Below are 103,811 nucleotides of genomic sequence, written 5' to 3' on the forward strand. Positions count from 1 at the left end.
AATATTAAATTGAAAGTTCGAAACAAATTGTGCTACTATAATTTATAGTACTTGACTTCATTTGAAATAGAAAATTATTATGCGTCGCTTTTACTTTCATAATTTAACAGGATCATTAAAGTATCTAATCGCATAAATTCATTAATGACAAATCACGTTGAGATTAACAACATTACGAAAAAAATGAAATTTTTATTCCTCTTGAAATTCGAAACGTTGACCAAGATGTATGCATCCATTAAAAATTTTAGTGATCAAATAACTGAAAATAGTTATCTAGATCTATATTCTCACACCAAGCAACTATCTGATAAGCTGATTAAACTCGTCCAAGTAGATTTATAAAATATACTTATACAAATAAATTTAAAAGGGATATTTACACCTAATATTATAAAATTTTTAAAAAGTTGAGTTTTTCCCACGAACTTTAAATTTGGCAAATAATATCACGAATTTTACCCAAGTTTATTATTTCTCACCAATGAAAAAATTCTTGCTATATTAATAGATTGAAGAACAAATTTGGAAGGCGTGCTTCACGAAAAACTATTCTCAGAGATTGAAAAACTTGAAGCTCTCGAAGTTGTTGTCGAAAAATTGCGAAAAAAAAATCTGTATCATGATATTATTTGCAGGAATTTTTTCATTGGTGGAAAATAACAAACTCGTGATAACATTCGTAATATTATTTGTCAATTTCAAATTTCGTGGGAAAAACTCAACTTTTTTTAAAATTTCACGATATTAGATGCCAATATCCCTAAAAAATAGTGGAACACAAAAAATATTGTTTTAGACCAACATTAGCGTCATTGAACGTTACGGTTTTCAAACTTGTTGAATCTCAGGCACGTTCTTTTACCATATATAATTTGCATATTAATTATTAAATCAAGTGTGATGCCGTTGTGCAGCTGAAATTAATATTATTAAATGCTAATAATGCCCAATTATTGCACCGCTTTGTTTCATACGTACATATTTTAATATCGATTGAGCCTTCATATTGCAACCTCCAATTTTATGACTCCAACCTCACCTTCTGTTCTTAATATTACAAAATTTACTTTGTCACGAAAAAGTATAATACCATGTACTATCTTATAAGAATATACACTTTTGATTAGACATGAATTTTAATGCATAATTTGTAAAATAAGAAAGAATAAAAAACTTAATCAAAATATTATTAGTGGAGAATGAGTCACACCGCATTAAAGAAAAAAGAGTTTCCATAATTAGAAACTGCATATTCTTGTAGAACAAATTAAAAAGAAATAATGGATACTTTTGTGGAATAGATTAAAAAAGAAAATGTGCATACTCATGTGAGTGGAGTATTGCGTTATAAGACTTAGTTAAAATTACATGGTAATTGTTGAATAATAGTACTCCTTCCGTCCCAAGGTAGTTGAGACATTTTTTTCACATGACATAAGATATTCATCGGCGGATGCAGATGGGGTCGCGCGGGGTCGGCCGACCCCACCGCCGTCCCCGGAGAACCGCCGGAAGACTCCTCCCAACAACCCCCCGACCCCACGGCATCCGGAACTCCGCCCCATGATTCATCCTCAGACCTCAAGCAGCTCAGCTTTTCCGATGAAGACGATCAGGCCGAGGGGCCGTTCGCCCTTTACAAGGGGGCCGTTTACGGTGGTGCTGTTTGTGACGCTTGAGCAGGTGAGGAAGTTGCTCAAGGATTTCTGATGAAGATGTGCTGATGATGATGAAGAAGAAGGCTAGTTTAGTCTTTTTTAGAATATTAATTGATATGGTTATTGTTTAGGTTATGGTAATTTGGTTTAATTTTGTGTTTTTATTTTAATGGGAAGAAATGGTATACTTGCGTGCTTTGATTTATGATGCGAAAATATGCGCCACTTTGAGAGGACAACATACATTTATTACTCCAATGGAGTTCTTTTTCTTCTATATGAGGAGTATATGATTTAATTCCACGTAATTGCATTCTAATTTGTAAGATCATACAGTTTTCTTTTAGTAAAGTGAGGTCTTTGAACTAATATATATTAGTTCAAATGTGTTTATTATTATTAATATTATTATTGGTTATTATCATCTAAGCAAGTGATACCTCAGTACAAAATTTAGAGCTATATTTAAGTACAACCACTTTAAATAGGGAAAATTAATTATAAGCATTGTCCCTTTCAAAAATTGACTTTTAAATACTTTGATGAACGTGATTAAAAAAATGTACACGTATGCACATTTTTAAAGTAGTACCCCGTTTTTTAAAGAGTTAACTATGAAATCAAAATTCGAATTATTATAAATTTGAATATTGTATCAAGGTGCGGCATTTCAGTGGAAAATGGTTATTCCACTGAAAATGGGTATTAAATTTGAATATTGAAATCAAAATTCGAATTATTATAAACCAGTAGTTTATTGATTATCTTTTAATCATGTATTAGTTTTTACTTTTATTTTAAACTAGTAGTAACTAATAAATTTTTTATCTAATTTTAATAAATATAATAATTGCTTTTAATCATTGATTTTAATTACTTTTCATTAAGATTAATGGATACATTTCTTTTATAAAGATTTTTCGCTTTCGTCTGTTTTTCTAGTACTAATGTTGAACACGACTAAAAGATACATATTCATAACTATTTCCAATGAAATAACTTTAAGTTAGCATCAAAATATGAATACTCATAGAAGTCAATTATCGTGCTTAATATAAAATAGGGATATTTCATTTGTAATGTATTTTTACTACTATTTTATATATTTAAATATTATTATATTAATTTTCTCGTCCGACCCCACCATTTTTAATTCCTGGATCCGCCCATGAAGATATTGATGTGGTAAAAGTTAAAATGGAGATAATAAAGTAGGAGAGAGTAAATGTTGAAAGATGATAACGTTTTTTTCCAAAAAAAATGATTCAACTACTTTGGAATAAGCCAAAATGAATATGACTCAACTATCTTGAGTATGAGGAAGTATAAAATTGGGTTATTTGCCTACAAATGCATCAACTTTAAACATTTTCTTGTTTTTCCCAAAAACTTTAATTTTTGAATATAAATACATCAACTTTACATTTTTCTGATTTTTCCCCAAAGTTAAAAATCAAAACACATTTGGCAAATTAATACTTAGGTGGCAGTCAACACTCTATCTATCACAATTTATTTAATAAAAAAATTCCACATCATCATTCCACCTAAGCGATAATCCCTACAACTGTCCACCGCATTGTTTTGTTTTCATTCCATTCTGAAAAAGAGTTAGATCCTCATTGTCTAGCTCTCCAGGACCTGCGCTGCAAAGTCTTCGTTCGCTTAGGCTCCTACCCGTGATTCCTAATTAAACTTGCTGCTTTTCCATCGCTGCTCATGTCTCCTCCGGTGTCCGCTGATAAACTCGCTTTACGAAGTTCTGTCGGAAAAATCGGCGGCAGGCTTGCAGTACAATTGTACATGTATATCCAAGAGGGAGCAATTAGAATGGCAGAAATAGTTCAAATCATCTAGATGACTAAACCATACAAAACTGGCATATTCCACAATTTCGGAGAAATCAAATTGATAAGTTTTCTTTTTTTGTACTAATTCACAAAATTAAGTTTGGGGAAAAGAATGAAGGAAGAGATAGAAGGGGACGAGAAATGCAAGTAAAGTTGGATGTGATGACGTGGTATTTTTTTAAAATTATTTTCAGTAATTAAAATTAAGATAGATGTAGAGTTGACCGCCATCAAGTATTATTTTGCCAAATGTGTTTTGATTTTTGATTTTGGGAAAAAATCAGAAAAATGTAAAGTTGATGTATATATATTCATCAAAGTTTTGTGGGAAAATAGGAAAATTTTTAAATTTGGTCCATTTGTAGGCAAATAACCCTATAAAATTTTGAGGAAGTATAAAATTTTCAATCTAATTTCTAGTTTTAACTTAAACGTTAACATCTTAAACACCGCTCTAGTTTAAACTTGATATTAACATATTAAACACCTATGATACATATATAAAGACATGAAGATTATTGAAAGGTTGGAAAATTAGGTTAAATTAGCAAATTTGATCCAAGGTTGACATTATTTGATAATTTACCAATTTTTGACGATCTAATACCTGATTGTGGAGAGTCATTTCGTTGTGGATGATGCTCTAATGACCCGATTGTTTAGACCACAATTCAATATATTCACAACCCTAGTTATATTAAATCCTGGATATATACATTACAATAAAGTTTAAATTTCAGGTCTTTTCGAGATATTGTAGTGTGACGCCCTGTTTTTTTTAAATCCCCTTATTTATGATTAAGTCGGATTATTAGCTCGATTAATTCTCGTTTGGAGGGCGTAGAATTTTTCGTTGTTCTTCGACGTTGGGATAAATCAAGTATTGTATTAAAAACAAGAAGTTGCAAGGAAATGCATTCAATGATAAAAGTATGAGATGTGCTTTTATTAAGATTTCACTTTGGAGATACAATTACATGGAAGAAAATGGAAATGCTAATAGTACTTGTTCACATACATGAGGGAGACAACACCACCCTACACAACACTACTCTAGAAATACAAAGACCTAGTACTAGATGTGGTGGAGATAGGGTCAAAATGCCAAGAATTCCTTCTTCTCTTCTTCTCTCCTTTTTCTCGATTCCCAGCTCCTCCAACACTCCAATGTGCAGCCTTTGTACCTGCAAGAAATGCACCAAAAAGGGGTTAAATAGGAACTCACAAATAAAGGGGAGAGAGGTACAAGCTCAACTAGGAAATGAGGAAATGTAGAGCTAAATGGTCAGCCCCTAGGCTGCAATGCTAGCACCAAGAGCACGTTTCATCAAATGGGGAGAGGGAGCAAATGGGCACTGTGGAACAAGCTCACTAGGCAGCCCATTTAGGGAAGCAGCCTGCCCCTCCATTCCCCAAGAAAATGGTCAAAAGGGCAGCCCCAAGGTTCACACCAAAGAGGTAAGATTCCCTTAAACAATAACCTCAAAAGGAGGCTGAAGTTGTAACCAAATTTGGATCATCAATTCCCCAAATCTCTGCCACAAGAAGCCAAAGGGATGGCTTATAAATACCTCCACTTCCTCCCCACTCCACGCACATTCTCTATCAATTGTTCGCGCAAGAGTGCGACGGAGTGAGGGGCGACGGCAGTAAGGAGGGCAGCCAAGAACCGAAAGGAATCACCGAGCAAGGTAATCCCCTCAACAACACCCCCTTTGCATCATATAGCTCAACCACAGTAGATAGTCAGTGACTTAAAACCTTAGAAGCTCAATGGAATATCCACAACAGTAGCAATTATAGAATATCATGTTGAAGCTCAAAAGCTAAGCTCCCAACAAATCATCATAGCAAACTCTTTACAGTAAGTTAGCAGAGAATTAAAACATAGGATTTTGAATCCTTCAACAAGAACGAACGAAACACTCAACGATTTCCAAGCTGATGCATAACTCGTTAATAAACGAGTAAAAGGGAGAGTGGAGAAGGGACTTAGCTTAGACGACGGGGCCCGGAGGGCTGACGGGGATGGCGACGGAGGAGCTGCTGGGCAGCTGGACCGTCTGGGCTCGGCGTGAGGACGACTCCCCGCTGGACTCCGACAACGGGCGAGCGGCGGATGCCCGTCGAGACGGCGATTCCGACGGAGAGGGCGGAGGCGCTGCCTCCCTGAGTTCCGACGGCGACGTCGCCGAGAAGAAGAGGAGAGGGGAGGAACGCCGCTGGATTCGATTGATTTTTGAGGAGATGAACCCTCTTCTGGATCAGATTTGGGGGAAATTGAAGAAGAGGAAAGGAAGGGAGACGCCGGGGTGCGGGCGAATTCGCCGGAGGGGAGGAAGAGACTCACCGAGAGAGAAGAAAGGGGAAGGAGGCGCTGCCTCCTTTCTTCTTAATTAGGATTTGTGAAGTGTAGATTTGGGGAAATTAGGAGGGGGTCACGATTCTGGAGGAAAAGAAAAAGAAGAAGGGGATTTGGGCCTATTAGATAATTGGGTCAGAGGAAAAGGTTGGGCCACTTTAATTTATTTTAACTTGGGCCACTGTTAATTGGTATTGGGCATCTTGAATTCAATTTATTTTGAACTAGGCCATTGGAATTAATTAAGTTAGGCCACTTTAATTACATTGAGGTTTTGGGCCTCTAAATTAAATGAAGATGATGAGCCAATTAATTAAGAGTTGGGCCGAGAATAAATGTTTGGGCTGGAAATTAAAGTAGTGGATTTGGGAGATTGATTTTTGTGGAGTGGGATTAATTTAAGGAATTAAGCTTGGAGCTTAATTAAATTAATTTCCGAAAAATTTGAGTTTCGAAGACGGAAAATATTAAGGCGGAGAAGCGAGGGCCGACCGGCGTCGCCCCGCGACGCCATGGGCGGCCTTAAGAGGTCTTAAGAAGCCTTTAGAAAATTTCGAAAAATAAGAAGGAATTTAAGGAGGGATTTTAAGAATCCGAGAAAAATAGAATTTCTCCAAAGGAAGTAAAGAAAATAATTAAGTGCTGCAGAGCAGTAAAGCCAAGTTAGGATTTAAAGAGAAATCCTATAAGCCGAGACTAAGAGACAGATGCTATCATGTAGGATGCATGCATTCTTTTTCAGAGAAATAGTTCAAGTGCTAATTAGCGTGTTACGCTATTATTTTCAAGGGAGAAAAATATTCAGGGGCAAGTGAGGCCCAGCAAGGAAGTTAAGTGAAGATAAGCACAAGAGGTGAGCTTTCTTTTAATATCCAGCACTATAGTGTGGATATAAAGCAAATGTTTTGAAGTATGAAATATCTTTTCTGAAAAATGAGAATGTGATCATCTCTTTTAAAGTTGTTGTCATGCCAGAAAATGCTTGTTTTTGAGACCTGTCTGATAGGCCTATGTGCCGTGACTTTTGGCGATGCCAAAAAGATTAGTAACGAATTCGGTTCCCAATAGGACCGCAAATCCTATTCGGAATTATGTGCACAAGAGCTGTGAGCCATCCTAGAGAGAGGTTGGCCGGCGAGGGTACTGTTGAAGGTGGCCACCTTCACGGTACACTAGATTCTCAGACATGGCAGAATACAAAGAACTTAGATTGCAATCGAACTTTTAAGATCACAAAAGAATTTAGTATGCTCGGGCCTTTTAAGAAAAACCCCCGTGCGATACTGTAGATGGATGACAACTTATATTTGTATGTTTTGTTTTCGGCATGTGTTCACTGAGTACTCCTGTACTCAGCCCTGCATGTATTTATAAACGTGCAGGTTGAACGTCAGGATGGAGAAAAAGATTGATCGGAGTCGATGCTATTAAATAAGCCTATGGATATCTCGACGATTCGTGTCTTCATACACGAAGTCGTTCAGTTGGGACCTATTCCGCTGTGTTTTGTTGAATGAGAATAGTAATGTCTCTTCATTGAACTCTGATTCAGTTGACATATCAAACATTCTATTTTGAGATTGTACCAAATACTCGACTGTTATTTTGGTAATATCACATTTGTCCTTCGACAAGTTCTTCAGATTTTACCCATTTTCTATCCCCGCTTCTTTAATCCCCCATTAGTCGCGAATCACCCATTCTTGTTATCCTTAATGAGAATTGGGTCGTGACATGTAGAATGCAAATGGAAATACAAAAACATTTTAAAAGCAATTTAATACAACAATAATTTAACACCTTTTATATAATAGGAACAGCCCAATGGCACCATAGGATTGAGCATGTTTTTTCTTTGGGCCAAAAGCCAATAAATTAAGCCCAACAGCTATCTCTTCCCAAAATTTTATTCCCAAAAATACCCTCAACGGCGTGAGACATTATCCGGGAATTTCTGGTTTTCTTCCCTCCCAAATCTCTCTCATCGACAATACTCTCAAATGCCGCACCTTCTAGCTCAACCTTCCACAATCTCTCTACCAAATCCAGCATCATATTCGACGCCGTCGTTTTTCCCGGTCGCTTACGTCGGTCTCCGCCGTCCCCCGCCGTGCCGGCTGTTTTCCACCGCCAGCTGCGGCGTCGGAGGTAAATGCGGAAAGAGCACAATTGTGTGCATGGCGAACCCTAGGAGGGTGAAAATGGTGGCGAAGCAGATTAGAAGAGAGATCTCCGACATGTTGCTTACCGATAAGGTTTTGCAATACGCGGTGTTGCCGGAAGCTGCTTTGGGGGCGGATAGATATCTTTCGTCGCTGACGACGATCAGTGATGTCGAAGTTTCTGCTGATTTGCAGGTAAATTGGTTTGATTTGGTTGATTTACCACTACTGAGGCGAATTGTACTAGTGCTTCTTTAGCAGTTCAGCTGTAAATTGAATTTATGAAGACATAGCGAGGAATTTTTTGCTATTAAATTATACTATATGCAAATCATGATGTGTTTCCTTTTATTGATTCTAATTTATGTGCAGTTTTAGGTTAAAAACCGGGCTAATTTCTGTTGTTTTCGAGCTAAGAGCATCATACATTCCTCGAACTTAATTCGTTTAAACAAAGGAAATAAATCAACTTGGATGCTCAAAGCAAAATCTCTAAGAAGTTGTGGTCTTTGATAGCTATTAATTTGATATACACATGAGCTAGGGCTCAAAGCACATATGCATTATAGGTTTTGTGAGTAATTAAATTGTGCAATGTTCATCATTTTGCATGCTGATCAACAATTGAGCTGTCTGATCTTGAAAAGTGTGCTGCACCATATGAAAACACGGGATTATTGCTGTATATTTATAATTTTCTAACACTAGGTTGCCTGTTGTTTCACCTTTGAGGAGGTCCCTAGCTTGCTAGTCTTGATCTCAAACTTAACTCAGAGTGTTAAGTTTGTCTATTTAGACTAGTATCAGTGGATCTCGAGTCGTTGCGTGATCTTTATTTTAAAATGTTTGAGGCATATCATTTTCATCCCGTTTAGGTTGTTAAAGTATATGTATCCGTTTTTGGAGATGAAAGGGGAAAAGAAGTTGCTCTAGCAGGATTGAAGGCAAAAGCAAAATATGTCCGCAGTGAGTTGGGCAAGCGTATGAAGTTGCGGCTTACCCCTGAGGTCCGGTTCCTAGAAGATGAGTCTCTAGAACGTGGAAGCAGGGTAAGATTCTCAGTGGTTTTTAACTACCAATTACATGTGTTCTCTCATGATAAAACGTTACTGCATCGTTTTTCCATTTAGTTCCTCATAATTGACGGATTCCACACTTACATATAGATGCTTCTGATGTTGATATATTCGACATGGCTTGGCTTGATTTGTAACCAAAATACCTTTGTCAAAGGCATCCAACTATGTTGTCCTCAACTTATCAGCCTATCATGCTACTGCTTTGCAAAATGGAGAACTTAAACACAATGGTGGTGTCTTGAATGACTTACTGAAATATTATACATGCTGACTTGCATAGAGTGAAACTAAAATGTGGCATCAACTTCAGTTTATTACTCCACATATGAACATGATTGTTTCTGAGTTCCTTATTATATACTACGTGTGAACCATGCAATGGTGGATCTCATCTATTGTTTTGTTGAATGCAACACTTTTCTTTTCTCATCTATGAATTCTTAACTGTACAGTGCTTTCTATTGGCAGGTTATTGCTATATTAGATAAACTGAAGGATGAGAATGAGAAAAATGGAACTATTGATGAAGATGATGATCGTGAAGAGTTTGCAGGTAGGAGGGATGATGATGTGGAGTGGGAGGGTGATGACATTGATGACGAGGGCATCATTTATGTGAAGTAGTTTATCCAACACATGGAGAAAAACAATGGAGTCTACAATGTAGGCAGAGAATTCCTTCATAACTGGTTAGTTCACTCTACTATAATGAACTAACCATCATTGAGTTTGCATTTGCAGTATGAAGATCATGTTGAGATAGATTGCTCATAACTAATGAGGCATAAGTTTGTTGTTTGTTGATTTTCAGGGCTCATTTAGTTGTCTAGAATCTGCTTGGAAAAGTAATTTATTTCCTTATTTCAGATCTTCGTGTTTGGTTCAATTTTGTTGTAATAGATGAGTAAAAAGTACCTTAAAAGTAGAAAATACAAAGTATAATTTCCTTATTTGTGCTTTATTTTCTAATTTATACATTTTTTGTAATAGTAGTATTACACAAGTTCGTAGTTTTCTATATAACATTTCATCTGATGGGTGTATTATAATAGGTAAAAACTAATCAATTTCTATTTAAGAAACATTTTATCTGATGGATGTAATAGCCTAATAGGTCAAAATTAATCAATCATTCTTTGAAGTAACAAATATTCAGTCAGTTAAATGATCGTGATTAAACAATCAAATCCGTGATAAGTTAAAAGTAACCATTCAATTGAATGATGTGCAAGCCAAGATATCCATCATGGTGGAATTATATAGTTTTATAACTTATAAACCAAACATTTAATTTTAGTTCGTACTAATTGATCATATTTTGTGGTTAAGTTTTCAGAATTTTCCAATCTTGCTTTTACCAGCTAATCGTTCTCTAACATTAAACAGTTCAAAAATAAATCCTTAGGATTGTTTGATGATTCAAGATCAGTTGAGATATAATCATATTTCCAGTCGCAGATTTTAAGGTTTGCACATAAAATTCATATGAAAAAAGTTATCAAAACAAGACCGAAGCAAAACCTGTTAATCGTGTTAAAATAGTGATCAACCGAATTTCAAGGAAACTTGAGCACAGAGCATATCCAAAACAAAGAGATTAATGTAAATACTGCTCAAACCATTGTATGCCAACTGACCAATTCAAGAAGAGGTTAATGGTCCTGCACATCAGGCCATAATGAAAAACTGCTTTTTCTCATGACTTATTTTCATTCCGAAAAAAAAGTAAAATATAAAAAATCCTCTAGTGATGAGCTTTAGCTTCAGCCTTTTTTTGAGACTTGGCCTGCATCTGGTGAAAACATAAAAAAAGTAGTAGCTGTGAGTCTTCAAGGGGCTCAATGATCGACGAAGCAAGCAGTGGTAAAATAAAGCAGGTAGCCAGAAAATTCATACAAGAGATCACCGTATAAGAGCAATATAAGCAGAGTCTACTATTTCATTGCATTAAATATCTATTACTATTAGGCTGGAGGAGCCTTAGAGGAAGAAGATACCACAGGTGTAGATAGGTGCACCGGTATTCATGTGAGAAGTTAGTTACAACGTAGAAGCAGCAGATTTGTTTTGGGGATAGGTGGTGGAAAATCAGCAGCAAACCTAAAGAAGCTGCAAACTCTTCTCATGCATAGCACAAAGAATTCCATAATTTTAAATACAAATGCACCCAACTATCCATATAAAAACACTATGATTAAATGACGATTTACAGAATAAATTTGACACTTCTTAAACATAACTAACCCGTCTATGCGAACAAAGTCATTTTCAACCAAGCACTAAAGACACTATTTCTCCTATTGAACACAATGTCACAATTCATGGTCAAACAAGATGCACTGGATAGGGAATGGCTAAACACTAAATAGATGTTCCGATTGCAAGGAAATGAGTGGTCACACATAGCATTTTAGAGCAAGTTAGCTTACAAAAAACTCTTTGTGAGCTAATATAGAAGTAGCTAAGAACTTCGACAAGAAAGTACTCAGCAAAAGCACAACATTTCATTTCAAGTCATCGTCGTCAAAAACAATTCACCACCTATCTTCATACTAAAATTTAATTAAATCCAACATTAGCAAATTAATTCATTTCCTCATGCTTAATCTGAATGGCAATTTGAACTCTACATTGTCTATTCTTCAAACTATCCAATCACAAGTCCAAGTTCAGAAACAATTGCAAAACATTCACAGATCAAGTAATCAAAAGAAGTCCTAGTAACAAAAAAGTCAAAATAAAAAATGTAGATCTGAATAAAGTCAAGGCAAACCCTGCATCAAGCAGATCATAATTATAAACCAATAATAACATATAAAATCGCCACGAAACGCAACCAAGCAAATCAAAGTTCCAAAAAATCTTTCGAAACAAGCATATAAATCAAAATCTCCAGTCATCACTGTGAGCCAAACGGAATTGAAAAAATTTATGAAGGAGACAAACGACACAATACCTTAAGAACCTTGAGTTTCAAACTGCCGTAGACAAGTCCAAAGGAAAAAGCAGAAACCCTAGCCACCTGTGGAATTCCAAATTCAGATAAAACCTCAATTAAATTTATAGATTATAGTAAGGATCAAAGAAATAAAAGAAAATTACCATTGCGAGAGAGCTCTTGCCGGAGTAGGGTCCAGGAAGCGGCGCCATTGTTGCCAAATTTATCAAAGTAAGAGAGGAAACTCGGGAACAAATTCAGCTGGAATTTTCAGTTATCCTCTTCCTTGGTGTATCCCTATTTCTATATTGTTGTTGTCATTTGTATATGGGCCTATTGGGCCTTGGACGAGTTATTTCACTCGTAATACTCTTTTTTCATAGTAAAATAAAACAATGAAATTTGAGAGACTCCACTTTTCATGAATTTTAAATTTTGTCTTAAACAAAGCAATGAACTTATACAGTTTTGAGAATTTCCTATATGTTGATTTCCAGCCATCAAAATGATATCGTTATGTTGTAAATGTTGAAGATAACTACTAGAATCGATCAAGAACTTGACTAATATTTGAGGGCTTGAGGTACAAGAAGAACGCAAAAGTTCAAGCCCTCAAAAGTATGGAGAGTAAAGGAATGTTTATTGAAGAATCAATCGTGAGGAACTCTCTGTGAAAACTAACACTCACACAAAGCTACTAAACTACATCTTTTATACTCATCTACACCAAGTGAATAAGAGTTCACTCAGCTTGTTACAACCGAATGGAAACGACCACCAACGGCTAGTTTCTCAACTAACTATCAAAACACAATCTTGATCCGCTGCATGCTTCTTCACATTATGTTGCATGCTCCTCTTTTTGCTATAATCAGCCATGCTACTCATCAATCTCCACCTTGGCTGAAATAGCAATAATCAGAAATCTATAGCATGCAAACTCACAAGTGTGCAGCAGTATTCAAATTTTTCTTTGCTCAATGGTTTAGTGAGCATATATGCGGGGTTATGAGCAGTGTCAATCTTTGCAAGTCGTACCCTGCCACTTTCCACCTCATCCCTGATAAAATACATCCTTATATCGATATGTTTACTTCGCTCATGGAACATCTGATGTCTGGCCAAACACAATGCCCCATTATTATTACAATACACTGTCACTCCACCTTGTTCAATACCAAAATCAGAAGTTAATCCCATCAGCCACTTGCTTTCCTTCACAGCCGATGTTAGAGCAATATATTATGCTTCCGTAGTTGACAAGGCTACTACATCTTGCAAACTGGACTTCCAACATACAGTTGAACCAAACAATGTAAAGATATATCCAGTTTGAGAATTTCTTGTGTCTAAGTTTGTTGCATAGTCTGAGTCGCAGAACCCAATCAAAGGCTCCTGCTCTGCTCCAGCTGAACGATATGCACTACTATTAAGTGCATGGCCAATAAAGATGCAATCGACTGTTTTAGGGCCTATTGCAACATGTTTCGGATGAGGCACTTCTACCTTCGCTAAGCACCCCCACACTTTGAGGTATGAATACGAAGGTTTCTTGCCTTTCCACAACTCATAAGGAGTCACATCCCTATTTTTTAGTAGAATTTTGTTCAGGATATGATTCGCTGTTAACACAGCCTCCCCCCACATGTTCTGGGATAAACCAGAATTAATCAACAGAGCATTCATCATCTCTTTAAGTGTTCTATTTTTTCGTTCAGCAACTCCATTTGACTGGGGAGAATATGGAGCCGTTGTTTGGTTAATTATACCACTTGCATGACATAATTCTGCAAACGGGGCTACATACTCACCACCTCTATCACTTCGAACACACTTAATTCAACAATTAAGTTGATTTTCGGCTTCATTTTTGAAGTCTTTAAACGCTTCAATTGTCTCATCTTTAATTCTTAATAAGTAAAGGTAACAATACCTTGTGCAATCATCTATAAATGTGATGAAGTATTTTTTACCACCTCTAGTTTGCACAAATTTTAAATCACATACGTCTGTATTGATTAACTCTAGAGGTTTTGTGCTCCGTTTTACCGAGCGAAATGGTAGCTTGGTCATTTTTGCTTCAACACAGACTTCACATTTCTTTTGTAAGTTAAACTCGTGAACTTTTCGTAAATCAAGATTCACTAATCTTTTTATAGCATTTAGATTTACATGTCTCAATCTATTATGTCATAAATCAGAGCTTTCAAGCAAATAAGAGGATGTGTCATCTTCCTTATTGCTTTTTCATTTTCCACAGTGAATGACCGTAACATTCAGCTCAAAAAGCTCATTCACTAGGTGACCTTTACCTATGAACTTTCCATACTTGGTCAATATAATCTTTTCACACTCAAATTCTAGTGAAAATTCATGATTTACTAGAAGTGAGCCTGACACCAAATTATTTCGGATGTTGGGGACATGCAACACATCCTTAAGGGTAAGAACCTCTCATGATCCTAATTTTAGGAACACATTACCCACACCAACTACATTAGAAGAGGCTTGGTTTCCCATACGTACTTTCCTACCTCCAACAGATTTGTAAGTAGAAAAAACGCTTTTCTCGGAGCACACATGACATGTGGCGCTCGTATCAACAAACCATTCATTTGGATTGTTACCATGGTTCACATCGGAGACCATTGCGACCACCTCATGATCTTTGTTGTTTATAACAACACGTTCAAATAATTTGCACAATATTGTCTCCATTAATAAGTACACAATTATATTGAACCATGTGTGCATTGGTATATTCATCAACCCATGCATCCCAATTACTACTATTAAGTCTAAATTGGTCTTGTTTGTCAAATGACAAACAATAAACACAATTCTCAAGAGAATGGATCTCAAGGAATTAACCATTTCGTAGCCCATGAACATTGCGACTGTTCGTTTCTTCATTCGCGACACTTTGTACTTTCTCTTTCAACAAGAGTACAATATCTCGTCTTGCGATTGTTGGAAATATTGTAGCCTTTACACGGGCAACCCTTGCTATTACAAAAGAACAAAACTAGAAGGTAAATGTAACAATATAAATACAATAAAAGGAACAAGAGATGCAAACTATAGTATTCTTCAAGTCGAGTCGAGGTGACCCTCTCTCCGCAAGACGAAATACGCCCCGGCTAGTGCTCACGGATTGGCGTAATGTCCCCAAAGATGAAACGACTTTCCTCTTATCGAGTTGAAGTACCTCAAACTCGTAGGCTCCGACGAACTTGAATTGGAGGCGAGAACCGAGCAATGCAATGCTCCTAAGATGCACACTAGAATGTAGAGACTAGAGAGAGTAGAGAATGATTTGTTGGTGTTATCTTCCAATCCAAGATCAAGCCTATTTATAGGCTAAAGGAAGGTACTTGAAAGACTTGACATTCAAGACATGACATAAAGAAAATGGAGGTTACTTAAGTTGAAAGGCCAAAAGCCTCCCTATTTCCCCCCACATTTCCCACGTTTTCCTACATAGACGGTTGGCCAGGGACTTAGCCATGTAAACCTCGTCGAGCTTCTTTAAGATCGCAGAGGCTGTCGTCTCAGCCCGAACCTCGCGCAATACCTTATCACCAAGGCATAAAATCACCGTACTATGGGCTTTCAACGGCATCTCCTCCAGCTTCGCCTGGGCTTTCTCATCGAGCGCGGCTGCTTTCCCTTTACCATCTGCATCAGCCGACGCTAGCACCGCAGCCAAACCTTGTTGCACTAGAACCGCTCTCATCTTCATCTTCCAAAGGCCATAATCATTCTTGCCCGTAAATTTCTCTGCCTTGAGCCTCACCGCCATCAACACAATCTAGATCGAACGAATTTCCAACCGGACGGCGCCAATTGTTGAAGATAACTACTAGAATCGATTAAGAACTTGACTAATATTTGAGGGTTTGAGGTAGAAGAAGAACTCAAAAGTATGGAGAGTAAAAGGAATGTTTATTGAAGAATCAATCATGAGGAACTCTCTGTGAAAACTAAAACTCACACAAAGCTAATAAACTATGTCTTTTTACTGTCTACACTAAGTGAATAAGAGTTCACTCAGCTTGTTACAACCGAATGGAAACGACCACCAACGGCTAGTTTCTCAACTAACTATCAAAACACAATCTTGATCCGCTGCATGCTTCTTCACATTATGTTGCATGCTCCTCTTTTTGCTATGATCAACCATGCTTCTCATCAGTAAACTAAAAGAATAGTAGTAGGTCTTTAGGTGTTTTTAGTTGAGTCATATATAATTAATTAGAATTTATATATTTTCAATCCATCATCAATGTCTTTGGTATGGAGTAACTTTAAATCTTGGGCTAACTATATCTATGAGGTACCTACTAATAAGCGCAGAAAATAGTCATTGGATCTATCGGTGGATACCCGTAGTAATTAAAAAAAAGAGTTTATATATTTCATGTTTGATAAAAAAAAAAATAACACACTTAATCCTTCTTGGTAGATTCTCTCTTCGATTTTATTATCTATTTTTTTTACTTTAATATCTCTATTAGTTTATTTTCTTTAATTAATTCATTAAATATTACTTTTTCCGTCTCATATTATTTCTCACATTCATATAAAAGTACTATTTTCTCTATCCACTTAATATACAAAATAACATCCCCTAAAATATTGTGTCACTATGCAAGTTTGTCATCTATTATGAGATAGACTCAATGTATATACCCCACCATACCTGAATATGCACCACAAAATAAACTCGTTACCCCACCATACCTTCCATTTAACCACTACATTTCAACTCATATAGTAATTTTTTGATTGCATCAGGTACTTCAACAAATGAGCACCCACATCCCACTGAACTAAAGTTGAAGAAACCTGAGCAAAATGTAATTTTATAGAAATTTGCACTTTTAATTTTTGACTTTTTAGGATTTTGATACGAGTATTCTATCATTATTAATTAGTTTAGATATATTAGGGATTTGCATATCTTTTCTTATATTTGTTATCATTTTATTCATTCAATCAATATATGAAACTATTGTTATTTTGGCTCAATTGAGCAGCAAACAAGAAACATCTCCTAAGGCTGCCGACGAGTAAATCTCGCGCTCAGCTGCCCCTTTTTGCCGTCCAAGTCACGACCCAACGTTGGGCGCTCGACAACGACGACATCTCGTCTCTTGATTTTGTGTGGAAATCGACGTTAAGGATTTAGGTCCTTAACAACTGGTGCTTTCATTGAGAGCTCACCATGACTGGATCGGATGAACGTATACCGCCGACGGGGCTCCTTACCGGAGGCAACACGCATGTCCTGATCAGAGACTCTTCGCGCCGCGGGTCCACAAGCGCACGCGCCGACGATCGGCCGCGATATCCGCGGCGCGATTTCCAGGCGGCCGCCGAGGCACCGCACGATGTGGCAGGAACAGCCGCGATTTCCTCCACCGGGTTGGAGAAGATCTTGGCGCGATTTGACAGAATGGAACTCATGCTGGAGAAGTTGGAAGCGCCGCGCGTTCCCGAACCTGATCCCCCCGATTTCTCGGACGAACTTGATGACGAGGGGTATCACTCCCCGTGCGACGCTTGGGCGGCAGACGACGGTGTCCACCGGCCTTTCATCCACGGTCGTCGACGAGGCGCTGCCCATGCATTACATAGGCGCGACGACCGTTTTCCGCAGTGGACCGTTCATCGGGCGCCATACCGCGATCACCCCGAGCCTCGGCACCGCACGTGCTGGGACAGGCCGCGGGACTGATATCTGGGGGATGTCGACACGAGTTTTCGGGGGTACCGCCACCCGACGTCTTGGGACTCACCCCTTCCTCGGCAAGATCACGGTACCCGCAGGACAGAGAGACCGAAAGAGATTTCCATAAAGGCTCCTCACTTCGATGGATCGGACGTGACAAATTGGATTTCGATGGTCGATTATTATTTCGACCACCTGGGGATGGCCGAGTCCGAACGCCTACACTATGTGGTCATGTTGTTTCGACCACCGGCTGCAGAATGGATATTCAATTACCGTGAGAATAACCCAGTGGTGACGTGGAGGGAATTTTTGGAGGACGTGCGCCACAGATTTGATCCGCCAAAAAAGTGCATTCAGTTGCGAGTGTCAGATTTTAGTCCACGGCCACCGACCGGATGGCCTCTGCTACGACAACTGCTGCCCTTGCATCAGCCCACCTGTTGGAACCCACCGAAAACAACAGGAATACTCGTCACATGAGCCACCAACACATGTGGATCCCCTTGACCGTGGGTTTGTAAAATTCGGACCTTTGCCGCAGCCACCACTGCCGGATCGCTTTCGGAGTGAGGTAGATGAGGGCAGATGTTATGGAGAGGTCATTACTCACACGCATTCGCCAACACGAGACGGCGACGGGGAGCTATGTGATTCAAAGGACTCCATATTAGATGCAGAGCTTTATGATTCAGAGAACTCCATATTAGAGGCAGTAGCAAAGAAACTCATGGATCGTGGCTTGCCTAGTGAGAATTGGGGATCTAGGGACGGTAGAGATGGCAGACTCGAAGACCAACAAGTTCCATCTTTTGATGAAATCGACCCACCGTGCAGCCCCGTTACGAGTAAAGAGACGGAGGAAGAGACATTATTAGACGATGTAGAGGAGGTTGATTCCATTGAGGAAGTGAAGAAGGTTGTCGTTGCTCGAGTGACATCCCAAGATGTTATTGAGAATTGTTTGGGTGAAAAGGGAGAGTTGCATGATAGTGATGTTGCAAGAATGTTTCAGCGACCGACGTTGCTTGCCATCGATGCACGGATGGTCCCGCCGCGAAATTACACGGCGTGTTTGGGAGTTCGTGGACGTGGTAACAAGCTTCATGTTTTAGCGCTGAATTTTGACGACTGTTTTGATCCTACCTTGATGATTTTTTATGGAGAAGGTGAAGTGACACGTCCAACTATTCGGTATGCGTTTGATCCAGGAGGAGACGCCTCGCCAAGCTTTTGCTTTCAACTCTCGCCTTTGGTTCGTGGTTCCCACCTTGAGGACAAGGTGGATTTTAACCGTGGGGAAGTTGATACGAGTATTCTATCGTTATTAATTAGATTAGATATATTATGGATTTGCATATCTTTTCTTATATTTGTTATCATTTTATTCATTCAATCAATATATGAAACTATCGTTATTTTGGCTCAATTGAGCAGCAAACAAGAAACATCTCCTAAGGCTGCCGACGAGTAAATCTCGCGCTCAGCTGCCCCTTTTTGCCGTCCAAGTCACGACCCAACGTTGGGCGCTCGACAACGACGACATCTCGTTTCTTGATTTTGTGTGGAAATCGACGTTAAGGATTTAGGTCCTTAACAGATTTGTATTTTGTATTTTTCAGAATCTATAATTTTAAAGTCGTTAGAGCATCTCCAACAAGGAGAGATAAATGAAAGAGGTATATTATCTATTTACCCTCTCATAAAGTGAAATATACTCTTTTAGAAAATAACACACTCCAAAGGAAAAATATATATATAGGAAGGTAAATCATTTTGTTAAACATAAAATAATAGTACAAAATGCATTAAAAGATATAAAGTGTAATATCTTCTGAAATACTTTTCCCCTTAGAAAATAAATTTTTATTAAAAGAAGGCAAATATATAGTAGTTATAAGATGGATATGAGAGGTAAAGTGGGAAAAATGTATAATACCTTCTCAAATACCTTTCCCTTTTTTCTTGAGGATGATTTTTCGTAAAAAAAGGATAAATATGATAGTTATTCTCTTCATTATTTTCTAAAGGAAAGATACGACGCCGCTTCAATTACACGCAAGCTTTTCAATAATTTCATAAACCACTAAGCTTAAAAGCCTAAAACTTTCAGTGCAGTTCCACTATCGATCCATCCACACACCCACTCTCTCACTCGTTCTCATATCGATCGCCACCACCGTGTAATCCGGCGGAGATGTCATCGAGCGAGCAGGTTCGCGCATCGCACATACTGATAAAGCACGAAGGATCGCGCCGGAAGTCCTCCTGGAGAGACCCCGAGGGCAGCCGCATCTCCGCTACCAAAAGAGACAGCGCCGTCGCTCAGCTTAAGACCATCCGAGACGATATCGTCGCCGGAAAAACCAGATTCGACGATGTTGCATCCCGCCTTTCTGACTGCAGCTCCGCCAAGCGTGGCGGCGATCTCGGTACGAAATTTGATTTTGTTCTATTTCAATTGTTTCGAATGTTATATTTGGATTTAATCAGAATTTTCACTACTGCGGCCTTTGAGGTTCAAATTAGGTATTGTTTGAGCAAATTCGCTGAATTGATTGTGAGAGATCGTACGATTTGACAATTGTTTGCTGTAATGGATTGGATTTTGTGATTTTGAAGATTATTTTGGAATGGGAAGCTCGGGATAATTGTCTTGCTAATTTACATTTCAATTCTTATTTGTTAATTTGACTTATAAATTGTTTGCGCTTCAGCCAAGTCTTACTATTCATTTCAGGATCAATACCGTATATAATCATTACGATGTTCTTACATAGAGAATATATTAAACGTATTGCATCTTTCAAATTAGAGGAGTTTTAAATTTGCAATTATAGGAAAGTATTTTGCAGTGCCATTAACGATATAAAGTTAAGAGTAATTTTGTGGAGTTTATCAACTGTAGGTTATTTTATGTTCAAAATTGCTCCAGTGGGCGGCTGGACTCGTGTGCTAGGATGTTCATGATCCTGGATTATATGATTTTCTATGTTATGTTATGGACTGGAATTGAATGATGAAGATAAGAAAGTACTTGCCTAATACGATGTTATGTTATTGACTGGAACTGAACAACGAAGATAAGAAAATACTTGGAAAATACTGATGTAAACAAGGTTACAAAACAAGGAATGCAGGAATAAGATACACTCCCACTTGCGAACTCTTCGGAGTTGTACATATGCCGTCCAACTCTCAGTTTGCAAAGATATTAAAAGATACATTTCTGATAAGCTAAGCTGTTTATCCTTCCTGCTTGAGTAGTTACCGCTGCAACTGCTCTCAACTGATCCAGCTCACATAATCGCTCACAAACTGTAGTAACCGCTCCTTCTTTCTTTGTTCCGCCTTGCTTCCTTTCTTCTTCTTTCTCTGTTCCTCCTTGCTTCCTTTCTTCTTCTTTCTCTGTTCCTCCTTGCTTCCTTTCTTCTTCTTTCTCTGCTCCTCCCTGCTTACTTTCTTCTTCTTCTTTCACCTTTCATCTTCACTTCGTCTATTGTTTTTGATAGTAACATGTTATTTATGTGTATGAATAATCTCATTTTGAAGATGCTTGTTTCCTTGTAATGTATCATGCATTCTATCCAGCTTTAAAAGTTTCTTATTCAGGGTTTGAACATATGAGATATGCTATCTTTTGTGAGGTCTCATTCTCCCTGCTACAATCTAGGTGTTTCTAAGCTGCCTAATACCTATATGCTTATCCTTTCCCCCTCTTCGATTTTTAAAGTTGCTTTGCTGAGTGCTTTGTTTCGAACAAACTTCACATTGTGCTATTAATTATGAATCGTTTGCTGGGGTGAGCAATCTTTGTAGCTTAGTAATTGGTCATGTGGTTATCAACAATGAAGCAATAAGAAGCTGTTTAACCTCTGTAATGAAAGAAATGAAGGTTGACATCTTCTCAGCTATTATGATTGGTGATATGTTATTTTGGTAGCTGCAACCATTTCTTATTGTTAATATTTCTTTTATCTTTAACTGCGATAATCTGTCAACTTCTTCGGTGCTTCCAGCTTTCAGTTACTACTACTAATATGACATGTTCCTTGAAGGATGTGAGTCCTTAGACGATTTTGAATAACATTGCCAATTACCATAACTATAACATGTGCCATATGCTCCTTGTAGGCCCCTTTGGCCGAGGTCAGATGCAGAAGCCGTTTGAAGATGTCACATTCAGTCTGAAGGTTGGGGAAATCAGTGAAATTGTTGACACTGATAGTGGGTCCCACATAATAATGAGAACGGGTTGATCCGGGCTCATGTAAAAAAAAAGGAAGCGCTGTTCCATATGCCGAATCAACACTAAAAAATTATCATGCTACTAATCTCTCTTCAGCTATGCTTCCCATACCTTTACATAAACTTCGTAAGCTGTACGTTGTTTTCTGTGTGCACTATCATCAATAAGCTCCTTTTGTGAACCAAACTGCCAAACTCTAGATTGCTATATTCTGTTATGGTCTTGGATTATTGATATTTGTGTCTTGATATATATAGCTTTTCTTCCTCAATTTCGTTAGCATTGTTGAATTGCATGAAGGAAGATTAAGTTTGGGGGTTAGCTATCTTGCTTGTTAACTACTATCAACTATCCAATTGTGTGTAATTGTTTTCTCATCGATCTTAAATAAGTGAAACTGAAATAATTCACTAATTCCCCTAGAATGATAAAAGACAGAATTTAAAAACTATGTAAAAAAGGCCCCATAGATTAAGAAAAGAATGCACATTCTCCTTGCTCCTTGAAAAGGGAATACAAGATGTTTTTATCAATTTTGAAAAAGGAAAGACCATTTAATTCTCTGAAAAGGATCAATTGAAAACTAAAGAACCGGTAAATACTTCGGCAAATAACAATATCCATTGTTAATTGTTTATTTTCCTTCAAAGTTTAAATTCTTTTCTAGAAATACAAATATTTGTTGAGCTGTTTCAATACTTTTAAACTATGATAAATTTAGTAAAAATAAGTACACCGTCTTTTAGAGGGAAAATAATTCAGTTAATCCTTCCCATTTGATTATTCGATACAGTAAATTTGTATCCCCAAATTTACAAATACTCAAAATAAACTTAGCCGTGGATGACATGAGGTCAATTTCCATAACTGTTAGTATTAACTATAGCATTAATCTATGTAACGTAAGTTTAAATAATACTGTAACTCAATATTTTGATTTTGAATTATGACGCTAATTTTTTAACTAAAGCTTCTCGCAAGCCTAGAAGATAAAATTATGACGCTAATTTTTCTTAAGATTGTATGTTAAAGATCTCAATGTCTTAAATATAAATTTAGTAAATGGTATTACCAGATTACCAGTCTACCTCCATCTAAAAAAAATAAGCTTGATAGTTGATAGTAACGTAATAAATATGCAAAATTGGTAAAGTAAAAGATACTATAAATTAAGTTTAGTGAACTGTCCAAAATAAAATAAAAAATCAAGACTATTTTTTTGTGGATTTATGTAAAATTATTATCTTTGTCTATCATGTATTTGACCAATTTTACTATTATTTTATAGCCGTAACCCTTGTTTAATTCACATAACCTTAACTCAATATCAACTTTTATTTAACATTATTATCATAATTGAACACACACATTTATCGTTACGAAATAAAAATAGAATATTTCTCACTTACGTATGCGATGCAACCAAAGTTGTACTTAATAAATTTTACAACAAATGACAATCACACCAACTCAAAAACATTGCGGTAATATGAGATTCTAAATTGAATTGTACTTGAAATATATACACAAGTTGCGGGGATAGCTCAGTTGGGAGAGCGTCAGACTGAAGATCTGAAGGTCACGTGTTCGATCCACGTTCACCGCATTTTGCTTTTTTTCATCTTTTGGGCTTGAAATCTATCTCTTCAAAGCAGGCCCGGCCCATTTTATATATGGCCGAATTATCACCGGTTCTCATTCTTTGTTTCTCTAAATCATTCTTACTCTTAGGCCCATTTTATTGCTGATTTATTGTAATAATAAATTTAGTAAAATAATCGTTCGTCGGCTTTTAGAGCAAAAATAGTTAAATCGTTAATCCTTCACATTTCATTATTCTAAACACTAAATTTTAAATCTGAATTTACAAAAGTAGCCTAAATCAAATGACAAATTTATATTTTCAAAGAAAAAATGTGGATTCTGTTGTCAGTGTGGGAAATAAGGAATAGCAGAAGAAGGAAGGTTGAGTTGAGGTATGAAATAGGAGATTCATAGAATGGATGTGGGAGGGATATTCATGATTCCCAATATCCATATGTTTGTTACCCAATTCCCTTGGCCCCTATCAACTCCCATCTCACCATCATAATCTTGCAACTGGGATTGGATTCTCAATTTCTCATCACTTTCGTCTATTTTCTATTTCTATCTAGTTTAGTACAACCAAAAAAAAAAGCATAAAATGTGGACTTTATATACGTGAAGAGTAGATAATTACTCAAGACTACTAATTTATTTTACTTAAATTCAGATACCAAAATAATCACTAAACTCAATAAAAAAATACAAATAAACTAGTGTATGAATTTTTTTCACTTTTTCCTCGTATTGTTAAAACTTAGTTGAATGGTAATACTAATTATTTTGATTATGGCGCTCTTTAGTTTCCAGAATTGTTGCGACTCCAGTTTTCGAGTATCTCTCTTTTGGTATAATGTAAAACAAGGATAAAATTTAAAGTTTGTTTTAGGATATTTGTTTGAGAGCTTAAACTCAATAAAGTGAAGAACTTCAAACAATGTGACAATTAAAAATAATGTCCATATTTTTTATATAGACACAAGTGAGTTGAATTATTTATTAAAATAGAAGTGTTTTTTTATAAATTATTAAATTAGAAGTGTATAACGAACAATTATATTCTCAGGGGACCAAGATTAATTCAAATATGAAATCATGGATGAGATAGATTTACACGTAAAATTAAACTCTTATTTATAATTTACTATAATACAAAATCTCCCATACTCGCCGATATATTGAGCAAACAATTTTTATTTCGCATATAGGTATTAATAATTTATTATTCTTCAATTATTAGTTGGTAGTTGTTTCGGCATTATAAAAATTTAATTATTTTATACTAATCTCTATTTATTATTCTTTTCAATTATGAATTATTTCAGTAGACAAAATTGGTCGATGGTTAAGAGCATCTCAAATAAAATTAAGTCTTTATCCATAAATTTATAGTGACACTATCGTGATATACCGTTGCTGTGAAAATCATATTCTAATTTTATTTTTTTAATCCCTAATTATTAGTACTACCTTCGTTCATAAAAAAATATTTTTACAGTGGATGAAATAGATTCGTTGAAATAATGTTAAATGGATAATTGATCTGATTACACTAGAAAAAAAACTTTGGAGACTAATAATAATGGATACTCCAAACTTGAAAAAATAAGGTTATTTTTCCAGAGGTAGTATTAAATAATCGAAAAGCCAAAAAAAATTTGAGATGGAGAAATGATTTAGAAAATAAGTAAGCCCCCGACAAGAGGGTTTCTGATGTGGGGAAAATTACAAATCAACTCATATAATAAGGAGGAAAGACAAATTATAAAGAGAGTTTCTGATGTGGATGGTTAGGATATTAGGGAAGCACTTTTTGATTAATAAAATTTTAAAAAAAATCGTGTTCCACCCTTTTTTTCATGGAATTTTTGGTCAAGTCGTATAAAAAAATAAATAATGCATATGCTTTATCTATAAGCATTGAGCCCACAAAAACCTCAGCTGCAAATCAAACAGATTCCCTCGAATCTTAAGCGTGGCAAAATTATAATGTTGCTTTCTACTTTTCTCATTCCTTTCGAATTCCGCTAAAAGCACAAGAATATGGACTACAATTTTGAAGTAATCATCTCACCACCAAAAAACACAAAAAATATTGGAATGGAATATTATAGTAATCAACTTGTTGTAATACTTTAATATAAATTTTTTTTGCTCTACATTCTTTTATTGTACTGGATAATGCTCAATATGTCGTTTTTTTGTTGCAAAAAGATTTTAAAAAATAAAAAAAAATACTCCTGCAATGAATCAATGATGCAACTTTAAACGTGATAAATCTCAGAGTCCTCGATTCCAAAGCTAAATCGATTAAGATTTTTGATAGCTTTCAATAAATTTGATTGGATTTAATCATTGTCAAAATCACACATATGAAACACGTCAAATGAATCTGATTCTCCCGTATTCAACGGAACAACTAACTAATTTCTTCAACAACAGAAGGAAAAAAAAACCCAAAATTAAAAGTTACTAATAAATTTCTTAATCACCCACCAAATTTGGGTAACATTACAAATTTGTAGATTAATCAAATATTACTATGAAAAATCTATTTTATAAATTTTTTATTCAAGGATTTTTTCTAAGTAGTCCTTTTTAAAGGCAAGACTTTTCAAGTGATCTCACTTCTAAATTTTAACAATATACCCAAAAATATGAGATAAACAAGCCCTGTGATCTTATATTAGTATGTTAGACCCAAAAGCATTGTATTTGTAACTTCTTTTAAGTTTTAACAATATACCAAAACAAAGATGATATACATAAATTTATAAGAAATTATCTGATTCATTGAATGTGCTCAAGAAAAAAAATATTCAAAACAAAGGGGGCAGAACAGAACAAAACAAAACAAAACAAAATAGGAGGAAAAAAAAACGGGCGAACCAAAATTATAGAAAACGATATAAGGAAACAAAACACAAAATATAATGTAGTATATACATCCTGTTAAAATTGATCCACTTTAAACTAACAGAATCAAGAAGATAATCTTTACTTAGACTGAGATGATTACAAAATATTATTGGTAATATAAATAATTTGAGCCTAAAAATAAGCAAATCTTTTTCATTCACTTTAAACTTTCAAAATCAAGAAGATTATCATTACGTAGACTGAGATAATTACAAAATATTATTGGTAATTTAAACAGGTTGAGCCTAAAAATAAGTAAATCTTTTTTCAGTGAGAAAATCTTGGTATTTTCTACAATGATATTATTAAAAAATAATAGAATAGGAGTACAATTATAAAACAAAATTCGACACAAAATACATGTATATACATATGTTTAAGTTGATTCAATTTTCAACTTTCAGAATCAAGAAGATTATCTTTACGTAGACTGAGATAATTACAAAATATTATTGGTAATAAATTAAATATTTTGAGCCTAAAAATAAGTAATCCTTTTTCAACGAGAAAAGAATATTAAACAAAAAATCGACTCAATAAAATCCCCTAAACCTATTCCACCACAGTTGGCTATTCAGCATAGCCCTTCCCAATCCCCTGTGCTCCTCTCATGGCCGCCAACGCAGCTTCCGCCGCCACGCGGTCCTACTCCGCCTTCCCAACCCCCTCCCCCACCCGCCTCTCACCATGCTCCACTCCGCTCTTCCTCAAAACCAACCAGAAACCCCTCCACATCACCCACTCCAAGAACCCAATTGCAGATATAATCTCAACCCATAAAAGTTCCACCAGTTCGGAAAACGTACCGTTTCTCGACGCAGATGACGACGATAAGCCGCGGGAGGAGTGCGGCGTGGTTGGAATCTACGGCGACCCGGAGGCCTCCCGCCTCTCCTACTTGGCCCTGCACGCGCTCCAGCACCGTGGTCAGGAGGGCGCCGGAATCGTCGCGGTTAACAACGGCGTTCTCCAATCCCTCACCGGCGTCGGTCTCGTCTCGGAGGTTTTTAACCAATCGAAACTCGATAAACTTCCCGGCGACATGGCGATAGGCCACGTCAGATACTCCACAGCTGGCTCCTCGATGCTAAAAAACGTCCAGCCGTTCGTCGCCGGCTACAGATACGGCTCTGTCGGCGTGGCGCACAATGGCAATTTGGTGAATTACCAATCACTGCGAGCGCAGCTGGAGGAGAACGGCTCAATTTTCAACACGAGCTCGGATACAGAGGCTGTTCTACATCTAATTGCGACTTCGAAGGCGAGGCCGTTTTTTCTCAGGATTGTGGATGCCTGCGAGAAGCTGGAGGGCGCTTACTCGATGGTGTTTGTGACGGAGGACAAATTGGTGGCCGTGCGCGATCCGTACGGCTTCCGGCCGCTGGTCATGGGGCGGCGGAGCAACGGCGCGGTGGTTTTCGCCTCCGAAACATGCGCGCTTGACCTGATCGACGCGACTTACGAGAGAGAGGTCTTCCCCGGCGAGGTTGTCGTCGTGGATAAGGACGGCGTGCAGTCGCTCTGCCTGATGCCGCATCCGCAGCCAAAATCGTGCATCTTCGAGCACATCTACTTCGCGCTCCCCAATTCCGTCGTATTCGGCCGCTCGGTGTACGAATCTCGCCGCGCTTTCGGAGAGATCCTGGCGACGGAGTCGCCTGTCGATTGTGACGTCGTGATCGCGGTGCCTGATTCCGGCGTAGTGGCGGCGCTCGGATACGCGGAGAAGGCTGGAGTTCCGTTCCAGCAAGGGCTGATACGGTCACACTACGTCGGCCGGACGTTCATCGAGCCGTCGCAGAAAATTAGGGATTTCGGTGTGAAATTGAAGCTCTCGCCAGTGAGAGCAGTGCTGGAGGGAAAGCGTGTGGTGGTGGTGGATGATTCCATCGTGAGAGGCACCACCTCCTCTAAAATCGTGAGATTGCTGAAAGAGTCGGGGGCGAAGGAGGTGCACATGAGGATCGCCAGCCCTCCGATCATCGCTTCGTGCTATTACGGCGTCGACACGCCGAGTTCTGAGGAACTGATCTCGAATAGGATGGACGTGGAGGAGATCAGGCAGTTCATCGGATCGGATTCACTGGCGTTTCTACCGATGGAGAAATTGCAGAAGCAGATGGGAGGCGATGCGCCGTCGTACTGCTACGCGTGCTTCTCCGGCAATTATCCGGTGCAGCCGACGGGGAAGGTGAAGAGAGTTGGGGATTTCGTCGACGATGGACTGAGCGGCAGCGTGGATGGCGGGTGGTTAAAGGAGAGTAGAAAGGGGGCCGGAGTGGATGTAGCGAAATTGGAGTGGAAGAAGGAGATCTTCAAATCATAGAATACGGATTAGAAATCATAATCCTTCAATTCGTCACAAACAATACTTATTAACTGTGTTTTTCCTTTTCTTTTAGTATTTGTTAGTATTTGATATTGTTTAGATCGTGTTTTGATTTAATTAATTTTTGGATATGGGACTTCAGTTTGAGCCAATATGCGAAAAGCAACTTCAGGGGCAACTTATAGAATAAATAAATGTGATTATTTAAAAAAGACACGTGTTTTACTATAAAACAATATTTGAAGTTGTATTTAATTCAACAGTTCAGAACATGAGAGAAAACCAATTACTATAAAAACAGTAGACAACATGAGAAGAAACTGAAGCAATTCAGTGTGTCAAGGGAGCTCAGCTCGTATCAACCATTTTCTGCTTTATCATACGCATTGGATTTGTGTTTGGGAGCAAAAGTGAAGCCAGGAGGCACCTTGCCAAGCAACATCTCCGTTAACCTAATCTGCACAATAAATGTTGCTTACAAGTTATAATCCATCAAAAAACCCTAACATTCACATCCAAATTCTTGTTTAGAACCGAATGTGGACATGACTCACTCAAATTTTGGAGTTACAAGAGGATTAAGCCAGGTTGAAATAACGTACCCAGTCAGCAGCTGAATCGGAGCCCATTAATGTCTCAAGATCATCACGTCCGAAATATGATGGTGCCCGCCAGTTTATCTTTGGGGGGATAACATCTAAGAGACCGACTGGTATATATCTGCAAGTGTAGCCCAGCCACTCCAGCAAGAAATGCCTCGTTGTCTCCACTCCTGCCATTTCAACGCCAAGGATGTTAGTTCAAACCTATTCTTGAATAACGTCTCCAAGTTTTGTTGAAATGTTGTGGTATTATTGAGAAAATGCTAACAAGTCTGAGATACTGGTCCAATGGAGTCAGTATTTGGCTTGGCTCGTTTACAGCCCCATTTGCATGTACCTTTTGAGTCAGAACCCCAATGTTCAAGGCCGAAACGTACATAATCCTTCAAAATGCTGAGCCGCTCTCCAGATGTAATGTCCCAGTGCCTCTGTTCCTTGATTTCGGTGAATATCCAAGGCTGTAGATATAGGGAGGCATCATTGAGAACAATCAAACAAAATATAAGCATAAGATTCTGAAACATGATGCTGAGATTTTAGATTGTGGGGATAATAAAAGAAAAGCTCACTACAAACCTTAACCAGTGCTCCTCGAGCAATCATACATGTAGACAGCTCAGGACAGTCGGACTTGTGAGCGTTCCAGTCCAAATATGAGTAAACATCACCGTTTCCAAGGACTTGCAAATTAGAAGGAGCTGCTCGTGCACACTGGTAGATGTATTCCCAATCAGCAAGCTTGTAATAGCGCTGTTGCCGTGTACGACCATGCACTGTTACTGCAGTGGTTCCCCAGTTTCCCATGTCTGCTATCAGAGAGTCAATACGATTCTTACCCTCGAAATAACCCGTCCGGACCTGGAGATGCAGATGTTACCATAGAGATAACTATGTAATCAGTGTTATACTTATATGCATAGATAATGCAAGCATGATAAAAGAGACTAGTGAGACTTGATTCCTCCAATCTAATATTAAATGAAATAAATCTATGAGACCCGTATTGCAAGTACCTTGAGAGTCAGTGGTGTAGAGACTGCTTTAGAGGAAGCCTCTACCATACTTTTCACTCGCATTGGTTTCGTGAGGAGGGCAGATCCGGCACCCTTGTTGACAACAATATCGATTGGACATCCCATGTTAATATCGATGAAGTCCAGTGTGCAATTATCATCTATAAGTTCGACAGTTCTAGCAACAGTATCTGGAAACGCCCCACAGATTTGAACACCAAATAAATTCTCTGAAGAATGCCGCCTCAGTAAAGCCCATTCCGAAGCTTGGCCCTGTACAATTTTCAAAATCACACTGTCAAAATGAGTATAAACTTCATCAGGTGTGCATGAGTACACCCCACTTTCAATAATGCATCATAATAATGCTCTCACAACAACAGAACTTTTATATACTGAGAATTTGATTAAACAATAAGCAGAACGAATTTAAGTAGTTTTACAAGAATCCAACCTATGAATACTTACAAGAAGAATAAATTTTAAGAGAAACATGTAGGATAAAAACAAAGGATATCACATGTGATCAAGTTCTGTATAGCACAGCACATAAAACATATCCCACACTGAAAGTAGCACCCTGATAGGAACAAATTAGCTTATCATAAGTGGACTAAAAAGGAGCCTCAGATAATGTAAGTGGATTAAGATTCTTCTATATGGATGAACTTCTCCTATGATAGAAACAAATTAGCTTTTCAGTACTGAAACATAACTATGACCAACCTGTAAAAGACTGGTGCACATTGCCATCTCTCCACATGTAATATCAACACCAAGACCCTTGCAAACCCGGCGAAACGGCAGATTTCCAACTGTAGTCAGCGGAGCAAGATAAAGCTTATCCCTAAAGTCAATTATTTTCTTTTCCCGCGGGTGTAACTTTAGGCATTTATCATTGTCTTCCACAATGTTTTCGACAACACTTTCTGGTTCACTCTGTTTGCACCTCTCGCACACATCTTTCTCGTGGATAATCACACCTACCACAGCAAACCAAATAAACTAAAACATCTGAATCACAAAACATAAAATGGGGAGCAGCATAAATCATTCTATGACTAATCACCATCAGTTGTTGCATCACAGGCTTCATCAGTTGAGCATTTTGTCTTCTTCGACCGCCTAACCTCATCAGCCACGCCGGACTTGTAGACGATATCTTCTTCCAAAACTTCTGCAGAATCTTCTCTGCAACAACCATTCCCATTAGAGCCATTGGTTTCATCATCATTGTCATTGCCACTGGGCTTTGCCTTTTTTCCCTGTACCTGCAGCCAAAATTTCAATATCAATCCCTATGCAAACATAGTGAAAACTTGAACACCAAAAACCACCACATTCATTCAGAGCAATAAAGTGTTTTCCTCACCTGAAGGCCAAGAAGCTTGAGCGCAGCATCTGCCTTGGGAAATTTCATCCTATTTTTCCACAAAAGCCTCTGAACATCCTTGGTCAATACATTCATTTCACTTTTTTTCTTATCTACATTAGCAGAGGTGGCAACTTCGCCATTATCAGCCTTATGAGTGCCACCAAATCAACATGCCAGACCGTAAGGGCACGGCCCCGTGTTGCTCAGGAAAGGGCAAACGCCTTCCAAATCAGCAGGTTTCTGCATTCATATCAATAAAATCTACTCCAATTACTATCCGCACACAGAATAAAAAATCGATATTAGCTCAATACAGATTCATCAATCCACCTGAGATTTGAATGCTTCCAAATCATGGCTGAAGCGGCAGTTTTCACTATACACGCACGAACTAACATTCCCGCTCTTGGCTACCGTAGGGCATATATGCAACGCAGATTTTTGCTCCTACATCTCCAGCAAACTTAGTGTGAATCAAACAAATTGAAGCAATTTCGTTTCACATAATCGAGTGAATTAACTAACCTGACGGCGGTCACGTTTCATTTGGCGCTTGGATTTCTTGTCCTTGAGTATTGGAGCTGGGGCGGCAGATTGCGGTGCTTCTTTATCGTCGGAATTATTATCGGCGCTCTTGTCGCAGTTCCTAGAGGGAGGCGGACGGAGGAATTCTCTCTTGACTGGAGCTATGGATTTAGCCACCAGCTCCGCGGCGGTCAACTGACAATGCGGCAGCGTCGGAGGGGCCTCAGTGGGCAGGACGCCGTTTGAGGTGTCATCGCGAGGTGACGGGTCTTCCATATTCGAGTCGGGTTTGACGAGGAAAGAGTAGGGTTTTGGTGGTGGAGGTTTATGGACTAGGGTTGGTTAACTTGAGCTTCCCCAATTCGTCAATCGTCAGTACCAATACGACGTCGCTAGGGCGAATACTTGTTACGTTATTTATTTTGGCTGGGGCTGGGATGGGAACAATGGGAAGGGAAGATAGCAAATAAGTAGGATTAAGGGGCATCAGCACCGGGGCACCCTAAGGCGCGCCTTATGGCACGCCACGTCATCAGTGTTATCCTCCTTCTCCCCACCTGCAGTGGGGCATCCTAAGGCCCGCCATAAGGCGCGCCACATCATCATTTTATTGTTTTGTTTAATTAATTTAAATGTTTTCAAATAACAAGTAACGAGTAAATAAAAAATGTCTAAATAACAAATGGCGACGCATTAATAAAAAAAGTTACACTAGGCATGCACAATCCGGCCCGGCCCGCCGGTTAACCGCTGGTTCGGGCCCGCCGGTTCATGAACCGGAACCGGGCCCGGAACCGGCGGGTTGAACCGGCTGAAGGGTCGGAGGGTCATAAGGGCCGGTTCAAGTTCGGGCATAACTTGAACCGTGAACCGGCGGTTCAAAACCGGCGGTTCGGCGGTTCGAACCGCCGGTTCAAAGGGTCGAACGGCTAGGGTTCGTAGGGGTTCGTAGGGGTTCAAAGTAGGGATAGGTATGAACCGGCGGTTCGCCGGTTTTGGGCGAAAACCGCCGGTTTTGGAGGAAAACCGCCGGTTTGAACAGGCGGTTCCGACCGGTTTCCGCCGGTTCCGGAAGCTTTTCAGGCGTAGGGGGCTAGGTGAGGTCAGAAACCGGCGGTTTGTGTCGGAAAACCGTGGACCAACCCGCCGGTTTTGAGGTTGAACCGCCGGTTCAGGCGGTAAACCGGCGGTTCGGCCGAAAATTTGAAAGTTTGAAATTTGAATTTTTTTTTTTTTATTTCTTCCAATTTTACTCCTATAAATACCTCACTTCTCCTTCATATTTCCTTACCCCATTCTTGTGTTAACAAGGATTTCATTCTCAATCTCCATTTCTCTATTCTCTCATCATTCTCTCTAATTGCGCAAGTTTAATTCTACACTTTCTACTCACTACTATATTTGTTGTGCTCATAATTTACCACTTCTTTTATACTTCATACATATTTTATTCCAAGTCCATATTACTTTTCATTTATCAATATATTCAATATGTCTTCTTCTCGTGGTGGATCGGGACGTGGTGATCGGGGCAAGGGAATAGCCCAAGATCAAAGCACTACGCGTCCCTCAAAATCTCAACGACCTAGTCGTCGAGATGTTATGGACGAGGTTTCCCGATTGGCAGCCGAACGCATGCAAGTAAGTAATGAAAAATTTGTTTTCCAATTCACATGCACAAAATTTCATTAATTTTTTTTGCGTTCATACTTTTAACTTCTACGTACATAATATTTGTAGATGGAAGAAGATCATAGGACCGCCATGCTACTTGCTGAAATGCAACAAGGCGGGGGTAGGGGAGATGAGGAGTTCGACGTTACTATATCGTCGGACTCGGACAACAACGAGGATAGATCGCATTCTCGTATTCCTTCTAGCACCGACGGAAATGAGGAGATGCCTCCCCCTGCACCCACTAACACGGCAAAACCTTTGAAATCGGACATTTTTATCAAACACTACAAGAAGGTGGCGGTGGTGATTCCAAGTCCTCACGATCCGAACTCTCAAGAAGAGACTTCGGACTTTCATGTTTATTGCAACTATTGCGATAAAGTGTACAAATGGTCCGCCGGTGGTGGATATGGCACCCTCCGTCGCCATTTAGTGGCAAAGCATCCGGTAGAATGCGGCACTGCCTCTACCCAAAGCCAACTAAACTTCCAACCCGCCGGCGCCGGCTCGGGTTCGTCAGGTGCGCCTCTATTTAAATATGATAAAAAGAATTTTGATGATACAATGACTAGATGGGCGGCTATGAAGCATATGCCCTTTAATGTTTTTGATGACAAAAGTTTTGAGGTTACTATGCAAAGTGGGTTGAATGTAGCAATCAAAAGAATAGGTCGAATGACCGTGCAACGATCTACCGTTCGGCAGTGCTTGGAGAAAAAGGTAGAATTATCACGTTATTTAGTTAACATGGGCCACAGGGTGAACATTTGCTCAGATGTTTGGACGGATTGTTTTAACCGTCATTCATACATGGGTATTACGGTTCACTTTGTGGACAACAGTTGGACTTTGAACAAGCGTTTAATTGGTTTTAGAGAATTTGAAAGTCCACACACTGCACCAGAAATTGCTTCTTTGATTATACAAGTGTTGAATGAATTGGGATACGTAGGCACCTCAACTTAAATTTTTAATTTAAGTTGAGCTCAAGTCCTTTTTCTTTTATTTCTTTTTTTCCCATTAATTCCTACTTTAAAAATATGCAAATACAATTACATAATTGTATTTGTATATACTCTAGTCGATGAAGTATATTTCTCTATACGGCTAAATGAGGGAAACTTTTGACAATTCTACTATAATTGTTGATTGTTAGACGAAACTCAACATTTAAAGTTGAATTGCTAAAGGTGTCCTTAATTTAGTTATGTAGAAAGATCTTCTTCGCCGGTTAAGAGTATATATATAATACACTTATACGTTTAAGAACTTCAACGTCGTTTCTTGTCATTTGTAATTAGTTCTTCACTAGTAGTCTCATTTGTATTTAAATTTTGTTTAAGACTTCAAGACCGCCATATGTTTTCAATTTGTAATTGTTGTAACTTGTAACGTGTAATTTGTAAACATGCAATTTCAATAAAATTGCAACTTTAGACGTATTTTTTTCAATTTTATTTACTCACATTGCATACAAAAGCAAACTTGAAAAGTGTAATGTAATTTGATTAAAATTGAAAAGTTGAAAAATGCAAAAAAAAAAAAAAAAAATCGTCAACCCGCCGGTTCGGGCCCGGAACCGGCGGTTCGAGCCGAAAACCGGCGGTTTTGAACCGGCGCGTAACCCGCCGGTTTTTTGAACCTGAACCGGAACCGCCGGGAGCTAGGCGGGCCGGTTCAGGTTCGCGGATTTTCCGACCCTTGACCCGCCGGTTCGGGCCCGGAACCGGCGGGTTCCGACCCTTGTGCAAGCCTAAGTTACACCATTCAACTTACAAAAAAAACAACTAAGTCGGTGCAATTCCCAACTTCCGACGCAGCTCATCGATTAACGCCCGGAGATATTCGGCTTCGTCGGGGTCGGTACACTTCTTGAGGGCCTTGTGCGTCTGCAATAACGTCCTCGCCATCAACGTTGTTGCCAACGACTCAAACGCGGTGGCCGTCTGGGTCGGGAGCGTTTCCGGGAACGGAGATGGGTTTGCACCGGTCGAGGATGAGGACGCGACCGCCTTCCCCTTGGCCTTCGCAGCCTTGACGCCGGGAGGACGCCGGTGTGCCGGAACTCCCTTCATCCACGTACGTCCGGTTGAGGTCAATCGGGTGATTGCCGCTGCCGCTGCTCGTGTAATCACCAGTTTTGGTGGTCTTCGTCCTCTTCGGCGCACCAGTGTGCAGAATTCCACCTTGGAACTTCTGCTTGTCCCTCAAGAGCGCCCAGATGGCCTCGTGCTTGAAGTCGCCGTACATCGACCGGTGCGACAACAGCTCTTTAGCGCGCACGGCCCTCAAGCTCTCGTCGCTCCCCTGTGCCCGCGTGGACTTCTCGAACTCCGTCGCGTACAAGTTCACTTGCTTCTTCACTTAATCACAGTGCTTGCGGAGTTGCTCACGTTTGCGCTTGTACGCGGTCGGCGGCTTGGCCTCATTGTAGAGGCCGGCGATGCGCTCCCAGTACGCGCCCTGCCTCTGGTTGTTCGCGAAAATCGGGTCTTCCGATATATCTACCCAACACCGGGCCAAAATGAGGGTTTCGTCATCGGTGTAGTTCGTACGGCCGGGGGCGTACTCATCGCAATTTCCGGGAGGCGGCAACTTCTGCGCCCGCTGCCGGTTCCGCTTCTTTTTGGCTGGGACGGAAGCGGTCGCGGCGGGTTCGGGATTGGGATCGGAAGACGGCTCCATGTCAGACAACCCGTACGATTCCGTACTGAAATCGGGATCGTACTGGGTGTCGGCGTCGAACGAACGATATTCGCCGGGTTCTGTACCAGGCCAACTCGCCTCTCCGCTAAACATAGGACTATTGGGACTTGAATCTATTTCGTAGTAATTATGTAAATGTAAGTTTCGAAACTGAAATCGTGAAATGAAATTACAAATGAACTCTATTTATAAAAAAACGAAACCGCGTGCCATCGTCCGCGTCGATCGTCCGCGTAGCCCACAGTGGGCCGGACGATGGTGCGGACGATGGCCTATCGTCAGCGGCCATCGTCCGCGTAGACCGCAATGGGGCGGACGATGGCGCGGACGATGGGCATCGTCCGCCCTATACTCCGCGCCCTTAGTATAGGGCGCGACGATCGTCCGCGGCCTATGTCACGCACCCGCAATGGGGCGGACGATGCGCGCCATCGGGCGTGCCATCGTCCGCCCCATTGCGGATGGCCTAAGGGAGTATTAGTATTTGGTTACAATCTGTAGTAGAGTTAAGGTAGATTTTACTCTAAATTATAATTGTTATAATTGGAATTTATATCAATAAAATTGTAATTTTTATTCTTATTGTTTGATTTTTATTTATGTGCCTTTTATAGATTAATAAAAATTAAAAAGAAAAAAAAATAACCGACGGTTTTGAACTGGCAATTTTTTGGACTGGAACCGCCGAACACCTTGCCGAGCCAGTTCAGATTCAAGGTTTTGTAGAACCGTGAACCGCCGGTTCCGATTGGATCCGTCATTTTTGAACCTTATCATATAATTATTGTATACTCATGGTCCGTCAACTCATTCTACTCCTATTTTATTTAACATTGATAATACATTAAGTGAATTTCGAGGTGTGATCCGTTGCTAACTTTCTTACATTGTCAAGTCTGCTAATTCATTAATGTAGTGTATTAAAAATGTCAACACGATAATATTGAAATATCAATATAAACTTGGTTGATATTTTAATACAATGTGTTAGCATTGATATTTAAAATGTCAACGCAATATATGAACATGTCGACACAAATTTGTGTTGATATTTTAATGTGATTATGTTAACATTTTCGAGAAAAATTAGCTTTATAACGCACTCAACTGAATTTCATATTATACTAATTTTTTACACCTATTTTCCTTTTAGTATTTCATAGAATATGTGCTACATAGATTGGAAATGGGAACTCTATTCCCATTTCAATTTTTTTTTTATATTTTTTCTCTAATTTGTTTTGTTGCTGTTATTTTTAGTGATTTTTTAGGGATGGCTAGGATATTGGTGGGATGTTGTTAGACTATTGTAGGATTAGGGCATTGGCTATACTATGGAAAGAGCATGATGATATGGTGGTAGGAGTTTTTGACTGGGCTATTAGTGAGCTATTACTAGGACAATCTCTTGCCCATTCGGTTAACTATACAAAATTATCATGGATATAGTCTAGGATAGACTCAAATGGACTTTGTCTAGGATTAATTAGTTGGAGGGGGTAAGGTTTAATGGTTGGTCATGACTCATGAGATTAGGAAGAAAAGGAGGCTGCTCAGATGGCCGAGACGGGCCCAGATCTACAGTTGTGGGCCGAGATTTGGCTGAAATAGTAAATCGAACGGATGATTATAGGAGAAGATAGGAGTAGTCTTGGAAACCGAACAGGTACTAAGATTAATGCTAAGAAATACAGATGAACAAGTTAATTGAACTTCAAAATTGAATATAGAAAAAATAGAATTAAATATGTAAAATAAGACATTTATTGGTTTAGGAGTCTGGAGAGAGCAGTTGAGTTGGTTAGGAGTGGGTTTTTTTTTACCGTATTCACGTATCAGCTGATATAATGGGTGCTATCAATTTGGAACTTTACATTGCGTTTTTAGGTATCTTCCTAATTTTATTCGGATCTCCTGTCGCAGACTTGGCTTCATCTGTGTTTCACCAAAAAAATAGTCCACCCCATATCTTTTTCTCTGTACAAATCTCAATTCACAACGCGTATTGACTAGTGCAACACGTTTACTTGAGAGTTGACGCTCAGAATTGTAATCAAATTCCAACTCCGATCATCTATCTTTCTTCCCAAAGTAAATTTACATGCAATTCTGAATGCACCGTCTCGTGATTCTCTGCTTCCTACTGTTCAATTTTACAATTACAGGTGGTGATCGTATTTCTATCAACTGCGGCGGAGGTGCAGCTGTGAGCGGCCAAAAATGGGGCGGAGACGCTGCCACGAAAGGCTCATCAAAGGCATCAACTGTCACGGGAGAGCTGATCACAGCCGTCGATCCAGTTCCCTACGTCACCGCGCGCATCTCTCGCTCCCAATTTTCCTACTCTTTTCACCTCGTTTCAGGTCAGAAATTTATCCGCCTTCACTTCAATCCCGCTCACTACCATGGCTTCCATACCTACACTGATTTCTTCACCGTTGAAGCGGGACCTTTCACCCTACTTGCTAATTTCAGTGCTTCCATAACTGCTCGTGCTCTCTCTCTCAATATCCTTGTTAAGGAATTCTGCATAATTGTACATCAAAATCAACCCCTTAATATAGTTTTCTCTCCCGAACCTAGCCAATCCAAGTATAATTATGCATTCATTAATGGAATTGAGATTATATCAGTGCCTCCCACCATTTCTTACTGTCATGGTGGAGATAGTGGAGTTGATGTGCTTGGAGAAAAGTCTGTCATCTATATTAACAATGCTACTGCACTTGAGAGGGTTTACCATCAAAATATGAAGTTGGGGACTGCCTCGTTTGGCCATGATATGTTTGGGATATGGGCATCGATTCTTCAAGGAAATGGAAACAAGGCTAGTGATCTCGTTTGGAGCGTGTCGGTTGATGTGGGATTTAGGTATTTGGTCAGGGTTCATTTGGCTGAGATAGGAATTAAAATGGACTTCGTGCTTATGATTGAAAACATGGTTGCCTTGACTAGTGTTGATATGCTCCAACAATCGGGGAATCAAAGTGTTCTTTGGTATAACTATATAGTGATGGTGCAAGGGAAGAAAAGTGAGTCTAAGCATGGAATCTCGATTTCTCTGCATTCTCAACATGAATTAGTGGATAGACAAGGCCCAATTGAAGGATTTGAAGTCTTCAAGTTAAGCAACCATGACCTCAGTCTTGCTAGTCCCAGTCCTCTGCTTCCACCAGGAGACTCACCATCATACTCTATCCCTACTCTACTCAACTCTCTTCTTGGTCGAAAAAATGCTATTGCAACTGTGGTCTTTACTAAGATTTCTCTGGTAATCATCATTGTCCACCTGCTCCAAAAAATGTGGGCAACTGACTTTTTGGAAGAGGAAAAAGAGCCATCTGCTGGGGCAAAGCAATCATGCCGTCGCTTTTCACTAGCTGCGATTCGATCGGCAACAGACAACTTCCACAGCAGAAATTTCATTGGAAGGGGTGGATTTGGGAATGTCCACAAAGGGCTCATAGATAATCGGCGAGAGATTGTAGCTGTAAAGCGATTAAAACAACACTCCAGTATTGGAGAGCAACAATTTTGGACAGAGGTTGAAATGCTTTCTGAGCTTCGACATGTGAATTTAGTTTCTCTCATCGGATACTGCTGTGAGCAAAAGGAAATGATTCTTGTTTACGAGTATATGCCCAACGGGACACTTGCTGACCATCTATACAAACTAGCTAAGAAAAACAATGAATTTTATCACCTCTCTTGGAAGCAACGACTTAAGATCTGCATTGGAGCTGGTCGAGCTCTAGATTATCTTCACACAGGCCATGGGATCATACACCGAGATGTGAAATCTTCAAACATTCTGCTTGATGAGAATTTTGTTGCTAAAATATCAGATTTTGGCTTGGCTAAGACTGGATTTGGCAGCGACTCTCGGATCCAAAATAGCACACTAGTTAGAGGCACACGAGGATATTTGGACCCAAATTACTGTGTAACTCATAAACCAACAAAAAATAGCGACACATATTCTTTTGGTGTGGTGTTGCTGGAAGTGTTGTGTGGGAGAAGAGCACTGGAGCGATGTGATGAAGAAGATAAGTGTTGTCTGGCTACATGGGCTATAGATATCATCAGTAAGGGACAGGCTGATCATATTGTACTTCCAAGTCTAATAAGGGAAGTATCACCAGATAGCCTAAAGACGTTTGTGAAGGTTGCTAAAAGATGCCTGCACGATGAACCCAAAAAACGGCCAGCGATAGGGCATGCTGTTATGAAACTTGAGCTTGCACTTGAGCAGCAGGAGAAGGCAGAAGCTCTTGATTCAAATGAGAGGACTGGCATTGAAAAATTGTTTTCATCAACTGATAAATATCACGAGGACAATGTGAATTTCATGGCACCAAATGAGAAAACAAATATTGTTGATGCCGGGCCTCAGATGGAGAATGTGACATCCTCGGCTCCCAATGCCATGCCACATTCAGATGATGATGGAACCATTTTATCAAGTAGTCGGATACCAATGACGAATGTGAAAACTGTTACATTTCTTCCCAATGAACAAATTAACAGCACTATGATCAATTCTGGAAGACAAGGAGGAAGAAAATCCATGATACTTCGCATATCAAGAAAACTTTGGCCTTGGGATGCATTTTGGAAGACCAAGAAACCCTCAAACAAAATGGACTTAGCAGGCACCTCAGTATCAGGTATGTTTTGGTACCTTGATGGATGTTTTTTTTGGTTCCAATATGGACTTATTCGCTGGTATAACTGGATTGCTTGCCATGCATTTTTCTGACTGTATATTTTGCAGCACCGATATTACATAGGACCAGCACCATTACAATGGATGGCAATACTGAGAGAAGTGATGGGGTGATTTCAAGTCCAGCAGTGGAGTCATCAAATGAAATAGAAGAGCATATGCGGGTTATGGATAATTTTAGTAAGGGACAAGTTGATTATATTGTGGCTCCAACTCTGAGAGGGGAAATCTCACCAGATAGCCTGAGGACGTTTGTCAACAGTGCAGAAAGATGGCTCCGTGATGAACCAAAAAACCGGCCAACAACCATACACATTGTAACAAAAATTGAGCTTGCACTTCAACAGAAGGAGATGGCAGACTCTTCGCCACCAAAAGACAAAATTAGTGTTGAAGGTGGCTCTTCATCCACTGGTACATCTCAGAGGGCGAACACAAAATTTTTTGAACCAAATGATAAAATAAATGTTGCCAATGATGTAAATCCAAGCCCAGCAGGGCAGGTGTCTTCAGCTACTGGTACATCTCAGCAGAAGAAAGTGGAATTTAAGAAAACAAATGTTGAAGATGATGCATGTCCCGGTCCGGTAAGGCAGGTGTCTTCATCCAATGGTGCATCTCTGAAGGAAAACATGAAACTTTTTGGAGCAAATAAGAAAATAAATGTTGCTGATGATGCAAGTCCCAGTCAGGCAGGACAGGTGCCTTCAGCTACTGATAATACATCTCAGCAGTTTAACGAGTTTTTTTATAAGAGGATGAAAGATGCGAACCCCAGTCCGGCAGGGCAGGTGCCTTCATCTACTGGTACTTCTCATAATGCGAACATGGAACTGCTTGGACTAAATAAGAAAGTAAATGTTGCCGACGATGGGAGTTTTAGTGTGATTGCCCAGCCCAATTTGAGGGTTTTCAGCTTCGCGGAACTCAAAGTCGCAACTCGCAATTTCAGAGCTGATTTGGTGCTGGGAGAAGGAGGTTTTGGCATGGTTTACAAGGGGTGTCTGGGTGACAGAGCCGCTGCCAAAAAAGCCTTCGTTGCTGTCAAGAAGTTGAGTTCTGAAAGCATGCAAGGGTTTCAAGAGTGGCAGGTACTAACAGTAGAATTTTTTTCACCTCCTCTTCTTTGCTCAACTTAAATTGAGGTAGTATGAGACTGAGAATGGCTGCTGTGTACCTTAACTTACAGTCTGAGGTGAACTTCCTTGGAAGACTCTCTCATCCCAATCTAGTGAAGCTGTTGGGCTACTGCCATGAGGATGAACAACTACTTCTTGTCTATGAATACATAGCCAACGGCAGCCTGGAAAACCATCTTTTTAGTAGTAAGGGATTAATTCATTTCATTTGCTACAATCATACCTTGTCATCTTAATTCACTTGGACATACACATTCTCTCATGCAATTAGTGCTAGATAGTTTACTAACTGAACTTTTCTTGGTTAGAGTCACGTGTTCAGCCGCTTCCGTGGCACATTAGGCTTAAGATATTGACTGGAGTAGCTCGTGGCATGGCGTTCTTGCATGCATCAAAAGAAGCAGTTATCTATAGGGACTTCAAGACAGCTAACATATTGCTTGACGAAGTAAGTTATTTCATTCACTTTCCAGTTTAACAACCAATAGCTTGCTCTGATGTATTGAATCGTTTATCTGCAGTCATACGAAGCTAAGCTATCTGACTTTGGGTTAGCGAGGCCGGGTCCAACAGATGGTCATTCCCATGTCTCGACACGGGTTATGGGAACGCAGGGTTATGCTGCTCCCGAATATATTGCCACAGGTAAACATGGCCAACTCGCATATCCCAACAGAGCTTGTGATCACATTATAATGAGTTGGTTACTTCTGCAGGGCACTTGTATGTGAAGAGTGATGTATATGGGTTCGGTGTGGTGTTACTGGAAATGATGACAGGGCTGCGAGCACTCGACAATAGACGTCCATCTGGACAACAGAGTCTGGTTGAGTGGATAAAACCCTATTTATCCAAGTGGAAGAAGTTAAAAGAAATTATTGATGCCCGTTTAGAGGGAGGATATCATAAAAAATCAGTACTACTACAATTAGCTACGGTTGCCTTAGGTTGCCTTGAAGCGGATCCCAAAAAAAGACCCTCTATGGAAGAGATATTCCACACACTGGGAAAAATTTATGCTACCAACAACACACCTACACAAACTAGTAAGAATCGCTTCTTCTCAAGATAGCTTATTACTCACTTTGGTCAGGTGGCCAGTATTGAAGCACAGACCGTAACAATTTACTGTTTGAGTTCATCCCCTGTATCTTCCTTTTTTTATACAGTTTGTACATTAGCTCCACCTATAGAGGTTTGGATGTTCATGTCGGAGAAAATTTGACTGTGAATTCAAATCATGTGTGAAAAGTAAGATTTAGAATTGTTGTGCAAAGTGTTGGTGAATTGGTTGGACACCTATGAAATGAAAAGCAAACAAAGGTGTGGTTGGGCACTTTTATCCAACAGGGAAAAAGTTAAAAGGAAATGATTGATATCCTAAGAAATCATCACGACAATCAGGTAAGGCTGTCTTACAATGGCTCCCTCAACGCAATGCAGGAAAATAGATAGTCCACACACTGGTAAGAATGGATTTTGGCTCTCAATTCGTATATATGTACTGTAGTGTAGTAAATAGAGTAGAGTGGATTTATCTTCATGGTATAATTATGGTTTCATTATGGAAGTAAGATAATATCAGTCCCTCCCACCATCTCTTACCGTCACAGCACGTGCTTGGCTAAATGACACTATAATTTAAACAAAGAAAATCCAAGTGCAGGCTGCATTGGTTGGTGCTTAAAATTAAACACAAGGCAAGCTCAAATACGAACAAAAAACATGGGACTAAACGACTATTGAGGCGCATGGCGCGACATGATTGGGATCTAATAAGCGAATGCTATTTTCACTAGAAAAATGCTGATGAATATGTAGAGATAGTAGTAGTAGCAAAGGTAACCACTGATGCTGCACCATCAAAAGCTAGGTCTGCAATGCAGAGTGTTTTGGGATGTTCGTCTACTGGTTTGAATCGCTATTTGCTGGTGTGTTTGCACTCGATTGCTGCATTTGAAGCATTTTGAGTTGAGTTTGCTGGAACATCTGGGGGTCTGATTGAGAGCTGCTGAAACTATTCTCCACTTAGTCCAGCCATTGCAAGAGTGAGAGCTAATGAGCCAGTTTCGATGTGAAAATGTAGAGAGACGATAGCAAAAGGAATGTGGGAGAAGTAACAACATGTGAAACTGGCTTCCTCTTGAATTACTAGTGAAAGACATTCATGTAGTACAATTCAAAGCAGCGCAGTGAAGGTGTCCTATCTGTATATAAGTGCTAGTGCTATAGATGGTAATGGTTTTGTAATGCAAACCAGGCCTACACCATGATTGCTTAATGGTGTAAGTTATATTTCAAAGCTAAGCTATCTGAGTTTGGGCTAGCGAAGTTGGGTCCAACAATCGGTCATTCCCATGTAATAACACGGATATGCTGCCACTGGTAAAAATGGGCGAACTCGCAGCATAGATTGTGATGAGATAGTAATGAGTTGGCTATTGCAATTTACAGTGCATGTTTCTGTGAAGAGTGATGGAATATGGATTCGGTGTGGAGTGGTATTAGTGGAAATGCAGAGAGGGATGGACGACTGGTTGAGTGGATGGATGAAATCGTAAGTTGAGGAAATTAAAAGAAATAAGTGATGCCAGTCTAGAGGGACGAGATCAGTACTACAATTAGCTAAGGTTGGATCCATTCCCACCCTCTATGGAGGAGATAGTCCACACACTGGAACAAATTTGAGACGCCTGCACAAACCCGTAAGAATCGGTTCTTCTCATGAGAGAGCCTAGAGTATTAGAACTTGGTCAGTTGGTCGGTGAGAGTTTAAAGCATCAACTATGCCCATTTGAGGCTTCAATTTCACCCAATCTGCCTCCTTTTACCAGATTCCAGTTAGAATTGGTGTGCATTATTGAACAGATGAATACTAAAATTTTGAATTGGTCGGATAAAAAGTGGACATATATCAATTCGACGCGATTCAATTCGTTATTCAATCCGTTCATCGCGATTCAAATCAATCATCGTGATTCAAATCAATGGATTCAATTATGAGGTCGGACGAAGATTATTTCGATTCCGATTCATCAGCTTCGGGCGAGGAAGCTGAGACTTCTAAAGGTAATCATTATTCGTTCAATTCTATAACAATTACTTCACTCTTGTTCAATTCTATAACAATTCCTACTATTTATTAATATACAATATTTTCGTGTATGGTGATTATGAAAACCGTAGTTTTTGTGATTAGATTTATAGTTGTTTCACTTATGTTAAGTGATTATGAAAATCGTATGGTCTTTGTATTATGTTTACATGGTTAGATTTACAGTTGTTTTGCAAATAAGAGTGAAGTGAAATCAGAATAAGAGTGATGTGTTTTGTGAACAAGAGTGATGTGTTTTGTGAACAAGAGTGATGTGTTTTGTTAACATGAGTGATGTGTTTTGTGAACAAGAGTGATGCCCTCAGAATAAGAGTGATGTGTTTACATCACTCTTATTCTGATTTTACTTCACTCTTGTTCACAAAACACTTCACTCTTGTTCAGAAAATACTTCACTCTTGTTCACAAAACACATCACTCTTATTCTGATTTTACTTCACTCTTGTTCACAAAACACATCACTCTTATTCTGATTTTACTTCACTCTTGTTCAGAAAACACTTCACTCTTGTTCACAAACCACTTCACTCTTATTCTCATTTTACTTCACTCTTGTTCACAAACCACTTCACTCTTATTCTCATTTTACTTCACTCTTGTTCACAAAACACTTCACTCTTGTTCACAAAACACTTCACTCTTGTCAGTAACATCAAAGCATTATGAAGAATATGGGAAAACCAATAACATAGATGTGGAAAAAATGATTGTAAACTTCAAGCGTTCATGAACTATTGTAGAAAACTTCATCAGTGAATTAACAAGTACTTATTTTACATTAATATCTTGTTTACTATTTAATTCACTGTTGTGTTTTGTAAACCACTAAATGATGTGTTTCGTGAAGAAGAGTGAAGTAAAATCAGAATAAGAGTGAAGTGTTTTCTGAACAAGAGTGAAGTAAAATCAAAATAAGAGTGATGTGTTTTGCAAATAATAGTGAAGTAAAATCAGAATAAGAAAGAAGTGTTTTGTGAACAAGAGTGAAGTGTTTTGTGAACAAGAGTGAAGTGTTTTGTGAACAAGAGTGAAGTAAAATGAGAATAAGAGTGATGTGTTTTGTAAACAAGAGTGAAGTAAAATCAGAATAAGAGTGATGTGTATTGTGAACAAGAGTGAAGTCTTTTTCTGAACAAGAGTGCAGTAATCTCATTATTAGAGTGCTGTGTTTTTTACAGTGGTTTGCGTACCAAAATGCCCAGATGAATTGAAACCAAAAATTGGACAAAGTTTCATGACCCTTGATCGTGCATTGGACTTCTACAATAATTATGCTCGATATGTTGGATTTGACACCCGTAAAAAGGGATCGAAAAAGGAAAAAGATGTCACTACTTGGATTTACGTGGTGTGTAGCCGAGAAGGTACAAAGCAAAGAAACAGTAAACAATCTGAGGTGAAACGAAAGCGTTCTTCTATTAAGTGCTATTGTAATGCTAAAGTGTCTTGGAAGTATATTATGGGTGTTGGTTATGTTATACAAAGTTTCGTTGAAGACCATAATCATGAGATGGTTGAGGAACGCCATAAGCGTTTTATGAATTTGAACCGTAATTTGGATTTAGTCCATCAGAAATTCATCCTCGATTGTGCTAATGCAAATATTGGTCCAACTTTAAGTTTTAGCTTACTTAAAGAAGTGCTTGGTGGATTAGATTATGTAGGGTGTACTGTTTTAGAAGTGCGCAACTATAGACGTGACCTTAGAGCTTATGTAGAAGGAGCTGATGCACAAATGTTATTGAATGAGTTGCGAAGGAAGAAGGAGTTGTGTAGTGCATTTACATATGAGTATGAGGTCAACTCAAAGGATAGGATGACACGATTGTTTTGGTGTGATCCTACTGCCAGAAGAAACTACCATTTGTATGGAGATATTGTTTCGTTTGATACGACATACTCCACAAACAGGTATGTGCACACTAATTACTCTTTTGTTAAATTGTTTTCTGAAATCATAACATGAGTGATGTGTTTCTGAAAAAGAGTGAAGTGTTTTGTGAACAAGAGTGAAGTGTTTTCTTAACAAGAGTAATGTGTTTTGTGAAAAAGAGTGATGTATTTTTCTGCATGCTTATATTGATGTGTTTTCTGAAATCATAACAAGAGTGAAGTGTTTTGTGAAAAAGAGTGAAGTATTGTCTGAACAAGAGTGACGTGTTTTGTGAAAAAGAGTGATGTATTTTTCTGCATGCTTATATTGATGTGTTTTCTGAAATCATAACAAGAGTGAAGTGTTTTGTGAAAAAGAGTGAAGTATTGACTGAACAAGAGTGACGTATTTTGTGAAAAAGAGTGATGTGTTTTCTGCATGCTTATAGTGAATTGTTTTTCATTTCAGATACTGTATGATATTTGCTCCTTTTACGGGCAAGGATAATCATGGTCGCCCTGTGACATTTGCTGCTGGCCTTTTGTCCAAGGAAAATGCCAACTCCTTTTCATGGTTATTTAACCAATTTGTAAAGTGTATGGGTGTGGCTCCCAAACTCATTGTAACCGACCAAGACTTAGGAATGAAAGTTGCTGTTGAGGAGGTCCTTGTCAATACAAGACACAGGTGGTGTATGTGGCACGTTATGAATAAAGTTGCTGACAAATTGCCAAAGAACATGCTTGGTAGTGAACAATTAAAGAAGGAACTGAATGCATGTGTATGGTCAGAGTTGATAGAACCTGATGCATTTGAGGAAACTTGGCATGCTATAATGGAAAGATATGGGCTGACCAATAATGTCTGGTTTTCATCAATGTTTGCATCCAGAAAATTTTGGGTTCCAGCCTTTTTCCGTGATTTTTCGATGAGTTCGTTGATAAAGACAACTTCTATATCTGAATCACAGAATAACTTCTTCAAAAGGTACTCAAAGTCTCGGGCTAACCTTATGCAATTTTATATGAACTATAATCATGCTCTGGAGACTCAAAGAAGTAATAGTGCAAAGCTTGAATACTATGATTCAACAAAAGTACCTATTTTGCGAACAGGATTGGAAATCGAGAAACATGCATCGACGATATATAGTGGTAGTGCTTATACTGAAATTCAAGAAGAGATAGTATATGCATGTTTCTCTTTGTCTTGTGCAACTCTAGGAGTGTCTACCAATACAGATATTGAAGTATATGACATAAAGGACAAGGATTCAAACTCATGGACAGTGACTTACTCCATTGGTGATGACACCTATTTGTGTGGATGCAAAAAATTTGAAAGACTTGGTCTATTGTGCAGCCATACATTTTGTGTGTTGAAACATAATTTTGTTAAGTTGATACCCGAGAAGTTGCATGGAGGAAGATGGTTGAAGTCACAGTTTGTGAAGCCAATACATGGAGGTTTTTGTGATGATCAAGAAATACACCTTGCTGTGGACAAGAAGAAGATTGCATTTAAAAACTTGTACGGATTATTCATTGAAACAGCACAAAGCATTGAAGGGAACATTGATCAAATCAATGCATTCGCTGCAATTATTGAAGAAGGTAGGAAGCAGCTTCTTGGCGAAGATGTTGTTCTGTCTTCCACACAGAAGAGAGCAATGATTGAGAACTTCTATGGCTCACATGTCCCGAACAATATTGAAGTTCATCCTCCTGAGGTTGTTAGTACAAAGGGAAGTGGAAGTAGGAAGAAATCGAAGAGGGAGTCAGCAATAAAGTTAGCAATGAAACCAGGCCGAAAGTGTGGAAACTGTCATGAGATTGGACACCATGATTCTAGGAACTGCAAAAAGGTTAATGAGAAGTCAAATCAGAGGCAATGAGGATTTGTATAGAAATAGTTCACATTGTAGTATTTTTAGAGTACTAATGATTCATTTTATTACACTTTTGAGTGAATTTTATCTCAATGCGAATTTTTAGAGTACTAATGCTCAAGTGCCAGTAAGTTCATCACTCTTGTTCACAGAACGCATCACTCTTACTGTCATTTTACTTCACTCTTGTTCACAAAACACATCACTCTTACTTTGATTTTACTTCACTCTTGTTCACAAAACACATCACTCTTACTCTGATTTTACTTCACTCTTGTTCACAAAACACATCACTCTTACTCTGATTTTACTTCACTCTTGTTCACAAAACACATCACTCTTACTTTGATTTTACTTCACTCTTGTTCATTAAACACCTCACTCTTACTCTGATTTTACTTCACTCTTGTTCACAAACGCATCACTCTTACTGTCATTTTACTTTAGTCTTGTTCACAAACGCATCACTCTTACTGTCATTTTACTTCACTCTAGTTCACAAGACACATCACTCTTACTCTGATTTTACTTCACTCGTGTTCACAAAACACATCACTCTTATTCTGATTTTGTTACACTCTTGTTCACAAAACACATCACTCTTATTCTGATTTTACTTCACTCTTCTTCACGAAAGACTTCACTCTTATTCTGAGTTTACTTCACTCTTCTTCACGAAACACATCATTTAGTGGTTTACAAAACACAACAGTGAATTAAATAGTAAACAAGATATTAATGTAAAATAAGTACTTGTTAATTCACTTATGAAGTTTTCTATAATAGTTCATGAACGCTTGAAGTTTACAATCATTTTTTCCACATCTATGTTATTGGTTTTCCCATATTCTTCATAATGCTTTGATGTTACTGACAACATATTCAGTGACTGATGGTTTTTTTCCGACAATAATAATGCGCTGCAATACTTTGCTCTCAGTCTTTGGAGTATTCCTTTGCTTCTTGTAGTTAATCCACACTTCCAATCTTGTTCGCGCTCACCATGATAACATTCCAAATGTCGCATCAAAAAAACTCCGCAATCTTCTGCATTTGATGTTGTTCTCCAAGGCATTTTGAGCCTTATTATACTCACATCCTTTATTGATTTGGTTTGGTTGTGATGCCCCATTTTTGTCAAATAATGACAAAAATATAATTTCTGCAATATATCATCATGAATATCAGATGTAGTTCACTATAAAGAGAACTATAATTCATTGTAATCACAAAAATACTGCACTGTATATCGTGTATACTTACCACATTTTCAGGTATGCCACCATATTTGACTGTTATGTCCACATCGTCAGCATTCTTTGAATTGTCAATCAGCACTATACTGTTAGTACTAAATCTGAAGCATATGGTATAGTAATGTTCCGCAGCACAAATTGGAAAGAACACCTACATAGATAATAATAATAATTTCAGAATAAAAACAACTAGAGAATATAATAAAGAATCAATTGTGTTCAGTATTTACCAAATCTACGTCGGCCCATTTGAAATACGGAATTTGTTCAACCTCAGTTTGTAAATTGTCACAGAATCTATCAATTATGGTCATGAGGTCGACCCCATCAGGCCGGTGAACAACTGTATACAGCTGAAAAATGAGACAAGTTAAATCTGGATTGAAATAATTCACTTTGTTTTACTTCACCCTTGTTCACAAAACACATCACTCTTACTTTGATTTTACTTCACTCTTGTTCACAAAACACTTCACTCGTAAATCTAACCATGTAAACATAATACAAAGGCCATACGGTTTTCATAATCACTTAAAATCAATGAAACAACTATAAATCTTACCACAGAAACTGCGGTTTTCATAATCACAATACTGTTCAAAATTTATTCTATTCTTACCATTGGGTATGTTGTGAAAAAGAGGCGCCTCGATGAAGATAGGGACCTGTATTCTTCCATGTTATTTAAATAAGAAGCCCATGCACTTATCACACCCACTTCTATTAGCGTATGTGGCAACAGTGAACAGAATTCTCTTTTTGTTACCATTATGACATCATCATCATACACTATGGTGTCCCTGTTCAAACATGTGTGTGTGTTAGCACATCTTTTGTATGTTTTTTTTCTAAATCAGAACTATAATATAAATCTTACTCATTTAATTCATTTGTTGTCATAATCCACAAAAAGACTTGTGACTCTTTCAAGGTAAACTTGGTTTTAGCCTTAACCACTCTTTCATGGAATGGAGATTTCAATGCAGCTGATATTTTCTTCTCAGCTTTTGAGGTATCTCCATTTGTTCAATCCTAGCAGTTTCCTGTCAGGGCAAGAATGATATGAAAACATCACTATATAAGACATATAGTTCACTTGATGTTTGTTAAAAGTGTTGGTGAATGGATGAGATATATGATTGTTTAACACTTACAATGTCTGGATTGTAAACTACTATTTCGGTTGAAGGATTTTTGCCAGATACATTTAACTCTGATTGAACACAATCATCATCAGCATATATCTCCATGCATGCTTCTATTGCAGATGCAATTTGGGCATCCACAACGTCGTCCTATTTTCATAATAAGAAATGAAAACACATCACTATCAACACGATTTTTACTTCACACTTGTTTACAAAACACATCACTCTTATTGATATTTCACTTCACTCTTGTTCACAAAACACTTCACTCTTGTTCACAAAACACATCACTCTTGTTCATAAATCACTTCACTCTTGTTCATAACACACATCATTCTTACTTCGATTTTACTTCACTCTTGTTCACAAAACAAATCAATATTATTCTTATTTCACTTCACTCTTGTTAACAAATCACATCACTCTTATTCAGAAAACACTTTACTCTTGTTCACAAAACACATCACTCTTTTCAGAAAACACTTCACTCTTGTTCACAAAACACATCACTCTTATTCTGAATTCACTTCACTCTTGTTAACAAACACATCACTATACACATGCAACACAGAAACCTCACTTAACAATGGAACACATCACTCGAAGCACTTTTTTATACCTTCATCTGTGTGTTTTGTGATGTTGCTTTAGCTACATCTTCATAAAATTCATTTGTCTCCTGCAAATAGTGAAATGCGATATAACATAAGAATAAAAAGTCAAAAAAGTAAATAAATATTATGCATTAGTACAGAACATAATACAAATTATTTTTAGTTCACTCTGAATCAAATGTCAAGTGTTAAAGTTCAACAGACCACAATCAAATTGTTTAAAATATCCATGGTTTCTATTCCAAATCTTGAACTTACTGGTTTCTTTCCCAAGTTAATATCAGGGAAAATTGTTGTGCCTTCATTCACTAATTTGCATTTTTCATCATGGATTTCCATCAGTTTTTCCACAAGCTGAATCCATTCTGGATCATCTTCTTGATCCTCTTCCATAGCTTGTGTCATGTTTTCAATTGGCTTAGAAACAGCTTGGTCCCCTTGATCAACCTCCACACCAACCATCTTTAGTGCATTTATAGCTGCAACTTTGAAGCAATTGATGTCATTGGTATTTGCTGAAGCAACCTTTATATACCTCATCATTTTACTAATTGCATCTGCAGCCTCCCTAATTGAACTTTTAATTTCATCAGACGAAGGAACTTGATCAGTTGAAGGGGGGCATCATCAGTTGAAGGGGGGGCTTCAACACGTAAAGTTGCTTCATCAGTTGAAGGGAAAGAGGTAGTGACAGTTATTGAATCCTTGTTGGCATATAAAGATTCAATGGAGACAGGATCAATGATACTTTCTATGCTTCCTCTTCCAATGGTGCCTCCATTATCAAATTCCATCTGTCCTCTCTCCTTAAGAATGAATTCTGTCCAGTTACGGACAGTTGGGAATCTTCTAACCACCAGTCTTGTTCTGTAGACAACCCTATCTACATAGCATGCCTGCAAAAACAGATCAATAATAAAATGCATTACAAGGACTTCACTCTTATTCTGATTTTACTTCACTCTTGTTTACAAAACACTTCACTCTTATTCTCATTTTACTTCACTCTTGTTCACAAAAAACTTCACTCTTATTCTCATTTTACTTCACTCTTGTTCACAAAACACTTCACTCTTGTTCACAAAACACTTCACTCTTGTTCTGATTTTACTTCACTCTTGTTCACAAAACACTTCACTCTTATTCACATTTTACTTCACTCGCAAAACACATCACTCTTATTCTGATTTTACTTCACTCTTGTTTACAAAACACTTCACTCTTATTCTCATTTACTTCACTCTTGTTCACAAAACACATCACTCTTATTCTCATTTTACTTCACTCTTGTTCACAAAACACATCACTCTTGTTCACAAAACACTTCACTCTTGTTCTGATTTTACTTCACTCTTGTTCACAAAACACTTCACTCTTATTCACATTTTACTTCACTCTTGTTTACAAAACACATCACTCTTATTCTGATTTCACTCATGTATAAAAAACACATCACTCTAACCATGCATTTACTACTTAACCGTGAAAAACATCACTCTAAATTTGATTTTACTTCACTCTAAGCATGTTTTTACTTCACTATAAAGGAGTGGTTAAAATAGAAAACTCACCAAGAGGAAAGTGATTGGTCCAGTGAATGGGGTGGATTTGTTCTTGAGTTTCCAGCTATCATGTGCTGTGATTAGCGTATCCAACACGTAGCTGCACCAATTGTACTGCCTCACATTTGAAATGTTGCCAATATCGTCCAAGATACGGCCAAGACATTTTCCGTTGGCAGTTGGTGAGATCAGAACATTGTCCAACAGAATAAGAAATATTTTCTTAAACCACTCACCACCTTCTAGATCACTATCAAGCTGCTCTTGCAAATCAGCTGGGGTTATTGCTTTGTTCTTCTTAGCATTGACAATGGTCTTCATCACATCATTCATTTCATGCTTCTTTTCTCTTTTAATCATCAACTCTCCTCTTGGCAGTCCCAACGTAGCATACACATCCTCCTCAGTGATGTGTAATGGTTGATCATCAACAAGTTTTATTCTGGAGCAGTTGTCATGATTAAAATTTTCAAGTAGTGAAAATGCCATGTCAGCAGGAATACATCGTATCTTCAAATGCACAAGCTGTCCGAAACCCATCTCTTCTAGAGCAGCTTTTTGTTTGGAGTTCATTTTCTCAATGGCATCAACCAAAACTTTCACCCCTATCTTAATGACCAATTTAGGTCTTCTGATTTTACAAGTAATAGCTTTGTCACTCTTTGCTTTAGCCTGTTTCTTTCTGGCAGGCATTTCTGGTTTGTCGATGCATTGTGACCTCCCACGCTTTGAGGCTAAATACATACAAGATTTTTGATCAAATTCGTGAATACACACTTAATATAGCTCAAAATTATACATTAATAACTATGCCCAATACATAAATAATTACATAACTCACTCTCTGGTTTCTGCATATCATTTTTCTTTTTTGACCTTATTTCGGCAGAAGTTGTTGTTCGAAGAACATCCTGTTGATTTATTGTGCTTATTTCAGTTGTACGTGCAGCACTTTGTTGCAGTCTATCTTCACGCATCTTAGACCTTTTTTCGGCTGCAGCAACTTCATGGATATGAGGAAAAAAATCAATATAGCAAAAAATCAGACACATCACACTTGTTCACAAAACACATCACTCTTATTCTGATTTCACTTCACTTTTGTTCATAAAACACTTCACTCTTGTTCACAAAACACTTCACTCTTGTTCAGAAAACGCATCATTCTTGTTTACAAAAGGCATCACTCTTGTTCAGAAAAGACTACACTCTTGTTCAGGAAAAACTTCACTATTGTTCAAAAAACACATCACTCTTGTTACAAAAACACATCACTCTTATTCTGATTTCACTTCACTTTTGTTCATAAAACACTTCACTCTTGTTCAGAAAACGCATCATTCTTGTTTACAAAAGGCATCACTCTTGTTCAGAAAAAACTTCACTATTGTTCAGAAAACACTTCACTCTTGTTCACAAAACACATCACTCTTGTTCAGAAAACACTTCACTCTTGTTCAGGAAACACTTCACTCTTGTTCACAAAACACTTCACTCTTGTTCAGAAAACGCATCATTCTTGTTTACAAAAGGCATCACTCTTGTTCAGAAAAAACTTCACTATTGTTCAGAAAACACTTCACTCTTGTTCACAAAACACATCACTCTTGTTCAGAAAACACTTCACTCTTGTTCAGGAAACACTTCACTCTTTTTTGCAGAACAACTATAAATCTAACCATGTAAACGTAATACAAAGGCCATATGGTTTTCATAATCACTAAACATCAGTGAAACAACTATAAATCTTACTACAGAAACTACGGTTTTCATAATCACTTAACATCAGTGAAACAACTATAAATCTAAACACAGAAACTACGGTTTTCATATTCACAGCAAACGAAGATATTGTATATTAAAATTAATAAATAGTAGGAATGACTCACGGTTCGAGCCTGAGTGAAGTGAAACGGAACTTTCGGTTGTTTTTTTCTTTGTTCGTTCGAAAGCTACAAAGAATACAAATCTAAATCAGATCTAAAATAAAACCTAGAAATGATTGTTAATCAGTAGGAAACTTACTTTTCGAAAAATCCTTTTGATTTGTATCCATTTGTTTGACAAAGTAGATGATGCTGACGAGTTGAATTCGGTTTAATCGGCGACGGCGACGGCGACGGCTTGAATGCGGTTGAGTCGGCGATTCGGATTGAACAGAGGAGAACGAGAGAGACGAACTGAATCGGCGCGAATTTCTGAATGACTAACACAATTTTGGATTTAATTCGATGGTGTAATGACAATAATACCCCTGACTTGTTATTATGGAGTAAATTTGTGATTGAGGGAGCTAATATCTCATTAAATTCGAAAATTAATATTAGCCCTTGATTTTTTTGATCTTGTGGCTATTATTTGTTCTCTAGTTATATGGTTAAGAGGTGTTTGCCATAGATCACTACTCTATATATATATAGTTGTGATCATATGATAACCCCTAAATATCGTAATAACCCTATAACCAAATCTGAACCACATATATTTTCTAATATTGTGGTTGAGATTCAAACTTAGATTTACTTCATAAAAAAAAGTGCGGGGGTAAATATGTCATTTCCCTTATTTAATTTCTGAATTTCGCCAAATATCACGTAAAATGATAAAATGATATATGTTAGGTTTATTGCATAGAATGATAGTTTTGTCAGATAGAATGATACTCTGAGTTGATAAAATGATACTTTTGACTGATAAAATGATACTATATGTTAGTTTTATTGCATAGAATGATAGTTTTGCCGGATAGAATGATAGTTTTGCCGGATAGAATGATACTCTGAGTTGATAAAATGATACTTTTGACTGATAAAATGATATATGTTAGGTTTATTGCATAGAATGGTAGTTTTTCCGGATAGAATGATACTCTGAGTTGATAAAATGATACTTTTGACTGATAAAATGATATATGTTAGGTTTATTGCATAGAATGATAGTTTTGCCGGATAGAATGATACTCTGAGTTGATAAAATGATACTTTTGACTGATAAAATGATATATGTTAGGTTTATTGCATAGAATGATAGTTTTGTCGGATAGAATGATACTCTGAGTTGATAAAATGATACTTTTGACTGATAAAATGATAAAATGTTAACTGACAAGAATTTATTATGCATCCACACGATTATGCAGACTGTCAAAACACAATTCAATTTACTCTATCCATCCACCACAACCAATCCACATCAATATAAAAGACTCGGACGCCATATACATACATACATACGTGTAACTGAACCTCATACATCTTTATATCATGGGAAATAAGATTTTACGTATTTAAATGAGCGAAATTTGGATACGTAAATTTTATCCTGAGCGAAATTCAGAAATTAAATGAGCAAAATGACATATTTACCCTCTGTGCCTTTTTTATGAAGGAAAGCTAAGTTTGAATCTAGACCACGTGATTTTAAAAATGTGTAGTCCAGATTTAGTTATAGAGTTAGCATTATAATGCACCCCTATATATATATAATTTTATAATAAAATGTGAATAGAATTTGTTGGTGGAACGAGGGGTGGTGTTACTAGAAATGAAGATACTAATAATCCAACCGGAGGAAGTCCCTTCCATCGTCCCTTACCCACGGTGAAGATAGTGGAGCTCGAATGCTTGGCCAAATAACAAAAGGGGAGGGGGGAAGACAAAAATAAAAAATATATAATATAATTCAAACAAATTTGAATCAAGAAAACCCAAAGCCCTGGAGGCTTACTTCTGAAACAGTATTGTTGGTGCTTAAAAACACGATGCAAGCTCGAGTACGGCTAACAACACATGGGACAAAAAAAAAGACAATTGTGGCCCACAATGCAATGCGATATGATCCCGACCTAACAAAACAAATGCAATTTTCACTAGAAAAAATGCTGATGAATATATAGAGATAGCAGTAGTAGTTGCAAAGGCTGATGCACCATCAAAAGCTTTTTTTGTTGAGGTCTGCAGGGCAGATTGTGTTGTGATGTTCATCTACTGGTTTGAATCACTATTTGCTGGTGTGTTTCCACTCGATTGCTGCTGTTGTTGGTGCTGCATTTGATGCATGTTGAGTTGAGTTTGCTGCTGGCGCAGCTGGAACATCTGGGGGCTGATTGAGAGTTGCTGAAACTTTTCTCCACTCAATTCAGCAGTTGCAAGCTTCAGACGCTGCACCTCTGCTGTCAGAGCTTCGTTCAGTGCTGCAAGAGTGAGAGCGAGTGAGCCAGTTTCACCTCAACTTCTAGAGCCAAATGCGCAATTAAGTGAAACGGGAGTGGTGGAGGGAGAAGTAATAACATGTGAAACAAATACATGCAAAAACTACTTAAATCTCGAATCACTGGAGAAAGACATCCATATACTACTCGAAGCAGCATAACGAAGGTGTCCCAAAAACCACAAAGTGAGTTCTAAGAGAGTGCAGTGAGTGAATTTGAAAATTTGGGGGCGGGGCGGATGAAGTGCTATGCATGGTAAAGGTTTTGTAAGGCAAACAGGCATACACCATGATTAGATAGATTTCTTGTTAGTAGTAAGAGTTGGATCAACATAAATGTTACATGCTAAGAAGAAAACATACATTTAGAAGGGGGACAGAAACTATTAACAGAACTAAAAAAGGGGTACCATCTCGGAGTTGAGCCTGTTGTTCCATGGCCTGCAAGCGAAACTTGAGCTCGCTGTTCTGGCTAGTTAGTCCAGAAGAGTCTCTCTGCATTGCAAAGAAAGAGGGCGTTCAGGGATTATACGACGAAGAAGATAACTATTCACTAAAACAAGCAATTAAAAGCGAACTCTCACTTGAAGTAGAGTGAGTTGGGCAGACAATGTGGTTGCTTCAGTTTGTAAAGTCTGGACCTTATGCTCCAATTCTGATATATACCTCATCTTTCTCTCCTTTGATCGAGCAGCAGACTGCCGGTTAGCTAAGATCCTAAACCCAAAACAAGTCCATACTTTAGAAAGAACAAATATATCAGTTTAAACATATAATATAGATATATGTATGCTACCTTTTGGCCCGTTTGGGATCACTTGAAGCTATCTCAGTAAGTTTCTCATTCGCCATAATCTTCTTCAGTTCAGCACCAGTGAACTCCCCATTACCAAACTCTAAGCTAAAAGCATTTGAATTCCCATCCATAGAATCGGTGGGTGACGACTGAAGGTTTCCCGGTGAGGGCGGCATTTTGGGATACTCATCACCAAAATTCATCTTTTCCATAAAACTATCCATTGAGACACTCCGATAGTGACGGGAGGTGGGAGCAATATCTCCCCCAGCATTCCTTTTAAGCCCTTCCCTCTTTTGAGGCAGTGAAGAAGTTCCCTGCTTCTGTGCACCGCTCCCACTCTCATTCACACTACTACTAGTCGCTTCATTATCGCTGCTGTCACCTCCATTCGTCTTGGTGCCACTAGCTCGACTGTCCAAATCCTCCCGATTCTCATTCCCCAGCTTCTCATCAGTACCCGATGAGTTGAACGCATCAATGTTCTCCAAATTCATATACGCTGAGAAAAGATCATCCACAACATCCCCCTCGGATTTCCTCTCCCCAATCCCTTCAGTGCGACTCTCCACAGGTTTCTCCCAACATGACTCTTTCTTGATCAACGTCGCTGGCTGCTGCTGAGTCCCTTGATTCTCTCCAGCAGAGCTTCTGAATGGCATGAGTGGAGCCGAGGACTGCAAAACAGACGTAAAACCAAACGGGATATCACTATTAGATCGCCTGTGAGCCTTTCGCGGAGGAAGACTCTCGCCAATTCTCATTGAATTACCCCTCGGCGAGGGTGGCAACAACGAGTGCGAGCTCCCATCCCTTTCCTCCATCGACACATCAGCTGAAACATGGTCAGCTATAGAATTCGAATGCAGCTCCCGGTAAGGCGATGGACTCAAAGGTGGCAACGAATCAAGGGCGAAAAATGCGGGCTGCGACAACGACCGGCTGTGTGATGGCCCCGGACTAGTGCTGAAATTCTGCATTGCCGTTTGGCGATTAACGGGGATCTGCGAGTAAGGGGAAATTGGAGGGATTTGAGGGTGGGGGTGAGAGGGCGGAATGCCAACTCTTTTTCCATTGTTTTCAGTCCCTAAATTAGGTGAATTCTGCCGAATCTGACCACGAAATTGCGGCATGGTTAACTGAGGGATATCCATTTGCTTCATCAAAAACGACTGATGCTGCTGTTGTTTAAGAAATGAAGATGATGATGTTCCAAACGAAGATTGAAGCCTTTGCGTATTAGCTTCTTCATTATCACCAGCCATTTTCCTCAAATTTTCAACACTTCGGATCAATCACACAATGTTTCCACATAATTCAATACAAGTAACCTGATATTCAAATAGATAGATATATAAATCAATCATCTCAATTCTCAACCAAAACTGCAGCAAAATTGTAGCCATAAATAAACTAATCAATCAACGAGAAAACAACCTACCGCATACCTCCCCTAGAAAATGCAGAATAACGAACCAAAAAACTCAATAACAAAATGCAAATCCAAACTAAAAAGTAAAAAAGTTACACGGTGTTTCACATGAGCTGATTTTAGGTAGAGCTGAACCGCCGCATTCGGCGTTGCGAAGCGCAGCGACTGCGTGTTCGACGATGTATGTGAGTGTATGTATAGCCCTCTCTCTCTCTCTCTCTCTCTCTCTCAAGCGGGTTTTATCTCTCTAGAATTTTTTGGGGACGACGACTGGTATGACTATTTACACGGACTTCATGACTGCTGCTTGCGCTACTGTTTTGCCTTTACTCGCGAGAACGCGTGAATTTAATACGAGTTTGAATTTCATTTGGATCGCATTCGCATTTCATGTGCATCTCAATTTCATTCCGACCGCATTTCGGTTCCCTCCTCTATCACCGCAGCATATATTGCAATAAATCTCTCTCCGTCTAAAAATAATTCGTTTTTCCAAAAAAGTGGCTCGCACTCGCTTCTCCGGCGCGTCTATCCCAACCGCTTTTCTTTTCTCTATTAAAGTATTTTTTTTCCAGAATAAGATGGAAATTGGGGATAAATTAACAAAAATTAAGCAATCACCACTACTTATAACTAAAAGTCATGTAACTTTATGAACTAAACAGAAAAATAATTAAACTTATACGGAGGAGAGTATAAATCCAATTACTAATCATATGTTTTTTTAATGTCCTAAACAGATACACTTGTTTCATAAAATAAAATGTTTTCGTTTAACAATAGTACTTATATTCAACTCTTTGATTTTCCCTACAAAAATTCTTTGATTAATTCCTTATCATTATTTCATTACCACAAAAAATATACGCATTAACGCATATCGTAAATTTTATTGACTATTGTTTTCGTAATCCATAGTTCCATATAAAATTTCAATCAGTACATTTACTGATTTAAGAAAAATGAGGAGAATAGAAAAAATGTTGCCCACATTAAGAAAATTGAGGCGATAAAATTTAAAATAAACATTTAGAAAAATGTAAAAAACGTACTTACTTTGAAGTTGAATCTCGAACATCTCGCACCGTGATTGGCGTATAACATTTAATCATCATTCATTTTTGGAAGAAAAAAAAACTTATTTGGAACTCTATGTAAACTCACTCAACAACTCTCCCTTATATAGTGTGATTTTTATCTGTTAAATTTGTGAAAAAACAGAACATTGAAAAGTTGTGGGCAGTTTGTTATAAATTAAAACGAGATTTGTATCAAGGGATAAGGACTATAATTACAACTTTTTATTTAGATTCTAATTATGGCCAAGGCCACACCCCACTCTTCATCTTAATCATTATTATTACTTGATGATTAGGTGTATTACTTAATTTACTCGATTACTGATTTGGACAAATTAAATTAGATTCCCTGCGTAATAATTAGGTCTACCAATTTTCTCTTTGACGAAATGATTCAAAGTTAATCAAGAAAAATGTTTTTTTTGGGTTATGATAATTTGTTATTTCGTAGTACTATTTTTTTAACCGTATTCATTAAACTTTATGTGAGAGGGATGAGATTATGATTCAAACCTATATTTTTGTGGCATCTTAATCTCGTTTGATTTTTCGATTTATATGTACTTAAATTATACTTACTCCACAAAAAATATGCAAGACGATCCAATATTTAGAAATGTACTCATATTTGGGTGATTGATATCTTTATAACCTGTTGCTCTTTGATATCATTTAATATCAATTTATACACAAATATTGTACCGTTTCTTAGTAAAATAGTACTGTCGTTCAAGGCTTAATTAGTCGTTAAAATTTCAATGATATAAACGTTCAGTTTAACATTTAGGAATGAAATTTAATCACAGCAGATATAAATAGTATCACGATTTTTGGAAGTTAGGATAATGTGTTCATAGAAATATAGTAATCCACACAATCATATGAATGTATTAAAAAAATAACCACTCCATATTTTATATGCTAACTAGTAGGAGTAACTAATTTGGATTGCGCAATTTGAAGATCTAACGCTTATAAAATGGATATATGGCATCCCATGTTTATTAGTGAATCTGTATTAGTTTAAATTTTTTTGAATGTATTGCAAAAGTATAATATGTATAAATCTGTAATCATTGGAAAAAAATGAATCAATATATATTATTCAAAATGAAGAAATTTGTATTTTGCTGTTCAACATAAATCGAACACTTAATATTCAATTTGTTAGAAGATAAAGGGGTTGCACAATGTGCCCTGCAATCATATACTCTTAAATTTGTTTAAATTTATTTTTGGCAAATGATTAAGGCATTGAGATTTATTACGCGCATTAATAGTGTCCTGCTTATCTTTATTATGATGCTTTTATATTAAGAAGAAGGATGGAATAGTCAAAAGGCCAAGAAATTTGTTGAGTTTCTTGTTACACGTGTCCGTGAAATAACGACACACCATGTATATGCATTTGCATTTTTCTAAGTGACTAACATAGTAGTAACACCTAAGATAATAAATATGGAGTGAATATAGAATGAGAGTAACATGTGAAATAAAATTTTCAGGATCAGATATAGGATAATGTCTGAATAATTTTTTAATGAATTTTGTAGATGTAACAAATTTTCAGATAATTATATATAGGATGTAAAATGTTGTAATATTATCCTTCTTCCAATACACTTTTATTTGTAGCTTAGAGTATCCACAATGAGGAGGCGCTCTATGCTTCGCCACATCAGCATTCTATCCTAATACCCTTCCACCTGCAGTAGGATGCCATAAAGTCCGCCCTATAGTTTTAACTACTATTTTGTTAATTAGTTTTTATGTTTTCAAATATGTCATGCAAAATAATTTAAAAAAACACCACAATTTAAGGCAAACCATACATTACTTAATTTTAAAAAAATTACAAGAGTGGAAATAAAAAAACAAGTTCAACACACATAAAAAACCTAGTCTAAAGCATTCCCAACTTGCGGCGCAGATCATCGATCATCCACTTGAGGTATTCGGCTTCACCCGGGTCCTCGCACTGCATGAGGGCATTGTCGTGACCAACAACATCCTCCGGTTGGCGGCCGCCACCTACTCCCCGTAGGCATGGGCCGCAGCCGAAGTCGGGGTCGGGGTCGGGGTCGCGATCGGGATCGAGGTTGGGGCCGGGTTCTGTGACGACGTCGCCTTTCGCCTTCGCCTTGCCCTCGTTCTTGGCAGCCTTGTTGCCAATGGGACGTCGGGAGGACATCGGCTGGTTGAGGTCTATTGGAGGGGCACCGCTGTCGCTGCTCGTATAATCACCGACGACAGTGTTCTTCGTCCTCTTTGACGCAGCTAATATGGGCAAAATCTCTCATTGGAACTTCTGCTTGTCCTTCACGATCAGCCAGGAGGAGTAGTGCTTGAACTCGCCGTACAACGAAATGTACGACGCAAGCACGCTATCGCACACATCAGTCAAACTTTCGCCACTGCCCTGCTCCCTCAAGCACTTCTCGTACTCCGCCGAGAACAAATTGAGTTGCTTCTTCATCTCATCCCAGATGGCTCTTGTAGGCGGCCGTCGGCTTGGCCTCGTTGTAGCGCTCAGTGATGCGTTCCCAGTATGCGATTTACTTTTAGTTGTTGGCAAACACCGGGTCCTCTGAAATATCAACCTAACACTTCGTCAGGAGAATGCTTTCTTCCTGGCAGTAGTTCGTCATCCCTGGGGCGAATTCTTCATTCTTCTCCGGAGGCGGCAACTTTTGAGCTCTTTGCATGTTCCTCTTCTTCCTAGTGGCAGAGCCCGAGGCGACGGCGGCGGAGGCCCGACCGTGGGGGGCGGGGGGTGGGAGACTCCATGTCTGACAGCCCGTACGAATCTGTGCTGAAATCCAGATCGTACTGGGTGTTGGAGTCGAAGGGCCGGTATTCGTCAGGGTCTGTACCAACCCACCGTGCACCACCACCGAACATCGGAAATCCAACGGGACTATTTGGATTTAGAAAATCACCGGGATTCACTATAAATTGAAATAGAGAGAATGTGATGAAAGAGTGAATGGAAGAGTGAAAGTAAGAAATAGAAGTGGTGTATATATATAAATTTTGAAGAATTAAAAAAGGAAAACGCGTTGCATCGTCTGCGGTATTGTCCGCGTAACCCGTAGTGGGGCGGACCATGTGTGTTCCGACGCCGCGGACGATGCATCAGGTATCATCCGTAGGGCTACAGTGGCAGACGATGTATCGGGCATCGATGCTCTTACAGTCTCGAACGTATTTATTCATATGAAGATAATTTTTGGTGATGGAAGATTCTACTGGATTGAACACCATGGTTGCAAACACAATTTCCACACACTTTTGTTTGGATGCATTAAACCTATATGCATTTGCATATCCACAATATACTCTCTCCATCCAATAAAAACAGAGGCACTTTCTTTTTCCATCCGTCCCATAAAAATAGCTCATTTTCATTTATAAAAAGTTCTCCATAACTCATTACTATGTAAATCAATTTATATACAACTAGGGTCTACCATTAAACACTAAAAATAATAAGGGTCTTACTATCTAATAACACTGTTTTAACTACATTTATTCTATTCTCTCTTATTTCACCAAGTATGCATTAATTTTTGTGTCGTCTCAAATGTCTCTATGGAACGGAAGGGGTATATTCAACTAAAGAAAATGTTGACAAAATGCAAGCATTTAAGCCTCAACTTGTGATTCAAATAAGTCTTCCCTTTTCTTCATCATAACGTAGTCACGTGTTTTTTGTCCTAAACTTTTTTTTGGCAAATTTTAGATAGTGGCGGCAGGTCAAATAGGGTCACCTCGTTGCATGTCTAGTTTTTGGGGGATTTTTAACAACTTTTATGAACAAAACCATTAGGCAAAACTCGTGCAGATATCAGATACGTGTCTTCACGTAATCTCATGTGATATGATATCATGTTTTCTTTATTCTGTAACCCTTATAATTATGGCAGTTCGAATTTTCAGCTAGAAGGTTTTATTAGGACCCTTATGACTATGTGTCTCGTTGTAAAGTATTGTGTTTGCGGTTAAATTGCCGCAGTAATTAATACACTAATTTTTTAGAGTGGCACTATTTGATCATAATGTATCAGATCATAATGTATTTTCTTTGTGTAGTACTCCGTATATAAGAATGTGTAAATGGTATAAGTAAATTAGATTAGTTGATTAACCCAAATCATTATTATATTCATTACATTATACTCTTAAATTAAAAATATATTTCAATTATGGGCTAGTCATATTATGGCAAGATAGTAGTCGTTATTGTTGTTTTGAATAATGTTTGTCACGTCGTCTTACCTCTTGTCTAATTATGAAGCCGACATCGTATTTATATCAATAATGCACGTTGTTTGTGAGACTGCGACTTCAATTAGTATGATTTATACTAATAGATGAACATGCGACTGTTGATATTATTTAATGGAATTGAATTTTGTAGGACCAACAAAACACACACACTAGAGAGCAATTCAAACAATGAAAATAGAAAAATAACTTACGTGCAGGATGATAATTCCTACGTTTATTACTCCCAAATCAGGGGTGTATAAATGTATAATTATATGTGAAATGGCTGTTATTGGAAATGCATGAGTAGTGAAATCTCTCCACCAATGCAGCCTTCTTTTCTGCATGGGCACGATGACGATCACATTCTTTGATTTGATAGCAGCATTCTTTTCATCACAGACAATGTTTTTGTTCATCCATTCGATAGGGATGGATGTCTCATTCCACTGCAAAAATGATCATTTGAATACCAGAAGAGTCCATAACCAATCTACTTTTAAATAATATAGGGAGGAAAAGAGGAATCCTGCATCTTTACCAGAGGCAGACCTACTTTACTACTATAATCCATAGCATCTCTCATGTTTTCACATTGCATCTTTACCAGAGGCAGAGTTGATGATGTCTTTATCAGCTCCACTCATATGGCAAAAGGAAATGATGGTATGAAACAGAGAAAAATGAAAGCAAATTTTATCTCTTTGTGTTTCGTATGCTCTTTTATTCCATTCCAAACATTTTATAAATATTTTAGTATTTTAACAGATAGAGATGATAGTTTCAAAATACTTCTAAAACATAAACATCTTAAATAGAACAAATTTTAAAAAATGACATCTTAAAGGGAACATAAGAATACTACTCCCATTAATAAAGAAGAGATATAGTCCCTAAGACTCCCATTAATACATGAGAGATATTAGTCCATAAAACTATGAACTTTGACCAAATTCTGGTATTTACTACGAACTTTAAAATTTATCTAAAATATCACAAACTTACTTTCGTTTGTTATTTCTTACTGTAGTTCAACCACCATATCCGACTAACATGTATGACTTTTTATCCTACTCGACACATCTAATCAACACGACTTTCTACGTGTTTTTTATCCTACTTGTCACGGGCTTAAAAGGTGATCTAAAATATTAACATTGTTTCAGGGTTGCTCATGTATAATAAATTTTTGCCGATAATATTTATTTGAATTGGTTTTGAAAATAACTAATGAAATGTAAAATTTGTGATATTTTAAACAAATTTTAAAGGTAGTGAGTAATACCAAAAGTTAACCAAAGTTTAGAAACTAATATCTTAATAAAGATAATCACAAATTATAATATTTGGAAAAAAGAAATAAAATTACGAATAGAAGAAAGACATTACATTAGCAAAAAAAAAGAACTCGAGTAAGAATTTAGAGTTAAACACGGTCGTTTAACTCCAACGCACCCGCAGATGAACCACTCCCCGTTCTTGGCTCAATTAAAACAGCTTCTAAAACCCGTCCTAACCACTTTCTTCCTCATCCCTTCACTTTGAAATTTAAGAAGCGCGCGCAGTTTTTCAGTTTCTAGGGTTTTCGGATTTTGATTGTTCCGGCGTCGGAAATGGCGTCAACCGCGCCCGCAACCACCGCAGCTAAGTCTTCTGACACCGCAAAAATAGTCGACGCCTCACTCTGGTGGGATTCTTTCAGTGCACTTCTCACCGAGCTTGAAAACGCCTCCGTGTCATCCGAAACCCCTCCAGATTTGGTAAGAAAACTGTGAATCACCTTGCAATTACTTGAACTCACCTCAATTGTAAACATTTTGTATGGTAATGCGGAATGTGTGGTTTTTCGTTGTTGATTTTTGAGAATTTGTGCGATTGGCCGTGTTTTAGGGTAGGAAGTTGAAGGACAATCACTCTTGGTTTTTGGACACTGTGTCACAATTCAAGCCGCCCAATCAGAAATCGAGAGAAGCATTGGATTCACCACGCGTGAAAGTTGGCCCGCACGAGTTGAATATCCAGCCGAAATTGAAAGACGCTGCACTGAAGATTAGTAGTATCTTGGTAAAGTTTACCTGTTTTCTTTGACATCATTTTTGGTAATTTGGTTATATACCAGAGTCTTACAGTTTCCATGTGATTCCAAGTGCTATTTCTATTAGTTGGTACTGTTATGATTACTGAGACACAAATATCACTTGTGTACATGTCAGTGTTTAGATGAGGTGCAATCATATATCATTTCCAAAAGATCACTGGAGCGCCATAATGCAACAACTCATGATTTACATCCAGATATTATAAATTTGGTTAGTTGATATCATTCTCCTTCTATTAATTGTGCAACCCATTTGACTTTCTGCAACTGGTGCAGTATGTGATTGAAAAACTGGAAGTATGTAATGCTATCTTTAGCTGTTGCCTGTTCTCAACTGGTGAATGCCATAAGATGAACAACACTTATGCAGTTACTCAGTGTTTTTTTGACTCTAGGGTAATGCATCTAGATGTGGTTATCAATATCTCACAATAATAACCACATCCAGATGAAATACATTTATTTGGTACACGTGTTTATCAAACTTTGTGCTTTGTTTTGATTTTACAATCTCAAATCCTTTATTTGTATATAATATATATGGTCTTTTAGGTATTGATCATGATAGTTACCTCACATTAATTATTGTCAACAGTGAACTTGAGGTTTTCAAATGCGAATCATATTTTTATCACTTATTTCTCTTAGATTCATCTCAAAATACTTGAGAACTTTGTCTCTGATACTTTACAAATATCTTCATGGCATGTCCTTGGTGTATGCCATTTTTGCCTTTTGTTAATAAGGTCATTCTTGAGTACTACATTGAACGGCAATGCTTGTTGAAGTGCACAAGACAGATCTTTATGCATGCCTGTAAGTATCTCTGGTTCCGCATTATTTTGATGTCAATTATAATACACCGTCTGCCCCTGCCATGGATATTATTACAATTTTTAGAAAGTTTTATGCTATTACAACATGACTGGATTTCTTGCTTGAGGTTGGGCGATGAATGTAGTCTATGAGTCTATCTTATATTTCCTGTCAAATTTTAAAAGTGATATATCAGCTCAATAATGTTGGTAACTTATGTTAATGAGTGAAGATAATGCATACCATTCTTATCTCTAGGTTTTCATGAAGAAAAGGAAATGCTCCATAGCTGTCATCACGCATCTCTGAAACTCAGCTTGCTTAATTAAATGCACTTCAATTGCTACTTGCTAGTTACTTTCATAGAATGTAAAATCTCTGGAGGAGGTTCTACTCCCACCTTCTTTCCATTTGTAACGAATGGATGAGTGACAGAGATAGATCACACTTTCGGCAATAATAAGCTAAACTATATAAGTATTTATAGTAGCAGATATACAGACTCTATTTGGTACTTGGTGGGTTCAAATTGACAAACTCTCTCTTTGTATGAAATCATGAATTAAAGAAAGATAGCAGCTATTCCTTATGGTGTCTTGCCTTCACATTTATATTAAAAAATTGTGCGGTTGTTTCAGTACTTAGCTTATCCTCCTCCTAATGCAAACCCATTTTGGTGCAGTGTATTTTGAAACTGAGTCAGAAGGAGTTTCTACTGTACTGGAGGTGGCAAAACGGTTAACTTCTGGTGGACTCGAATGTAAATTACTTTCTATCTTTGAGGACCTGCTATCATCTAAATACCCGGATCAGATGGTATATTTCATTGTAATAATTATGCATTTTTCTAATTTGTTTTCTACATTACATGGACACACATTTGACAGTGTTTCTTGCAGGATTTTGATCTCTACACTTTATGGGCAGAGGAAACACTTATAGAGGACAACTTAATCCTTGACATTCTTTTCCTTGTTTATTGCGAGTCATTTTGTGCTTGTGACGCTGAATGCTGGAAAAGATTATGTGCTCTATATGAGGTGAGCTTTTCTTCTTGTTGCTGTACCTGTGAGCGTTCTATTTACTGATTTATCATGTTGTTCTTTGTGTCATGCAGGGTATTGTGAATGGATCTTACAACTTCCAGAAGCTGGCGATATCACCAGATGCTATTCGTGCTATATATCATGCCAAAGTGCAGCTGATGCTCATTCTCATTCAGTCTTTAAACCTGGAAAGTCTCCTTCAGATGATCCATGATAACATTTCTTTCAGGTTTTGTTGCATTTCTTTTTACTCTTCTCTCTCCCCCTCCCCCTGGTCCTTTTTTTATATATTTTATTCCATTTTCTGTTTTGCATTCTGTTTTCGTAATTGTAAAAGTCATTTCAAATAATCCGAACCTTTGACTGGTAAGTGCAACTATGCATGTCTGTTATGCCCACAATATAGGCTAAAAGTAATGGCAGATGTAATTTGATGTAACCGACAACATTTATTTATTGGTGGTATTTTCATAAGTGCAATCTTCTATATGGATTTTGATGCTATTTTCGTAGTTGTATGCTTACTGTCTTACTCAAGTAACTGAAGTGCCTGCTATTTTTTGCTCAGGCAGGGATCACTTAGTTTTTCCGAGATGGAAGTTCAACAAATTGATTCAATGATTTCTAGCTTCAATACTTTTGAGTACAAAGAATTAGGCCCTCTGATCTTAGCATGGGCTTTGTTTCTTTGTCTCGTTTCTTCTCTGCCAGAGAAAGAGGAAAACAATATGTTGATGGTACATATTTCTGCTATTCAGAGCATATTTTATCATTATGATGCCTGTACTTTGATTTTCGGATCTATGTTTTCTTTTATTTTAAATGTGTTACTCTTTGCAGGAGATAGATCATATCGGTTATGTTCGTCAAGCTATGGAGGCTTCATCTTTGAGATATTTTCTTGACATTCTAGAAAGTGATACATTTAAATATTCAGATGTGAGTAACTTCCTTGGGTACCTTTCTATGACAGTGAGTTGTTGCGGGCATGCATCTCCCAGTAATTCCTTGGGTTTTTAATGTACTTATTCTGTACCATGCCTTATTTTTCTATCTACCTTCTTTCTAGGGTCCTCTAGCTGGTTACCGAAGTGTTTTAAGAACGTTTGTTTCTGCATTTATTGCATCTTATGAAATCAATATCCAGGTATCTCCTAAATATATGTGCATCTTATCCCCATTCTTCATTAGTTGCTCTGACATCATGTCTGCCATGCCGTGCAGTTTGAGGATGAGAACCTGAAATTGATATTGGACATACTCTGCAAAATATACAACGGGGAGGTATGCCTGCTAAATGCTTTTTTGATGATTAAGTATCATATTCCAACTAGTATAATATATTTAAGGAAATTAATTTCTTGCAGGAGTCCCTGTGTGATCAGTTTTGGGATAGGGACAGCTTTATTGACGGCCCTGTCAGGTGTCTTCTTTTCAACATAGAGGGGGAATTTCCATTTAGAACTATTGAGCTTCTTCGCTTGTTATCAGCCCTGAGTGAAGGTGCATGGCCGTCTGAATGCGTGTAAGTGGAACTTGGCACAGGATGGCATATTTGAGTGTTTATTCATAAGCTATTAGTTTGAGTTCTTGGTTCCAAATTGATAACAAGGCCAGCTCTTTTTCCTCTCATAAGGTAGATATTAAAGGAATCCGTAGTTGACTCTTCGAACTTGATTGGTTAACTTTATAATATGTCCCGACCACTTAATGATATTTTTGTCCAACACAGATCCAGTAAATACTGTGGTTTTTAGATAACCTTAATGTGCCTTTCATTATTTGACTGCCACCTAAAAAACTTATGAGCACCTTTACTAAACACAAGTTGTTAATACATTCTACGACTTTTGAGCAGATTCAATTTCCTTGACAAGTCCACTGGACTGTCGACACCATTTGAGATTATGAATGGCCCAGTAGTGGATGCTGTTTCAAAGATCGTTGAAACACATTCTCCCTTGCATGTTGCTGGGGTTGAAGGCTTGATAATTCCTGGAAAATCTAGGGGTCAAGTATTGAGAATGCTCGACGACAATTGTGCTCTGGTCAGGTGGGAGGTAAATGTTTAATGCATAAAATTGTAAACTTGAATAGTGTCATTCATTTACTTATTTTGAAACTTGAGGTTCGCTGTACAATTATTCCACATCCTCTATTGGTTTATTGTCTATGCTGTGACTAGGAGTCTGTTTCAAATTTTGATTTGGATATTTATCAACATTCCTTCAACCCATTATGCACGGAGAAGGATGTCACGTCCGGAACTACCTTCTTTCCTGAGCACTATATAGCTTATGGTCTTGTTATTGCTAGCTGCTACCTCCTAAGAATCTTCTTTGTTAAAACTTTAAAGGGATTTTGAATGTGGACTTTGATGCTTCTTATTGCTTGGCCTGTCACTTGTTTTCTTGTTTCTCTCTTCATATGTATCTCTGACTCTGTCTATCGATCTTTCTCTTCCTTTCAAGCTTAGCCTTGCTCTCTACTTGTCTTCTCTGCAGCATACAGAGTCTGGAGTTCTTGTTTTGCTTTTGCGGTTGGCTAAAGAGTTGTATATGCAAAATCCAGAGGAAGTAATTTTTATTCTTGACTTGCTCAGTCGATTGGCGAGTTTTAACACGGTATTCTAACTCTAAATTGATTACTCTTGCAAGCTTAATCCACTCCTGATGGTTTTACATATTAAATTTGCATGCCTTCTAATTACACATGCTCAGCCGTTATGCTTAGATTGGATGTTCGTTCATGTTCATTATTTTACCTTTGCTTGCTTGATTTTGACATCCTGTCATTAGTATGAAGCTTAACTTTGCGTTCGGTTTTTTGATATGGGGGAGGTAGTGTGTGAAAGAATAATCTTCAAAGCTATTATAGTTAGTTTTATTGTACTCTTTGCATGCGGCACTTCTATCTCATCATACTTTTGTCTAACTAAAACAAGGTCGATTCCGATAAACCTCTTTTGTGCTGAGAATTGCAGATTACTATGACTAATATGACCATACCTTTGTAACTTTCTTCTAGAAGGTCAAAATGTCTTAGAACTAGGTAGCTTCCAACACCTGCCTAAATTTTCTAATTTGCTGCACTATAATTTTTTGAGTGAGTAACTGGATTCTTGACGTAAAAAATCTATGCCGACAGAGGCTGATTCTTTTGTCTTTGGTGCGTATCTGAATGACTTTATCACCTAGTGAATTTGAAGATTCCGATTAGTTAAATAAAATTTATGTTACTTTTATGGAAATTACAGTCGCGAACTGCTACGCACTCCTGAAATTATCTGTTTAACTTTTGTGGTGGATCGACGTAATTGTTTTGCTTGGAATATCATGTTGTAATCAAAAAACAATTTGAAATATTGCTTATAACTATAGAGTATCTGAGGATATGAAGCCAATTTGTATGTTATTAGGCTATCTGTTGTACTCTCACGAAATCTTGGAATTGCTCCTGTGATGGAGACTATGTTATGGGGAATGAGCAGAGTTATTTGCGGTACGAGAGTTTCATTTTTCATTTTATTAGATATTCATTCACTTGGTATTTATATTCTTCAAGTGAGTTTACTCTGTGTGACTCTTGTTACAGCATAGACATTGTCGAGATTGTTTGTGTTGTGCTGAAAAATGCCCCCCCAAGCATAAGTGGTGCCATAATGATGTCCATGGGGGTAAACATATTGACGAAAATGTTGAAATGGTAATTGATATAGACTGCCTTGATTATTTTATTTGATGATGATAATGGCCACAAGTTTTTATTTGTCTATAGTAGCATCATACAAAGAATTGTTCTATTATATAAAACTCCCTCCGTCCCACAAGAATATGCACTCTTTCCTTTTTAGTCCGTCCCACAAGAATATACACTTTCTAATTTTGAAACTCTTTTCTCTCTATTGAGGTGGGACCCATTCTCCACTAACAATACTTTAAATACTTTTTCTATCTACCTCTCTCTTACTTTACCAATTTTGCATTAAAACACGTGCCGAATCCAAAGTGCATATTCTTTGGGGACGGAGGGAGTATATATTTGGTGTTGCATCTTTATCCTTATGGTTGTGGGACTTGTGGCTAATAAGGTGTCCTGTGATGAATATGGTTTGATGATTTTGTAATTGAGTTTGAAACCATTCCAGTTGGTTTGTATATTTTACTTCAAATTGGTTTGCTTTTCTCATAATATGCACAATTTTTGTTCTTACCACTCTCCTTTTCCTATGTTTATATCACAGCAAGCCGTCTCATGTAGCTTCAATGGCCATGAAGGGAAATATCTTTGATGTTGCCTTGAGGACGAACCCCTTTGATGTTGGATCCAACAATTTATCCAGGTCAATTTTCAGACATCCTGTAACATAAGTAGATGGAGATACTTCATTTGTGAGATCTACTTGGTTAACTGTATTTGATTGAATGGAAATTATGGAATCTAGAAACTGATACTTAATGGCTGTTTTATGGGGAAAACTCTTGCTATGCTATGCTAAATTGAGTTGATTATCAGCTGCGCCCAGATATTCTCCTGTTATTTGGCATGTTACATTAAATCATTCTGGTGTATTCTTCAGCGCTTGCTATTTCTGGGAACCTGGAAGTGTTTTTGTCGGGGTATTGGGAGCGTGCAGGATCTCTTTATATTTAGTCCATTCAGTCCTCATTGTCAAAAGATTCAGAACAAGCCTGATATGATGCCTAACTTCAAGTTTTCTTTTTTATTAACAATGTTGTTTCCATGTTTCATCTCAGTGGATCCTGGTTGCTCTCTGGAAGACTTGCCAAAATGCTTTTGATTGATTGTGAACAGAGTGACTGCTCAATGACTCTGTCAGGTATATTATTTGGTTCCCTAGTTAGATGGTGCTGATCCCTAAAATATACTCCAAAGGATTTTGTTGTTATAACAAATAATGTATTGTGTGGCCTCAGCCTGTGAGCTTTATTATCGACTGCATGAAAGTTTTTTATAGTTGTATGCCTTCTGTATGCTCAGCATTGCAAACTTTTTTCTTTGACTTCTTGACTTATCATCCTCACGTTGTACCTAAATATTCCTCTGCTCTTCAAGATTTTGTTTCTGTGCTACAGCTTTACTCCTCTGGGGGTATGTAGCTTCTTTGACTTAACAAGGAATAGATTAGTATTTAAGAGTGCTATTATAAAACATGACCAGCTAGCTTCTATTCAGATATGATCTTTAAAATCAACTTTTCTGGGGGATTCGAAGTTAAGGTGCTCTCATGCTGCCTTCCACCCCAATTCTACATTTGAAACTTGCATTTGCAATAGAATACTAGAAGCAGATCATGGAGTTTTCGCTTATCTTTAGCCTCTTCTTTTGTCCTTCTTGACTTCTCTTAGATTTTATGTTTTCTGTTATTGTCTACTTGTTAGACATATCTTGTTTTCCTCACCAGTTGATTCATTGAATGATTTGCCATTACAACAAATTAATATTCTGAAAACTAACTCTTGCAAGTTACCGTGCAGTGCTTGACTTCACAATGAATCTACTGGAGAAAGGATTAGAAACTGATACCGTCCTTGCACTCATCGTTTTCTCACTTCAGTATGTTCTCATTAATCACGAGTTTTGGAAATATAAGGTGAAACCTGCTCGTTGGAAGGTGACACAGAAGGTATTGGCTTTTTCTTCCGTGTATAAACTTTTGAAGTTATATTGCATTAGATTTTATGGTTCTCAGTTCTCTAGATTCGCATCTCAAGTGAAATCATAGGATGTAAGTGATAAGTTTGTATTGAATAAAGTCTTCAAGGAATCACAGACTATGTATCTTCTTGTATATTTGTGCATCAAGGCATGGCAGAAGATATATCTTTTACACAATATATGTCTCCTATTCTGTGTTTCTTCTTTAACCAGCATCAATTCCATAAGTTCTATATTACCTTTTTTGTGACACTTTCTTATTCAAATGTTGGGTCATAGTGGAGTCCTTTACGTTGAGTATGAATACGGAGAGATCTCCTCTCCCCTTATTAAATAAATTTTTTCTAGTATTAGCAAACTATCCTCATTCAGTTCTAATTTCTTTCAGTACTTACGAATAAGCACTTTCTGTCTAGTCTGATTTCTTTGTTTATAGGTGCTTGAAGTCATGAGGAAATGTATTTCGTCTATCTCATGGTGTCCCAAGCTGGGGGAAGTAGTTCGTGATATTATGTTTTCTGATTCTTCTATACACTCTGCAATCTTCCGAATTGTTTGTACGACCGCACCAACTTTAGAGGTTCATGATGCTGTTCTTATTCCTTAATCCTTATGTATCTTTAGCCTGTAACTTTAATTTTGTGTTTATATCTGTTCTTTCTTCTACCTTCTTTTCTTATATGCCAGAAACATCATGTATCTCGTTTATTTGACATACTGGATATTGAGGGATTAGAGCTTGCAATATCCTCTGGGCTGGATGTCTTGCTCAGCATGATATTCACTTTTTCAAAGGTGTGCACTTTTTAAAATTGTGTGTTCTTATATTTTTGTAGTTTCTTTGTTATTTCTGAATATGCTTCCTCTTTCCCCGGAACAAAACAAAACGTTACTTATGGACATTGTTGTTATATAAAATGTCAAGGTGTTACATCTTCAGGACTTATATCGCAAAGCACCAATTATTTTTCAGTAATGTTATGCTACTTCACTAATTGTATTTGATAATATATTTATGGTTTTTTGTTGTTCACTAAAACCTAAAAACTGTTTTGTATCAGCATCCACAGGGTAGTTCTGTTTTTCATGAAGCAATTCTATCAATGACGACAAAGCCAGTACCTGTGATCACTGCTGCCATATCATTTATATCATACTTCCGTAATGATGTACGATCTATTTTCCTCAATAATCATGTTCTTGATTCTTTAGTATTGTTATAAGGCTGATAGTCTTTGTTTCATGCATCTTTATCTGTCCTCCAACATGGAGTTGTTCTGCTTGAGTTCCACTTTACGTTCTATCAGACCTTCCTTTGTATGTCATGATGTCATCTTTAGATACTAATCCAGTAAGTCTTCCATAGCTGAGATGCGTGAGAAAACTTACTTCATTTGTGATGGCATATAGGTTGCATAGTATTTTCTTTTCTTAGCTTAATCGGATATATGGTCTCAACACAATCTTACAACAACTTCTCTGATACTCCCTCCGTCCCACAAAGATTGTCTCATTTTTCCATTTCCGCCCGTCCCACAAAATTTGTCCCATTTCACTTTTTACCATTTTTTGTAGTGACCCCATATTCCACTAACTCATTCCTACTCACATTTTATTATAAAACTAATATATGAAAGTAGGACCCACATTCCACTAACCTTTTCAACTCACTTTTCGTTACATTTCTTAAAACCCGTGCCCGGTCAAAGTGAGACAATCTTTGTGGGACGGAGGGAGTAGTATATAATTATTCATGTCAACCTATCTTTTTGGTATTCCTTATATCTTGTCTTTTGCTGGTTCATTTAGACTATACAAATAGCTGGCGCAAGATTGCTCTCTGCTTTGTTTATGGCAGATATCTCACAGTCCTATACCCACAACAATATGAATCTTGGTTTGGATGATAAGCAGGTTGGCAACTGAACTGGTCGTGTAACAATTTATTAGTTGTCAGAAATGCTCATTACTAATTTGGATTTATAACCCTCTTGCAGGTTGCCCATTTCAGGAAATCTATTACCAGCATTCTTTTTCAGCAGTCACCTTCGAGTGAGGATCTCATCATTGCTATTTTGAGGTTCCTAACTTCTGCTGCAAGCAATCAGGTTATTTGTCCTTGCTTTGTCCCTTTATAGACTGTTTGTTTTTTATTTGTACTATATGGATCCATCAAGTTTTTCATTGTCCTCTTCCATCAATACTAAAGAACTCTGTAATTTTAAGTTCTATCATTTTCTTCATGTTTATTGCAAACGCCATGGACATTTATTTGAAGTTGATTGCGAATTATCATTCATCGACTATTATCCGTAGCTTATATTATATCGGCATTCAAATTGATGTTTTCTCTTGTTACTCTCAGAAATATGCCCGGTCCTCGAATTTTTTTGCTGACACATTGCTCGCAGTTTCTTTAATCATAACACGATGCCTAGATCTAAGCTGTAGAACTTTGGATCACTTGGTAGTATATGCATAAAAACTAAAGTTTTCTATTAAAGTTAATGACACTCTTCCCATGCTAGAGTTACATGTCACCTGTCTAGGTCTGCTAGATGTGACAGGGCAATTATCCATAGTAACTGATAATCAATCTACGTGCCTGTAGTTTTCATTTATGGGGTCTTTGCACCTAGTGTTTATCACTTACATGTCGGATCTTCTCAACAGTATTTCTTCATAATCTTACTTTTTTTGTTGACTGGCTTTAGTTTGAGGATTCAGATATCTCAATGGTCAAGACCTGCTTGATAATTCATGCTTATTAATTTATTTTCTAATCTGATAATTTTGCTCATTTTTTACATTGATGGAATGCTCAAATACAGCCTGCTTTTCTTGCTGCTGTCATTGCGTCGAAGGAGTACTCAAATACTCAAGTGCAAAATGCCCCTGAACATCAGCCAAAGAAAACTGAGAATGAATCATTAGATTCCTTGGAAGAAAGTCTTTTATATGCAATTTTGCAGTACCTAAAAGATTCTGAAGACTTATTACATAGGTATGGTTTCATTTGATTAAATTATTCCGTTTGCTGGTTTTCTTAAAAAAATTCTTGATTAATTATTTATAATCCCATTTTATTTTTCCTTAGGAAACCAAATATGTTGTTATATTTGTTGAAATTTCTAAAGGCACTTTGGCAAGGTGCTCCTCAGTTCTCGAAGAACTTGGAACAATTAAAAGTTGCAGATGAGTTCTGGAAACATTTGACCCGTTCTCTGGTGCTCATTGCTCACCGAGACAACATATCTGAGAAGTTAACTGAAATGGATCTCCAAAACATGGCCTGCGAATGTCAAATCCTGTCCAACGTATTGGATATACTAAGCTATGAGATTTTTGTGCAAAAGAAGTTGAGACATGCTGCATCAGTTGCCAACAGAATATCTACTTCACCTCCTAATGGAGCAGAAAAAACTGAGCATAATTTTAAAAAAAATGGAAGCCTAAAGGAGACTATTTCAACCTGGTGTAAGACTTCAGTTTTGAGTGACTTGATCAAGGTCTGTGTTTCCTCAGAATATGATGAAAGTAGTCATACACGTGCCAAGGTGATCTATTCATACTATTTGCTCTTATGTAACTACAACTTATCCTGCTCCAAAGTATATAAAATCGTCTGAATGTTAATTTGGTTACTCACTTACTCCTTTCATATTGTCGCTTTTGATGAGTATTTAGGTTGCTGCTGGTTCATTTGCTGTTCATGTGATGGTTAAATTAAGAAGTGGTGACTCAGGCAGCTTGTCTGTGTCACTAATTGAAAGGATTTCAGCATTGTCAGAAAAGGTATATCATTGGTTTGAGTAACTGAAGTTATAATTGGTAATAATATAAGTAATTTCATGTGAGAAAAAAAACACGAACACAACAAAATCTGAAGGTATCAAACTTGACTATTTTAACAATTGTTATCTCATGTTGATTCCCATTCTGCTTACAACTAAACCATGTACTGCATTTGCTGTAAATGACTGTCCGCCAACATACTGGCTTTATCATTCCATTATGTTGATAATTTCTATCATTAGGAGCTCTGAAATCTGTACACTCATTTTATGCTGTCTTCTACAGTTATTCAAGTTACCAGCCTTTTCAGATTTGTTGACCCAGTATACTGAGCGTAGTTACAGGTAGGTGTTACTTTCTTTCTCTTCTGATGCGGGATGCTTTTACCTATTAATTTATCCAAGTAGATGTTACTTTTCTCCATTTCTTAGTTTTGATACTTGTTATTTTAGTGGAGGACAGGAGTTGGAGAATCTGATTCTAAGTGATCTGTTTTACCACATCCAAGGAGAGCTTAATGGCCGTCAGATTGACAACGGACCATTTAAAGAGTTATTACAGTTTCTGATCGATTCAAGATTTCTGGATGCCTATAAATATGCAAGGGATGATGATCTTCCCGCCAACGTCAAGAGTGTCTACCTGTATGATACTGTTCGCCTCAAAACAGACCTTGGATTAGAAATGTGGGATCTTCTTGCTTGGAAAGAGTCCAAGGACCTTGTGGAAACTATGCTCCTTTCTTTGCAAGATGTAAATTCAAGAATGTTGCACTCTACTTCCAAGCATTCAGCTTTGCGTGGGCTTGTTACTCTATTGTACATGCGCCAGAACAATGTGAGTTTCAGATTCATTGATATCAAAATTCTAAGGAGGTGATACTATGTAGGAATAAAATGAATATTCCTATATTTATTCCTTTCCGTGATTGGTAAGTTTTGAAATGCGGGAATCACCTTTCCTGACGGAATGCCTATAACAATATATTGGTGGATCATGGAATAACATTGTCGATGTTCACAGTATAACAATATTGATTTTCATAGTATCACAATATTACAGTGAAGCCATATCCCATATCCCATCTTTGGATTTGGTTTGGTTTGGTTTACTTTTCTTTTCAATTATTTTATTAATACAATAAAAAATTGCCGGTGCCGAAGTTGAGATTTTACCAATTTGTACAGGATGAAGATTTGACCGGACTGAAGATTTCTGAGCAAGTAGTTTCTTCAGGCATTGACCACATATGTCAGTCTATCCATGCCTCAATGGCATCTTTGACTCCTGCCGGCGATGCTAGTGTAGATATTGTGCTAGATATTCTTACAGCTCAAGCAGAGCTACTGCTACTTCTCCTCAGATCAGTTGAAACAAAACTTTCTCAGCCTGATCGTGTTCTTATTTTAAAGGCCTCAAGCTATGGCCTCAAAGTATTGAGCGGCTGCAGGCTAACTCTTGCTGCTGAAACAGCTACTAGGTTTTTGCTTATTTTGATCCTTTCAGTTAAGCTGACTTGCAAGGATTCGGGTTTAGGCTATTCAACTGAAACTGAATCAACTGAAGTTTCATCTGAAGTTTCTTATTCAAGTTTGGGGCTATTACCTGTTCTCTGCAGCATTCAGCACCCAGATAATTGTATCCTATCCTTGGCTGCCATTGACTTTATACTGAAAGGTTTCTCAACCCCTGCTACTTGGTTCCCCATCATACAGAAGCATTTCCCGTTGCCACATATTGTTCAGAAGCTCCAAGATGCAGCTGCGTCCAAAATGGTTCCAATCATATTAAAATTTCTTTTGAATCTTGCACGCGTGAGACAGGGTGCTGAGATGCTTCTAAATGCTGGTATCCTAGCATCACTAAGAATGCTGTTGTCTGACTTTCCAGATGGTGGACCTCTCTCTGTAATCCAAAGTGAGAGCATCCTTGCCAATATTGACAAAACCGAAAAGTCTCAACCCATCTGGGGGCTGAGCTTGGCTGTACTTACATCAATTATCCATTCTTTGGGAGATAACTCTGCAAGTGTTGTGGATTATGTGATGGCATGCATATTAATTGAGAAAGCACCTTCAGTTTTCTATTACCTAACTGCACCAGATCTCCCAACAAACGGTCATGAAAATAAAAGAGCCCGTGCATTGAAATCAAACACTTCCTTAGATGAGCTTAAAGCCACACAAAATACTTTGGCTCTAATTTGTGTCTTGGCGGAGCACTCAAATTCGTGGAAGAAAAACCTGCAAAGCATGGAGTCCCAGTTACGGGAAAAAAGCATCCATTTGTTAGCCTTCATTAGTCGAGCAACTCAGCACCCTGGAGAATCACCTCGGAGGGAAGCTCCTTTATCCTGCCATCCTGTGCTCAAAGAAGAACTTGAGTTGTTCAAGAAGCCTTCATTTGTAAACAGTAAAAAGGGTTGGTTTGCTCTATCTGCTCTTGGATGCAAGTCAAATCACAGCTTGTCACTCTTGTCCTCTAAATCAACTGCTCTGATCTTGAGAGATCAGTCGAATGAAAATATCAATTCCTCTCATCAGACACATTTGTCAGATTTAATTGCAATCGAGATGTACAAGACTGCATTCCTGCTCTTGAAGTTTTTATGCACACAGACTGAAGCAGCTGCCAGAAAGGCAGAGGAGGTTGGTTTTGTTGACATTGCAAATTTCCCTGAGCTGCCAATGCCCGATATTTTACATGGCTTGCAGGTACTTCTAATTTACATTCTATGTTTTCATTCTTCTATCTACCATCTATAAACATTATATGCTTGTAATATTTGATGCAGTCACCAATTAAATGGTGTGACTTAATGTTGCATACTTTTTTCATGTAACATATGTTTGATTTTTGCAAAATAGGATCAAGGGATTGCCATCATCACAGAACTGTGCGAAGCCAACAAGACAAAACAGGTGGCTTCGGAAATAGAGGAAGTCTGCACTTTGCTGCTACAAGTAACAGTAATGGCATTATACTTGGAGTATTCTGTCATACAAATTTGTGGCATTAGGCCTGTATTAGGCCATGTCGAAACATTCTCCAAGGAACTACGCCTTCTTATTAGAGGTAATAGAATTTTCCCTCTCCCAATCTCATCACAATCTCATATAAAAATGTTGAGTATGCTTATTTGTTTCCATTGTAGCAACGGAGGGCCATGTGTTCTTGAAAGAGCCACTGACAATTTTGAAACAAATTGTAGCAGTTGTGTATCCTGAGTTAGTACACCAAGACGCCTTGTTTTGAGATTGATGTATATAATATTTTCACCAATTATGTGTTCACATTTGTAGTAGAACTCTCTAAATTTGTGTCGTTCCTAACTTTTGAGGCCCTCATCTTGTTATCTCGAGGCTAGCATCACTCGAGATATTGTTCGTTCGTCTCATCTCAAGCTTAACAAGACTTGGCTTGAAACCTCCGTGAGTGCTTTCAAGCATAGAGTCAATCATAATGGTTCTGAGTCGAGCTCGAGCTTGAGCTTTAGTCACTTGAGCACCTGTCTAGCTCTCGACTTCATCGAATTATTGTAAATCTAATCTTTCTTAGAATGTATTTCTTGTTTTGATTTTTTATTCAAGTAGTACTATCATTTATGAAATGATAGAATTGCTTTTGTGAATTCTCTTCACACCACCGCCTCGTTATTGACGTTGCTTTTTTGTAGTTGCGTACTGCAATTTTATCTCATTCCTAGAGTTGTTCTGTAAAATAAATGACTTCATATGTCTTGAACTTTTATTTTTTTCATTTTATTTATTAGTTATATAGATACAATTTTTTTTGAACTGTTATACATCTATAATTATAGTAGTAGCAGTATAACTTAAACCTCTTTTTTTATGGAGTATTTAAATATTCCCTTTTAGAAAAGTTAAATGATTGGAGCAGCGCCACCTACTGTTCACTGCATTCCGGGAATGCGTGTCCTGAAATATAAAGTAAAGCTGAAAAATAAAGTTGATTCTCGAATTGTGGCATTTGCACGCTAGAGAAAAGTTTATGCATTGGGACACAATAATTAGATAATGAAAAAGAAAAAGGCGTTTTTATTCTTTTTATTTTATGAACCAATAATCTCTATTCAATTCAATTTACGCATGGGCTATAAATAATACTTTCTCCATTTCATTTCATGTTAATAGAATCATTTTATTATTTAAGAAAGTTTTGTGTTAATTGAGTTATTTCTATTTTTACCAAAAAGTAACCATCTTTCTTACTTTATTCTATCTTCATCTCTCTTACTTTATTCACCACCCACATAACACACTATTCTTAAACTCCATGCAAAAAAAGAAACACTTCTATTAACAAGGAACAAAGAGAGTACTCCATTTGAATTACATTTTGGAAAATTATAATTCTGTCCCTATTAAGAGTGCCTTATTAACCTAATTTTTATTTTTTTAAATATGGAGTATATATCTGTAGTAATAAATTCTCATATAACTACTTATTTAGAAAAAACCTGCTTATTACCCATTTTAACTCTCATCTATTAAGAGTGTGTAAGAGCATCTCCAATGGCGGCGTCGGCACCGGCACGCCGATTTTTCGCGGACGCCGGTGCTGTCGCCGAACCAGTGCGAGCGGCGGCGTCAAAATCGGCGTGCCCACGCCGATTCTTGGGCTGACGACGATTCTCACGCCGATCCTCACGGCGCCATTGTAGGCCCCGGATCGGCGTCAGATTTTTAATTTTTTTTAAAATTTTTCGAAACACTATATATACGCGCTTTGGACGTGCAGCGTGCATTTGGTGTGCTTCAGGCTCGATGGGCTGCAGTTAAGGGACCAACGCGTTTGTGGCATGTCGACTGCATTGCTGATATAATGTACGCCTGTATTATCATGCACAACATGATTGTCGAAGATGAAGGTGTACAACTGACTGATTGGGCCAAAGACGATAATGAAGCCGGTCCAAGCCACGGCGTCGCCGCCGCCAACGTACGAGGTGGGGTACCTCACGATGAAGAAGCCCTCCTCCAAGCAAATGCCGACATGCGTCAGACGGATGCTCATATTCGACTCCAAAAGGATTTAATTGAAGAGTTGTGGGCGCGGAGAATTGCAAGGCGTTAGTTTTTAATTTAATTGCATGTAATTTTTTTAAATGTACATTTTTTAAAATTATTGTACTTTTTTAAACTTTAATAGTATTTTCAATTTTCCTGTATTTATCTCGTAAATTAAATTCCGTATGTTGCTACAATTGTAAATTAAATTATATAATTGTTAGTGACGTGGAAGGCTATGTGAGGGCTATTGGATGTCCAGTTGCATGTCCAGATGATGTGGCAGGAGGATTTTAGTGCTGATGATGTGGCAGTGAGAAGGCTATGTGATGACTATTGGATGTCCTATGCCATTGGAGATGCTCTAACAATAAGTACTGCTATCTTATTAGCCTTTATAAAGACGGCGTAAATTTATTAAGTCTAATAGTACAATGTAGTTGATAAAGCTTTTAGTGTCTTTTATTTTTTGCATTTTACTTTTCAGATCATATGGATTGATCGATGTTAAAAAACGTTTTATTTTCTTAAAAATAAGTATAGTATACTACTCTTTATTTAGAAAGTATGACCTACCATTTTAACTCGTGATATAGCATTGATGAGATATTTTCTCCATTGATTGATATTAATTTAGGATAAAATTAAAATTTTGTCATATTCAATATTGCACATTTTTAGTACATGGAGGTTGTAACTATATTAAAAAAAAGTCAATGATGAGTAACTCAACCTTACACTATTGGTGCCTAGAAATTTAAATTTGAGACAATCGGACTTGAGAACCATGAGAATATTGTGTTTATTATAGACAAACTTAGAAGGGAGCGTAATATAAGGTAGCGAAAATTAAGGTGCCATCTCAATTAACACTATTAAAATTGAGTGCCACAAATTATAATACTAGTGCTCAAATATTTTTAAAATGTACTATGACAATCCTAGCAAATCAGATTTGGACTATTCTAGCAAGACCTATTTTCACTCATTGGGATCCATTTGAACCAATAACAAGTTTTTCTTATTGATTTGCGTTGAAGATTATTCACACTAGATACAAAATGCTACTTTGGAGGTCATATAATATAAAATTTGCCCAAAATCTGAATTTTAATTAGTTATGGTCTTATGGAGTATTACTTTGTTTGTGGTGCGCTTCTATGTCTGTGCCTAAAACAAGTTATTGATTTTGTCAATCGAAATCTTGGGCAAATTCATAAATTTTAACTGGCAAAACTTCTTCTGTTTAGAATCTATTATGTAAATTAAAAGCAATATTCTTCCTCTTGGAAATCATGCCAATTCAAAGCAATTTTCCACAAACGAAGCTTCCTACTTTAATTTTCTTTCTTCAAGATGATTTTATTCCTACAATACTCAACCTTTTCCCATTTAGATAATATTCGAAAATCGAAATGAAATCAACTTCAAAAATAAAATTAAATGATTATGGAATAGAGCATTAATTACCATTTTGCAATAAAAGAAAAAAGAAATAAGAAAAATGTTAGCGGCAGATATTTTTCGCATATGCTCACGTGATCCCTCATCCCAATCAACAAAACCCTAAACTTAACCATGGTAAAAATTAACTAAACCCACCTACAACCACTCCTCTCACGATTTTGCCACGTGTCGTAATCCGACGGTCTCAGTTTCCTCTGCCATGGATAATCTCTCTCGCGTTGCCCTATATAACCCTCACACAATCACTCCAAACCCTAACACAGCTGAGAACTTCTTCACTCCTCTAGAAAATTTCTCAACCGAAACCAAAATCAAAATCAAAATCAAATGGCAAACCCTAAGGTTTTCTTCGACATGACCGTCGGGGGCGCCCCTGCCGGCCGGATCGTGATGGAGCTCTACGCGGACGTGGTGCCGAAGACAGCGGAGAACTTCCGCGCTCTGTGCACCGGCGAGAAGGGCAACGGCCGCTCAGGAAAGCCCCTCCACTACAAAGGATCGTCCTTCCACCGCGTGATCCCCAACTTCATGTGCCAGGGCGGCGACTTCACCGCTGGGAACGGCACCGGCGGCGAATCGATCTACGGCGCGAAATTCGCTGATGAAAACTTCGTGAAGAAGCACACCGGCCCTGGCATCCTCTCCATGGCCAACGCTGGCCCCGGGACCAACGGATCTCAGTTCTTCATCTGCACCGCTAAGACCGAGTGGCTCGATGGCAAGCACGTCGTGTTCGGGCAGGTCGTGGAGGGTTACGACGTCGTTAAGGGGATCGAGAAGGTTGGATCCGGCAGCGGAAGGACCTCTAAGCCCGTCGTTATCGCTGATTGCGGTCAACTGTAGATCCATCTCGTGATGATCTGTTATCGTATAGATCTGATGATGATCGATCGTTTTAATTTCGTTGCTTTCTATTATCTGAATCATGTTTGTTCGATGCTTCTGTTTGGGATTTAGAGAGGTTCTTCTGAGTGAGATTAACCTCTTTTTTAACTATGGTTTTAGATCTGAACTTCTCTTCTCAATAAGATTCGATTTCCATTTCAAATGTCAGTATCTCATCGCGTTATTTTTTCTGGTTTATTTATTTCTATTAATATATCTGCTATATCTTGGACGTTTGCATGAATATTATTGGTGTTATTCAAGTATTTGATGTGACGTTTTGTGTTTGCTGTGCATTTGTTTAATTAATGGTGATTCAACGTTCAATTACGAAATTAATTGTGTTGTTAGATTTAAGATTTCTAAGTTGATTAATTGATATACTGAGTTTCAAGTAAATTTATGTGAGAAAAAATAAGTTGTCACGTGAATGGCGTGATGGTTAATGATGATTTGGTTAAGGTCCTGATTCAGTAAACCGGAGTGATTTTCTCTTGTCGTTATTTGGTGTAGATTGGCCCCCACTATCTATGCATTTATTTATTTACTCCATTAAATAATTTTCTGGCCACAATTAATGTGGTTGGACTTTGAGACGCTTCTCGAATACACGGGACGACTTTCTTTAATTAATTAATACTATGTGATTTATTCGTATATGCTTACTGTTAAATAATAAAATTAGTTTTATTTGTTTGAGTACTTGTGAATTTTATATTTGCTTTTCTATATGCTTCACTTGAAACTCAAAAATGTTTGTTGTGTGTTTATCCTAGCCGTTTATCTATTTCATTACTTTTCTTATTTTGCAGCATAAATTCAATTTTTTGGGGTCTTAGTCTCCTAGATATCTCGTCTCTAACCATCATAATCAATTAAATATTCCCTTCGTCTATGATGAGATGACTTTTTTCATTTAGATATCTCTACAAACAGAAATCTTGGTTCAACTTATTTAGGGCATCTCCAATCATACTAGAAAACCCATTTTTTGGGTGGAATTGAGCTACAACCATACCCCAATAACCCATCCCAAAGTCGCCCTTTTTTGAGTTTTTGAATAGTACTGTCATCTTTGTAGTAGCACACTAGCACTGTAGCACGACGCAAAGCTCATATAAAATTGCTATTGAGCCCTTCCTTTTTATGATATTCGAAGAAGACAGAGAGATGAAAGATATGCAGAAATGGAAAAATGGGAAGAATAATAAAATGAAGAAAACGTCGGCTCAGTTTTCATTAGGTTTTAAATTGACTTCAAAGTTGGGCTTTTGGGCTATCCAATTAATTATATTTATTAAAATTTTAAAGATTATTTAAAGATGTTTTTAAATCTTAATTGGCCAAATAAAATGTTATCTTGAAGTGAATGGACTTAATTCAATGATCACACACGATATATTTTACTTTAAATTGAATATATTTTCAATTTTGACATATTAATTTTTATTGATAATTTATTATTAATTATTTTGCAATACATTTTATATAAGATCCATTTTATCTTATATAAATTATTATTATTATTATTTATTTTGTATAATTTGTGATATTATATATATATTTTTATTGAATGTATAATGTACGGAGAAATTAATATATATTAATATATCAATATAAACAATTGTATTAAATTATTTAATTATGTTTGAGAAATTATTGATAAAGTATCATGGAGTTTATGTGTAATTTAAATAAATATGTAGGTAAGATTGAAAAGGTAAAAAAAGTAGGTTAATATGGAATATTCTTTTGAGTTTGGGTTTAGTGTAAATTGTTGGAGTAGAATTACTGTTTGATATGACAGAACTGGAAAAACGAGTTTGAGTTTGGTGTAAATGGTTGGGGATGGTCTTAGAACCCATACTCTAATAATCATTTCATTCATTTTTTAGTTGAAATTAACATATACAAATAAATTTAAATTTATGTTCTATTAATATTTTCTTCACTTATTTTTTTTAAAATTTCTTAAAATTCGTGTTTAAAAAAATGATACACTTGGTGAATGTAGGAAATAGTTTTTCTGCTGCAACGCTGAAGTAGAATATCACTATAGCTTTTGGTGGTGATTACGGTTTAATTCGAAACACTAAACTGCAAATGTTGTAACAAGTTATATCGATTATCCATTGCAATCCAATAGACACAATAATAGTTGCGAGCATATAACTTTGAATTAAAGATCAATAGATATACTTTGGTTACTTGAGATTTTAAGGCCATTATGTCCATAGACCCAAATCCATGCTAAAGCCCAAGTCATAAATTTATTCTTTTAATACATAAATGCTAAAATTAATGATAAGTTTAAATTAAAAACTCCAATTCAGCATTTTTTTAATGTGGCATGAAATTTTATCATTTTATGTATGGAGTGTTGCTTATTGTTTTAAGTTGAGATAATAAAATACGAAAAAGAATAAAATAGAGAATAGTATTTTTGATAGTATAAAATAAGTCACTTGAATGTGATGTAAGATCTGGGAAATGAAAAATATAGTACTTTCTTCGTCGTGTCACTGTAAATCTTGAATTTTTATGCAAGGAGAAGGAAAAAGGGCTGAAATAGTGATGTGACTTCGCATATGCACCATATATAAAAGAAAATTATTATAGCCCAACTTTTGCTTATGGTTAAATTTGGGCTGCCAAATTGCCCGATTACTGAACAATGTTAGAAAATTTAACTCCGAAATATGAATATAATTTATTTGTAAATTCAAAAATACAAAATTCATAAACCCTTATAAATTATTTGTAAATTCAAAATTACAAATCCAAGAACTCCTTGATTCGAATTTGTACTACTACAATCTATATCTATATCTATACTAATATAAGAGACGAGTTTTGGATCGTTTTGAATAGTCATTTTATGTTAGGGATGTAAATGCAATTTAAAAAATTATATCTTCCACTTTGAACTCATTAAATTTTGGAAGCACAATTTGAAATTCATCCGGCAGTTTCTATCTTCAAATATAAAAATTGATTATGAATTAATTGTCATAATTATCCACTATCTACGGCGGCTGTAATGATCATTTATTAAATTGGTTATGAATTAATTGTCATAATTATCTCCTATTAGGATTCAGAGCCTCTATTGTAAGCATTGGTTGAAATAAATTATGTGATATTTATTAAATTGTGAGTCTCTAATTAGATGGTGATTTCCACAGTGATTAAATGTGAGTTAAATCAACATCAATGTTATACCATAGGTACTATATATACAATAATCACTAACAATAAAAGTGCATAAATCTAACCGTTATTGCCTCTATAATTCAGCCATGCATATTTGTAACTGTTTATTTTTTAAAATATTACAAAACCGATAAATGTTCATAAACCTAACCGTTACTGTCTCCTTAATTTAGCCATAGATATTTGTAGTTGCCATGATTTGTAACGGCCACTTATTAAGAATTTGTAACCGTCCACAATTGTACATGGGCAACTATTTTTCTGACTTTAGTTTGAAATAATCAAGTTAAACATGTTTTATCCTATTCAAATGAAAAATACGAATAGCAGTTATAAAATACTAGCATTTTTAACCTATTATTATATGGTTGATGAAAATTGCATTTAGCGTGAATAAAATTGTAATTTTTGTAGCACTTGCGTTTCATAGATGTCAATGTAAATTTATTACTACTAATCATGCTACAATCCCATACATTTATGATAATATTTCATTATTTTTTGTGTATATAAATATTTATTAATTTGTTATCTTATACCTCACTCTCTCATTGCCTTCCCTATTGCATATTTTCAGAATGGTTCTCACCTTTACCAAATTTGCATGCTAAAGAACAATTGATCATTTTTGTTCAAGTTAGGTCACTAATGAATTTGCTTATTTAAAGGGGAAATCTATTGAGGATGTTCAGTAGCTTGAGTTAATTTTTACGTTTTTTATTTGTTGATTTATTGTGTTGTAGATGATTTCTTTTGGAATATATTTTGTTCTACCTAAATATATCCATTTCTCTTTGAATAAAAATTGTTGAATTTTTGTTCCAGGAAGGGTTGTATTGGATTTTCGGGAAGATTGAAACCATAGAATGTCATTATGGAAAGTGGTTCTATATGGTATGCAAAAGATCCGTTAAAAAGACAATGGAGGTTGAGAATATATTCACATGTGGACATTGTGATAAGATTGATCGAATTTCCTTGCCAAGATATAATATTTCTGACGGTATAATATCTGTTTTATTATGTTTCAATGTTTTGTAATTATGAGTTATCTGTATTCGTGTATTTTAATTGACGAAGCTTGGAGACTAACCAAATATTGTCAGCTTAGAATGTTATGTGTTTTGCCGTTCCTTATCTTATTAGGATTTTTTGGTTATTTATATGAATCCAGTTACTACATTTGTATACAAATATAAAATATATAAAATGTGAATTACTTACTAGCTAGGAGAAACATAATATCATTAAATTGTGAAATTGGTGCATTACTCATTCATTTGATAGAAATTGTTGCCCATTCCATTTTCTAAAAGTTATTATACCGTATATTTGTTTATATAATTGAATTCTTAACTTTATTAAACATTTAACACCTAATAGTCCTAATTTTATTTCCATTTGGACTACCGAAATTGATGTTTCAAAATTAATTTTGACCAATTTGTAGGGTAATATTATGAAAGTTGCAAGATTTTAGAATAGCCCCCCAATTCATTTCTTTGGAATATAAACATGCCATAGTTGATAGTTTATAATTCACTCACTCAGCTTTATTTTTTGCAAAAAATATACTTGATTTTAGGTATTCTTCTGAATTCTCAACCATATTGTTTTTACTTTTAGTTTTTTTTTCTACATTATTATTGTTATTATGACATAAATTTATGTTCCCACCAAACAATTTTATAAATTAGCATCAAATTTAAATATATATGTTTATAACATGTACATTGTTAATATGTACCATTGTTATATTTTGTTTAAAGTTCTTATATAGATGGAGGCAATCTGACGTGATGGAGAAGATGACATTGGCACGAGACGATGAAAGTGCTGGAGATTATGACTGAAAAAGGTGGAGCTATTGGAGCTATTATGACTAAAAAAGGTTAGAAGTAAGATGGAAGAGTACTTGGAATAAAAGAGAAGATGGAGGCAGATTAATTCTTAATCAATATTGAACTTTTTTATATATTGTAATTAGTTGGTCATATTATTTTATTGAGATTTTTTTTTCAGAATTTACTAAGCAATATATTTCTACAAATTTATTGATTTTGAATGTTATTTGATTTAATATATTTGTATAATGATTTTTAATTATATGCTTTTAGATTTTGTATGATAATAAAATTATTTGAATGTGTAAAATAAGTTGAGGAAAATAGAATGGATATATAAATTTTGAGCTTGAGACTTGTTCATTTGATAAAGACGTGAATGAACAAGTCTCATCAAGGGGCATTTGCATACACGTAAAATTTAAAATAATTTCTCAAACTAGAAAAAAATCAGAAAATTAGCTATGCATGACTCATAACATAAATCTAATAACAATACGAATAGAGAAAAATGTTCTAGTTGGTGAATGATGTAGAGAGTTGTTGATCTACGTGGGAAGGTGGATTATAATTTATAAACCAAAGATAGTAGGAGGTCCTTTTACAGGGAGTGTGAATCGATGAGCTTAGGATTTGATAAACATAACAATAGTATTCGTTAATATCTAAAAAACGTGTACCAGTATCAGATGAAATGAAACTAATAGTACAATTCAAGAATCATATAGGTAGAATCATAGGAAATGAAATTAAAATTGATATTAGATGATGAGAATCACATAAAATTATAAATATTGAATTTAGAAATACTCGCGTTTTCTTAAATAATAAAATTTGTAGTATTACTAAATAATACTTACTGGTTATAAACATAAAAAGGCACATAATATATATTGCAAAACATTCCAACATAAATTCACTATTTTATTGTTGTATTTCAATTTTAATAGAGTCCAAACGAATTGCACGCTTGAAGAAGCAAAGGGTCGCTGACGTGGCGCAGCCCGATCTTTTAATCGGGGTTAATTAACACCTAACCTTAATCCCTCTACTCATAAACACAACACTCCACACTCCCTCCCTCCCTCCCTCCCTATATGCTGATTCATCATATCAACCCTATTTGCATCAGGTGCGTGCGTCTCTGATTCATCGCTCACCTCCTTCCTCCAAATTCTCGTTTAATTGCTCAATCTCGACCTACTTTTCCACTGGAATCATCGTAATTTCCGTCACTTGTTTTAGATCTAACTTTTTCGTCCAACTCTATCTCTCCTTTCCCCCACGTGCGATGTTTGGTCTAGATTCATTGATGTTTTGATCTAATTTTCAGGATCCTCGGCCATAATTTTCAATAGCAATGGATGCGGTCGAATCGGCCGGCTCCGGCAGCAAGTTCCTCAATGTAGGGCTTCTGCTCGTCGCCACAATCGTGGCGGCGAAGCTGATATCGGCGCTGATAATGCCTAGATCTGCGAAGCGCCTACCCCCTCGGGTGGCGGCGTGGCCGGTGCTCGGCGGTTTGGTCCGGTTCATGAAGGGGCCGGTGGTGATGCTGAAGGAGGAGTACCCTAAGCTTGGTAGCGTGTTCACACTGAATTTCCTGAATAAGAATATCACCTTCCTGATCGGGCCGGAGGTATCCGCGCATTTCTTCAAGGCGCCGGAGTCGGATCTCAGCCAGCAGGAGGTGTATCAGTTCAATGTGCCGACATTCGGGCCTGGGGTGGTGTTCGATGTGGATTATACGATTAGGCAGGAGCAGTTCAGGTTTTTCACTGAGGCGCTTAGGGTGAATAAGCTCAAAGCCTACGTTGATCAGATGGTTTTGGAGGCGGAGGTATTTGTTCTTGATTTGATTTTGATTTTGTGCGTGAAATGCTTGCAATTAAATGTTATAGTTATGTTTGGAGTAGTTGGGTGGTGTACTGTTTTTTGCTTCGGATTTAAGCTTCTGAGCATGTCGTTATTAAATGGGACAGATGAGTTGGCGTTGACTAATGTGGATCTTGATTTTTACAAACTAGACATTATGGTTTTGAAATAAGCACCTGGCTAATCTACACTTGCTTCAAATGATGGAAAACTGCGGCTGACGCCTTCGAATTTATATTATATGGGTGTGGTGGTCTCTTCCGGGAAGGGAAGAACTGAAGAATAAGTTTTGTAGGACTTTTGTTTCTTGAATCGATTTTAGCTGATAATAATTTTGTTTGTTATAGTTTCTTTTTCCTTAATGGGATTTATCTTCTACTAGAGCTATATTGCTTAACTAAATAGTGCGTTTTACTTGTGCATATGAAGCTGATGGTATTTTCTGAGCTTGGCCGCATAATTTCCCACTGATTACTTTTGATCTCTTTGAAGATTTCTTTATTGATTCTTTTACATTTTTCGGTTGGTATTCTATGATCTTGCATATCAATTAGAAGAAGAAACAAAAAATACAGTGTCTCTTGCAGCTGTTGCACTACCCATACTAGATTATGAAATTTCGACTATGGTTTGCCAATAATATGCTATAGAACACTGCTGTTATAGCTATTTCACCTTCTCGCTCCTTCTATGGATTTTTTGTAAGTGTACAACAGAGTTTTGTTTGTCAAAATTACATTGAGTGGAATCTGCATCAAAAGGTTGTAGATTCTCACTTGAGACATTTGGTCATTCATATGTAAATTGATTACTTTACTGTATGTCACCTTTTGTATCCTGTAATTTGGCAATTTTATATTTCTATCAGTACTTCTTAAAGATGAGTAACTAGAAGATTTATTTATTTAAATTGGCAGGACTACTTTTCAAATTGGGGAGAGAGTGGCGAAGTTGATCTGAAGTATGAACTTGAGCATCTCATCATACTGACAGCCAGTAGATGCTTGTTAGGTGAAGAAGTTCGTAATAAGCTCTTCGATGATGTTTCTGCTCTCTTCCATCATCTTGACAATGGAATGCTCCCTATCAGTGTTATATTCCCTTACCTTCCAATCCCAGCTCATCGCCGTCGTGACCAAGCACGCAAGAAGCTTGCTGACATCTTCGCAAGCATCATTGCTTCACGTAAAGAAACGGGCAAGAAAGCTAATGATCTGTTGCAATGCTTCATAGATTCCAAGTACAAAGATGGGCGACCAACGTCTGAGTCAGAGGTCACTGGCTTGCTTATTGCTGCTCTCTTTGCAGGCCAGCACACGAGCTCCATTACTTCAACATGGACTGGGGCCTACCTTCTTTGCAACCCCAAATACATGTCAGCTGTGCTGGAGGAGCAGAAATCGATTGTGCAAAAACACGGAAACGAAGTTCACTATGACGTTCTAGCAGAGATGGAAGTTCTCTACAGATGCATAAAAGAAGCGCTGAGGCTCCACCCTCCATTGATAATGCTTCTCCGGAGCTCACACAGCGATTTCACCGTGAAGACAAAGGAAGGGCAGGAATACGACATTCCCAAGGGACACATCGTGGCTACGTCTCCTGCCTTTGCTAACCGCCTCCCACATATTTACAAAGACCCGGAGACATACGACCCCGATAGGTTTGCTCCGGGAAGAGACGAGGACAAAGCTGCAGGGGCTTTCTCCTACATCTCCTTCGGAGGTGGCAGGCACGGCTGCCTAGGGGAGCCGTTTGCCTATCTGCAGATCAAGGCGATATGGAGCCATCTTCTCAGAAACTTCGAGTTGGAGCTCGTTTCTCCGTTCCCAGAGATCGACTGGAACGCGATGGTAGTCGGCGTGAAGGGGGAAGTGATGGTGCGGTACAAACGCCGAGCTGTGCCCCTCAACTGATCGGAAAATGTTTCCTGCGGGCAAGGAAGGCAATGACAGGTTCATCTTAAGCATATTTCGTTTTGCAGGTTTGGTTATTAATCTGTTTTTTTTTTCAAGTGATGAATCCATCAAACTTTGCTTTCATTATCTAGATGTTTATCATTGTTTGCTGTTGTGCTCCAGACTTTTGCAGTATGTCAAGGCGTTATGTAGTTTTCCTCTTTCTATGCTTCTTAGTTCTTTCTCTTGCTTGTTACTTCTCAATCAATCTTTGCAATATGTGAAATCCACAAAATGTATATTTCTTGAATTTATAAATTCATATAGGCCGAAAAAATATATAATCCATATTAATGTTCCACAATTTTTTTCCATGCATAACCCTAAGGCATTGGTTGTTTGGCGGAAACATTAAGTAGTTTGAGAAAAATAATTCCTTGAGATTTTACGATAATTAATTTTAGAATTTATGGATATGAATATGATTTACTATATTCAGAAACATGTTAAGGGTCTGGAATTAGAGGAATCATGCCAAATAAAATTTTCCTTTTTAAAATCATAGTACCATGTTCTATTTATCTTTTTAAAAATATAATTATATTTTTTTAAGCGATGAGTCCCAAGAAAAGAAAAGAAAATAAATAATTACCATATTTATCTTTCCATAAGTAAAAATATCTCTTTAAAATTAAAGGTATGGGACATTATCAAATATACCTTTCCCATTAATAAAAACTAGTATCACCCCGTGCTATGCACACCCATTTTATTTTTCTCAAAATATGAAATATTTATTTAAAATAAGAAACCATATCATTATATGGATCTAAAATTATAAGTATAAATACATATACAATAATACATTTAAGTAAGCAAAATGTCTATTATTCTTTATTGTCACGAATTTTAAGACTCTTCTATACTACGTTGTTTAAAATGCGTTCTAATGGCATTAAAAATAGATTTTTTTAGTAATTAGACATTGCGAATAAACTAAATAAAATAAAAAATAATATAATTAAATAATATTTTTAAAAAATTATATAGTACTCTATAATAACAATATGTTAAACAATTATAGATATAAAATTGTTATAAATTTTAAATTAAACCAACATAAAAATATTTATTAATTACGTACTTCAATACTAAAATACTATTAATATTAAATTGATATTAAATAAGTATATAATATACAACTAAAAAGTATAATGATGACAATGATATCGTCATAAAAAAGATAAAATAATGTACAATACAAATAAAAAACATATACATATAAACATTAGAACAATAGTTTGTAAGATATGAAAAAATTATTATTTCCTCCTTAATCTCCAAATTCATGATTTATGTATATGTGTGAAAACAAATGTGATAGTTTATGATCTTCGTCTTCTTTGCTTCCTTTTGTCATTTCATTGCTTTAGGTGTTTTCTTTGCATGAAAACTATGGTGTGATTGGTAAAAAAGAAAGAACTATTATAGCCTTGGCCAAAACTCGTCTTTTATATATGTATAGATATAGATTTATTAAAAAATTAGATAGACAAGATAACATTAGATATTTTTGTGTGAAAACCTTAGTTTACTATCTCCAGAAGGGAGTAAAAGAAAACTTAGTAGCAACCCTCGCATTCTCCACATCACTCCCATCATCTCCAAGGCCCAAAAGTTCAAGCTATAATAGGCATCATGAAAATGAACATTATAGCTCGAAGACATTCTATAGCATTTAAACATCACACAAAACAAAAAACCTAAAGAATGTATAATTACCACTTCTCCTAATGAGATTTAAGATATTGTTTATCAAAAGCTATAATTTAAGAATGCACTGGTAAGACACTTCCTAGTCGAGCTTCATTTCATTGTAATATAGTGACCCTATACTCTTAAAACCCAAACCTTGAAACTAAATCCTAAACCCTTAACTTTAAAATATACTACTCATCATGACCAACAAATGAGACAAATATCAATAAAATTCTCCCTCCGCTCCAGTTCCATTTTACATTGTTGATCGCTTATTCTATTTTGGGGGTTTTAGATCTGTATTCGATGTCTTACACTGGGTCGGCCTACTTGATAATCCTTACTGATAGTAGAGGTTTTTTTACCTGAATCTTGGCTATAAATCTATTGATATGCTCATATCAAGAAAATGTTTTACAATAGAGCTAGGTGAACGGTAATAAAAAAAAATCTTGCTTGCATTCATCCAAGCATCTATTCACCCAATGATATTATTTATTGGAGCCGAAGTAGTGTTTTTACAAAAGATAATGTAGCAAAATCAATGTTTTGGCTATATCAAACACAAATATCTCAAACCTTTTCTTTTCTCATCATTTCTGTCTTCATCACCTTCTTTTCTTTCTTATCCTCAACAACAACAAATATATTAACATAAAAATAATAAAAAATTGAATGCATAAACTGATAGAAATAGAGATTAGTAAACTAAAGAAAAAAATCTCTAACCACAAAACAGTTGATAGAGCGATATGATGGCTCAAAACAAACTTTAATAGTAATAGACAAAGGGAAAAAACATCATATAGAAATTGATTCATGTTAATATCGTTGGAGAGTAATAAAAAACATATAGCTGAGTGAGTGGATTATAAACAATCAAATCTCCTATATTTATAGTCCAAAAAATAGAATTATAGGAGACTCTTTCAAAACCTTTCACTTTCTCCACTAACAATTAGAATTTATAATCCTTATAACTTCTCTGATATTAAAATCCACAAATCCGACAAATAGGTTAATATTAAATTTAAAAAAATTAAACGATAACCTCATTGTAATTCAAGTAACGCACACTTTGCACAAATGTTGGGCATTAAATGCATAATAATTATTGAGCATTCAAGTATTTACTATATTAATCATGTGTATAATATTTTGGTAAAATAAAATGAGAGCAACTTTGAGCCCCATCTCACAATTTATTTTACATTAAAATTTGAAACTTTATTATCAAACGTGGAAGGCGGCGGTTTCACAATTTTTCAGCGTTTAGGAAGAAATTATCTATTACTCCTACATAACTAATAAATATTTAAAAGTGTGCCAAAAACTTATGAATATTTAAAATTATACCCAAAACTCCCCTTTTATATTAATATAAATATGAAGAGAAAATAAATATGGTAATTATTTTTCTTTACTTTCTACTTTGGAAAATATCCTTAAACTATAAAATGCACCCAATCTCAACCGTCAAAGCAATTCATCGCAATCACATACCGTGTTATTCCGATTAAACGAATCATAGCCGTTGGATTGAATCCCAAAACCTGCGTATCGTTTATAAGGAAACGGCCTTGGTTTGATATAGGCAAAATCTCCACAAAACCTATCACAATAAATCGGAGAGAGAGAGAGAGAAATTGAGAAGCAGCAATCATGGCGGCTACGGTGAAGACAGCGTGGGCGAAACCAGGCGCGTGGGCTCTGGACGCGGAGGAGAACGAGTCGGAGCTCCTCCAGCAGCAGGAGGAAACGGTGGCGGCGTCAAACGGCCACTCCGAGACGGCGGATTTCCCGTCCCTGGCTGCGGCGAAGACTAAGAAGAAGAAGAAGCAGGTCCTCTCGCTCCAGGAATTCTCAACCTACAGCCCTGCGAAGCCGGCGGCCTTCCAGGCGATGGGATTGACCACGGACGAGCTGATGGCTCTCCCGACGGGTCCGCGCGAGCGGACGGCGGAAGAGCTCGATCGGAACAAGCTAGGAGGGGGATTCAGATCCTATGGCGGCGGGATGAGGGATGAGCAGCCGCGGCGCCAGGGGAGTTTCAATCGGGAGTCGAATCGCGAATTGGCGCCGTCTAGGGCCGATGAGACTGATAATTGGGCGGCGGGTAAGAGGTCTTCTGCTGGTAGTGGGTTTGAGAGGAGAGAGAGGGGGGAAAGAGGGGGTTTCTTCACCGATTCGCAATCGCGAGCGGATGAGGTTGATAATTGGGGTTCGAATAAGAGTTTTGCTCCCTCTGAGCCTAGGAAATATGAGAGAAGGGGGGGCTTTGGATTGGAATCCAGCAACGGCGGAGCAGATTCAGGTAGTTGGATGAAGAGGAGAGAGGAGGAAGGGCCGAGGATGGGAGGCGCCTTCGATAGTTTGAGGGAGAGGAGGGGGGTTTCGGATTCGGCAGATTCGGAGAGCTGGGGTAGGAGACGAGAGGAGGTGAGTGCTGGCAGTAGGCCTAGATTGAATTTGCAGCCTAGAACACTGCCCGTGATTGAGATTACTGCTCCGGAGAAGCCTAAGGCTGAGATTGCTTCTCCAGTTGCTGTTACTGTGAGGCCGGCAGGGAGCAATCCGTTCGGCCAGGCGAGGCCAAGAGAGGAGGTGTTGAAGGAGAAGGGCCAAGATTGGAAGGAGATTGAGGAGAAGCTTGAGTCTACCAAGATTAAGGAGGTGGTTTCTGATGGACCGGATCCTCCAAGGAAAAACTTTTGGAGTGGAAGAGAGAGGCGGCAGGAAGAGAAGACTGAGAGGGCATGGAGAAAGCCAGAATCTGCTGATTCCCGCCCCCAGAGGTTGGTGAATTAGGCTTTTAAACTACATGAGTTGTGGAGAATGTTGGGATATTTTTTGATTGCTGAGTTAGTTTGGGGTGTAAATTTGACATGTTTGAATGCTTTGATTCCTTTGTTGTTTGGTTTGCATAATTGAGCAAAGTGATGAGCTTTATGTTACTGGTTTGTCTGTATGTTTTTGTAGGATCTCTGTCTCTGTCTGCCATTTAAAACTGTAATGAATGATAATTTGTTTAGTAAATCTAGTCATGAATTGATGCTTGTATATGGTATTTTAGATCTTCTTGTTAGCCAAACTTGTTGCTTAAAAGTATTTTTGTAGTTATAATATCACCTGCAACTCTAGGTAGTTAATCTTAATTAGCAAGTATGCATCTCTAGAGAATCATATGCTTATCTCATTCCTAAATTTGTAAGTTAGCACTGGAACTCTAAAAATATGTGTAAATGCACTCGGATAAAGTTTGACTGTGAACCAGCCCTTCCCAGGCCTTGTAAAAGCATATTTTTGAACATCACAGTAATTTTGGCCAGTGTCTAGTACACTCCTGTATTTTGGATATAACTTTTTAGTGACTGTAATGTGTTATTTGCTTTTTACAATTTGATTTTATTGAATAGATATAGATACACTTTTTTACCTTCCTTCTAATATAACGGCTCTGCAATTCATTGCACAAAATTTATCCGCCTGGGTTATCTATCAATCATGACTTTCTTGTTGGATAATTTTGGAGGATAAAACCATCTTAGGTTTTCAATGATCTTCTTTCTACTACAGCCTGTTTCTCTTCAGACATCAAAATGGATTTGGAGAGTCGTTTAGGTGCTAATACTACCTATTGTTGATTTGTGCTACTCTTGTGATTTATGGATAGGACTTGAATCTGTTTTCTTGTTGGTTTCTGTATCTCAACTTCCCCGGATATTTTGAAACTGATGCTACTGTTTGTTATCACTGACCTTACCTACACCTATTTATCTTGAAGAGCCGAGGAGGCCGTAAACGGGCATACTGATAAATTCGAAAATGGACATACTGAAGAGGCTGAAGGGGGAGAGGCACAGGGCTGATGCTGAAGGCTTTGAGAAAACAAAAAAGGAGCATTGATGTGGCTTAAACAATGCATCTGCTGAGCTTGATAGATTTTTGTTTCATGTATTTTTTCTGTTATCTGTTCTCAATCGCACAATATATAGCAAATTTTGGTAGAGAATTATGGGTAGTTTTATCATTTATGTCTTGCCTGTATGGCTCATTTGTACTTGTTGTGGACTATGTTTTTGTTTTTTTTTGGGATTCAGATACTGTTTATTTATTTGTGTGGGAATACAATTATAAGTAGAAATGCAATTCGTTCTTCTCCCAAAATTGGTTGTAATTTTTTTCCTTTGATTTGTGGCTTTTAAGACAATGCCTTAATCATTCGAAACTGGTCTGTTTGATATTTGTTTGAATAGTTGTTGCTTTGAGTTGTACTTTGTAGCTATGTTAATGAAGGCAGGCGATAATGTCCTAGAAAATAAAGGAAGATTCATGATGGTTGTTGTTAAGAGGTGGTTGTTAGACAAGCATGATAATGAGATGCAATTTCAGTTTACATTCAATGAAGAATAGCTGCTGTTATCAACAAATTTTTTCAATATTTGTGTGGTATATTTAATGTCGCTTCGACTTATGGATTTAGGGTTTAGACACTTTGCTTAGTCACGCTCGAGTTAGGTTTTCTATTACTCCACTTTCAAAAGTCGCCATCTTAGTATACACCACAACTCTTCTAGCAAAAAAAATAAAAATTCAATCTTTACATCTCAATCAAAACCAAATAGGAAAAAAGCGAAGAAATAGTTCATAATATGTTTGCTATTTTTACTTTTTCGTTGGCTTCCAATTTAATTTTTAAATCTTTTTAACATTTATATAGAGTACAAATAAATTAAACATAGTTTCTGAATACCATATGTAAAAACTATAGATGGATCATCTTAGAGCATCCACAATAGGGACAGATGTACCGGCGGACATACCGACGGACATCTCAAAACACCTCCTGCCACGTCATAAGGACATCCCGCAGTACTGCCACGTCATAAGGACATCTCACTCCACAATAGCGGACATCCCCAAGGACATCCCAATAATTAAAATTCACAAATTCACAAATAGACAATTTTACGGAATTAAAATTTCAACACGAATATGGAGAAAATGCAACCATTTTATTTAAAAAAACATACATAATTAAATAAAAAAATTACATAATTAAATACATTGTTCAACGTGCACCACTCCGCGCCCACAACTATTCAATTATATCATTATGGAGTCGAATATGGGCTTCTTGTTGGCGCATGTCGGCAAATGCACGGACTCGGTCGGCGTTCCCATGAGGTATCCCCATTCGTACATTGGCGGTGGCCACGCCGTGACTTGGACCGGCAGCATCGACATCATCATTGGTCCAATCAGTCAGCGCTGGACCTTCATTTTCGACAATCATGTTGTGTATGATAATACATGCGTACATGACATCAACGATACACTCGGGATACCATATCCGTGTTGGACCATTCACTGTCGCCCATCGAGCCTGTAGCACACCAAAGGCCCGCTCCACATCCTTGCGCGTCGCCTCCTGTCGACCCGCAAAGTAGACCTTCTTTTCATCTATTGGACATCTGATTGTCTTCACAAAGACGGGCCAACTAGGGTATATCCCATCCGCCAAATAGTAGCTCATATCGTGCTGGTTGCCGTTGGCGACGAAGTGACGGCCGGACCAACGCCCATGCACTGCTCGTTGAAAAGGGGCGACGGATTCAGGACGTTGATGTCGTTGTTCGACCCGACTACTCCAAAATACGCATGCCAAATCCATAGCCGGTAGTCAGCTACGGCTTCGATGATCATCGTTGGATTCTTGCTTTTGAAGCCGTTAGTGTACAACCCTTTCCAAGCGGCGGGGCAGTTCTTCCACTCCCAATGCATACAATCTATGCTGCCCAACATTCTCGGAAACCCATGCTGATTCCCGTGCATATCCATCATAGTCTAGCAGTCTTCGGGGGTAGGCTTCCGAAGATACCTTTCCCCGTATATCTCAACAACGCCCTGACAAAGTACTTCAGACACTCGCGAGCAGTGCATTCTAAAATGTCGCCGGAAAAAGTTATCCCCAAACCGCGGCTCCTCCGCGAAGTAGTCCTCAAACAACCGGTGATGTGCAGCGACGTGGTCCCGTGGAACAACAGCTTGACGATGGATGATGGGGCGAGGTACCACCGGATGCAGATGCCGCTGCAGGTGCTCTTGTATCCGACGATTTATCTCGGCGGACGTATAAGCCCGCAACCGCTCATTAATTTGCCGTATTGTGTCAGCAGCAACCCCACCACTACTACTCGTACCACTACCACTAGCCATTTTGGATCTATCGATAGAAACGTAGAGAGAAAAAAGAGAAACTCGTTAATACAAGTGGTGCGAATGAAATGAAGTTCAACGAGCCGTATATATAGAGTTTTTTTAAAACAAAAAAATTTGAATTTTTGGAACGTCCACCCCGACGTCCGTCGTGTCGCCGCAATAGCGGACGTCCGCGCACAGCCGCAGATGACCTCTCGTCAGCAAGGGACGTATGCGTCCCTCGTCCACGACGCAATAGCGGACGTCCGCGACTGACGAGCGGCACGCCGGTCGGACGTCCACCCGACGTCCGCTATTGCGGATGCTCTAAGAGC

At 37.5% G+C, this 103,811-nt stretch overlaps 11 protein-coding genes and 1 non-coding gene across 19 annotated transcripts; 10 read left to right on the forward strand and 2 right to left on the reverse strand.

Annotated features, from left to right (window-relative positions):
• Window positions 1–7,705: 7,705 nt before the first annotated feature.
• LOC121750284 (probable ribosome-binding factor A, chloroplastic) lies at window positions 7,706–10,064 on the forward strand. 2 transcript variants are annotated; one of them, XR_006039846.1, is made up of 4 exons: window positions 7,706–8,230; window positions 8,911–9,084; window positions 9,583–9,803; window positions 9,926–10,064. XR_006039846.1 is itself a non-coding variant. In XM_042144801.1 (3 exons), exons 1-3 carry the CDS (start codon window positions 7,874–7,876, stop codon window positions 9,736–9,738), a joined length of 687 nt encoding a protein of 228 aa, XP_042000735.1. In that variant the 5' UTR covers window positions 7,707–7,873; the 3' UTR covers window positions 9,739–10,064. The 2 variants fall into 2 exon arrangements, 1 of the variants encoding a protein (XP_042000735.1); XM_042144801.1 differs by having other exon boundaries at window positions 7,707–8,230; window positions 9,583–10,064.
• A 9,826-nt stretch (window positions 10,065–19,890) lies between these two features.
• On the forward strand, window positions 19,891–22,306 carry LOC121751382 (peptidyl-prolyl cis-trans isomerase Pin1-like). The gene is made up of 2 exons (XM_042146116.1): window positions 19,891–20,218; window positions 21,921–22,306. The coding sequence occupies exons 1-2, from the start codon at window positions 19,984–19,986 to the stop codon at window positions 22,043–22,045; spliced, it is 360 nt and encodes a 119-aa protein (XP_042002050.1). The 5' UTR covers window positions 19,891–19,983; the 3' UTR covers window positions 22,046–22,306.
• Window positions 22,307–23,568: 1,262 nt separating this feature from the next.
• TRNAF-GAA lies at window positions 23,569–23,641 on the forward strand. Its single transcript has one exon. It is a non-coding gene; the product is annotated as a tRNA-Phe (tRNA).
• A 3,006-nt stretch (window positions 23,642–26,647) lies between these two features.
• LOC121752041 (amidophosphoribosyltransferase, chloroplastic-like) lies at window positions 26,648–28,966 on the forward strand. The gene has a single exon (XM_042146920.1). It carries the CDS (start codon window positions 27,149–27,151, stop codon window positions 28,862–28,864), a length of 1,716 nt encoding a protein of 571 aa, XP_042002854.1. The 5' UTR covers window positions 26,648–27,148; the 3' UTR covers window positions 28,865–28,966.
• A 101-nt stretch (window positions 28,967–29,067) lies between these two features.
• LOC121752042 (tRNA-dihydrouridine(47) synthase [NAD(P)(+)]-like) lies at window positions 29,068–32,803 on the reverse strand. Its single transcript, XM_042146921.1, has 10 exons — window positions 32,383–32,803; window positions 32,188–32,304; window positions 31,855–32,097; window positions 31,552–31,753; window positions 31,209–31,465; window positions 30,483–30,755; window positions 30,046–30,327; window positions 29,807–29,927; window positions 29,470–29,639; window positions 29,068–29,324 (listed from the first exon to the last, which is right to left on the reverse strand). The coding sequence occupies exons 3-10, from the start codon at window positions 31,948–31,950 to the stop codon at window positions 29,226–29,228; spliced, it is 1,500 nt and encodes a 499-aa protein (XP_042002855.1). The 5' UTR covers window positions 31,951–32,097; window positions 32,188–32,304; window positions 32,383–32,803; the 3' UTR covers window positions 29,068–29,225.
• A 5,860-nt stretch (window positions 32,804–38,663) lies between these two features.
• LOC121751178 (receptor-like protein kinase FERONIA) lies at window positions 38,664–43,906 on the forward strand. The gene is made up of 6 exons (XM_042145895.1): window positions 38,664–41,432; window positions 41,540–42,582; window positions 42,681–42,816; window positions 42,939–43,078; window positions 43,152–43,275; window positions 43,347–43,906. Exons 1-6 carry the CDS (start codon window positions 38,879–38,881, stop codon window positions 43,700–43,702), a joined length of 4,353 nt encoding a protein of 1,450 aa, XP_042001829.1. The 5' UTR covers window positions 38,664–38,878; the 3' UTR covers window positions 43,703–43,906.
• A 143-nt stretch (window positions 43,907–44,049) lies between these two features.
• LOC121752660 (protein FAR1-RELATED SEQUENCE 5-like) lies at window positions 44,050–49,512 on the forward strand. The gene is made up of 3 exons (XM_042147773.1): window positions 44,050–45,699; window positions 46,924–47,656; window positions 48,087–49,512. The coding sequence occupies exons 1-3, from the start codon at window positions 45,618–45,620 to the stop codon at window positions 49,510–49,512; spliced, it is 2,241 nt and encodes a 746-aa protein (XP_042003707.1). The 5' UTR covers window positions 44,050–45,617.
• Window positions 49,513–57,747: 8,235 nt separating this feature from the next.
• LOC121752385 (bZIP transcription factor 29-like) lies at window positions 57,748–60,843 on the reverse strand. Of its 4 annotated transcripts, none has more exons than XM_042147427.1 (5): window positions 60,632–60,843; window positions 59,092–60,422; window positions 58,880–59,012; window positions 58,706–58,790; window positions 57,748–58,278 (listed from the first exon to the last, which is right to left on the reverse strand). In XM_042147427.1, the coding sequence occupies exons 2-5, from the start codon at window positions 60,354–60,356 to the stop codon at window positions 58,070–58,072; spliced, it is 1,692 nt and encodes a 563-aa protein (XP_042003361.1). In that variant the 5' UTR covers window positions 60,357–60,422; window positions 60,632–60,843; the 3' UTR covers window positions 57,748–58,069. The 4 variants fall into 4 exon arrangements, with proteins under 4 accessions (XP_042003361.1, XP_042003357.1, XP_042003360.1 ...); XM_042147423.1 differs by having other exon boundaries at window positions 60,620–60,843; XM_042147426.1 differs by having other exon boundaries at window positions 60,533–60,843.
• A 6,490-nt stretch (window positions 60,844–67,333) lies between these two features.
• On the forward strand, window positions 67,334–82,936 carry LOC121750240. 3 transcript variants are annotated; one of them, XM_042144735.1, is made up of 32 exons: window positions 67,334–67,631; window positions 67,762–67,935; window positions 68,085–68,180; window positions 68,716–68,785; window positions 69,468–69,601; window positions 69,685–69,825; window positions 69,903–70,060; window positions 70,400–70,568; window positions 70,672–70,770; window positions 70,901–70,978; window positions 71,056–71,115; window positions 71,199–71,356; window positions 71,690–71,891; window positions 72,336–72,455; window positions 73,250–73,332; window positions 73,426–73,536; window positions 74,075–74,173; window positions 74,589–74,671; window positions 75,330–75,478; window positions 75,947–76,090; window positions 76,198–76,305; window positions 76,572–76,679; window positions 77,320–77,424; window positions 77,508–77,618; window positions 78,342–78,514; window positions 78,608–79,067; window positions 79,198–79,305; window positions 79,591–79,649; window positions 79,758–80,142; window positions 80,493–82,019; window positions 82,173–82,380; window positions 82,460–82,936. In XM_042144735.1, exons 1-32 carry the CDS (start codon window positions 67,485–67,487, stop codon window positions 82,558–82,560), a joined length of 5,928 nt encoding a protein of 1,975 aa, XP_042000669.1. In that variant the 5' UTR covers window positions 67,334–67,484; the 3' UTR covers window positions 82,561–82,936. The 3 variants fall into 3 exon arrangements, with proteins under 3 accessions (XP_042000669.1, XP_042000670.1, XP_042000671.1); XM_042144736.1 differs by lacking the exons at window positions 67,334–67,631; window positions 67,762–67,935; window positions 68,716–68,785; XM_042144737.1 differs by lacking the exons at window positions 67,334–67,631; window positions 67,762–67,935; window positions 68,085–68,180; ... (1 more) ...; window positions 69,468–69,601; window positions 69,685–69,825 and having other exon boundaries at window positions 69,957–70,060; window positions 70,404–70,568.
• Window positions 82,937–86,046: 3,110 nt separating this feature from the next.
• Window positions 86,047–86,850, forward strand: LOC121750241 (peptidyl-prolyl cis-trans isomerase 1). The gene has a single exon (XM_042144738.1). It carries the CDS (start codon window positions 86,130–86,132, stop codon window positions 86,643–86,645), a length of 516 nt encoding a protein of 171 aa, XP_042000672.1. The 5' UTR covers window positions 86,047–86,129; the 3' UTR covers window positions 86,646–86,850.
• Window positions 86,851–92,797: 5,947 nt separating this feature from the next.
• Window positions 92,798–95,742, forward strand: LOC121753326 (sterol 14-demethylase-like). 2 transcript variants are annotated; one of them, XM_042148584.1, is made up of 3 exons: window positions 92,798–92,876; window positions 93,078–93,584; window positions 94,537–95,742. In XM_042148584.1, the coding sequence occupies exons 2-3, from the start codon at window positions 93,105–93,107 to the stop codon at window positions 95,533–95,535; spliced, it is 1,479 nt and encodes a 492-aa protein (XP_042004518.1). In that variant the 5' UTR covers window positions 92,798–92,876; window positions 93,078–93,104; the 3' UTR covers window positions 95,536–95,742. The 2 variants fall into 2 exon arrangements, with proteins under 2 accessions (XP_042004518.1, XP_042004517.1); XM_042148583.1 differs by having other exon boundaries at window positions 92,809–92,966.
• A 3,120-nt stretch (window positions 95,743–98,862) lies between these two features.
• Window positions 98,863–101,442, forward strand: LOC121750122 (eukaryotic translation initiation factor 4B3-like). Its single transcript, XM_042144582.1, has 2 exons — window positions 98,863–100,070; window positions 101,060–101,442. Exons 1-2 carry the CDS (start codon window positions 98,938–98,940, stop codon window positions 101,142–101,144), a joined length of 1,218 nt encoding a protein of 405 aa, XP_042000516.1. The 5' UTR covers window positions 98,863–98,937; the 3' UTR covers window positions 101,145–101,442.
• Window positions 101,443–103,811: the final 2,369 nt, after the last annotated feature.

This window comes from Salvia splendens, chromosome 10 (genome assembly GCF_004379255.2).
Source record: "Salvia splendens isolate huo1 chromosome 10, SspV2, whole genome shotgun sequence".
Classification (NCBI taxonomy): Eukaryota; Viridiplantae; Streptophyta; class Magnoliopsida; order Lamiales; family Lamiaceae; genus Salvia; species Salvia splendens.

What these genes read in the sequence shown, in the direction of transcription:
- LOC121752660 (XM_042147773.1), top strand. Translation starts at nt 45,618, where the DNA reads ATGGATTCAATTATGAGGTCGGACGAAGATTATTTCGATTCCGATTCA. An exon ending in GGAAGCTGAGACTTCTAAAG is followed by an intron (nt 45,700 to 46,923) that starts GTAATCATTATT and finishes TGTTTTTTACAG; the next exon opens with TGGTTTGCGTACCAAAATGC. An exon ending in ACGACATACTCCACAAACAG is followed by an intron (nt 47,657 to 48,086) that starts GTATGTGCACAC and finishes TTTTCATTTCAG; the next exon opens with ATACTGTATGATATTTGCTC.
- LOC121752041 (XM_042146920.1), top strand. Translation starts at nt 27,149, where the DNA reads ATGGCCGCCAACGCAGCTTCCGCCGCCACGCGGTCCTACTCCGCCTTC.
- LOC121751382 (XM_042146116.1), top strand. Translation starts at nt 19,984, where the DNA reads ATGTCATCGAGCGAGCAGGTTCGCGCATCGCACATACTGATAAAGCAC. An exon ending in CAAGCGTGGCGGCGATCTCG is followed by an intron (nt 20,219 to 21,920) that starts GTACGAAATTTG and finishes TGCTCCTTGTAG; the next exon opens with GCCCCTTTGGCCGAGGTCAG.
- LOC121752042 (XM_042146921.1), bottom strand. Translation starts at nt 31,950, where the DNA reads ATGAATGTATTGACCAAGGATGTTCAGAGGCTTTTGTGGAAAAATAGG. An exon ending in TCAAGCTTCTTGGCCTTCAG is followed by an intron (nt 31,754 to 31,854) that starts GTGAGGAAAACA and finishes TTTTGGCTGCAG; the next exon opens with GTACAGGGAAAAAAGGCAAA. An exon ending in TTGGGGTTCTGACTCAAAAG is followed by an intron (nt 29,640 to 29,806) that starts GTACATGCAAAT and finishes TTGAAATGGCAG; the next exon opens with GAGTGGAGACAACGAGGCAT.
- LOC121750240 (XM_042144735.1), top strand. Translation starts at nt 67,485, where the DNA reads ATGGCGTCAACCGCGCCCGCAACCACCGCAGCTAAGTCTTCTGACACC. An exon ending in CCGAAACCCCTCCAGATTTG is followed by an intron (nt 67,632 to 67,761) that starts GTAAGAAAACTG and finishes GCCGTGTTTTAG; the next exon opens with GGTAGGAAGTTGAAGGACAA. An exon ending in CTTCTGCTGCAAGCAATCAG is followed by an intron (nt 77,619 to 78,341) that starts GTTATTTGTCCT and finishes GCTCAAATACAG; the next exon opens with CCTGCTTTTCTTGCTGCTGT.
- LOC121752385 (XM_042147427.1), bottom strand. Translation starts at nt 60,356, where the DNA reads ATGGCTGGTGATAATGAAGAAGCTAATACGCAAAGGCTTCAATCTTCG. An exon ending in CCCAACTCACTCTACTTCAA is followed by an intron (nt 58,791 to 58,879) that starts GTGAGAGTTCGC and finishes TTTGCAATGCAG; the next exon opens with AGAGACTCTTCTGGACTAAC. An exon ending in ACAGGCTCAACTCCGAGATG is followed by an intron (nt 58,279 to 58,705) that starts GTACCCCTTTTT and finishes TCACTCTTGCAG; the next exon opens with CACTGAACGAAGCTCTGACA.
- LOC121750284 (XM_042144801.1), top strand. Translation starts at nt 7,874, where the DNA reads ATGCCGCACCTTCTAGCTCAACCTTCCACAATCTCTCTACCAAATCCA. An exon ending in AAGTTTCTGCTGATTTGCAG is followed by an intron (nt 8,231 to 8,910) that starts GTAAATTGGTTT and finishes CATCCCGTTTAG; the next exon opens with GTTGTTAAAGTATATGTATC. An exon ending in CTCTAGAACGTGGAAGCAGG is followed by an intron (nt 9,085 to 9,582) that starts GTAAGATTCTCA and finishes TTCTATTGGCAG; the next exon opens with GTTATTGCTATATTAGATAA.
- LOC121750241 (XM_042144738.1), top strand. Translation starts at nt 86,130, where the DNA reads ATGGCAAACCCTAAGGTTTTCTTCGACATGACCGTCGGGGGCGCCCCT.
- LOC121750122 (XM_042144582.1), top strand. Translation starts at nt 98,938, where the DNA reads ATGGCGGCTACGGTGAAGACAGCGTGGGCGAAACCAGGCGCGTGGGCT. An exon ending in GCTGATTCCCGCCCCCAGAG is followed by an intron (nt 100,071 to 101,059) that starts GTTGGTGAATTA and finishes TTTATCTTGAAG; the next exon opens with AGCCGAGGAGGCCGTAAACG.
- LOC121751178 (XM_042145895.1), top strand. Translation starts at nt 38,879, where the DNA reads ATGCACCGTCTCGTGATTCTCTGCTTCCTACTGTTCAATTTTACAATT. An exon ending in CTAACATATTGCTTGACGAA is followed by an intron (nt 43,079 to 43,151) that starts GTAAGTTATTTC and finishes GTTTATCTGCAG; the next exon opens with TCATACGAAGCTAAGCTATC. An exon ending in TCCCGAATATATTGCCACAG is followed by an intron (nt 43,276 to 43,346) that starts GTAAACATGGCC and finishes TTACTTCTGCAG; the next exon opens with GGCACTTGTATGTGAAGAGT.
- LOC121753326 (XM_042148584.1), top strand. Translation starts at nt 93,105, where the DNA reads ATGGATGCGGTCGAATCGGCCGGCTCCGGCAGCAAGTTCCTCAATGTA. An exon ending in AGATGGTTTTGGAGGCGGAG is followed by an intron (nt 93,585 to 94,536) that starts GTATTTGTTCTT and finishes TTAAATTGGCAG; the next exon opens with GACTACTTTTCAAATTGGGG.